Below are 143,414 nucleotides of genomic sequence, written 5' to 3' on the forward strand. Positions count from 1 at the left end.
CGAAGGGCCCTGTGATGCCAAGGTCTTACCTGGCCCATGCCAGCCACGCCTGCTGCCTCCCTCTGCTGCAGAAGGAGCTGGGGGCCTTGAGCCGATGTACTGCCTCTCACCCCCCGAGGCTCAGGATAGGGTCACAGTGTCCCGGGCAGACCCATCAAACACAACCGCAAGGCACTCCGGGGAGTTCTAGGTCAGAGGAAAGAGGGCGTCAGTGTGCAGTGATAGCTGTTCATAGTGTTTTTCTCCTCCTCCCCCCTCCTCTCTCTCCCCCTTCTCCCCAACTCCCCCCTCCCCTCCTCCCATCTTCTCCCCTCCCCTTTTCCCTCTCCATCTCCTCCCCACCTCCTCCCTCCTCTCTCTCCCCCCCACCTCCTCCCTCCTCTCTCTCCCCCTCCCCATCTCCTCCCCTCCCCTCTTCCTTCCCCCATCTCCCCCCCTCCCCTCTTCCCTCCCCCATGCCCTTCCCCTCCCCTCCCCTCCCCTCCCTCTCCCCTCCTCCTCCTCTTCCCCCTCTTCCTCCTGCATCATCACTGGGGCTTGGTGTATTCCTGACAAACCCAGCATTCCTGGAAGCCACTTTTTCCTCTCCCCACCCCCATGGAAATACAGACAGGCACCTACAGGCTCCACTTTCCTCCTACAGGTGGGGTTGGGGGCTTGAGCCTGTCACTACGTCTCCTCAAAACTACGTTCAGTAAAGCATAAATAATTTTCATCAAGAAGTAGAGCAAGCTCCCCAGACAATAACCTGGGTCCACATATTAGATGCCAGGCTCAGGCAAAAACTAGGACAGTCATGAGCCCCTTAGAATACACCTAAAATAGACCTATGAGCTTTTTCCAAAATGGAGACCCCAAACCTTCATCTGCACTATTCCAGCTTTTAGGTTCATGATTAATCAACAATTTTTTCTGCTTTATATCTTAACTCTTTGTCAACCACTAGGTTCCAGATGACACCATGATGCCAACTGCACTTCCCTGGACAGACGACCCCACCAGTGTGTCCTGGAGCCCTGCTTCCTCAGAGCCCTGCCCCACTAGGGAAAGAAAGAGACAGGCTGGGAGTGTGGATCCACCTGTCAACGCCCATGTTCAGCGGGGAAGCAACGACAGAAGCCAGACCTCCCACCTTCTGCATCCTACAACGACCCTGGGTCCATACTCCCAGAGGGACAGAGAATAGGAAAGCTGTCAGGGGAGGGGATGGGAAACGGAGTTCTGGGGGTGGGAATTGTACCCCTCTTATCCTATGGTCTTGTCAGTGTTTTCATTTTATAAATAAAAATTATATTTAAAAAAACTAATAAAGAAAGTAGAGCAAGGTGCATAGAAAGACTGAGTATGCTACTCGCCCATGAACTCAGTCAAGTGGAAAATCCCCACTATGCTGTGCTCATTGACTGTTGTCTGAAAGGAAATTCCTTCAGTGCCATGTCATGAAAAGGTGAATGAGGCTGTCAGAGAAGCAAGGCTGGGAAGCTGGCTGTTTGAGTCACTCGAGCTCAAAAAGACACTGTCCCAATTTAATTACAGTTTCTGAGTCTGTTGCAGTCTGACGGTCTATGACTTAGCCAAACATATCCTGACACTATTCACTGGAATTGTCCCAGGACTCCTCTATTTATAGGTAAGAATCAAAATCCAAAACAAGTGAAATAGTGAGTCCAACACACTTCATTTTTCTACAAGTACTTCTGTTCCACTCAAGAAAAAAAAAAGTCACTGCTGATCTTTCTATTGGTGGGTCAGAAAAGGTCACTAGAAACACAACTGATGTCTGCTTCTAGAGGAAGAAGCGTGACTTGTAAGAAACACAACTGATGTCTGCTTCTAGAGGAAGAAGCGTAACTTGTAAGAAAGCACAAGGTTCCCTGCAGTACAAGAGATCATGGCGTTGTATTTTAGCCCTGTTTCCACTCCTCTCAAGAGTCAGAGAAAGGAAAGTTATCAGTGGCCTGTCTTTCTATAGAGTAAAGAGGTCGTCAGGAGAGTAAGAATTTTCCCCTAGAGCTGCCAGAATAGCACATGGAGTGTATTAACCCTAGAGAGGTGTCCTCCCCTGCCAGCCCCCAGCAGCCTCCAAAGGCCGTGGCACTGAAGCCAGAGATGTGGCCGGGTCCTGGGAGGCTGGGTCCCTGTGTCAGTCAAAGGCCACTGGTAAATTCCCCATTCAAGTAAACTTTTTTTTTACTCTCTTTTGTTGTCCTTGTTTTGTTAATGTAGTTATTGTTGATGTCGTTGTTGCTGGATAGGACAGAGAGAAATGGAGAGAGGAGGGGAAGACAGAGAGGGGGAGAGAAAGACAGACACCTGCAGACCTGCTTCACCGCCTGTGAAGCGACTCCCCTGCAGGTGGGGAACCGGGGGCTTGAACCCGGATCCTTGCGCCGGTCCTTGTGCTTTGCGCCACATGTGCTTAACCCACTGTGCTACCGCCCGACTCCCTCAAGTAAAACTTTGTGAACCGGGCTGAACTTTTCTCCCAGTGTGGCTCACCGGCGAGACCCTGCACCCAGCACCAACCGACAAGTCACGTGACCAGTTCCTCCAAGGCTGAGGCAGGTACAGGGACAGCCACAGTCAAGTACCATCATTTAACTATTAACCACTCAGCATCAATTTAAGTATCAATCACTCAGGAGCAGGTCAGCAAGAAATAGGAGTATTCCTTAGTGTTCCTAGCCAAGACAGTCTATTAAATCTTAATATTTCAGCTAATTGTACAGGATTTTTTTTAAAAAAAAAACAAGAGTTTATGTAATATTTGCCTGAAGTAACAGCACACAAGTTGTATATATTTTTTGTCATCACCAGAGTTCTGCTGCTCTGAGCTAACTTTTTTCAGAGAATAAGGAAGAGTCAGAGACAGAGGGAAAAAGGGGAGACAGCACAGCACAGAGCCCTATCCGGGGGTGGGCTTGGAGCCAGGCTGTGTACACGGCAAAACGCCGCACTGACCGGGCAAGCTTTATTGGCACTTGGGCTCCAGTCTTTTTTTCTTTAATTTTCCCTTGTGTTGCCCTTGTTTTATGGGCTCCAGTCATTTTTAAGCAGAATTATCTCTGTGGATTTTTATTTTGTGTTTTGCCTTTTTTAGGGGGTGGAGGGTTGATCTTTTATTTTTATTTTATTTTTACTAAGGACATTCTAAGAAAAATCAACATGTCTGTTTCAAAACTGTGCACAGTAATGCTGCGGCAACTTGTTAATTAGATTGCTTCAAGTTTCCTCTCTCCACCCACCCTAGCCCAATTCAAAGTCTGAAGCTTATTATGAATGTAAATTCAATTACAGACAATATTCCAAGCGGGTAGTGCTTTCATTAGCAGAAAGAGAAAGAAAGAAAGAAAGAAAGAAAGAAAGAAAGAAAGAAAGAAAGGGAGGAAGAAAGGCCTTAAGCACATAATTGTTATGTGCACCATTTTCTGTCTTCTTAAGCAAGCTTTATGACTTGATTATAAATTTTAGAGAAGGGAGTCAGGATTCAAAACTTATATTGAGTAGAGTAATAAAATGAAAAGTGTATAGATTCTCAGGCATGAGGCTCCAAAATCCTAGGTTCAATCCCCATAGCCACCATAAGCCAGGGCTGAGCAGTGCTCTGTTAAAAAAAGAAAGAAAGAAAGAAAGAAAGAAAGAAAGAAAGAAAGAAAGAAAGAAAGAAAGAAAGAGAGAGTTGGACTCTGATTTAAATCTATATTTTGGCCCATTTTTTTTCTGTGGTCCTGCCTTCTCTTCCTAAGTCACACCTCCACCTACTGTTACTTCCAAATGTCCTTCTTTTTCCTCTTCTTTCTCAGAGTCCTGATGGAATTGGGGTTCAGAGCCCTCTGGTTGTCGTCCCCTAATTCTCTATGGGGAGCAGGGGCCAGAATTCTCTATGGGGAGCAGAAGGTGGGGGGTCTGGCTTCTGTCATTGCTTCTCCACTGGACATGGGTGTTGGCAGGTGGATCCACACCCCCAGCCTGTGTCTGTCTGTCCCTGGTGGAGTAGGGCTCTGGGGAGGGGAGGCTCCAGGACACACGGGTGAGGGCGTCTGTCCAGGGAGGTCAGGAGGGCGTCATGGCGGCGTCTGCAGCTGGTGGTGCTCGGCTCTCCTTTGTCCTCTCCGGCACTCCTTCACCAGCTCACAGATGGGCTGTGACTCTCCACGTGGTCTCTCTTCGTCCCCTCCTCTGTTGTTGCTCTCCTACTGGCCTAGGAGTCCCACTTCCACTCAGAGACACCGGGGTCTGAAGAGGTCTCTTGAGGAGAGTCTGAAGAGGTCTCTTGAGGAGAGTCTGAAGAGGTCTCTTGAGGAGAGTCTGAAGAGGTCTCTTGAGGAGAGTCTGAAGAGGTCTCTTGCAGAGATTCTGAAGAGATCTCTTGAGGAGAGTCTGAAGAGGTCTCTTGAGGAGAGTCTGAAGAGATCTCTTGAGGAGTCTGAAGAGATCTCTTTTTTTTTTTTTTTTTTTGTCGTTGTTGCTGTGATTGTGGTTGGATAGGACAGAGAGAAATTGAGAGAGGAGAGGAAGACAGAGAGGGGGAGAGAAAGATAGACACCTGCAGACCTGCTTCACTGCTTGTGATGAGATCTCCCTCCAGATGGGGAGCCGGGGACTTGAACTGGGGTCCTTATGCCAGTGCTTGCACCGTCCTCCATGTGTGCTTAACCTGCGTGCTACCGCCTGGGCCCTGAAGAGATCTCTTGAGGAGAGTCTGAAGAGATCTCTTGAGGAGAGTCTGAAGAGATCTCTTGAGGAGAGTCTGAAGAGATCTCTTGAGGAGAGTCTGAAGAGATCTCTTGAGGAGAGTCTGAAGAGGTCTCTTGAGGAGAGTCTGAAGAGATCTCTTGAGGAGAGTCAGCCCAGGTTCTGTCTTCATGCAGCCACGGGGACTCCATCTTCTCTCAGCTGTTTTCTCAACCCCCAACATCCCCACGATTTAGCTGTGCTGTGGTAAAATAAGTAAGTAAAAGCAAACTCTGGGCGAGGAGACTGCATAGTGGTTCTGAGACAGACTTTCATGCCTGAGGCCTTGAGGTCCCAGGTTCAAACCACCACCACCACCTCCATAAACTAGAGCTGGGTAATACTCTCCTCTCCCCCACCTTCTCTCATTTAGTCAAAATAAATAAGAATGTATTTAAGAAATGGGGTGTCACTTTCCCACACTTTATTCACAGCTTTAAGAAGCACTATAAAAGCAGTTAACGGGAGTCGGGCTGTAGCACAGCGGGTTAAGCGCAGGTGGCACAAAGCACAAGGACCGGCATAAGGATCCCGGTTTGAACCCTGGCTCCCCACCTGCAGGGGAGTCGCTTCACAGGCGGTGAAGCAGGTCTGCAGGTGTCTGTCTTTCTCTCCCCCTCTCTGTCTTCCCCTCCTCTCTCCATTTCTCTCTGTCCTATCCAACAATGACAACAACAATAACAACTACAACAATAAAACAACAAGGGCAACAAAAGGGAATAAATAAATAAAATAAATATTTTTTAAAAATTATTTAAAAAAAGCAGTTAACATTGGTCTGAGCCAGGGGTCATAGGGAAAAGCAAATACAAACATAATTAAAATGCTTTCAAATAGGAGTCTGGAATAGCTCACCCAGTAGACATACATCTTACCAGGCATGAGGTCCCAAGTTCAAGGCCCAGGCCACCACCCTGGAGCACCATGTAAAAGGGAAGCGTCCAGATGTAGAGCAGTGCTGTGGTGCCTCTGCTTCTTTCCTTCCCTGTCTCTCACCTTATAGCTAAGGAGATAAAGAAAGGAAGAGAGAGTGCGCGTGAGAGAGAAACTGCCTAGAGAGGTGGAATCGTGAAAGTGCAAAGCCCAAGTGGTAATCCTGGTGGCAGAAAGAGAATTAAATAAATATAGACATGTTTTTTTAAACCTTTTTTTTCTTAATATTTATTTACTCATCTCCTTTTGTTGCCCTTGTTGTTTTTGTTGTTGTTGTTGTTGTTGTTGTTATTGATGTCATCGTTGTTGGATAGAACAGAGAAAAATGGAGAGAGGAGGGGAAGACAGAGAGGAGGAAAGACAGACACCTGCAGACCTGCTTCACTGCTTGTGAAACGACTCCCCTGCAGGTGGGGAAGACATGTTTTTAAATAAAAATATGGGACAGTGGAGATAATAAGATTGGGAAGTCAGGATGATTACACATACACACTGTTTTTAAAATGTATCATTGTTCATTTGAAGTTATCTATGAGTATTTCTGACAGATGTATGCAGGAGTAAAATAAACCTACATAAGTTTAAATCACACAACTACAGATGGCCGCCAGAGAGTCCTTTGTGTCTTGAAGTAAAAGGCAGTGTTTACATGAAGATTCTGAGTGGGGGTGTGACTTACGGCTCTGGGTGTACCCCTGAACGGAAAGTGATGCACTATTCTCTGGTTCTGTTAGACACTGACTAAAGGTTCATCCCCAGGGAAAGAAAACAGTTGTCACAGTTGCCCCAGTGTGAGTGAGATAAGATCCCAGGTCCTTGGGGCCAGGTGGCAGGCACCTGGCAGGGCACATGTGTCACAGCACGCAAGGGTCCAGGTTCAAGGCCCCACCCCCACCTCTTGGGGGCGAAGTCTCGCAAGCGGTGAAACAGGACTGCAGGTGTCTCTCTCTCTCTCTCTCTGTCCCACGTCCCCCCTTGATTTCTCTACCAAATAAATAAATTACCTAATGAAATACTTCTTCAAAAGAATCCAGATTCTTTTATCTTTTGGGCCGGCAATGGACTCAATGACTTGTGCACACTTCTTTAGAAGCACACTTTTGGATAAAACACTGGGTCTCTTTACTTTCGTCTGTTGGATTGGGTCTGCATGCTTCCACCACTCCAAGTGGACTCTTTTTTTGTTTTTGTTGTTTTTCCTTTAATTTCAGACAGAGACAGAGAGGGAGAGACAGAGAGGAAGAAAGAGAGGAGGAGACACACCACAGTTCCAACCCAACTGATGATGGGAGATCTTTACTCTGCCAGATGAGCCGTCCCCAGGCCCCCGACACTGAATATTCTCAAATGCTAACATGGAACCACAAATCTTCACTGAGTGGGAAATAATGCTCAGCTTCTGGTGAACACATGTGCTTGAATTAGTTGGGGACAGCACTCGATTTCAAAGGTGGCTGAGCCACGGGCTCAGCCCCTCATCTTCAGAGTCACTGGCACTGCGCTCCTTAGTTCCTTCCATCTGCAACTTGTTTCCCTTTGAGCTTTCCATGTAAAAAGTGCAGACCCTTAGTGCTGCTGTAGGTTAGGCAAAGAAACAAGAAAAAGGCAGCTTTTGTATTTTATTGATTATTTGTACTCACAAGCCTGATGACAGAGCCTTAATATCTCCATCTCTACCCTCCTCACCTGTTTCCTTAATATCTCCATCTCTACCTTCCTCACCTGCTTCCTTATTTTTATCTCCATCTCTACCCTCCTCACCTGCTTCCTTAATATTATCTCCATCTCTACCCTCCTCACCTGCTTCCTTTATATTATCTCCATCTCTACCCTCTTCACCTGCTTCCTTAATATCTCCATCTCTACCCTCCTCACCTGCTTCCTTAATATTATCTCCATCTCTACCCTCCTCACCTGCTTCCTTTATATTATCTCCATCTCTACCCTCCTCACCTGCTTCCTTAATATTAACTCCATCTCTACCCTCCTCACCTGCTTCCTTAATATCTCCATCTCTACCTTCCTCACCTGCTTCCTTAATATCTCCGTCTCTACCCTCCTCACCTGCTTCCTTTTACACGTCCCTTACTCACTCGCAAACTAACTTTAGCAAAGCAAGGACTACAAAAGCTGAATAAGGGCAAGAGACTGGCAGACTTTAACAATGACTTTTAGTCACTATCAGGCCACCCCATTAGCTGGGGTCCTAGTCGAGAAGTCCTGGGATTCCCAAACAGACATGATGGGCCTAGACCTCGAATAAACCCCTCTCTCCATTGTTACCGCTCATCTCTATCAGGAACAACACAATAGATCCCTCTGTGGGCCCCCATAGGACCTCGCCCTCAACTTGGATCAACAATGGTAGAGAATGTTCCATCCTCTGAAGGGAGGCTGGACAACATACTCTATGCTACATCTGAGGAAGATGGGTCCTGATATTGGGGCAGCTTGGAACGTTCCACAGAGTTTGAGCTCAGATCTATAGGGATGCAGAGGTCACACAGGCTCCTAAGCTGATTACGGGCCCCAGACCACATCAGATCGATGGGGTTTACAGTGAACAATATTTTATACCCCTTTCCCATATTAGGGAGCTACTCTCTTTCCTGATCCAGCTTTCTGGTCCTTCTGCCAGCCATGACATCATCTCCCCAGACAATAACTAGGATCCACCTGCATATCAGATGTCAGGCTCAGGGGGAAAAAACTAGTATAGCCACAGGCCCTTTGGAATATAACTAAAATATGCCTACTAGCTATCTATATATAACATAGACACCCCCCACCCCAGCTCTTCATCTGCACTATTCCAGCCTTTAGGTCCATGGTTGTTCAACAATTTGTTTGGCTTTGTATGTTAACTCTCTTTTCAGCCACCAGGTTCCAGATGCCACCAGGATGCTGGCCAGACTTCCCTGGACAGATGACCCCACCAGTGTGTCCTGGAGCCCCGCTTCCCCCAGAGCCCTGCCCCATTAGGGAAAGAGAGAGACAGGCTGGGAGTATGGATCCACCTGTCAACACCCATGTTCAGCAGGGAAGCAATTACAGAAGCCAGACCTTCCACCTTCTGCACCCACAATGACCCTGGGTCCACGCTCCCAGAGGGATAAAGAATAGGAAAGCTGTCAGGGGAGGGGAGGGGATACAGAGTTCTGGGGGTGGGAACTGTGTGTGTGCCCCTCTTATCCTGTGGTTTTGTCAATGTTTCCTTTTTATAAATAGATTTAAAATATACATACATATATATATATCCTCTCATTTACCTTTGTTTGGACTTGGTAATGTAATAAAGTTGTTTATAGATTCCAGTTCCTTCTTATTGGAAACTCAAAGCTAAATCCACAGAAATGTCCCACTGAACAAGGCGACTGGCATGGAGCTCTGAATCAAAACCACACACACTCACCTCCATGGACGGGCTTTCAGATGAACTTGCACATCTGGTGAGCAAGAGACGGGCTTATGAAGTGTGGTGTTTCTCCACCTTGGGAAATTCCAAGGAGAAGAGACCAGGGTAAAGAGCTTTCTGTATTTCTCATGCTTTTCACAGCTAAAACAATTTTTGTTCCGTTAGGTTTGTAACATGAGATCTTTCAGAGTGAATTTACACAACAGTCTCTGACTTTATTAATTCATCAAAACCAACTTAGTTTTCTCATGTCTAAAAGCAAAATGCTGACTTCTCATACATTCCAGCCTCTGTTTACACACTGCCTTGAAAACTGTTCAATGTGAAATGATAGCTGATTACAAAGATTATTCAATTAACATGGCAGATATATGAACATATGGCATGAAATAGTTATTAGCTGATCATTCCTGGGCTCTATCCAGTTTTAGTCCTACCTTGTTCCAACTTGTAAGTGGCAGGTGGCTGGCCACAATCTGAAATGACTTTTGACCTGTCCTCTGGCCCTTGGCTATGAGAGAGACTGAGTCTCCAGAAAGCCTTGAGAGGCCCGAGGCATTACCCAGCGGCTCTCCTGAAGCACTGCCAAGGCAGCTCATCAGTGTCTTTGCAGCTTGCCAGGTGTGACGTTGAGCTGCCCCTAGAAGAAGCCCACTGGGAAATCACTGTCTTGCTGCAAGAAGTGAGCCCTCGTGCTCTCACGGCTCTGCCACCTGTTTTACAGTTCCAGCTCTCCGTTTCCAGAATCATACCACCATGTTTCCACTTGTGTGGAATCAAGAGAACTGGTACACATCAACTGGAAAAGAAAAAAAGGCCCAGAAGCAAGCACGTCCTCTCTAAGCCCTGTGAGAGCCCTGGTGGTTCTCTCTGAGAGGTGGGAGGGTGGGAACACAGAGCCCTGGTGTAGGTCGGGAGTGTGGTGTGGAGTTCTAATGGTGAGTCGACAATCCTGTAGCCCACTGCTAATCACAAATAAGAAAACCAAGAAGAAAAGAGTATCAGCGAGGTCCTGCAAAGCCATGCCGTGCCAGCTAGTTCACTGACAAGAACAGATTTACGGTATAAGATTGTGCCCCAAATAAAGACTCATCAAAAGCTAAAAGGGCATTACATTTCATTATTCCATCAGGCCTCAAGTCCTCAGACCCACAGTCTGCCTGTTTAAGAGGCCAACAGTGACAAAATGAATTGGGTAGTGAAAAGAGAAGTCAAACTGGTGTTCAGAGCATTTTTTTTCCTTTGTAAGTGTGATTTACAGAGCAACTAGCTAAAAATAATTTCATTGCAAGGAATTAAGTGGATTCTTTTTTTTTTAAACTAGGACCAATGCAAAATTCACAAAGTTCCCCAGACCAGTAGGGAAGCTATTTGTATACTGTTGGAAATGTCTACGGAGTACATTGCTACTAGCACTCATTTAGATTGTCCAAAGCAGGGGCCAGGTGTGGTGCACTGGGTTAAGCACACATAGTACGAAATACAAGGACCTGTGCTAGGCTCCCCACCTGCAGAGGGGTCGCTTCACAGATGGTGAAGCAGGTCTGCAGGTGTCTATTTTCCTCTTTCCCTCTCTCCCCTTCCTTCTCTCAATTTCTGTGTCCTATCCAAAAAAATAAAAATAAAAAAAATGGCCACAGCATGGGGGGTTGGGTGGTAGCGCAGCAGGTTAAGCGCACATGGCACAAAGTGCAAGGACCAGCAGTTCGAGCCCCCGGCTCCCCACCTGCAGGGGAGTCACTTCACAGGCGGTGAAGCAGGTCTGCAGGTGTCTGTCTTTCTCTCCCCCTCTCTGTCTTCCCCTCCTCTCTCCATTTCTCTCTGTCCTATCCAACAACAACGCCATCAGTAACAACAATAATAACTACAACAACAATAAAACAAGGGCAACAAAAGGGAAAATAAATAATAAAAAATTAAAATAAAAAAATGACCATAGCAGCAGTGATTTCATAGTGCAGACACCATAGTGATTTCATAGTGCAAGCCCCAACAATAGCTCTGGAGTCAAATAAATAAAATTTTTTTAAAATAAAAATAACACAGATTGTCCATAGCATTCACAAGCTGTTCAAAGCATTCTGAGAGACTCTGCCATTGAGTCTGCCTCTTAATACCCTCGGTGTTTAGCCGCCCAGAGCCACAGACACTCCTGAGGAATTCCATTCATCCCAATACTGAAAACAATAGGGACATAAACATGGACATGTCCTTGTTAGTAATCATTTAGACTTTTCAAAAAGGAAACAGTTACAAAGTCAAATCATTAGTTGTGATAGCAGTAAAAGTAGAAAGTTGAAAGCGGGAGTCGGGCTGTAGCACAGCGGGTTAAGCGCAGGTGGCGCAAAGCACAAGGACCGGCATAAGGATCCCGGTTCAAACCCCGGCTCCCCACCTGCAGGGGAGTCGCTTCACAGGCGGTGAAGCAGGTCTGCAGGTGTCTATCTTTCTCTCCCCCTCTCTGTCTTCCCCTCCTCTCTCCGTTTCTCTCTGTCCTATCCAACAACGACAACAACAATAATAACTACAACAATAAAACAACAAGGGCAACAAAAGGGAATAAATAAATAAAATAAAATAAATATTTTAAAAAAAAGAAAATTGAAAGCAAGCATATAAAATGCTAAATCCAGCCTACAGGTGGCTGAAGGTCTGCAAACCCCAAACTCCGCAAGGCCTAAAATATTAAGAAGTCAAGTGAAAATGGCAGCAGAGGAAGCGGCCTGTGAGGACAGCACAGCACTTGTGTGTCGCGTTCCAGCACCCTGGCATCCCGCCTCTCATGCCAGAGGAGTGCTCTGGGCTCTCTTGGAAAATGAGTAGCAGAATCCTACTTTTTAAAAATCCACAATAGTGGTCCGGGAGGTGGTGCAGTAGATAAAGCATCGGACTCTCAAGCATGAGGTCTTGAGTTTAATCCCCAGCAGCACAAGTACCAGAGTGATGTCTGGCTCTTTCTCTCTCCTCCTATGTTTCTCATTAATAAATAAATAAAATCTTTTTTTAAAAAAAAAACCCACAATAATGTACATAGTAAGCTCATATTTTTAAATTTTGAGGAATACTGAGCTATTCTAATTTTTTTTTAATTTATAAAATGGAAACACTGGGGCCAGGTGGTGGCGCACCTGGTTGAGCGCACATGTTACAGTGTGCAAGGACCCAGGTTCAAGCCCCTGGTCCCCACCTGCAGGGGGAAAACTTTGTGAGTGGCGAAGCAGGGCTGCAGGTGCCTCTCTGTCTATCTCCCCTACTCTCAATTTCTAGCTGTCTCTATCCAATAAATAAATATAATAAAAAAATTAAAATGGAAACACTGACAAGACCATAGGATTAGAGGGGCACAACTCCACACAATTCCCACCACCAGAACTCCATATCCCATCCCCTCCCCTGGTAGCTTTCTTATTCTTTATCCCTCTGGGAGTATGGACCCAAGGTCACTGTGGGATGCAGAAGGTGGAAGGTCTGGCTTCTGTCATTGCTTCCCCGCTGAACATGGGTGTTGACAGGTGGATCCATACTCCCAGCCTGCCTCTCTCTTTCCCTAATGGGGCAGGGCTCTGGGGAAGCGGGGCACCAGGACACATTGGTGGGGTCTACTCTAATTCTTCTAAGAGTCTTGTGTAGACTAACAGAATGGTTACTCTACTTCTAAGAAAGAGTCTTGTGTAGACTAACAGAATGGTTACTCTACTTCTAAGAGTCTTGTGTAGACTAACAGAATGGTTACTCTACTTCTAAGAAAGAGTCTTGTGTAGACTAACAGAATGGTTACTCTACTTCTAAGAGTCTTGTGTAGACTAACAAATGGTTACTGTACCTCCTCAAAATAATCTCACCAAGTGCTGCTGAGGTCCTCGTTTTATAGGAGACAATTCTGACACAAGTACAGACAACTCACAGGGACAAAGGCAGCATCTAAACACAGCCCGTGAGGCCTCAAACTGCGTCTGATCTCCATCCTGGATGGCTCTCCTCACTCACCACGCTGTGGAGCTCGGGCTGTTTGGGCTGAGACAGAGAGGAGGACCAATTAGAAGTTATGAGGGCGGAAAGAAAAAAGAAGCTGCCCTGGCCCCGAGAAGGCTAGTTCCAGATTCATGATACTAGACGCCGCTCCTTTCAAGCTTTTTGCTTATGATCAACCCTTATTGAAACCAGATTCACTCTTCAGAGGAGAGCTTTGTGTTTCTAAAGCAGACATGTTTGGTATTCTAGAAGGTCAACCCCCTATGGTGCAGTGTTTTTAATAAGATCAGCTCAGCAGAAATTAGAGACACTCTAGTCAACTCCTAAGAAGTCTCTGAGCCATGCACAGTCAGGGTGAAAGCAGCATAAAAGACACGCTTGCAGAGATCAGGTTTTTCAAAAGGGGTAAAATGGAAAGGGCATAGATACAGAAACATCGTGACAAATTGAGTACCATCTGTCTCCAGTTTGGTCAAATTTCCATATAGAAAGGACAGTTACTTTTGGAGGGAGTGCGGATGTCGGTATTAAGCAAAAAATTAAGCAAGAGTTGTTCGCGGGGGCCAGGCTGGCACTGACGCCTCAGATGTCTGAGGGAAGCAGGCACAGCCATCACCAGCCTCACATCGGCCAGCCGGCCAGGCACCCGTGAAGACCCCTCTAGCTCCACTCCTGGCCACTTCCACACCCGCAAAGGAAAGCAAAAGTAGGCTTTACACTCCGTGCTGAGTGACGCCTAGGCCGAGAAGTCCCTGATAGTTCACCAAACAGTCAGGCTTTGCTTACAGACCTCACTTTAAATTTTGGCCCAGACTCCCAGAGGGGTAAATGTTAGAAGATGACCAGAGGGCTTTGCTCTCCAACTCCATCAGGAGAGAAAAGGGACAAAACAAGGGGTGGGGTGGGGGAGGACACTCCAAAGTAGTAGGTGAGACTTAGAAAGAGACGGCAGGGGGCCAGGCGGTGGCACACCTTGCTGAGTGCACTTGTTCCAACGCACAAGGATCCTGGTTCAAACCCTCGGCCCCCATCTGCAGGGGAAAAGCTTTCCGAGTGATGAAGCAGGGCTGCAGGTTTCTCTCTCCCTCTCTCTCTATCGCCCCTCCCCTCTAGATTTCTGTCTCTATCCAATCAATAAAATAAAATAAGGAGGAGAAGGCAGGACCATGTTTTGGGAATATCAGTCAACCCCTGTCTGTGACCTTGAGAGAACCACTGCAGTTTGCAGCTTCTGGTTGGAGGATGAAGACACAGAATTCCAGTGGTGGGAAGGTGCGGGCTGCACCTGTCATCTCAAAGTGACGAAGCAACATTAAATCACTGATGACTTTTTAAACAATATATGTATTCCCTTTTGTTGCCCTTGTTGTATTGTAGTTATTATTGTTGTTGTTGTTGTTGATGTCATTGTTGGACAGGACAGAGAGAAATGGAGAGAGGAGGGTAGACAGAGAGGAGGAGAGAAAGATAGACACCTGCAGACCTGCTTCACTACCTGTGAAGTGACTCCCCTGCAAGTGGGGAGCCGGGGGCTCAAACCGGGAGCCTTATGCCGGTCCTTGCGCTTTGCGCCACCTGTGCTTAACCCACTGTGCTACCGTCCGGCTCCCGACACTAATGGCTTTCTTAAAAGACCTCACTTTAAGACAGGTGGCAGGAGCACGTGCAGATGAGGGATGGCAGAGGCAGAGCCAGTCTGCTGCCTGACTGGAGCCTGCCGTGGGCAGAACCACCCCCCAAACTGAACATGAACTCACGGTGGAAAACTCCAAGGCAGGTCACAGCACCAACGAGACATTACGCTCAGCCCTGTGGTGCTGCTGTCACTCAGCCTGGCCCGGGCCTCCCCTGCACAACAGAGCTAACTAGCTTCAAAGTGCTTCAAGGCACGACTTTAAATACTTCATTGCCGTGGTCCTGCAGGTGGCGCAGTGGATAAAGCACTGGACTCTCAAGCACAAGGTCCTGAGTTCAATCCCCAGCAGCACACGTACCGGAGTGGTGTCTGATACTTTCCCCCTAGCTTTCTCGTGAACCAATTCTTTAAAAAAAAATAACAAACAACAACAATAATAAATACTTCATTGCTTTAATTCCTGGTGAGCTGCACCAGTTCTTACTTAGTTGGCATTTGGAAGGAAGGGGGAGCAAAGACGAAAAAAGCAGACCAGCAGGGACAGCGTGGATATAAAATTGGCTAACCCAGTCTCTGGGCTCCCATGGTGCTTTACGCGGTTGATGTGTGAGGATGTGCAAGGAGCAAAGCAAGCCCTGCCAGGCAGGTAAAGGCTGGAATGTCACCTGTCAGTGCTGGTCAGCAACTTTCCTGGTGCCCTCAAATTCACTTGCAAACTGGACTTCTTTTTTTTTGCCTCCAGGGTTATTGCTGGGCTCAGTGCCTACACCATGAATCCTCTGCTCCTGGAAGCAATTTTTTTCCCTTTTGTTGACTTTGTTGTTTTATCACTGTTATGGTTATTGTTGTTGTTGTTGATGTCATTGTTGTTGGATAGGACAGAGAGAACTGGAGAGAGGAGGGGAAGACAGAGGAGGAGAGAAAGACAGACGCCTGCAGACCTGCTTCACCGCCTGTGAAGTGACTCCCCTGCAGGTGGGGAGCTGGGGGCTTGAACCAGGATCCTTCCGCCGGTCCCTGTGCTTTGCACCATGTTCTTAACCCGCTGCACTACTGCCCAACACCCGAACTCCATGACTTTTATGAATGATACCATTCGTTTGTGTCAGTAAGACTGTTCGTTTCAGAAAGTACAATGCCAATACCACCATTTATTAAAAGATTTGTTTATTCATAGCCTGTCTTGTCCAGGGCTGTGGTCTATACCATTCAGTAACCTAGATGCTCATTTTAAAGTAGTTATTTTAACGCATTCTTTCACTAACTTAACCTATCTGTCTTCTTGAGGGACCCAAATCATGTTTATCATAAAAGTCCCAGAAAATATGGGAAAAAAATTTCTTTGAAATGTTTAAAAGACATTTGTGAAAGTTTACCCCACACTCGAGTATACAGACTGTCAATTGCTAAGGAAAAGTTTCAAATATACAAGAGTTGAGAAAAAGCTTCCATGGCAAATTATTCTTATATTTAAGATATTAAAGATCTATTTGTAGGTCAAAATACATAGTGTGAAAACCCTATGTGAATGGAAATACTTAGCTGGATTAGTGGCTAAAGTCAGTGCTCTATTTGGGTGACATTAATAAAATGGTCACTTGGGGATGGAAGTCTCACTGTGTTATCTAAATCTCAGTAATAAATGATGTTCACTACTGAAAACCTTTCTGAAGATTGAGAAGTCAAAGAAAAGTATAACAACTCAGGCCCTGGAACATGATGGCAGAGGACCTAGTGGGGGTTGTACCACTAGATGGAAAAATGGGAAATGTTATGCATGTAAAAACTATTGCATTTACTGCCATCTATAAAACATTAATCCCCCAATAAAAAATAAATTAAAGAAAATAAAAAAAGAAAAGTAGACGACCGTGTTAAGGAAGATTTAGAAACTAGGAGCTTGGCTACTTTGGAGGTCCAAAATATTTAATTCAGCTTGCGACAGAGTAAACTGGTTCATTCACCAACGGTAAAAGTAGACAATGACTACAAAAACAATTGTTCTATATAGTATTTTTTTTTCCTTTTTTGGAGGTAGACATTTAAAAAAAGGGTTCCAGAGCAAATGGACCAAGTCGATAAATATCATCTTTGCTAAGGCAACTTTGGAAACTGATCAATCATACCTGACCTGCTATAAATAAGTTTAAGAGAACATTCGGTAAAAGCAAAAACAAAACAAAACAAAACGAAAATCTTTAAAAAAACAAAACAGATTTATCCTAACAAAAGCTGTGAACATAACACTGAACGAGGGACAGTACTCATTCAGAAATTCTCCATTCTCTAAGAAAACTATGTATGTGCATTACAAGAATGAACAGATTTGGCCTTGTTAAAAAAAAAAAAATCTAGCCAAATCCCAGTCGGAAACCAAATCTGAGCATCAAATCTTCATTTGCATAGCTGACACGTAGGTTCCTTACATTTCCCGTTCAGTTTTTAATTCATGGCGAGACGCTGCTAGACTTCAGACGATAACTCTATATGGATATACGTACATACCCATATATATATACTTAAGCTCTTTACAACAAATCAAGATGTAGGAGCTTACATGGAGTTTATTTAGGTGCTCAATTCTAGCTCCCTCAGATTCAAATAACTGTGGTAACAGTGTACACAGTCTTCTCCTCGCTTTCCATAATTTTAAAGCAAAGAACACATCTGGACTGTATTTAAGTCTGTGCAAATAATCCTTCAGAGGAAATATCCCAGATTCTGTCGCAGAGGTCACTGTCTCTCAGAGATGATTGCTCTGAGTTTGTTTTCATTCAGATAAAGTGCTCCTGTCCAGCAGAACTCAAAGGCCTCCAAGCGCCTGGAACCCCAGTTCAGACAAGACCGTCATACGAGCTCCAGCTTCCCGTGCCTGCCGCACGCGCCCCAGTGCACGAGCGACAGGATCTTGTCGTGGCTGAGGTCGGCTCGCCTCAGCTTGTCGCAGGTCAGGCAGCAGTTCTCGTGGCCGCTCACGGGCACCATGCGCTCCAAGTCCAGCTTGGCGACCTGCCCCTTGCGGGAGTGGTGTCTGTGGAAGCTGTAGTGCAGGCGTGAGAGCATCTGCTGCCGCTGGTCCCGCAGCCTCTTGTTCTCGCTGCGAAGCATCCTCAAGGCCAACATGACGAGCAGCACCAGGATCAGGCCCCCGGCGATGGGGACGGCTATGACGGCAGCCCGGAACCACAGCTCTCGGGAGGACGTGAGCTCCTGGACTTTGGTGATGAGGCCTCTGCTGCCCCCGTGCCGGGGCCGGTCCCCCTGGGCTGCGGGGCACAGACAGAAGGAGCACCGTTAGCCCGCCTGCAGCCCAGGACTCGCGCCCGCCCACTCAGATGCAGTGCGCGACCCGGTCGATGATTCAAAGCCTCCCAAAAGCCCCTCTTTTACAGACTGTCATTACTGAGTAGTAATGGTCCTTTAATGTCTTCAAAATGTTGAAAAAACAGGCAAAACCTATTACACAGACAGACATCTAATGCTCAGGCAGACATAAAAGCTACTCAGCGGAGACGCATCTAGTGCCTCTAATTACATTAACAATAAAATCAATAGCAGACACGCAGGGCTGGCGGTCAGGAGCCTGGACACGAGACCAGCGGCTGGGGGTGGGGTGGGCTTCCACCTACCTGAGGCCTCCCCCCTGGGAGCAGCAAGGACGTCCTGCAGCCCTCGGTAATTGCACATGTCTTCATGACAGCACTCCAACGTGGGCACAGTGGTGTCGGAGTGGTTTTGTGCCTGCTTGGCTCGGCAGACGTCTGCTGTGCTTGCGAGAGAGTCCAGGCAGCCATGGGTGAGCGGGGAATGTGTGTTCTGAGGATCGAGAAGTCTGGAGAAGCAGGCACTGAGCTCGGATTTACACATGTAGCCAGTGGCCACGCAGTGGGCAGCATCACAGTAGCACCTGATTTCACCTGTGAACAAAGGCACACTGCATCCAACTCCGCCGGAGGCCGCGCAGCCTGACGAGCCTGGTGCTACAAAGCCCACTCACGGCACCAGCTTCTCACACATCCACTTGGTGCTTACGATGGCAGACCGTGAACTCGGAAAGACCCCTGTGCCAGCCAGCATTTAAATTTCGACCCGTTTAAATGTGATTTCAGAATTTTAATATCAATAGGAGGACATCGATTTTCAATTTAAACTGAATTAGCTATCAAATGAAAAAAAAACCACTTTATTTCTGAAGGAAAATAATCACTGATTTCTCCCATGGTAAGACGATTTAGATTATTCATTCACTTTAATCTGATATGAACATGCAACCAAAAATGCCGGGCTTTTGTCAGTATAAATATTTGAACGGAACTACTGAATTGCTTACTACCTTGCATGGCTGTGCCAAGATTTAAGAGCTTTAGCTAACACCTTATAAAGTTATTAACTAGAAACACAACAATCTAGAAATCACTCCGGTCAGGGTGTTTTAAAACTATGAAACTGGGCAGCTATTTGCAACCTCTCTAGAAAAGGCAGACTATGCCTGTAAAGACTGTTTCGTGCAGAGGGGCTTTTAGTCAGTATATTGTAAAACAGGAACTAGGCAGTTTACAATTAGTGGTTTGCTTGCCAAAGTCAATTTCTTTCAGTCCAAATGGAAAGTCGTAAAGCTGGAGGCTGGGGGTGGGGGCTGCAAAGCCAACTTCTCCTCCCTCCCTGCTGTGCTGCATGTACTCAGCCTGGTATCTGGAGGCAGAGACGCTGACCCTGAAAACCCTCTGAAGTTGAATGAAAAATCCTTCGGAAACCTCAGCTTTTTCTACAAGAAGTGATCTCAAGTCGCCTTTATAAAACTTACTTTGCGAGCTGCAAGGCACTGCTAACATTTTGCTGCAACACCAGCTGAGACTCTTCAAAGATCTGGGTCTCAGAGTCATCACTGACATGGCACGCAGGCCGGTGGACTCTGGTCATTGTCACATGCGCAGACCAGGGGACTGACCCAGGCCTGGCTCACTCCTCCCACTGAAGCCCTGCCTGGGTCTAAACCCTCCTCCTGGAACTTAGACGCAGGGCTGGGCGGCGGGGGTGGGGGTGGCTGCAGCACAAAATCTCCCCACGCTCACCTTTGCTGCCCCTCTCTGAACAAAAAGTCTGGTTGAATTATCTGTCCTGCTTCCAGCCCACCCTTGGCATGCTCCGCTTCCCGGGGCTGCCAGAGTGAAGTCTTTCCAGGGAAGTCAACTTGACACAGGTATTCGGTCACTTGAGTTTAGCCACCCAAACAGGAGGCCTTGCCCCAGCTCTCTCCAAGTGTGGCCCAAGCCGGACCTCTGATCTGTGCATGCTGACTTACTTTCTGCAAAGCCATGAGGGGATGACAACACGTCCCTAGCCTGGCAAATTCCACGTGCAGATTTAAAGTTAAAAAATGTTAAAGGTCCATTTTGGTCCTATGAAGCTCTGACTGACTGCAGAAAAGGGGAGCTGAATGCAGGAGAAATGCCGCTTGACTGTTTTGAGAGCCTGTTTAAAAATACTGTATCTCCAGTGACCTCAAGCAGTCTAATAAAACTTTGACAGGTAACTAAGAAAGTTCTAACAACTTTTCCTTTTTAATTGGATCCCCATTTCTGCCAGGAGAATGGACTTTTGTGTAACTGTGCTAAACCTGTATTTCTGTCCTCTCAGAGTCTCCTCCCGTGCATGCAAAAGGCCAGGAAGGGGACTGGCATTTTGAAAGGGAACAATGCCCTTCTGTCTCCTTCTTGTTACTGTACGTGGTGATTAGACAGAAATGTCTGCCCAGGCAAGATGGCTGGAGGACCTGCTGCTTCTGCCTGTTTGAAGTCAGGGAGCCCCAGCCCCTCATTATATCATTATCAGACACATAGTTTCGGTATCTGCCTGCCCAGCCCGCCTCGCCTCCCGGCTGCAGGCTGTGTTTAGGGCTAATTACACCTTCCTCCCAAAGCAAATAAATACTGTAGCATCACCCTGGCAAGGCCCTCCCACCCCAGGCATGGGGGGTAGGATGGGATGCAGCAGCTCAGGGCAGAGTGGGGGTGCAGCCGGAGTGTAGGTCAGGGCAGAGTGGGGGAGCGGCTGGGTTGCAGGTCAGGGCAGAGTGGGGGAGTAGCTGGGGATGCAGCAGGGCAGAGTGGGGAGCAGCAGGCCACAGTGGGGAGCAGCAGGACAGAGTAGGGAGAAGCAGGGCAGAGTGGGGAGAAGCAGGCCACAGTGGGGAGCAGCAGGCCAGAGTGGGGAGCAGCAGGCCACAGTGGGGAGCAGCAGGGCAGAGTGGGGAGCAGCAGGGCCCAGTGGGGGAGCAGCAGGGCCCAGTGGGGAGCAGCAGGCCAGACTGGGGAGCAGCAGGGCCCACTGGGGAGCAGCAGGGCCGAGTGGGGAGCAGCAGGGCCGAGTGGAGAGCAGCAGGCCAGAGTGGGGAGCAGCAGGCCAGAGTGGGGAGCAGCATGGCCCAGTGGGGGAGCAGCAGGGCCCAGTGGGGAGCAGCAGGGCAGAGTGGGGAGAAGCAGGGCAGAGTAGGGAGCAGCAGGGCCCAGTGGGGGAGCAGCAGGGCCGAGTGGGGAGCAGCAGGCCAGAGTGGGGAGCAGCAGGCCAGAGTGGGGAGCAGCAGGCCAGAGTGGGAAGCAGCAGGGCCGACTGGGGAGCAGCAGGGCAGAGTGGGGAGCAGCAAAGCCGACTGGGGAGCAGCAGGGCAGAGTGGGGAGCAGCAGGGCAGAGTGGGGAGCAGCAGGGAAGAGTGGGGAGCAGCAGGGCGGAGTGGGGAGCAGCAGGCAGAGTGGGGAGCAGCAGGGCCGCACGGGGAGCAGCAGGGCAGAGTAGGGAGCAGCAGGGCCCAGTGGGGGAGCAGCAGGGCCGAGTGGGGAGCAGCAGAGCCAACTGGGGAGCAGCAGGCCAGAGTGGGGAGCAGCAGGGCCGACTGGGGAGCAGCAGGGCAGAGTGGGGAGCAGCAGGGCAGAGTGGGGAGCAGCAGGGTGGAGTGGGGAGCAGCAGGCAGAGTGGGGAGCAGCAGGGCCAAGTGGGGAGCAGCAGGGCCCAGTGGGGAGCAGCAGGGCCCAGTGGGGAGCAGCAGGGCCCAGTGGGGAGCAGCAGGCCAGACTGGGGAGCAGCAGGGCCCAGTGAGGGAGCAGCAGGGCCGAGTGGGGAGCAGCAGGCCAGACTGGGGAGCAGCAGGGCCGCATGGGGAGCAGCAGGCCAAAGTGGGGAGCAGCAGGGCGGAGTGGGGAGCAGCAGGCAGAGTGGGAAGCAGCAGGGCCGAGTGGGGAGCAGCAGGCCAGACTGGGGAGCAGCAGGGCCGCATGGAGAGCAGCAGGCCTGAGTGGGGAGCAGCAGGCCAGAGTGGGGAGCAGCAGGGCGGAGTGGGGAGCAGCAGGCAGAGTGGGGAGCAGCAGGGCCCAGTGGGGGAGCAGCAGGCCAGAGTGGGGAGCAGCAGGGAAGAGTGGGGAGAAGCAGGGCCCAGTGGGGAGCAGCAGGCCAGAGTGGGGAGCAGCAGGCAGAGTGGGGAGCAGCAGGCAGAGTGGGGAGCAGCAGGGCAGACTAGGGAGCAGCAGGGCCCAGTGGGGAGCAGCAGGGCCGAGTGGGGAGCATCAGGACCGAGTGGGGAGCAGCAGGGCCAAGTGGGGGAGAAGCAGGGCAGAGTGGGGAGAAGCAGGGCCCAGTGGGGAGCAGCAGGCCAGAGTGGGGAGCAGCACAGCCCAGTGGGGGAGCAGCAGGGCCCAGTGGGGAGCAACAAGGCAGAGTGGGGGTGCAGCAGGGCAGAGTGGGGAGCAGCAGGCCAGAGTGGGGAGCAGCAGGCCAGAGTGGGGAGCAGCAGGGCAGAGTGGGGAGCAGCAGGGCAGAGTGGGGAGCAGCAGGGCAGAGTAGGGAGCAGCAGGGCCCAGTGGGGGAGCAGCAGGGCCCAGTGGGGGAGCAGCAGGGCTCAGTGGGGAGCAGCAGGCCAGACTGGGGAGCAGCAGGGCCGACTGGGGAACAGCAGGCCTGAGTGGGGAGCATCAGGCAGAGTGGGGAGCAGCAGGGCCCAGTGGGGGAGCAGTAGGGCCCAGTGGGGAGCAGCATGGCAGAGTGGGGAGCAGTAGGCCAGAGTGGGGAGCAGCAGAGCCCAGTGCGGGAGCAGCAGGGCCAAGTGGGGAGCAGCAAGGCCAAGTGGGGAGCAGCAGGGCAGAGTGGGGAGCAGCAAGGCAGAGTGGGAGCAGCAGGGAAGAGTGGGGAGCAGCAGGGCAGTGGGGAGCAGCAGGCAGAGTGGGGAGCAGCAGGGCAGAGTGGGGAGCAGCAGGCCAGAGTGGGGAGCAGCAGGCCAGAGTGGGGAGCAGCAGGGCAGAGTGGGGGAGCAGCAGGTCCCAGTGGGGAGCAGCAGGGCCCAGTGGGGAGCAGCAGGCCAGAGTGGGGAGCAGCTGGGCAGAGTGGGGAGCTGCAGGGCAGAGTGGAGAGCAGCAGGGCCGAGTGGGGAGCAGCAGGCCCGACTAGGGAGCAGCAGGGCCCAGTGGGGGGAGCAGCAGGCCAGACTGGGGAGCAGCAGGGCCGACTGGGGAGCAGCAGGCCTGAGTGGGGAGCAGCAGGCAGAGTGGGGAGCAGCAGGCAAGAGTGGGGAGCAGCAGGGCAGAGTGGGGAGCAGCAGGGCCCAGTGGGGGAGCAGCAGGCAGAGTGGGGAGCAGCAGGCAAGAGTGGGGAGCAGCAGGGCAGAGTGGGGAGCAGCAGGGCCCAGTGGGGGAGCAGCAGGCAGAGTGGGGAGCAGCAGGCAAGAGTGGGGAGCAGCAGGGCAGAGTGGGGAGCAGCAGGGCCCAGTGGGGGAGCAGCAGGCAGAGTGGGGAGCAGCAGGGCAGAGTGGGGAGTAGCAGGGCAGAGTGGGGACCAGCAGGGCAGAGTAGGGAGCAACAGAGCAGAGTGGGGAGCAGCAGGCCAGAGTGGGGAGCAGCAGAGCAGAGTGGGGAGCAGCAGGGCAGAGTGGGGAGCAGCAGGGCAGAGTGGGGAGCAGCAGGGCAGAGTAGGGAGCAGCAGGGCCCAGTGGGGAGCAGCAGGCCAGACTGGGGAGCAGCAGGGCCGACTGGGGAGCAGCAGGCCTGAGTGGGGAGCAGCAGGCAGAGTGGGGAGCAGCAGGCAAGAGTGGGGAGCAGCAGGGCAGAGTGGGGAGCAGCAGGGCCCAGTGGGGGAGCAGCAGGCAGAGTGGGGAGCAGCAGGCAAGAGTGGGGAGCAGCAGGGCAGAGTGGGGAGCAGCAGGGCCCAGTGGGGGAGCAGCAGGCAGAGTGGGGAGCAGCAGGCAAGAGTGGGGAGCAGCAGGGCAGAGTGGGGAGCAGCAGGGCCCAGTGGGGGAGCAGCAGGCAGAGTGGGGAGCAGCAGGGCAGAGTGGGGAGTAGCAGGGCAGAGTGGGGACCAGCAGGGCAGAGTAGGGAGCAACAGAGCAGAGTGGGGAGCAGCAGGCCAGAGTGGGGAGCAGCAGAGCAGAGTGGGGAGCAGCAGGGCAGAGTGGGGAGCAGCAGGGCAGAGTGGGGAGCAGCAGGGCAGAGTAGGGAGCAGCAGGGCCCAGTGGGGAGCAGCAGGCCAGAGTGGGGAGCAGCAGGCAAGAGTGGGGAGCAGCAGGCAGAGTGGGGAGCAGCAGGCCAGAGTGGGGAGCAGCAGGCCAGAGTGGGGAGCAGCAGGCCAGAGTGGGGAGCAGCAGGGCCCAGTGGGGAGCAGCAGGCCAGAGTGGGGAGCAGCAGGCAAGAGTGGGGAGCAGCAGGGCCCAGTGGGGAGCAGCAGGCCAGAGTGGGGAGCAGCAGGCCAGAGTAGGGAGCAGCAGGCCAGAGTGAGAGCAGCAGGGCCCAGTGGGGAGCAGCAGGCCAGAGTGGGGAGCAGCAGGGCCCAGTGGGGAGCAGCAGGCCAGAGTGGGGAGCAGCAGGGCCCAGTGGGGAGCAGCAGGCCAGAGTGGGGAACAGCAGGCCAGAGTGGGGAGCAGCAGGCCAGAGTGGGGAGCAGCAGGGCAGAGTGGGGAGAAGCAGGGCAGAGTGGGGAGCACAGGGCAGAGTGGGGAGCAGCAGGGCAGAGTGGGGAGCTGCAGGCCAGAGTGGGGAGAAGCAGGGCAGAGTGGGGAGCAGCAGGGCCCAGTGGGGGAGCAGCAGGCAGAGTGGGGAGCAGTAGGGCATAGTGGGGAGCAGCAGGGCAGAGTGGGGAGCAGCAGGGCAGAGTGGGGAGCAGCAGGGCCCAGTGGGGAGCAGCAGGCCAGAGTGGGGAGCAGCAGGGCCGAGTAGGGAGCAGCAGGGCCCAGTGGGGAGCAGCAGGGCAGAGTATGTGCTGGAAGCTGGGTCCCGCAGCAGCAGCTTCCTGTGTTGTGGGGAGGCGAGAGTGGGCGCAGGGGTGCTGAGCCCTGGCCACTGGATGCTGTCTTGCTACATGAGATGCTGCTGGTTGAGCAAAGCCACTCCGATCCTTTCCTTCTATTTTTTATTTTGTTTGTTTTCTGAGAAGTTTGCAGAATGAGGACTGGACAAGATGGGCTCACTCAAGCAGCCACATCTGCTCAGCACAGACACCAGGGGGACAGAGACTCTCCAACAGAGACACCCACGGGGACAGAGACTCTCCAACAGAGACACCCAGGGGCAGAGACACCCGGGGGCAGAGACACCCGGGGGCAGAGACTCCCGGGGACAGAGACACCCGGGGACAGAGACACCCAGGGGCAGAGACACCAAGGGGGCAGAGACACCCGGGGGCAGAGACACCCGGGGGCAGAGACACCCAGGGACAGAGACACCCGGGGGGCAAAGACACCCAGGGGACAGAGACACCCAGAGGCAGAGACACCCAGGGGCAGAGACACCCAGGGACAGAGACACCCAGGGGCAGAGACACCAAGGGGGCAGAGACACCCGGGGGCAGAGACACCCGGGGGCAGAGACACCCAGGGACAGAGACACCCGGGGGGCAAAGACACCCGGGGGACAGAGACACCCAGAGGCAGAGACACCCAGGGGCAGAGACACCCAGGGACAGAGACACCCAGGGGCAGAGACAGCCGGGGGGCAGAGACACCCAGGGGACAGAGACACACGGGGGACAGAGACACCCGGGGGCAGAGACACCCGGGGGCAGAGACACCCGGGGGCAGAGACACCCGGGGGGCAGAGACACCCAGGGGCAGAGACACCCAAGTGCAGAGACACCCACAGGGGGCAGAGACTCCCAGGGGCAGAGACACCCAGGGGACAGAGACACCCAGGGACAGAGACACCCAGGGGGCAGAGACACCCAGGGACAGAGACACCCGGGGGGCAGAGACACCCAGGGGCAGAGACACCCGGGGGGCAGAGACACCCGGGGGGGGCAGAGACACCCCGGGGCAGAGACACCCAGGGGCAGAGACCCTCCAGCAGCACGACGAGGTGGACAGTCTACGCAGGGCGCCCGGCAGGGTCGCTGCACCCCGGCCAGCGCCGCCCACTGCCCGCGAGCGGACACGCGAGAACCTTCGAGCACCGCGGCCCTGGGTCCGACTCCCCGCGGCCCCTGCGGAGGGGCCTCGCCCCCAGCTCAGCACCGGCGGCCTGAACCCCGCGACCGCACCGCACCGCACCGCACCCCGCGCACGCACCTTTGGTGAGCAGCACGGCCATGGCGCAGAGCTCCAGCTGCAGCCAGATGAAGATGGAGCTGGGGTGGCGATCCATGGGCGCCCTCGGCGCGCAGACCGGGCAGCAGCGCCAGCGACACGGCCCCCGCCCTCCGGGCAGGCGGCTCCAGCCCGCGCTCCCGCCGCCGCCTCCCGCCTCCCGCCGCCGCCTCCCGCCGCCGCCTCCCGCCTCCCGCGCCAGAGGCCGAAGCCGACTGCGCCGCCGCCCGCCGCCGCCCGCACCCTAAATAGTGCCCTGGGGTGGGGGTGGGGGGCTGGTCAGGCTACGCCCCTGCCCCGCCGGCGCCGTCCGATTGGTCACCGGTGCGGGTCAATCACCCACGAGTCCCGCCTCCGCCCACCGACACCGCTCGATTGGTCAAAAGCGCCCGTCAATCAGACCTGCCCCGCCTTAGAGCATTTTTATTGGCCACTAGGCCCGCCAATCATCCTGCCCCGGCGGGCGCGCGGACGCTGGCCAGCAGCTCTCGGTGCCTAGGGCCGCGCTCCCCCTGGCGGCGCCTGTCCCGGATCGATGCGGTCGAGACGGGCGGCCTGGCGGCAGGAGCCGAGCCTCGGGAGCGGACGCTGCAGGAGGAACCCGGCGCCAGCCCTGGAACACGGCCGACTCGCAGACACCGCGGGGTTCCTTCCCTGCCCGCCCCGAACGCACCCGCCCCGGACCGCGGACACCGGACCCCGGACACCCCGGACACCCCGCCGGACCCCGGACACCGGACCGCGGACACAGGACACCGGACACCCCGCACCCCGGACACCCCGCCCCAGACACCCCGCACCCCGGAAAACCCGCACCCCGGACACCCAGGACCCGGACACCCCACACCCAGGACCCAGCACCCCGACACCCAGCACCCCAGACACCCCGGACCCCTGACACCCCGCACACCGGACACCCCGCACACCGGATACCCCGGACCCCGGACACCCCGGACCCCGGACACCCCGCACCCCGCACCCCGGTCACCCAGCACCCCGAACACCCCGCCCCGCACCCCGGACACCCCGGACCCCGGACACCCCGCACCCCAGACACCTCGCACCCCGGACACCCCGCACCCCAGACACCCCGCGCCGGACACCCCGGACCCCGGACACCTCGCACCCCGGACACCACGCATCCCGGACACCCCCGACACCCCGCACCCCGGACACCCCAGCACCCCGGACACCCCGGACGCCTGACACCCCGCACACCGGATACCCCGCACACCGGACACCCCGCCCCGGACACCCCGCACCCCGTATACCCCGGACACCCCGGACCCCGGACACCCCGCACCCCGGACACCCCGCCCCGCACCCCGGACACCCAGCACCCCGGACACCCCGCACGCCGGACACCCCGCCCCGGACACCCCGCACCCCGGACACCCCGCCCAGGACACCCCGCACCCCGGACACCCCGCCCCGGACACCCCGCACCCCGGACACCCCGGACCCCGACAACTCGCACCCCGGACACCACGCATCCCGGACACCCCTGACACCCCGCACCCCGGACACCCCAGACCCCGGACACCCCGCACCCCGGATACCCCGGACCCCGGACACCCCGCACACCGGACACCCAGCACCCCGGACACCCTGGACCCCGGACACCCCGCACCCAGGACACCCCGCCCCGGACACCCCGGACCCTGGACACCCCGCACCCCGGACACCCCGCCCCGGACACCCCGCACCCCGGATACCCCGGACACCCCGCACCCCAGACACCCCGCACCCCGACACCCAGCACCCCGGACACCCCGCACCCCGGATACCCCGGACACCCCGCACCCAGGACACCCCGCCCCGGACACCCCGCCCCCGGACACCCCGCGCTCCGGACACCCCGCACCCCGACACCCCGCCCCGGACACCCCGCACCCCGGACTCCCCGCCCCGGACACCCCGGACTCCCCGCCCCGGACACCCCGGACTCCCCGGACCCTGGACACCACGGACCCCGGACACCCCGCACCCCGGACTCCCCGGACCCTTGACACCACGGACCCCGGACACCCAGCACCCCAGACACCCCGCCCCGCACCCCGGACACCCCGCACCCCGGACACCCCGGACCCCCGCCTCCTGCCTCCCGCCAGCCTCCCTGGGCTCAGACCCCCGAGCTGCTTCCTCTCGCAGAGCTTCAGAACCATCCGGGGGCTCGTGAAGCAGGGGGACGGCAGCGCCCAGAGCGCGGATGAGTCTGAGAGGCCCGGAAGCTTGGTTTCGGAGCTCTCGGTGCTGATGTGCCGGAGAACGTTTGCCCAAGAGCTGTGCTGCAGGCACCCCAGTCCCCAGAGCCTGTGGGAGCTGAGCGGGGACCATGGACTCCCAGAACTCAGCCTGCGCACAGGTCTCCCTGTGCTCCCGGACCCCCAGGCAGCCCGGTGCCAGTTCACAGGGACATGCGCCGGGTGCCGTGCCCCACGGTCAGCCCCGAGGGGACGTGCCTGCACGGACGCGCCTGCACGGACGCGCCTGCACGGACTCGGCTGCACGGACGCGCCTGCACGGACGCGCCTGCACGGACTCGCCTGCACCGACTCGCCTGCATGGACTCGGGCTGCACGGACGCGCCTGCACGGACGCGCCTGCACGGACGCGCCTGCACAGACTCGCCTGCATGCATCCACGGCGGCCAGGTGAAGCAGGCAGGTAGTGTGCTCTGCCAGCCAACAGCTGAGGTGTCCTTGGGACAAAAGGATGGAGCTGGTGGTGTTGTGCTTAGCGAAATAACTACTGGGCATTTTTGCTCGTCTAGTTTTCAAGATTCATTCGCATTTTAATGAGAAAAAACAAAAAGTAGCCGACCTGCCTCAGACTTTGTGACTATGGGGTTAGAGGGGAGAGCACAGACTTTGGTGATGGTCACAGTTTGGAAAGAGCGCCTGTCGTCCTATGACTGTGTGAACCATCAAAAGTCACCAGCACAAAATACTACCTCATCTCTGGCGTGTTGGGGGGGGGGTGGGGGGTGGGGTGGGGGGTGGGGGGGGTGGCCTGTCCCACAGCAGCGGCTCTGTACTGCGGACGTGAAGCGCAGACACTTGGTGGCCAGCGCTGACCGCACACAGAGCGCAGCCCCGCCTGGTCCTGAGCACCCGCAGGGACACGAGGGACCGACAAGACAGAGACGGAGACCAGTGTGGCAGGGCGCCTCTCAGGGCCCCACCGCCAGGCCCTCCAGGCGGGAGCCACAGCAGAGCGGCCGCTGAGCACGGCCCTGGCTGAGCGCAGGACTGAGGTCACCGCAAGGTCCGTTTTCTCTTGAAACGAGACAAACTGAAAGGCGTCCAGTCCGACACACACCTGCCCACACGCCGCCCCCCCCCCCCCTCAGGTCGTGTCAGCTCCAGCTGCAGTGTCTGCCGGTGCCGCGGGCCCTTTACTTGACTAAGTGTCCCCTCACCGGGCACCTTGAGCCGCGGGCCCTTTACTGACTGAGTGTCCCTGCAATCAGCACCTTGAGCCGCGGGCCCTTTACTTGATGAGTGTCCCTGCAATCAGCACCTTGAGCCTCGGGCCCTTTATTGACTGAGTGTCCCTGCACCTGGCACCTTGAGCCTCGGGCCCTTTAGTTGACTGAGTGTCCCCGCACCCGGCACCTTGAGTCAGAGCAGCAGGATCCAACGCGGCCAAAACCCGCAGAGATGCTCCTGCAGCAGTGTGAGCACCATCACTCTACCCAGAGCACACTGCGCAGCCAGTCAGCCAGAGACACTCTGCTCTCAGTACCCCACACACTGGGGGGACTCTGCTGTCAGGACCCCACACACTGGGGAGACTCTGCTGTCAGGACCCCACACACTGGGAGACTCTGCTCTCAGTACCCCACACACTGGGGAGACTCTGCTCTCAGTACCCCACACACTGGGGAGACTCTGCTGTCAGGACCCCACACACTGGGAGACTCTGCTCTCAGTACCCCACATGCTGGGAGGACTCTGCTGTCAATACCCCACACACTGGGAGACTCTGCTGTCAGTACCCCACACACTGGGAGGACTCTGCTCTCAGTACCCCACACACTGGGAGACTCTGCTGTCAGTACCCCACACACTGGGAGGACTCTGCTGTCAGTACCCCACACACTCAGGGCAGAAACATCTCGATGGCACATACACAGTTCCAAGGTGAGCAAGTGCCTGGGAGGTGGGGTTGGCGCTGACACGGAGCCACACGGGGCACCTGGCAGTTCTGAGGCAGCTCAGGCCAAGGAGGTAGCAGGCCAAGCCCCACACTGTGTCTGGCCCCATCACGTAGACCGGGAGTGTGGCATAGCAGAGATGTATGATGCCCTTGAATCTCAGACCAGGAAAGGGCCAGGGAGAGTTGGATGGTCCCCAGTCCAGGCCTCTAAGCAAGGACAGAACTTAGTAGATAAAAAGGAGGAAGAGGGGCTAGACAGCGGCATGCCATGCATAAGGACTCGGGCTGAGCCCCTGCTCCACAATATGACACTGCAGGTGTCTCTTTCCCTCTATCTCCTCCTCCGCTCTGTTTCTGTATCTCTATTCAATAAAGTAGAAAAGAGAAAAGAAAAACAGTTCAAGATAAATCAGAGGCATTTTCGACAGTTAATACCAGCAAAACCCAGGGCAGCCTGTCAAGGAAGCAAATGGGGCAGGAAATCAGCCAAGGGCTGCGCCTGGTGGGGCAAGGGGTGCGGAAGCTCCCAGGCAACACTGTGACCGGGTCTCTCCTGCAGGGTCTCTGCACCGCACCGCAGTGGGCGGCAGGCCACATGCCTCTCGCTCTCACCAGGTACCGGTGGGCAGTGGCCGGGAGTGAGTGACAGCTCCCTGCTGGCTTTGCAGAGCGACCAGGCCATGGGAGCGGCCACCTCTGGGCAGCACAGCCCGGCACTCAGACATCATTCCTGGGCGTCTTCCCACAGCCTCACGCACACATGCAGCTGCTGTGCCCATGGCACGGCTGCTACCCCGCCGGGCCTCCTGGCGACAGGCTGGCTGTCACCTCCTCCCTCAGACCCCCGCCCCTGCTGAGCTGAGACCCTCCAGGACAGGTGAGAGGTGGGGAAGCCAGGGTTTGGGGACAAGGCAGGGAAGGACTTGTGTTTTCATACTGAAGCAGAGGCAGAAGATGCAGACTGTGAGGAGACATCGCCTAGCCGCTCGGTCTGGCGCACGTGAGAGCCAGGACTCCGCAGGGCCTCCAGTCGGGGCTTGCAGCACCCAGCTCCCACCTGCGGGGGCCAAGCGGCACTCTGGCCTCTCTCAGTGCCTGGCTCGTGATGAGTGTGACTTCGGTGGTTCAAGCACAAGCAGGAGCCCTTTGACAGAGTACAGATCAGCTTCCCCAGGTGTCTGCTGTCATCCCCGCTGTCACCTGGGCCACCATCTGGCGGGTTAGTCGGGGCTGTGCCAGCTGACTGTGGCCCCACAGCGCCCCCTGCTGTCCTCAGAGGGTGACCCTGGGCCTCCAGCCTGGTGGCCGCACTGACACCCAGTGCTCCTGACACAGCTTCAAACATTTATTTATAAAACAAAATCAAACAAATAAAAAAACCCACATGGTTTCAAGGACTGGGGAGACAGTACAGTGGTTCTGCAAAACCTCTGAGGCTCTGAGGTCCCAGGTTCAATCCTCAGCACTGCTACACCCAGACTGAGCAGGGTCCTAGTGTGTGTCTCTCTCTCAAATCAACCTTTACATAAAGATGATGAAATGATAATAGTATATAAAAAACTATGTAAGCACAGAAAAACTGATCAAATTCTCATGGTAAGCAAAAAACAAAAATGAGAACAGAAGCACTTAAAAATTAATGAGATTGAGTAATCCATCAGGGAACAGGATCCAAAGACAAAGCAGATATAAACCTGCTGGTGAGAGGAGATGGGAAGCCACCAAGATACAGAACAACCAGAAAACAAGATACAAAGAAGCAGTGCTCTTTAAGCCACCCTAAGTGTGAGTAGTTCACTGACTACAAGCAATTTTTTTTTTCTTTTCTTTTGCCTCCAGGGTTATTGCTGGGGCTCAGTGCCTGCACCACTGCTCCTGGAGACCATTTATTTTCCCTTTTGTGGTCCTTGTTGTTTTATTGTTGTGGTTATTATTGTTGTTGTTGTTGTTGCTGTCCTTGGGTAGGACAGAGAGAAATGGAGAGAGGAGGGGAAGACAGAGAGGGGGAGAGAAAGACACCTACAGACCTGCTTCACCGCCTGTGAAGTGACTCCCCTGCAGGTGGGGAGCCAGGGACTCGAACCGGGGTTGTTACGATGGTCCTTGCACTTTCCACCATGTGTGCTTAACCCGCTGTGCTACCACCCTACTCACAAGCATCTTCTTTTTAAAAATCAGGATATGGGGAGTCGGGCTGTAGCGCAGCGGGTTAAGCGCAGGCGGCGCAAAGCACAGGGACCGGCATAAGGATCCCGGTTCGAACCCCGGCTCCCCACCTGCAGGGGAGTCGCTTCACAGGTGGTGAAGCAGGTCTGCAGGTGTCTGTCTTTCCCTCCTCCTCTCTGTCTTCCCCTCCTCTCTCCATTTCTCTCTGTCCTATCCAACAACAACAACAATAATAACTACAACAATAAAACAACAAGGGCAACAAAAGGGAATAAATAAATAAAATAAATTTTTTTAAAAAAAGAAAAATAAAATAAAGTCAGGATATATGTAGACTGTACCTGTAACTTAAAACAAACACACAGTTACAATGAAAGGTTGGAGAAAAATAAGCCAAAACATAGAGAGCAGGGCTGAGACATACTCTTACTCCACTGTGAACAAAGACGGAAGGGGTTCTTTCAGAACAGCACGATGGGACCCGAGAGTGAAGCAAGAGAGGAAATGAAAGACAACTGCGGATGGTTCACCATAGCCTCAGCAAGTGAACTGGCGAACCGTAGCAAGGCCTAGACCTCTAGGTTCTGAGATCCACCTCAGGTTTATTGTCAGGAGGACGGCCGAGAGCCTGGGCTGACACCTGCCAGCTGTGGGGCTGAGAGCCTGGGCTGACACCTGGGAGCTACCAGCTGTGGGGCCGAGAGCCTGGGCTGATACCTGCCAGCTGTGGGGCCGAGAACCTGGGCTGACACCTGGGCTGACACCTACCAGCTGTGGGGCCGAGAACCTGGGCTGACACCTGCCAGCTGTGGGGCCGAGAGCCTGGGCTGACACGTGGGCTGACACCTGCCAGCTATGGGGCCGAGAACCTGGGCTGACACCTGCCAGCTGTGGGGCCGAGAGCCTGGGCTGACACCTGGGCTGACACCTGCCAGCTGTGGGGCCGAGAACCTGGGCTGACACCTGCCAGCTGTGGGGCCGAGAGCCTGGGCTGACACCTGGGCTGACACCTGCCAGCTGTGGGGCCGAGAACCTGGGCTGACACCTGCCAGCTGTGGGGCCGAGAGCCTGGGCTGACACCTGGGCTGACACCTGCCAGCTGTGGGGCCGACAGTGGGCTGACACCTGGGGGTTCCAGCTGTGCTCCTGGGGTCTCACAGCAAGTGAAGCCGATGGAGCCCTAGAGCTTTGATGCAAATGATCTTTGACATTTCAGGGCTCATCTACGACAGCAGAAAGACTGAGGTCCAGATGATGACTTTTAACTTGCTGGCCAGTTTTTCCCATTTTGAACATCTGCTCCGTCTACACAGATCTGAAGCGTTACGTGTGCTCCCGCTTGTTCTGGATGGTCCGTGCCGTAGTCCTGTCTGCTATTCCCGTAACTGGTGCTCTCTATGGGATATTAGTGCAGGCAGCACGCAGTCATACTAGTGCTTTTAAAGATCTGTTTCTGAAGGAGGGGAACCACAACATCACTCGGGCACAGGCAGTGTCAGGGCTGGGCTCGGGACCCCACTCACACCGGTGAGTCCAGCACAGCACCTGTAAATGTGCTTAAGAGATTTTAAGCTCAAGTCACAAAATCCTTAGTGATACATAAACTGATTTTTAGACGAACATAGGTATCTTTCTATTAACATGCCTGCCTGTATACAGAAGAAAGATTTGAACACTTTAAGAAAATACTTTCTTATTCAGAATATACATGTTTCCCATGTAGGTCATATTCTGTACTCTGTACTTTTTCACATCCATCTCATTCATATCTTCCCTTGTCTTCCCCACTCACTGTATTGAGAAATACTTGGGAAATGAAATACTGGTTATGCAAAAAACACTGTCCTGCCTGAGGCTACAGAGTTCCAGGTTCAATCTATTATTTTTTATTTATTTTTTTAAATAATTTATTTCTTTATTGGGGAATTAATGTTTTACATTCAACAGTAAATACAATAGTTTGTACATGCATAACATTCCCCAGATTCCCATTTAACAATACAACCCCCACTATGTCATTCATCATCTTTCATGGACCTGTATTCTCCCCACCCACCCACCCACCCCAGAGTCTTTTACTTTGGTGCAATACGCCAACTCCATTTCAGGTTCGACTTGTGTTTTCTTTTCTAATCTTGTTTTTCAACTTCGGCCTGAGAGTGAGATCATCCCATATTCATCCTTCTGTTTCTGACTTATTTCACTCAACATGATTTTTTCAAGGTCCATCCAAGATCGGCTGAAAACGGTGAAGTCACCATTTTTTACAGCTGAGTAGTATTCCATTGTGTATATAGACCACAACTTGCTCAGCCCAATCTATTATTTTTTAATTTATTTTTATTATTGGATAGAGACAGAGAGAAATTGAGAGGGAAGGGGAGGGGAGGTAGAGAGGGGGAGAGGGACAGAGAGACATCTGCAGCCCTGCTTCACCACTCATGAAGCTTCCCCCCTCGGGTTCAGTCTCTCACACCACCACATGCCAGAGTTGAGCAGTGCTCAGCCTTTAATCCATATTTCATGTTGTTTTGAATGAGTGGTATGAGAGAGGTCCAATTTCATTGGTTTTCGGGCGTACATCTAGTGTGCGCAGATATAAGTGGTTAATACTAAGTCTTCATGGTTGGTTTTTACATATTTATTTATTTATTTCCTTTGGTTGCCCTTGTTGTTTTATTGTAGTAGTTATTATTGTTGTTGATGTTGTCATTGTTGGATAGGACAGAGAGAAATGGAAAGAGGAGGGGAAGACAGAAAGAGGGAGAGAGAGAGAGAGACACCTGCAGATCTGCTTCACTAGCTGTGAAGCAACTCCTTCTGCCGGTGGGGAGCTGGGGGCTCGAACTGGGATCTTCACAGTCCTTGCACTTTGTGCCACCTGCGCTTAAGCAGCTGCGCTACTGCCCGACTCCCTGTTGTTGTTTTTTAGCCATAAACTCTGGCTTACTGTGCTGGGGGGGGGAGGGGGATTGAACCTGGGACTTCGGAGCCTCAGGCATGAGTCTCTTTGCATAACCATTATGCTATCTACCCCTCCCTCGTTGCTGATTTTACAGGAAGGCTCCAAGCACACATGAAGCTGCACTTAGTTGCCTTGTTCGGGGAGTGCATTTGTAACTATTCCATTAACCTAACTTTCTGTAACTCTACCATCTTGTGCTGTTTCCTTCACAATGAAAGCATTTCTGCATGCACTGTGTATTAAGTACTGAATTCTTTGTGAGCATTTACTTTTCTCCGATTTTACTTGGCTTCCACCTACATTATGGTAAGTCCCAGTGAAGCGAGCACATGATCTGAACCTCCCAGAGAGCAGTCTATTTCCTCACCAAATGCAGCATGAAGCCACTCAGGTTCCCTTCCATCTTCTCCCCGCCTCCCGTCATTTCTGCTTTACATCTGGCTGCCCTCCTGCACATCTGTCACTTTGTAGCTGCCTGTAAACGGCTTCCACATCGCCATCACCTCTCAGCATTCTCCATCCAATTCTACATCTGAACAACTTACTAAATAGAATGTTAGTGTCAAAACAAACTTTCTTACATATTTCCTAGAACTTCCTAACACTCCACTCTATCTTGTCAGGCTCAGTGGCCATACTCCGTCCTGGGTGCTAGCACACTCGCTTGCTTCTTTCCCTGCCCTCTCAGCGTGGGGCTGCCTCCAACTCTGGCTTCTGGGAACGACCCGCGGATGTGGCAGAGTGCAGGGAGGCCACGGAGAGCGTGTCTCCCCTCAGCTCCACACAGCACCTGGGTCGGCCGGGTCCCCTGGTGCTGCCCCGTCCATGCTCTGAGAGGCAAGCCTCCACCAGTTTCAAAGCCCTCCTGCCTAGACACTGAGGAAGACTTCTGTTCGGCCTGGGGTCTAACTCAGGGGTGACTAGACACGAGCCTCTCATTGGAGGGAGGTCTATTGGCTCTGCACTTTAGGTGGGTGGTCAGGGGTTTTTCCTTATTTATCTTTTATTCTACAGTTCTGTCAACAGTAGGTTAACACACGCGCACACGCACACACCCTCCAGTGCTTGTCTAACAGGTAGACTAGTATTTAAAAAAACTGCAGGCAAACCACTATGGTACTGTTTTCTGACTTTTAACAGTTTTAGCTCACAAGGATGATAAATTACCAAAATGAAAATAAAAACAAAGAACAAAGACATAGGCAGACTTGACATGCAGTATCAGAATGACTCTGCTCATGTTTTTAGTCATGACATTTAAAATCATTTTAATCACTCCTTTCATAATCTCATTTTTTATTGCCACCAGAGTTATCACTGGGGCTTAGTGATTTTATGCAGTTTCCAGCTGCCATTTTTTTTTTCTCTTTTCATACTTGAGACACAGACAGAGACACATACAGCACTGCTACACCTCTTGTGAAGCTTCCCCCTGCAGGTGTTGACTGGGGGCTTCAACCCAGGCCCTCGAGCACGGTAGTGTACACTTTTAAAGATGCACCACCACCCAGCCCCTAGTCATGATTTTAAATATTTAAAAAACATTAAGCTTTAGATCTTAAATTAAAAAAATCAAGCACATTTAATGTGCACAATTGACTTACTTAATGCAAAAATATTTGGTAAACACCCACTTGACGCTGATTTTCCTAAAAGGTGCAGATTCACAATACACACGAGATTAAAAACTGCTGTCCTTGCAACGTGCCTTTTTCATTGAAGCAAATACTCCCAGATCTAGACAGGATACAAAGGGCCAGGGAGAGGGCATGTTTGTGCAAAAGGCCTTCATGACTAAAGGGTTCTAGCTCCCAGATTTGACCCCCGGCATCAGCACGAGCCAGAGCTTAGTGGTGCTCTGGGTAACATCGAAAACAAACAAACAAACAAACAAGTTTCCTGTGACCTCAGTGGCACACAGGCTGATCATCCCAGACAACAGAAGGCACGTAGATGCCGGCTCACAAGGTGGCCGTCTGGTCTCTGTTCTGTCTTGTCACAGAGGCAGAGTTCTCAACGTCACAGGTGTCCTGCGGTCACACACCCCGCTGCTTTCTGCCTACACTGCACACAGACCTGGGTCTGGCCAGATGCGTATGAGACAGCCTGGTAAGCCAAGGTGGCCAGAGCAGGACCAGGGCACGACTCCTGTGCCTCCAAGGGTGAGACGCAGGGTCAGCTCCCGCTCATCAGGCTCCCGTTCACAAGTGGCACCGTGCTTTTTAGTAGCGTAACCCCCAAACAGGCCCACGGAGCTCCCAGTTACCTGTAACAATGCATCTGACGAATCTGGTTTATAAAGGACATACTTTACAACACTAACAACACAGGCTTAGACTGAAGATTTTTGTAACAAGTAGTAAATTATAATAACTTTACCAGTAATGGCTATACCTTGCCTACCTCCCAAAGTGAAAAGACCAAAGCCAAAACCTGAGACACTAGTGATGGAGGGTGGTCAGGAAAAGTCTCTTTGAAGAGACCTGAATGGCAGCTACTTGTACAGGCCTTTAAGAAGTTTTTTTTTTTTTTTTTTTTAAATTCATTCTACTTATTGGAAAGAGATGGCCAGAAACTAAGAGGGAAGGGGGAGAGGGACAGCTTTACCACTCGTGAAGCCTTCCCCTGTAGGTGAGGACCTTGTGCACTGCACTGAGCGCCTAACCAGGTGCACCACCGCCTGGCCTCCAGTATAGTTTCTAAATTGTGTGACTTTAATTAAAATCTGGCATAAGATCTCAATTCTCGACACCCTGTTTTAGTTAGCTATCAAATACACACATGCCCTGGCACTTTGGGAGTTCCCTAATGTAGTCTGTCCAGGTCTCGTCCGGGCCTCTGATTCCAAGGGTCTGAATCTTGGGTCAATCTCATCTAACTCATCTTGTTTCCAGTCTTTCCTTGAACTTCCAGCAACAAAGATAACTTGCCTTTTAGCATGACCAGTTCTCTCAAATAGAAGTCATGATTCAGAATATTAACTAGTCGTCTCAGTATCAATAATTGATACTATTCATTGCTTGAGACCCAGAGTTATCATTTTTTCCCCCTTCAACACCCTATATTCATCAGGACACATTATGCCTTCAAATTGTAATTTGGGTCAACCTTCTAACCTTTCTCTTTGCTTTCCTTTTTTACTATTTCCAACTGAGTGAAATATGACTGCATTGTCACTTCCTGGTGAACTGAATCCAAAACTCTCCATGTCCAAGGCCTTGAACTGCCACCACACACTTACTTGCTGCAGTCTCCGGATTTATTTCTGCACTTGTGTCTCTAAAGAGAACTAACTTTTCTTGGGGCCGGGTGGTGGTGTAGCTGGTCAAGTGCACAAGGAAAAGCTTCACAAGTGGTGGAGCAGGGCTGCAGGTGTCTTTCCCAATCCCCCCCATCCCCTCTCCATTTCTGGCTATGTCTACCCAACAATAAACATATTTTTAAAAGGAAATATACTTGAAGGGCCAAAGCAATGTCTCAGTGGAACATCTATTGTTAAGGATCCAGGTTTGAGCCCTAGCAACAGTGGTGGTACTGCTGTCGTGTAAAACACACACACACACACACACACACACACACACACACACACACACGGCCACCAGGCTTATCTCTGGCTCAGTGCAGGCACTACAAATCCACCACTCTCAGTATATAAGACATCTCCCCTCCCATTTCATTTGACAGGACAGACCTTGAAAGGGAAGTAGGGAGAGCTGTGGCAGTTTCACCGCTCCTGAGACTCCCTGCAGGCCCCTGCGCACGGGCATGTGTGTGCTTAATGAGGGCACCACAATCTGGCTCTTGTGGAGGAAAAAATTTTTGGTATTTTGAGGCTACTGAAACAACTAATTTTAACAGCAACTTGTCTTACTCAAATAAATGATATATTCTAAAATTTTCAAAAAGGACTACTCTGAAATAAATGGACAATATAGTCAAAACATAATTTATTCCTTTTTAGTGTCATTTTGTACACTCCAGTATAAATACAAGAATACAACCATGTTTACAGGTATGAAAAGTAGTCACCATCAAGCCCCACATCTAAGTACAGTTGCTTCAGTTTGGACAACAGCTCTGGTTTGCAGCCAGTCACTTGCACGCACTGCCCTACCCCCAACCCCTCTGAAATAATCCCTTCTTGAAGCTAAGGTTATGTTTTGAACAGATTATTTGATGGGCTAACAATTCATACCTTGCAAAGTTTTAAGCACCTCCTTTCCAAAGATTTACAAATGGAAGTATAAAATTTAGAAGATAAAACCATTTGTTTAGGTTATCTAAATGTCTAAAAAAGGACTGAAGCATGGGATTTTTCCATTTTGTGATAGTCCAAATTTTAAAACCACTCAAACTAATTAAAAAGGCTGGTTCTTTATGGTAAAAACTTTCTAACAGACCATCATCACAAAATGCATTTTACTACAGTCTCAGTTTCTAAGGTTGAGCAATAGCCCAATATGTCTTTCAAAACAGGAAAATTAAAACCCTGAGGTTCCCTAGGATCTACGTGCACTGCTATTTTCAAATTATCTGAACCAACATGTCCACCGAAAATGGGATACATTGTGAAGTTATGCCAGCAGGTCACTAAGTGAAGAAATCTTCTTGGATAAGAAACCTATTTAAGCAAATGTTCCAGGCTGCCTGGCGGTCAGTAGCTGGACACTATGTTTATAAAGTGCAATATTTAAAACTATTTATCACAGAGTAAGTGACTCAATTATAAAAAATATGTCCATAAAATTTTAATGTCTAAAAACCACCAGGTGAGGCATCTTCTATTATGTGTGCATGTGATTCAGTTAGGAATGTAAACATTTTTAAAAAGCAAAAGTGTAAGGTGACCAATCAATGATTTTCAGTAAATCAAATTCAAATTTACCTAAGTTACAAGTCAAGGTGCCATCTGATAAGAAAAACTGCCCATTACGTCACAAACTGCTCACTTCTTAGTCGTAACCATTACAGGGCCGCGCCAGTAAAGGGTTCTTGTTTAATGTAGCTTGGAGTTGCGATCACATACACTAAGCAAGCCCAGCAAATGTTAACTTCACAGATAGGAACAGCTCATGATGTAATGTGACATTCTGTCTTATTCTTACATTTAAAAAGTTTACTCAAGTTAAAAAGTATTCTATTGCTTACAATTTACTTTTTAAAATTTCTTGAAAAATCTCAAGTGTTGTCATCTGTAGTTTAAAGTCACGTTTAAAGCACGAGAGTAACCTCAGCCTGCTGGTATCCCTGATGCACTAACATCAACATTGAACATCACAAAACAAGCCCTTGGTGCTGGCAGTTCTGAAAGCGCACGCATGTCTGCCTCAACAAACCCAAACCACAGCCTCTCAACTGGGTGAGATTTCAAAATTAAGATTTTTTTTTCGGCATAAAGGAACCTTTGTGATTCGACATAATACTGGCAGTGTCATGCTAATAAGGCCATGTGACCAATATTTTAGCAAAGAAAAAAAAAAAGCCAAAGTAATTTTACAGTAGCAATAGTTTCTTTTTTTATTTTAATATACTTTAGGAAACAATATACAAAGCTGAGCTTTCCTGCCATTTCCAGACAACAGCAGGAAGCTCCAACGACACAAATTTAGCATTTTGTGATGGCTAAGAACAGCAGTCAGCACCAGACTTAAACAATCAGCTACAACACAAACATCCTTCAAAATGAAAAGTCATAATAGCAAGACAGGTAAACCAGGGTTTAACAAATGACAACCACTGGGGAAGTGACTTAATCATTCTTGTTGAATTTCATATTTCATTAAATATCATATACACAATTTCCTGTTAATATGCTTTAAACAAAACCTTCCTCTTCAAGCAATCATTTCCATTAAGTATAATATTCAACAAGAATATTTTCAATAAAAAAACCCCAGGTGGTTTGATTTCTAATATGCATTGACCGAAGGAAAAGAAAAGTAACAATTGTTGTTTGTTTTAACATGTTTATTACAACAGATACAATTCACATCTGACTAGCTTCGTTTCCTCTTTCCCCTCCCACGCCATGTTCATTGGGCCATTTCCTTATATTTGAGCAATCAATGCACTTTCAGCACACATGCTCAGTAGTACTTTTAAGTCCATCGTTACAGGGTGCGAATGGATTTCAATAATTTATACAAACAAGTGGGTTATGTTCAATCACTCCAAGTTTAAGCTACTGTACACAGGAATGAAAAGGTTATAGAAAAGTGCCATAGCAACAGTGCCTTAAGAAAGGAGAAGAAAGAGGAGCCTTTAAAAAAAAAAAATGGATAAAATCAGATTAAGGATTTCTGAGGAAAATGGAACACAAGCAGAATGAAAACATGTCTCTGCAAACAAGTGGAGAAAGCAACGCTGCTCTAATCAGGTGGCGTGTGGAGCAGCCGTCTCATGATATCTGTAACTGCAGGAGGGTTCTCAGCCGCATCCTCACACACATCGCCTGGCGCTTGCACTGACATTTCTGAAAATGCAAGATTTCTGAATGATAAATTAACCCCCCATTTTAAATTTTTTTTTTTAAAAAAAGCTAATTTTGCAGACAGGTTTACATGTAAAAGGCTAGGTTTTTAGCCACCTCAGCATTGATTAGTTTTGGATGTCTAAGCTCTGTTACACATGGCTTCCCATGGCTTCACTCTACAAAACATATTTACAATGTGAAGAATACATCTACAAGAAATCTACACTTCAAGGGTTTTACAAATCAACCTTGTATCTTTCCCCTGAATTGACTCTTACAGACCCCGCCCCCTGTCTCCTTTGCCCAGCTCAACCGTCCCAAGTCTACTTAAATGCAGGTCAGTGATGTTCAAACTGGGCAACAGATTTACAGTTCCTGTACTCAAAACCATGTGCAATTATTCACATCTTCAAACCATGAAGGAGTTCTGGTTTTTCAACTTTTCAAGTTCCTTAATTTGTTGTCTCAAAAACAGTATCCTGAAAAATAAGCAAGGCATTAGAACACATGTCAAGTATTACAGGAAAACTGAAGTTTTAACTATAAAAATAAGTAAGTACCAGTTAAGAATTACAAACCTACACTATATTGAATATTTTCTGGGCTACAAACATATTAAGCCTAGAATTAACTAGGTACAAAAGGCTAATCTTTTTTTTTTTTTTTTAAAGTTTATAAACTTTACTGGATAGCGACAGCTAGAATTGAAAGGGAAGGGGGATGATAAGGAGAGAGAAGACAACTGTAACACTACTTTATGCCACTTGCAAAGCTTTTCTTCTGCAGGTGGGGACTGGGGACTCAAACTGGGGTCCATGGGCCTTGTACCATGTGCTCAAGCCAGGTGTGCCATTCTGAAGAACCCTCCATACTTATGTAAAACAGGAGCCACAGCAAAGTCCAACAGACTCATAATTCCTCTGACTCCTCACTTCCACTTATTGCCTGTACCATTTCAATGAGTTACAATGAAGAATAGCCTAAGTTTCTATGAGTTAAATCGTATGCCTGGCATATGTAAAGAATCACCTTCAGAACAATCACAGAGTTACTGTCACCAGGGCTTCAACACTGCACGCTGACTACTTTATTTCTTAAATCACTGTATCATATAAAGTGTGTATTGTGTGAGTGGCAAAACAGAATGTCTAGGTGTGGAGTGTAGCTCAGTGGCAGACCCCATTCCTCTCATGAGGGCCTGATCTTGGGCATAGAAAAGCAAGCAATGCAGAGGGGAAAAAAAACTAGATGTCACTACTACTCACCATTATTAAATTATGAGAGTTACAGTACTGGACACGTTATTAAAAAATAAGGACTTCCAGAAATTGAACATATTCATAAACATAAAGACTTGTAATAGAAAACAAAGTCATTCAGCAAAAACATACCTCTGCCCAACAGACTTGTTGACCAGAATTAAACAATAAAAACATACCTTTGCTCTCGCAAAGTTGCTTGAATCTCACACACTCTGACTAAAGACCGTAAGTTTTTTAATTCAGTACATATTTCTGACATGTGAACACTTCCCATGTTATGGGCCTCTTCTCTCAATCTCGATGCCTTTAAAGAAATGGGGGGGGGTGTTATAAAATGTAGTAAGTCACATTCCCATATAAAATCAAACACTAAAACTGTCTCGAACACCCCTTTTGTGTACATGTCTTGTTTTGTCCTATGTTTTGTCCTACTTGTTTTGTCCTATGTTCTAGGGGGGAGATTTTTTTTTTTTTTGCCTCCAGGGTTATCACTGGGGCTTAGTGTCAGCACTATGAACTCATTGCTCCTGTTGACAATTTTTTTTTTCATCTTATTGGATAAGTCAGAGGAAAAACTGCGAGGGGCGGGGGAGACAGAGAAAGGGAGAGAAAGATAAGACACCTATAGATCTGCTTCACCACTTGTGAAGTGACCCCTCTGCAGATGGGGAGCCGGGGGCTTGAAACGGGATCCTTGTACCTCACACTATGTGTGCCATGGCCCAACCCACTTCTAGAAATTATTTTATTTTATTATTTTTTATATTTATTTTATTTATTCCCTTTTGTTGCCCTTGTTGTTTTATTGTTGTAGTTATTGTTGTTGTTGTTGGATAGGACAGAGAGAAATGGAGAGAGGAGGGGAAGACAGAGAGGAGGAAAGATAGACACCTGCAGACCTGCTTCACCACCTGTGAAGTGACTCCCCTGCAGGTGGGGAGCCGGGGTTCAAACCGGGATCCTTATGCCGGTCCTTGTGCTTTGCGCCACCTGCGCTTAACCTGCTGCGCTACAGCCCGATCCCTTCTAGAAATTATTTTAAGAAAACAATTCCACTTTCAGGAATTTCAGACTCACTACCCTACGGTGCCACAGATAAGCCAAAACTCCATTTCTAACCATCAGTTTCCTATCTGTAAGGAGATATCCCTGCACTGTACAGTGTACATCAGTGGAGGTCAAATATATAAACTCTCTTTTAATGGCTGGAAAGATGACTACTGGCAGAGCCAGCAGAACACTTGTTTTACAAGCATTAAACCAACCACAGTTTCATCTTCAGAACTTCATGATCAAGCAATGCTTTGGTCTCTCTCTTGTAAAATAATCTACTAAAGAATGTCCTTCTAAACACTAAGATGGTTATCATTCACACTAGTTCCTCATGTTAACCTCTTATTATTTTGCAACACTTTTTTTTGAATCTGTGAATCTATATAAAAACATTTCAGATGGTCTTTTATCTAGTAAGAGAGGCTATATGGCAGCAACTAGAATGCCAAAAAGTTTTTTTTTTAATTTTTTTATCTTTATTTATTTGATGGATAGAGACAGTCAGAAATTTAGAGGAAAGGGGGTGATAAAAAGGGAGAGAGACAGAGAGACTCCTGCAGCCCTGCTTCACCACTTGTGAAGCTTTCCCTCTGCAGGTGGAGGCCAGGGCTCGAACCTGGGTCCTTGTGCACTGTAACATGTGCGCTCAACCAGGTGCGCCACACCACCTGGCCCCTGCCAAATAGTTTCTTAACCCAAAACAGAAATGCCCAAACTTCACTACTGGTATACTGGTACGCATGGGATTAACCATTCTAATAGAAGTAGGATGGCTGAGTGGGAAAATGCTGGGGGCTTTGAGCCACATTCTACTAACTAGTTGACATGGGGTAACAGTTGGGCCATCAGAATCTCATAATAAATAAAATACTAGTTGTACTGGTTAGCACTTTTAAGAAGTAGAAAAAAACAAAAGCACTTTGCTAATTAAATACTGGTTTTTTTAAATTTTGGTAGTTACATTATTAAGTTCATTAAAATATGTCATGAAGGGCTGGGGAGAAAGCATGATGGTTATACAAGACTTCCATGCCCCATACTCTGAAGTCCCAGGTTCAATCCCCAGCACCACCAGAGTTGATCATTGCTCTAGAGAAATAAATGTCTAGATAGTGAATTATACACACATACCATTTAGTCATCAATAATTTCTTTACTAACACCCTCTAACAATGAACCAAAGCATTTTTAAAATGACTATGATCTAAATTAGAACTTGAGTATGTATTAAACTCAGTGGTTCAGACTTGATTTTCAAAAAATATCTAACTGGGTCAGTTTTACTAGTCATCCAAAGGTGGAACAATTGCTATAAAACACACAACACACCTGCTTCTCTGCATGATCTGCAGGCCATCCTTGGACATGCTTGATGAGATTTTCATTGAAGTGTGCTGCTAGTGTAGGAGTTAATGAACATGGAGGTCGGGCCGAAGAATTCTGTGGTACAACTGTTGCAACTGACACATTACTACTAGGAGTATGATTTGGACCAGGTGACGGACTTCTCTGGCTACTAGAAAACAAAATTAAATGTAGTGTGTTTAAAAGTAGTTTCTAGAATTGCCTGCCAATGACTTCCAGTAAACATATCCATTTTACTATAGAGGTACCAAGCCTCCTATGTGCAGTGCAGAGCTGGACTTCAACCTGGGTTGCACACATGGCCAAGCAGAGCACTAAACAGCTGAGTTATCTTGCCAGCCCTTGTATTGTGTTTATTTTTTTCCTGAAGTTTGCTTCAAACAAGGTGGGAACAGGGCCCAAAACTTGAGCATGCCCCCGGCAAAGGCACTACTACATATTTCTTTAATGCACTTTCTGGGGTGGGATCCTTCTTACTACAGTGTCCATGTCAAATGTAAAGTAATAGTATTCTCCAAATCTGACAGACAGCAGAACCTGATGACTACATTGTACACTATTAGATACTAGTAACAGTGCTTAAGAAATGGTCCCAGTTTACACTGCCGATAAAAAGCACACCTGAATTTTGTATCTTAAATACATATAGATGGGGGGGGGGGGGAGATTGCCCTTGCTCAATCTAAGAAAAAAATGTTACAGGATTAAGTAATATGAATTAAAAACATAGCTTTTATTAACTAACATGAATGAGTTTAATAGCAAAATAAGATTAAAAAAAAAAAAAAAAGGAAGACTCTGGACTGGGTATTGTCTTTTAAAACCGTATGGGTTGGGCTGGGGCTTGGGGATAAAATGTGCTAAGAACCAAAAATTTAATCACCCAAGTTGAATTCCAAAAACTAATCTTCCAAAAATCGAAGAGGTCTCACCACTGAGGGTATTCAAAACAACACTGTAGCTCTAAAGACAAAATTAAAAACATTTCCTGTGGCTGAGAGCTGGCGCACCTGATTAAATACAGGGACGTAGGTTCAAGCCCCCAGTCACCACCTGCAGGAGTCTGTCTCTCCATCTCTATATCCCCCTTCCCCTCAATTTCTAGCTGTCTCTATCAAATAAAGTAAAAAAAAAAAAAAAAAAAAAAAAGGTTCTGAGCATTGGTTAAAACTCTCACCTAGATGTATTAAGTTCTGAAATGCTTGTTTGTAAAACAGTAAAAAGTAGAATTATTTTGCCAACTCACATGAAATAAAAATAGAAAAAGTAATCAAATAAAAATCATTTCAAGTTGTATTTGTTAACCAGTAAAGATAACTGACAACGCAAAACCGTTCCATTTGACAGTACATGCCAGAGCTGGACTATTAAAACAGTCTGGCACACACCAGCTGAGTGGGTCATGCTTTAAGGGTGAGGTTTCGACTTCTGCACTACACGCCTGAAACTGCTCTCAGGAGGCTAGAACTGATTAAGGTCCAACAAATCAAGAATGCGAGTCATGCACCCCTTTGTTCAAATATCACACACACATTACTCCTATAATAATATTCTAAGTAAAACAAACTGCTTTCTTCAAAATCACCCAAGATTTGGGGCTAGGTGGTGGCATGCCTGGTTAAGCGCACACATTACAGTGAGCAAGGGCCCAAGTTTGAGCCCCCAGGTCCCCACCTGCAGGGGAAAAGCTTCACAAGTGGTGAAGCAGGGCTGAAGGAGTCTCTCTCCAGTAAAAAAGGATAATAATAATAAAAAAATACCACCCAAGATTCAATGTGAAAGATACTATTTGTAGATAAAGAATGGTTGTAAATTATGTATTACATGCACCAAGCACTCCATGGATTCCAAAGGCCAAGTTCTATGACACATATATTTACAACATTTAAACAATGCAGTAATGGTATGGTGGTCGGGGAGGTGGCACAGTGGATAAAAGCATTAGACTCTCAAGCATAAGGTCCCGAGTTCAGTCCCCGGCAACACATGTACCAGAGTGATGTCTTTCTTTTCTCTCTCCTCCTGTCTTTCTCATTAATAAATAAAATCTTAATAAAAACAAAGTGTCATTAAATAAAGATAAAAAATACAGTATGCCATGCTAGAAGAAATAGTGTCTCAACACAGTGCATCAACTTACTTTGAGCGCTGAAGACTTCGAGGAGAGACTGGCTCATGGCCCTGCTGCTTGTCAGCAGGTGCCGGCTGCTGTGTGGCAGACTGTGAAACTGGTCCTTGTTTAACAACGGGAGTACTAACCTGCAAGGCAAAACTCTGCTAAGATAGATTTCTACTACACAAGCAAGTAACACAGACTAGAACAAGCAGAAGTGTTAAATCAATGAAACTGTATTTTATTATTTCTACTTTTTAGTAATTTTAAGTCAACAAGAGCTGTACTATTAGTGGCATATAATTGTGTAAATTATTTAGATCCTTAAATTCACGTCTCTCTAGAAATAACCTTATTACTCAGCTAAAACACTGAGGAAAAAAAAATCAAATGAAATGCCGTAAGGATGGAAAGTAGCAGAATCAATTTTTGAAATTCATTATCCAGTTTCTTCAAAAAGTGGCCCAAGGGTATAGTTACTTTCTTAGAATACAACTAAGATTCTCCTCATTTTCAGTTCCATTGTCTTCCTAATGTAAGGTTATAATACCTTATCTGACTTGTTATTTCTTAAAAAAATAAACGCGTTACCACATCATACAGAACTACTAAAATTTTAACTGGAAAGAATGTATAGACTAGTCCGTTAGAGAATAAGAGGATAACCCATAGGGACGCTGGGCGGTAGTGCACATGGCGTGAAGCGAAAAGACCGGCGTAAGGATCCCGGTTTGAGCCCCCGGCTCCCCACCTGCAGGGGAGTCGCTTCACAGGCGGTGAAGCAGGTCTGCTGGTGTCTGTCTTTCTCTCCCCCTCTTCTCTCCATTTCTCTGTCTTATCCAACAACAATAACAACCATACTACTAACAACAATAATGATAACAGCAACGATAAACAAGGGCAAGAATGGGGGGGAAAGGGTCTCTGGGAGCAGTGGATTCATCCAAGCCCCAGCGATAACCCTGGAGGCAGAAACAAAAAAAGCATAACCCATAAAAGATTCAAACAGGGTACTCTTCCAAAAAACATATTATCCAGAAAAAGTAGACCAAGATGTCCACAATTGCCAGTGGGGATTAGCACAGAAAAAGGTGCAGTGGCAAACAGAATCAGAAGTGATTAGGTCACATCATTCAACCAAATAATTGTGGTGGGAAGGATCACCAAAATCCTTCCAAACAAATCCAAATAGTACCGCTACTTCTGAACACCAGGCCTCATTAGAAATTCCAGTTTTTTCCTTTACAATTTTACATGGTCTAAATAAGACCAACTATAAAAAAAACAAAACAAAACAAAAAAAAGAAAAACTCACAAAGTCCTCCAAACTTAAGGGAGGCAGGAGCTAGCTCAGCAGGTACAGCACACGGTTTGCTCTGCATGGGGTCCTGGATTTGAGCTGAGGCACCACATGGGACAGTTCGGACAGCATCTAAGGGAGCTCCATGAGTAATGGAGGAGCACTGTGGTATTTCTCCTGTTTTTCAGACAGTGAAAAACAGTCAGCCCACTCAGGGTGGCAACTCGGCAGCAGTGATACATGCACAACCCTGCGTTCATCCTTGGTGTGGTATACAAAAAGTAGAGTATAAAGAACTGATGCTCTTCTGATTAAACGAGCTTTTAAAAGTTAATTTTACAAGCTGACTATAAAACTAACATTCTGAGTTATTCTACTTTTACTCATCATCTATTAGACACTTAAATTTATCATCATAAAAATAAATTTTAAATTTGAAAGCCAAGGCTTTCATGTTGACCCTCCCAACAAACTACAGGCAATCAAGGACAAAGTAATAAATTAAAGGTCAGAACTAAAAAAAAAAAATCTATCTAAAAAGACGTGGGGGGGTGGAGGGGGAGAATACAGGTCCAAGAAGGATGACAGAGGACCTAAAGGGGATTGTATTATTATATGGAAAATGTTATGCATGTACAAACTACTGTATTTACCAAATGCAAAACATTAATTCCCCAATAAAGAAATTAAAAATAAATAAATAAAAAGACTCCAAAATATATGTAAATAGATGATCAAAGTAGAGCTGGAAGGAGCCAAAAAGAAAAACTTAAAAGCTGGCCAACCATTAACTTCAAGCTATGTTTCAATGTGTTCTTATATCTGAACTTAAGCTTAAGAATTGTACTTGTGGGAGTCGGGCGGTGGCACAGTGGGTTAAGCACATGTGGTGCAAAGCACAAGGACCAGCATAAGGTTCCCAGTTCGAGCCCCCGGCTCCCCACGTGTAGGGGAGTCGCTTCACGAGCGGCGAAGCAGGTCTGCAGGTGTCTGTCTTTCTCTCTCCCTCTCTATTTCTCTCTGTCCTATCCAACAATGACACCAATAACAACAACTATAACAATAACACAAGGACAACAAAAGGGAATAAATATTAAAAATATATATAAAAATATAAAAAAGAATTGTACTTATAACCACAAAAAAGTCACATAATACTTTAGTAACTCACTGCTGTTTGTTTTTTTTGAGACCCCCGCTCCCAAAATCTTCATCTGCAATATTGTTGCCTTTAGGTTCATGATTAGTCAACAATTTGTTTTGCTTTATAATAACTCACTGTTTTACCGTAACTTAAAAATAATTCCATGGGCTAGGTGATGGTGCACCTGGTTGTGATGTTAATAGCAAATAATTACATGTTTGGATATACTGATGGATTTGTAGATTAAGATCCAAATGAAGTGAAAGAAAATTTGACTGCAGCATTATATGCTCCTGTTCAACATCTGTAAGAACAGAACAATTTTCTTTCTTTGTTTTAACAAGTATACTTGCTCAGCTCTGGCTCAAGGTGGTGCAGGGTATTGAACCTGGGACTTTGGAGACTCACTCAGGCAAGTCTCTTGTTAGAACCATTATGTTATTCCCATGCACCCTACCCCATACAATAATATTCCAACTATGCTGAGGGGCCTTCCATGTAAGATAATCCAAACACAGGCACTACAGTCAAGTGAAATTTGTAGTAAGGAATTAAAACATCTAGCTTTCACATCAAGTGATGCAAATCATAGCTGTATTTTTATATGAAAGTTAAATATAATAGATATAAAGCTCTTAGTATAGAAAGTGACTAGAAAAGTATCTGGAGAAGGGTTGTTAGAAATAATGCTTTCTTTCATCAGTTAAAGACAAAAACTCTATGTATGAGGGGGCCAGGTGGCAGCACACTGGGTTAAGTGCACATAGTACAAAGTGCAAGGACCCACACAAGGACCCCAGTTCAAGCCTCTAGCTCCCCTCCTCCCAGTCCTCATACCTTTGGCTGTGAGGAAACAGGAGGAGTACTAATCAAAGGCTTGATAGGGACTGTGTTCGTCTGAGGTGTGCTTATTCGTGGAGACACGTACGACCTTGGGGATGACGCGTCAGATGTTAGAGACATTGGAGACTGATTAGATGGCTGAGCTGTAACGAAGTGAAACAAGCAATTTCAAACAAACAAACAAACAAGAGCTGTAATACATGTGTGGGAGCCGGCACCGACCTTCCTCCCAACTACCCGAGATAAGTAATAACCCAAGACACTCACCAAGGAAAATGGGGCCTAAATGAGCTGCTTGTTAAGAGACACATAAGTATCCCTCCCACTAATGTGGTAAACCTACTCTTTACTCTTTGATGGAAAACATCTTTATTTCACACCTGGGGCAAGCTACCCTCCAGTCTCTAGCATCATAACACAATCCAGTTTTAAGTCTTTTTACTTTGGTAACTTTAAATTTAGACTAGGTCTTGCTATATCCATTTATTTGGGATTGGGGAAACAAGTTAATAAAGAGTTCTTTCACTTCTCATGTTTTCCACTGAGGAAAGGGTAATTCAAGGGAGGCCTTGCCAATTACCATGCTCACTCAAGACTATCAACCTTGACTCTTCAAATAGACCCATTTCACAAGGACTGGGTATGTTATAGTTTGGAGTAAAATACTTCATTAGCTCAAATTCCAAAGTAATATAAACTACATTACAGATTTGATGGCAACCTAGAGATAAATGCCATATGTTTGCTTCGTCTAAAAACGGTAAGTAAATACATTATGTACAACATTACAAAACCCACAACATATACAGTTCATCTCTCCAGAGATTAAAAAATCTGATAATATAAATATATGAAGACTACTCTAGAGATACAAAAAAAGTTATACCTTGTGTAGAAAGCTGGGCAGCTTGAGAAATCAGAGAAGTTATGTTGAAAGCAGATGGTCCAGCAGTAAAAAATTTATGAATTATAGACTGCAATGAGGCTTGTGTCACAGCTGCTGTAAGAACTAAAAGTCATACATAGCATTATTAGTAACTCAAAAACTCTTAAAAAAAAAAAACACCTGAAAAAACCACTTGCAGTAACTCAAATAAGAACTCTCAGAAGTCTAGAATGTGGGTAATATGGGTCTAAAGAGATGAAACGATCTGAGACATAAAAATAGAAAAGGAAATTTAACAGGTTCATGATTTAGGAAAATCAGTAGATTAATGACTAACAAGCCTGACTACCTTAATCACTTAGTGTTAATGATGACAGTAATATGGATATTATTTATACCAAACAGAAAATTGCATGGTACTCTTACTTAGGGGTTAATGTTTGATTCTAAATTAAAACTATATTCAATTCAATTCAGACTCCAGAGTGGCCGCTTAAATAAATACTGCTGCAAAACACTGAAAAGCAAAGCTGCAATCAACAATGCAACTAACGGGGACACACACACACACACACACACACACACACACACACACACACACACACACACACACACGATGTTATATATTACATGTCTCCAAAATACTTTCAAGTATTATAAAGAAGGAACTGCTTTGATCTCTACTCTTCTAGTAATTAGCACATTGCAAACCTTCCAGGACTTAGGTGGTGACACACCAAGTAGAGAGTACCATACACATTATGAGAATCAGGGTTTAAGACTTCAGCCCCCACTTGCTAGGGGAAGCTTCACAAATGGTACAGCAGAGCTGCACGTCCCCCCCCCACCCAAACTCTTTCAAAAGAAGAGCCAAATGAACTAAAGTGGGCAAAGTCACAAATATACCAAATAACCACCAGATCCATATTTTCAAATATGCAAAAAAAAAATCCAAGTGATTTTCATTTTGTTTAAAAATTTTTATTATTATGAGAGGTAGAGACACAGAAGCCAGAGCACTGCTCCAATACATGCAGCACTAGGAAGCAAACTAGGAGCTGAAGACATGCAAGTCTGATGCTCTACCAACTGAGTGATTTACCTGGCTTTTTCAATCAGCTTTAAAGACACCACCCACCCCCCTTACTGGATAGGACAGAGAGAAACAGGAAGGGGAGACAGAGAGGGAGAAAGAAAGACACTTAGACAAACCTGCTTGTGAAGCGTCCCCCTTATAAGTGGGGAGCCGGGAGTTTGAACTTGCATCTGTGTGCTTAACTGGGCGTGCCAATGCCTGGACCCTGCTTTAAAGATCTTCATAAAACAAATAGAAGCAGCAGTCCAGGAAGTGACAGAAAAGATAAAGTTCTGGTCTGAAGTTGGATTCCTGGCACTGCATGTGTCAGAGCAATGCTCTGGTTTTGTCGTCCAATCAAATTAATAAATAATTTTTTAAAAATCCCACATAGACAAACAGAACAGCTTATCTTCAGGTACATAGAAAGTCTTTTTGAAAGATCTTTCCCCCAAAAAAATCAATTTAAGAAAGACATATCATTCAGATTAGACATTTTACTAATTATCTACTTTTGCACTGTGCAAATTGTTTTCAATGTCACTGTGAAGGCTTACCTTCATTTATTTTGGATATGTCCATGTTAGAATTATTTAGCTGCAGCGTGGCTTGCAAAGCAGGCAGCAGCTGTCTAAGGAGATTGGGGTCCTGGAGTAATGGAGGTATTGGTGACTGTGGGACAGGAGAGACGGGGATCGCTGAGGCAGATGCTGGGGGTGCAGAGGTGGGATTCAGTCCAGAAGCAGAAGACGTGGAAGGAGTTGTGCAAGAATGTGGTACAGATTTGTCTCCTGTTGTAGATTCTAAATAAAAAGACAATAAAGCTGAAGAGAAAAAAATGACATGCATAGAGAAAGTTGGAACCAATGTCACAACTTCCATGAATGAACACACATGAACACACGCACGCACACACGCACGCACGCACTTCACTAATCGTTACAAAGAGTCTGGCACTTAACTCCAGTAATTACCTCACTGGACAGAATGAAGTAGGTATTTTCATATAGCAATATCATAGGCAGGAAAACAGCACAAAATTACACAATTTGCTTAAAGTCACAAAACCAGGGAAAGCAGTGACTCAGCCACACCCACGTCAGTAGTATCCAACCCAATCTACATGTGTTGACTCAGTTTAATTTTTTTGTTGCCCTTGTTGTTTATCAGTTGTTATTATTATTATTGCTGTCATTGGATAGGACAGAGAAAAATTGAGAGAGGAGGGGAAGAGAAAGGGACAGAAAGACACCTGCAGACCTGCCTGTGAAGCAACCCCCAGCAGGTGGAATTTTTTTTTTTTTTACAAGTGATACCCTGAAAGGGAGCCTTAGTTTCATCATTAAAACCCCAATCGAGAAAGATAATGGTTACATGCCTGACCTCTGTGTAGTAAATACACTAATGTCTATTATATAACCCAGAATCTTTGCAGTTTCAGTGTCATCTATTCTTCCTATCAGAATACGAACTCCTACAGAAGAGGAATCTTGCTCATTCTGGCAATGTGTAGCACAGGACCTGCCACCAAGGAGGCATTTACACAGACCTGCCGGCTGGATCCCTCTGCAATATAGGCCCATGAGCTTGTGTGTCATATAGTCTCACACTCAGCACTCAATTCAGAATGTGTGGTTAACAGAGAGGAAAGTAAAGGTTTCCATAAATACACAACAGTTATCAATGAAATCCTATTTTTTTCCTTTTGTTGCCCTTGTTATTGGTTAAGACAGAGAAAAATCATGAGAGGAAGGGAAGGAACCTGCAGACCTGCTTCACTGCTTGTGAAGTGACCTCCCTGCAGCAGGTGGGGGCTGGAGGCTCGAACCAGGATGCTTGCGCCTGTCCTTGTGCTTTGCGCCACCTGTGCTTAATCCACTGTGCTACTGCCCGGCCTCCTACAATAACTAAACAATCACTAAATGCCTGTACTGATAAAGGGAATAACCAGACATTAAATCTATTCACCAAAAATCTTTAATCAAGACTCTGATACATATACACATATATATTAAGATGTGAGGTTGAGGGAATTGGACAGTAGTGCAGCAGGTTAAGCGCAGGTGGCACAAAGCGCAAGGACTGGAGTAAGGATACAATTTGAGCCCCTGGCTCCCACCAGCAGGGGAGTCGCTTCACAGGCGGTGAAGCAAGTCTGTAGGTGTCTGTCTTTCTCCCCCCCTTTCTCTCTGTCCTACCCAACAACGACAACGTTAATAACAATAACTACAACAACAATGAAAAACAAGGGCAACAACAGGAAATAAATATTTTAAAAAAGATGTGAGATTGACATACCTGTATATACAGAATTGTTTAAAAAGACAGTAAACAGCAAAAGAATGTTTTTAAAATGTGCCATATTTGCATTACAAATCATTTCATAGGTTCCTATGCTTTTGAAGAGTACTACCCTCTTACCTCCTCTGACAAAAGTTCCCCGAGCCTTATATTTTCAAGAGATTTCCCAAAACTAAGTCTTACCACTGGGGTGGTATCTTGTTTGAATTCTAGCAACATTTTGCCTTTTGCATCTGTGATTGTCATTCACTACGATGATCTGACAGCTAGAGAGCAGTGCTGACTAGACGCAACCCGTGGCAGCAATAGCACAGCGCTGCCTGCTCTTCTCTGCTCTGCGCTGATGGTACTGAGACGGAGTGGACAACATGAAGTATGAACTGCCTGCTCTGCTCTGCGCTGATGGTACTGAGACGGAGTGGACAACATGAAGTATGAACTGCCTGCTCTGCTCTGTGCTGATGGTACTGAGATGGAGTGGACAACATGAAGTATGAACTGCCTGCTCAGCTCTGCTCTGCTCTGTGCTGATGGTACTGAGACGGAGTGGACAACATGAAGTATGAACTGTCTGCTCTGCTCTGCTCTGTGCTGATGGTACTGAGACGAAGTGGACAACATGAAGTATGAACTGCCTGCTCTGCTCTGTGCTGATGGTACTGAGACGGAGTGGACAACATCAAGTATGAACTGCCTGCTCTGCTCTGTGCTGATGGTACTGAGACGGAGTGGACAACATCAAGTATGAACTGCCTCTCTGCTCTGTGCTGATGGTACTGAGACGGAGTGGACAACATCAAGTATGAACTGTCTGCTCTGCTCTGCTCTGTGCTGATGGTACTGAGACGGAGTGGACAACATGAAGTATGAACTGCCTGCTCTGCTCTGATCTGTGCTGATGGTACTGAGACGGAGTGGACAACATGAAGTATGAACTGCCTGCTCTGCTCTGTGCTGATGGTACTGAGACAAAGTGGACAACATGAAGTATGGAACTCTTTGGTTTTGACCTTCAGTTAAAGTACATGTATCTGCTTATCCATTTTCCTATCCCTTTATGCTTCTGGTTATAAATTATATATTTAAATTTCCAATTTTTACTAGTAGGAGGAGTACCTGGCCAGGAGACTCAGCCCAGCCAATCTTAACCTATCAGATGTCAAGTAAACTCAGTCATCTTTCCAAAACATAAGCCAAATTCAAAATTTATTTCTAAAGTACTTTTTTGGATATGCTAAGTCTTTCTGTTTTAAACACAGTAAAATGTATTTGTGATAATTATTTTCTGTGAATCTGACAGCTACAACAGTCAAGGTGAACAGAACACATGGCCACTAAGAGCAGCACCCTGAGTGGTGGTTTGGAGAAGAAGTGTACGATACAAAGTTGTATAAAGGAATGCACAAGATACAGTATAATAAAGACATCATGGGGAAATTTCTATATAAACAGTAATTCACAAGCCCTTCCCTACAGTACTTGGTAAGCACAATTCTTTGAGTTTCTATGAAATGTGTCCATTCTAGGTGATTCACTAAGTGGGATCATACATGATGGTACTTTTGTCTCTGGTATAACTAACTTAGCTTAGGAATTAAAGTCCATTCAGCTTCGAGCAGTTTATCAGAATTGCATTCCCAAGTAAATTTAATAAATATTGCATGTTTACAATCTCACATCTTGCGTATCCTTATCTGTTCATGGACACTTGGAACTGTTAGCACATGGTAACTATTGTGAACCACACTACTGTAACACTGGGCTATAAAGACCTGTTTCCTTGGCTTTCAAATCTTTTAAATATCCAGACGTGGAGTTGCTGGACTGTTATAACAACTCTCTGAGGAAGCATCAAACTGTTACTTCCTAGCAGCTGTGTGTTTTTTGCACTCTTGGTAGACGAGTGCACTGCCCCTGGGCTGGTTCTCCCTCCCACCCGATTTTTGTACTCCAATACACAATACACAAAAGTGTCAATTTCTCACTCTCAAACACTTAAAAATACATCTATAAAATCCCCTCCTGTTCTATGGGTCTGCTCTTCACTGATATGTCCTCTAAATGCTCAGGTCTAATGCATCCGCTTTGCTACTGTGCTGGAAGGGAGGGGGAGTGTGGTCACGTGCAAAAAACATCATCCTAGTTCCAATGTCCTAAAGATTTTTCTGTTACTTTTTGTAGTTGTAATCTGATCTGTCCTGAATCACGTGTTAACTTTATATGAAGTGAGATGGGAAGTCATGACTATTCATATCCTTTTGCTCACGTTTATTTTTCTGGTATTGCTTTGTATGAATTTTGATATCTTTTAGAGTCTATACTATATCTCTGTCACAGAAGTTTTAAATTTAACAAACTTGTCGACTTTTATATTTGAGAAAAATGCACCTGGATTTTTATTAAAAGGCCCTCAAAATATTTTCTGAGTTTAATTATCGTTATTTATTTATTGGGTAGTGACAGCCAGAAATTGAGAAGGAAGAGGATGATAGAGAGACAGAGACATCTGCAGCCCTGCTTTACTACTCGCAAAGCCCCCTGCCCCCCACAGGTGCAGACTGGGGGCTCGAATCTGGGTCCTTGAGCATTGTAAAGTGTGATCAACCACACATGCTACCTACCACCTGGCCCCCCTCAATATTATCTAAGCCGTTTACCCACTTACTTCTCCTGTTAAAATGTCACCATTAACTTCTAGTTAAATTATCTAAAACAGAAAAGATTTCTCCACTAATGTATTTCATTATTCAATGAATACTTTAATAATTATTGCATATTTTTTCAGAAATATATAGCAATCCTTAAAAAACATTTCACATCAGAGTGGCCCACTACATTATGTTAATAACCATGATTAAGACTTCTTCAAGGGTTAGGTGGTAACGCAGCGGGTTAAGCGCACATGGTGCAAAGTGCAAGGATCCTGGTTGGAGCCCCCGGCTCCCCACCTGCAGGGGAGTCGCTTCACAGGCGGTGAAGCAGGTCTGCAGGTGTCTGTCTTTCTCTCCCCCTCCTCTCTCCATTTCTCTCTGTCCTATCCGGCAATGACAACATCAATAACAGCAACAATAACCACAACAATGATAAAAACAAGGGCAACAAGGAAAATAAATATCTTTAAAAAAAAAAAAAAACTTCAAGTGCAATTTCTCAGTTTACAGTTAAGAGTCAAAACATGAAGGGAAGTTTATTCCAGTGACTCACACCTCACAGCCATGACTGACTGACCCAGTTCCACCCCAACCCCTATCAGATCAAGAGTAAGGTAGCAGCATGCGTTCTGCTGTTCCAGGAGCAAAACACCGCTCTAGTATGTGCTGCTGTAGATGTAAACTGAGGCCTCACGCAGGCAGTTCTTGCACTCCACCCACATACCACTTGCTTAGAGATACACATGTTCTAGGGGCTAGCTTGGGGTGTGTTTCTGTGGCTATCATGTTTAGCTTTCAAACATCATCTATGCTAATGAAAACAACTTTGAACTGCTTAACTGCTGACTAGGGCTGGACATGGGGCACGGACATGGGGCACACTTAGCTGAGCACATCTGTTACCACATGCAAGGACACAGAGTCAAATCCCCAGTCCCCACCTTCATGAATCAGAAGCAGGGCTGCAGGTGTCTGTCTCCACTCCCTGTATCTACCCTACCCCTCTAATTTCTGTCTAATAAAATAAGTGTGTGTGTGTGTGTGTGGGGGGGAGGTTGGACAGTAGGAGCTTGGGGATCTTTGTGCTGGCAATAAACTACAGCAATAACTCTAGTAGCAATCAAAATAAATTAAAAACAAAGGAAGAGAGGAAGGAAAGTGGATGGATTAAATGCAATGAATTTAATGAAGTTTCTAGTTCTCTGGACTAGAAATTTATATGACCAAAGCAAAGAATAAGGGCCTCCATGTTCCTTGACTATTTTGCTCAAATCTAGGAGGAAGGAAGGATGGAATCTATGATTAGTTTGGATACCAAAAAGTCAATTTTTGATTATTTTTGGCATGCTAAGTTTTTCTTTTCTTCTTTTTATTCCCTTTTGTTGTTCTTGTTGCTTTATTTTTGTAGTGAGTGATGTCGTTGTTGCTGGATAGGACAGAGAGAAATGGAGGGGGGGGAGACAGAGAGGGGAAGAGAAAGATAGATACCTGCAGACCTGCTTCACCGCTTGGAAGTGACTCTCCTGCAGGTGGGGAGCCGGGGGCTCGAACCAGGATCCTTACACCGCCGGTCCTTGCGCTCTGTGCCACGTGTGCTTAACCTGCTGCACTACCGCCCAACTCCCAAGAGTTTTTCTATTATACTGTTATTTCATTAAAATGCAGAAACTTAAGACACTCTAATCTGTCTCCAAATGTTTTAAAATCATGACCAGTGAAAGTATTTCCCCAAACCTCATCATACTCTGTATCACTTCTAACTCTTTATATAAATACAGTGTTTACTGACCACTTACTATCTTTCAAACACTAATGGCAGAGCTGTGGTAAAGAAAAGCAAAGATACTGCACTTTTATATTACTCAACATAGCACTCCAATGTTGATATCCTTAGAGACAACATAGTTATATCAATACTATCTAATTTTTGAGATTTTATTTACTTGATAGAGATGGGTAGAGACTGAGAAGGAAAGGAGAGAGACAACTGCAGCACTACTTTACCATTTGTGGAAGTCTCCCGCTGCAGGTGGGGATAAGGGGTTTGAACCTGGGTCCTTGTGTACTGTAACATGTGCACTCAGCCAGGTACACTACCGCCTGGCCCCATAGTATCAATAGTATTAACAATTAAGGCAACTGATTTTATATGACCCATCAACTTGACAAAAATAGCTGGCAATGAAAATATAAGGAACTACAACTACATATTGCACCACTACATCGACACCTACAAATAACCTTCAGTAGAAAGCTAAAAGTTGAACATGAACATCTCTGAAACAAACAAAAAAACAAACAAGCCTTAAAACCTTTAAGACAGCTCCATAAACTTAGAAGAACTGGAAAACAATCTAGAAAACGGAATTGTATGCAACGTACTTAAGGAGACAGTGCTGTCTTCAATCCACATATAAGAAGCACCAGCAAAGACTTTTTACAATTTTCCTTATTTAAGTAGGCTACTCCCAAGTAATAAATTTTCTCTGTTTAAGGTTAACATCTATATAAAATGCCCACTGAGAGATGGCTAGATAAAGTTATGGGATATAATACTCTCTATATATGGAATACTACCCTGCAATTAAAAAAATAATAATACTATGTCATTTGGGACAAAGTAGATGGAACTGGAGGTAATTATGCTTAGCAAACTAAGGGGTGAAAGCAACTGCTGGAGGGGCTTAATCTCGAGACCTGAGACATACAAATTTTGTAACAACAAACCTAGATGTAAACAAACTGCTAGAATGTTGTATATGATTATTGTTGGGAAGGTGAGGGCCCAGAATTATACCCTGTAATTTTACAATTTTGTAAACCACTGTCATAGATGTAAAATAAATTTAAAATAACAGTTTCGAAATATAAAAGTTTGCGGCAGATAAGCAAAAGGGAGTATCAGTGGAATACTGGTGATCAAGCTGGTTATGACACTGCAAGCACTATCAAACAGTGCTATAATTTTACTGAGTGTGGACTTTATCCTTTGGATAATGGAAAAGCTAGGTGTCCTTAAATAAATGACAAGTGCAATCTAAGTCACATAATGTTGCCAACACAAGTAAACGGGCTGAATACTAAGGAAGCACAATAGTAATTTAAAGAAGTGACAGTAATGGCAATGGTAACAATAAGAACAGACATATGCTATAAGATCTGTCAATAGATAAGATGGGGTAAATGGGCAAGAATGCTGAAGAAGTTAGGCCAATAGCACTTTTACTTACTTAGACGCTAGCAATCAGTTGTGTGGGAAGAAAGAAAACTTTGGACATACTCTGAACAGAAGTGATGCTGATGTGTGTAAAGCAAGAGCTGAGTCACATATGCAGACAAGGTAGTAAGAATGACTACTCATGATGGGCACACAACTATCACAGAGAGACAGAGGAATTACATTCTGATGACAGCTGTTCTGTAAACCATTATTTCCCTAATAAAATGACTTGGGGTGGGGGAAAGACTTCTCATAAAAAGAAGGCATGCTGAACAAAACAAACAAAAAGAACACGGAAGACCGGAAAATAATGATGTTTAAGAAAAGAAAGCCGGAAATAGGAAGTTAAGATCTAAGTATTAAATGAGTAAGAAGTGAATGACACTGAAAAGAATTTTGAATATAAGCTTCTGTGATCAAATAAAAATTATTTGAAGTGCAAAATCATTAATATCCAATACAAAATACTATTAACAATTCATACTTTTCACTCAAGAATTGTCTTGGCAGATTTAGATTAAAAGATAAAGATAAATCTGGAAAATATGACTTCTACATATAAATTTCAGTAGAAATCATCCTAAGAGAATTTGTCAGTACTTGGGGTTGCTTGTGTTTGCTCTATGCAACAATTGCAAAGGAGATTCAAATAGCATGCATATAAAGGAGATTAGAAGCATAAGACTTTCAATTACTTGAAACATCCATAAACAAATCAATAGGAGATAATGAATTGGACATAGATTTAAATTTTAAGACTTATCAAGTTCACAAAGCATCTCCAAAAGCTACAGGGCATTTAAAAGTTCCTCTGCACTTAATGCTATTCTGGCAAGAGTCCATCAACTACAATTTGCTTACTGAACATTAAAGAGCTTTCATATAGACTAGTCTATGCAAATACAAATATATTATTCTACCTGTAGTTGTCACTGAGTTTTTCGCCTTAATTTTCTGGACATACTATGATTATTAGCACTAAGTTGGATAAATACAATTTGGGTTGCAAGGTTTAACTGCGGTCCTTCAGACTTACGTTCTAATTCAGATATAAGGACTCCCAACCTTGTGGTCCATGACTATATTTATGCCACAAACTAAAACCAATAGTTGCATCTGATGTAGAAATGACAAATTTTAAAGTTTCTCAATATTAAATATTAACTAATAGAAAAATCAAGGCTAAGCCATCTAACTAAGCCAACAAGGCAATTACAAAAAAAGAGAGAAATGCTTTATACAAATATAAAGGAAAAATCATTTGGCTTTGAGAAGGTATTTATATTACTTTAACAATTAAGTACTTGACTAAGCACTTGATTTCAGAGTGTCAAAAGCAAGAAACAAGAGGTCTTATAATTAAAAATTAATAAAAGAAAAACTAAATATACTACTTCTAAGCCTAGATCTATGCATCCTACAAGATCCCAAGGAGAGTTTAAGTCTCAGGTAAGCTAAGAAAGAATGTCATAATTACAATTTCCAGTTTAACGTGCAGCACCTAGTAATAATGGCATACCTTTTCTTTCTGTCTTCTGTGCAGGGACAGAAGATGTGGGTGTAGGCAGTTTTGATAAAGTAGATGCTCCGTTGGCATCAAATGATTTCTTTGGCTGGTGATCAGACTGTAGCGTGAACGGGCTAGAAGGAACAGTGCTTGGGGTAGCAGTCGGATGAACCACTGGTTTGATGGGGTGCTGCACTGGCGTAGAGCTACTGTGAGTCTCTGCTCTTGGCAGTCTGTAGTCTCTGTCATTGTGTCTGCTTGTCTGAGACAAAATATTCTGTGGGAGCAAACTACTGGCATCACTGGAATGCTTGTCTTCCACTTTAGTTCACAGTTCGAAAAAAGAGATGGTGGGATGATGGAAGGGAGAAGAAAGAAGATTATGTTAGAAACCTGTCTTTGAAATTTCAGCTAGTTTAGCAACATACTTGTACTTTTATCTTTTTATAAAGCTGCAAGCAGTTAGTGCCCACAGTCTTACCACCACCAAATCCAAGTAAGAGGACTTCCAGCTCTACTCTTACTTCAAGTGGGCTCTTTAGAAATACACCATAGTTGGGAATCAGGCTGTATGTAGCACAGTGGCGCAAAGCACAAGGACTGGCATAAGGATCCCGGTTCGAGCCCCGGCTCCCCACCTGCAGGGGAGTCGCTTCACAGGCGGTGAAGCAGGTCTGCAGGTGTCTATCTTTCTCTCCTCCTCTCTGTCTTCCCCTCCTCTCTCCATTTCTCTCTGTCCTATTCAACAATGACAACAATAATAACTACAACAATAAAACAACAAGGGCAACAAGGGAATAAATAAATATTAAAATAAATAAAATTAAAGAAATAGACCATAGTTTAAACAAAGTATTAACAAAATCAACATATGGCTTTAACACTTTAAGCAAAGATGTTTAAGTTACCACTTTAAGATGTTTAAAAGACTTGAAAGATACAATAAACTGATCATCCTTTTTAAAATATTGATCATAGGGTCTTAAAAAAATGCAATTGCACATTTGGCCCGGAAGGTTATTGTAAAGACTGAAACAGCCAAGCAGTGGGTGGTCCAGTCTCCTGTGCCTGGGCTGCGATGGTTTCTTTCATCTCAGGGTGGTCAGGTTCATGACAAACTGTGCATTCAGTAAGCAAACTCATCTGTGATCTGTACCTTTAAATCACAGCAACAAATACAAGTTCATCATAAAAGCACATCACAGATAATGCAATCTGAAAACAGAAATCCTCCACCACAGCAGTGTCAGAAAAATCTGTTTCTTAAAACCAGTTATATTAAGAACAAATTCTCTTCTGACTTAAAGCTACAGATAGTTTATCTATGCACACAGTATGCCTCCATTAAAGTGTATCAATCAAGTCTTCAACAGTCACCAAGTTTGGGAGATTTAAAAAAAATCGCTAACTGAAAGATATTCCAGGGGTGGGGGTAGATAACATAAAGGTTATACAAAGAGACTGTCAGTCTAAGGCTCCGAAGTCTCAGGTTCAATCCCCTGCACCACCATCAGCTAATCAGCGCTTTGGTTTTAATAAAAAAAATTAAAAAATTCCAACAACCATCAAACATAAACTACAACAGGTAAGTCCAAAACTAAAGAAAGCAGCCACGTATAGTGAACACCTTCTGCTTAAGTACACGATGTGTGATGGCAACATCATCAAAGAACATCCTCACTTTTGATTTATTTCGTTCTAACTTATAGTTTCTACAAGTCTGGGACCTAGAGAGCACAAGAAGGAAGTGTAAACTGACAGCTTGCATGTAGTCAGTATTCAACTCCTACCTGCTGCACCAAAAGGGACTAGATGTTACCCCAAAAACCCACAAACAACAAAAACAAAGCCTCAGTCATGCAGCTGGGTGATGGTCCACCCAGTAGACCTCATGTTACCATGAATGAAAACCCAGGTTCAAGACCCCAAGCCTAGCTATGGGGGAAGAGCTTCGTAGGTGGACAAGCAGCACTGCAAGTATCTCTCCCTCCCTTCTAGGCCTCTATCTACAGCAAGCAAAAACCTTCTAGGAATAGTGGAGTTGTACAGGCAACTGAACCTCAGTGAGAACCCTGACAGAAACACAAGAAAACTTCCATCACATCAAAATCCAATTGTTTCTGACTCAGTAACTTCATATATACAAATCTGGTGCTATTCTTGCTCTTTCCTGGAGGTGCTGAGGGCGACAACAGAAACCCCCGGGAAGGGAAACGATACAACAACCATCCTCCAATCCTCTCACTCAATAACCAAGAACTTTCCCCCTTGCCCAACAAAATCTTAAATAAAGTAAATGTATTCAGATAAAAATAAAAAATTCAGCAGTTCTAATAGTTACATGCTGTGTGGGGGAAGCGCCCAGGAGGTGATACACTGGATAGAGGCACCAGGACCAGAGTTCAAACCCCCAGTTTCACGTGTCAGAGGCTCTAATTTAATCTCTCGTCTCATTCATTACACTCTATATCTAATTTAATCTCTCGTCTCATTCATTACACTCTATATCTAAGTAAGTACATATTAAAAGGAGGAAGAGAAATAACAAAGCACCAGCAGTAGTCTAGGAGCAGGGAAACCTGGCGGCTCATAACTTCTAAGAGACCTGCAGCTCATGCAGCAAGCGGTTCTATGTGTACCATCTAACTATTTGGTAGATGTTTAGAGGCAGTTTTGACTGCTTGGACTGGGATGAGTGGGGATGCTACTGGCATCTGCCGTAAAAAGGAAAAGGAATTGTGATGTGCTGCATTTTATAACCTCAGGTAATATCCCATAAGAAAATGGAACCCAGGAGTTGGGCGGTAGCGCAGCAGGTTAGGTACATATGACACAAAGTGCAAGGACCAGCGTAAGGATCCCGGTTCGAGCCCCCAGCTCCCCACCTGCAAGGGAGTCGCTTCACGAGTAGTGAAGCAGGTCTGCAGGTGTCTCTCTCCCCTGTCTTCCCTTCCTCTCTCCGTTTCTCGGTCCTATCCAACAACAATGACATCAATAACAACAACAATACAAGGGCAACAAAAGGGGAATAAATAAATATTTAAAAAATTATTAAAAAAAGAAAATGGACCCCCAAAGTCCTCAGCACTACTGTTGACAAACCTCACATTAAGGTGTCTCTAACCACAGAGCAGATGTTTTCATGAAAAACAGATTCAAATAGCAGTACTATCATTAGAAACTGTATTCATCATTTTTAACAGGTATGGATAACATTTTTGCTACACTGCAAATTGAAACAGAATGACATTTTAAGCTTTAGCAGAGATGGTCCAGCAATGTACCAGGAACATGGAAAAAATGCCAATGTATTTTTGGATAGTGAGAGTTAAGCACTGTGTCTCAGTGACTTTGTAACTACCACAAGAAGGACAGCTCAGCTAATCAACTTAAATGTATACAGCTAAGGTTCCTTCATCAAATGCTGCTTAAAAATTAACAACGGAATAAATGTCATTTCACCATAAAACACTTACTATTTGCTTAAAGAAAGTGATCAGAAAAGTGGACAAAGCTAGAGAACGTAGGATATAAACCACCTAGTACTCATAATTATTTATGAACAAGGGTATATTAAAATGGAGTATCATATAGTGAACATAAATTATAAACTGACACAAACACATCTTTAAAGGATGACTGAACAATGCATTAACTGCTGTAAGATGCAGTCCAGTTTTGGATATAAAATATAAACATATTTAATTTTTTACTTGGTTAAGCAGAAAGAAGATATTCAATGTTCCAAAATGTTTTCCTTCTCTCTACAACAAATACAATTTGCTTTTGAAATTATGAATAAAAGGCAAAGAGAATTATTTCATTTTTAATTTCATTTTTAAAAGAAAAAAGATCATCTAAAAACATGAACTTGATTCCATTATTAAGACAAAAAACACATCCATCAGGTTTCAATGAAATTTCTCACTCTCAGCCAGGGAGGCAGCATAATGATTATGCAATCTACCTTCAGGTCTGAAGCTCCAAGGTACCAGATTCAATCCCAGCACCTCCAGAAGCCAAAGTAGTGCTCTGGTAAAAAAGCAACAAAAACCCACAACCAACCAACCTCTAGTCACTTACTTTCACTTATTCCACCTGAAGGAAGAACAGGTAACTTCAATCATTTTCCTCTTTGGAACCATCATTCACCAAACAAAGAGGCCTGGTCTAGTAACGTTTAAAATTTGTTGTTTTTAATATTTATTTATTTATTCTGTTGTATTGTTGTTGTCCTTGTTGGATAGGACAGAGAGAAATGGAGAGGAGGAGAAGACAGAGAGAGAAAGACACCTACAGACCTGCTTCACCACCTGTGAAGCAACTCCCCTGTAGGTGAGGAGCTGGGGCCTCGAACTGGGATCCATACGGAAGTCCCTACGCTTTGCGCCCCCCCCCCCCCCCCCCCGTGCTTAACCCAATGTGCTACTGCCCGAATTCCAAAATTTGTTACTTTTTAAAAAAAGATTTTATGAAAGTTTAAGTGACAAGAACACAACTCTTTTCACATGCAATGCCAAGGCACTGAAGCCAGGGTCTCCTCAACCTTCAAAGTAATGTGTTGGTGCCAGATGCTGGCACACCTGGTTGAGTGCACGTCACAATGAGCAAGAACCCGAGTTTGAGCTTGGAAACCATCTGGTCCCCACCTGCAGGGGAGCTTTTCACGTGGTGAAGCAGGGCTGCAGGTGTCTATCTCTCCCTCTCTACCCCTCCACGATATCTAGTTATCTCTATCTAGTAAATAAGTAAATAAAGAAATACAATGAAAAAACCATGTAATTTGGTAGAATTACAGTACAAGCAAGGTCCAGCAATAGTGTGGAGTGGGGGGGGGGGGGTGACAGGACACCTCAGAGACAAAGCACTGCCCCTTCATTTTTGTTCATTCACAGAATGCCTTTTCAACTTTTCAAAAATTGATAGTCTAAAAGCTCTATAAAAATGGAACATTAACTTTATTTTGGGAAAGGGAAGCAAGTAACAAAACATTAGAAAAGCATCAGACTAAGCCCCTAATTTGACTTACAGATGAAAATCATCTCAGAATAGAAGTATCAGTAGGGAGTCGGGCAGTAGCGCAGCAGGTTAGCACAGGTGGCACGAAGCACAAGCACCAGCTTAAGGATTCTGGGTTCCCCACCTGCAGGGGAGTTGCTTCACAGGCGGTGAAGCAGGTCTGCAGGTGTCTGTCTTTCTTTCCCCCTCTCTGTCTTCCCCTCCTCTCTTCATTTCTCTCTGTCCTGTACAATAACAACGACATCAGTAACAACAATAACTACAACGATAAAAAACAAGGGCAACAGAAGGGAAAATAAAGAAAGAAAGAAGTTATCAGTAAACACTGTGATTTCCAAATATAAAGATGAACAACCCTCTCGCTTTCCCAGAGAGTTTTGAATGGGATGAGAATGTCTAGTTTAACAGGAAAGAACTAGATCAGGGGAAGAGGACCCACATGTACATGTGGAAAGCTAACACGGCATTCTGGATACTGAGCAACTTCATCACACCCACTGTGAGTAGGGAGCATAGATCTGTACTAAGCATTCCTTCACTGCCTCAAGAAACAAAGTAATGCAAGTCAGGGACCGACTCAACAACAGCAACAACAATAACAATAATTTAAAAAATCCCATGCGTTTTTATTTAATTTATACATTTACAACTCATAGACATGTAACATAAAATTTATGTGTAGTTTAAACGAATCTGTATAGGTCTGCAAAGTCTACCAACTACAAGAATGTATCAAACATACTATTTAAAAGAAAAAAAGTGGCTTACTTCCACTGGTGAACCCACTAGTGGCTGCTGCTTGCATCACCTCTCTTCTGTAATCCCTGTCTTTCGGGAAGCTATTAACTGCCATCTTGTTGGCTTCTTTTTGTCTCTGTTCTCTAAAAATTAAAACCAACAAAAAGGATAAATTTTAAGTACATTGATTTAACAAAAACGGCATGTGAGATACAAAAAATGAAACACGGTCATCTATTATTTAGCTGGTGCGGAGAAGCAGACATAGCAAACAGCTCACTGATCACCATACTGACTACACGCGCCACTCCCCTGCAGCCAAAATTGTACAATGTAAGTCTACAGGCATAAAGGTAGATTAACATGTTATGTCATATATACTGGCTGTTCCTTCTTGATAACTGCTTGATTTTCTTTCATTTCTAAGACAGTGTCAGACAAGCAGGAAGGCAGACAAAGAATTAAGGGGACCACAATGTGGTGGTGACCGGGCTCCAGCCTGGCTGTGCCACAGGAGAGCTGCACACTTTGCGAGTGGGCTACCTCAGCCGCCCTGCCTTAGGGGTTTTGCTTTTCTTTCTTTCCAAGCTAAGAAAAACCGTGAAGAATCCACACAGGGAGCCAACCCCTGCAGTTAGGGAGTGTGACGATACACAGGGAGCCAACCACTACAGTTAGGGAGTGTGACGACTGTCTCTACACAGAGTAGTGCTCTAAGAGGGTAGCTGTGAATAAAGAGCAGGAAATGTTAAGATTCGGTGAGATTAAGAGCAAGTACCTTTCAAGCCACTCTTTTGGTTTTTCCCACTGTGAGACTTCTGTTCGGCAATTGTAGTAGTATTTTTTCCCAGAAGAGCTGATATGTTCAGACCAGTCATCTGCAGAATCATAAGGCTTAAAAATACATTTAACAATTAGAAAATGTTAATAGATAAACCAACATTAACTTAAAATAAATAGAAGGTACCTCTTGCTTATGGACTGAAAAAACAAGAGACAGAACAGAAAGCCCAGAATTAAATCCAGACTATATGGAAACCCGAATATGACAGAGGGCCGAAGTCATTCCATGGAAAAGCCTCTTCAACACACACTGCTGGGAAACTGGACAGTCACGTGAAAAATGAGACTAGACCACCACATACACCAAAATTAACTCAGAATGAGTCAAAGACCTGGATATTAGTGAATCTATAAAACACATGGAACAAAGTATGGTGAAACACCCCAGGATGCTATTTGAAAACTCCACTGCATGTGCAAGTGAAACTAAATTCAGATTAAATAAATGAATATACCAAATTGAAAAAACTACAGAGACAGAAAATCTACAAGAATAAACAGGCAACCCAGCAATTGAGAAATGTTATCTAGACATCACAATGACAAATGAATGAATAAAGCAGCACATAAAAAGTGGGTAATAGATCCTCTCAGAAGATACACACATGATCTAAACGGGAAACAACAATTATCGGCAAGGATGTGGAGAAAAGGAACTCAGGTACACTGCTGATGGAAATACAGAGTGGTGCAGCCCTATGGAAACCCATACGGAGAGTCCTCAAATTAAAGTAAAAACAGAATTATGACCCAGCAACACCACTAGTAGACATATACCCAAAGGGCACAGAAAAACTACTTCAAAGGGACATATGTAACCCTATGTTCATAGCTGCCCTATTCATAGTCAAGGAGTAGACGCAGCCTGAAAATCCATGAATAGACACTGATGAATAAAGAACAGGGAATACATAAACAACAACAGAAGATGTAACTTGGTACAAAATGACTAGAACTGGAGGTGATTATGCTTATTAAGAAAGGAGGTAAAAAATAACTTTTGGATCGTTTCATTTGTAGAATTTAAAGAACCGAAACTCATTAACTTGGAGAGAAAGGAGAAGAGGAAGACAGAAAGAAGTAGCAGATGCCAACCAAGACTGTGAGAATAGTGGGATAAGTTATTAGGGGCAAGGACCTTTATAGTTGTGGGTGCAGTATAGACCTAAACCTGTTATCTTAAAATCCTGTCGACCATAACTAAATCACTAAAAAAAGAGAGATTTAAAAATCCTTCAAATATAACCATGAAAAACTAAACTATCAACCAATACAGAAGGTTATTATTAATCAGGTAAAAGAAGAAAAACATGAGAACCTGAACTTCATGTAAAAGTTTTAAATGCTCCAGTTACTAAAAAACTATTCAAAAGCTAAGAGTTTGTTTTACCTCCAAACTTCATGAGATGGTCATTACCTAGACTGCAATATTTAGATTATTGGCATAATTAATTTTCTTATAATAGAAATCAGCTTGCCATGCATTTTTAAGAGTAAAATGAAATAAGGTCACACCTCCCTTGGCAATTGAGTGAGGCTTGAGGAAAATAATTTATTTTTATTTTTTATTTTGTTTTTTTATATTTATTTATTCCTTTTTGTTGCCCTTGTTTTTTCATTGTTGTAGTTATTGATGTTGTTGTTGTTGTTGCATAGGACAGAGAGAAACAGGAGAGGAGGGGAAGACAGAGAGGGGAAGAGAATGATAGACACCTGCAGACTTGCAAGGACCAGCTTAAGGATCCTGGTTCAAAGCCCCGGCTCCCCACCTGCAAGGGAGTCGCTTCACAAGCAGTGAAGCAGGTCTGCAGGTGTCTGTCTTTCTCTCCCCCCTGTCTTCCCCTCCTCTCTCCATTTCTCTCTGTCCTATCTAACAACGACATCAATAACAACAACTACAACAATAAAAAAAAAAAAAAAAAAAAAACAAGGGCAACAAAAAGGGAAAATAAACTTAAAGAGGGAAACAGAGACACCTGCAGCCCTGCTTCACTCAAAGTTTCTGCCCTGCAGTTGGCAACCAAGGGCTTGAACCTGGGTCCTTTCACACTATAATGTGTGCACTTAACCAGGTGCACTACCACTACTATCTCTCTGTCTCCCGATATACAGAGAGTGAGAGACAGGGTCGCCTGTACACACACACACTGAGGGGTGGCCACTACTATCTCTCTATCTCCCCAGATACAGAGAGTGAGAGACAGGGTCGCCTGTACACACACACACACACACACACACACACACACACACACACACACACACACACGGAGGGGTGGTCACTACTATCTATCTCCCCAGATACAGAGAGTGAGAGACAGGGTCGCCTGTACACACACACACACACACGGAGGAGTGGCCACTACTATCTATCTGCCCAGATACAGAGAGTGAGAGACAGGGTCGCCTGTACACACATACACATACACACACACACACACACACACACACGGAGGGGTGGCCACTACTATCTCTCTATCTGCCCAGATACAGAGAGTGAGAGACAGGGTCGCCTGTACACACACACACACACACACGGAGGGGTGGCCACTACTATCTCTCTATCTCCCCAGATACAGAGAGTGAGAGACAGGGTCGCCTGTGTACACACACACACACACACACACACACACACACACACACACACACACACACACACACGGAGGTGTGGCTAGTCTCCTCTACAAGGCAAGTGAGGAACTAAAAAATCACACAGCAGAGAAGACTAGAGTTCACCACACAGAGTAAATGCTCAGTAAGTATTTATTATAATAGCCTCTACGTTATGAGATGAGAGCAAGCAAGTCAATTTAAACCACTTCTAATTACAGAAGTTTCACAATCTCAAGTACATACATCTTAGATACTGCATTTTTTTGCTCTGTATAGGAATGCCAATGAAATATTAAGATGATAACCTGACTGATTTCAGCTCCACTAACAAAGCAGTCCCTTCATTCAGATGTAAGACAGTTTGAATATAAAAGTTTAGGCTGGAGAGACAGCTCACTGTGTGGGTATATGCCCTGCCATGCACAAGGCACAGGTTCGAGCCTCAGAACCACATGGTGGTACCACGACACAGATTTGTAGTGCTGTGGTGTCTGATATATATATTTGGCTTGGGGGTGTTGAACCTGAGATCAGTAAAGAAGTCTTATTATGTGTGAAGCTTGGTTGCAAAAATCAGAAGTATGAAGACATTAGATTTAATAGTATTTGGGCTATGAAGGACTAATTTTTTAAACAATAGAAACAAAGTAAACGGGTGTGATTATATACTTACTGCATCTGAAGTTTTGCTTGGATTATTGCTTGGATTAGAAGAATGTGAATTTGAACTATGAAGAGCACTGTGGTTGTGTGAATTTTCTTGTGGAGAGTAACTGGTCCCTTAAAAAAAAAAAGTCAAATGAGTAACAAGTTGTTTTTCATGTTTTATTTAAACTGGGCTCTATCATACCACATATCATTATATGCCCTTAAATAATCTAACATAAGCAGCAGGAATCATGTGTACATGCTCACTTGTGTAATAATATACCTAAAGATAGAGCTTAAAGTGTACACATGCTATATAAAGATATACTATAAAACAATCTTCTTTATTATTAGATAAACAGGCGGTTAGCTCAATCATTTCCAGCAACTTAAAAGCTGTCCCCCTCCCTGCAGAGTTAAATGAGCTGAAAATGGTGTATGGCAGCTACTGCTCAGATGTTGGGAAAGTCACGGCACTTTTAAAATGTTACTTTGTGTGGGTCATGGCTTTTCTGACAACCTGTAATATCAAGACAGATGCCTCTGAGATTGTCTACATACTTTCTTGAGCAAGTTGAATGGTCAATGTTTAAATTCAAGAAACAAAAATGCCACATTAAATTTATTTAAAGACACTCTAGAGGGGTGTCGGGCGGTAGTGTAGTGGGTTAAGCGCACGTGGCGCAAAGAGCAAGGACCGGCTTAAGGATCCCAGTCTGAGCACCTGACTCCCCTCAGGGGAGTCGCTTCACAAGCAATGAAGCAGGTCTTCAGGTGTCTATCTTTCTCTCCCCATCTTCCTCTCCTCTCTCCATTTCTCTCTGTCCTATCCAACAACGGCATCACGAACAACAATAGCTGCAACAATAAAAACAACAATTGGGGCAACAAAAAGGAAATAAAAAAAGAACCTTTTAAAAAATAATAAATAAACAGACACTCTAGAGACTCTATAAAAAATATATTAAGGATGAGGCCTATTAGTTTCAGCTAAGGTTATAATTAGAAATTCACTTGAGGGTAACTCCTAACATGAAAAGCTCAGAGACAAGAATGCCAATTATTCGAATTGTCACTTCTGAAGAAATGGCGTGTCATCTATCCACCTGATAGGTATTATCATTAGCTTTGGGATTTCATATATGCACGCTTAGAGGGCATGACATAGTGATCAAAAGCCATCAGCAATCAAGCACATTAAGCCTAAGAATATATATATATTCAAGAGAAAAGTGAATCAGCTGTTAAGATAATCATTTTTCAGATGCAGCTTTATAGACAGGCACTAAAATTCCACATTCCATGGAAGAGCTTTTTAGCAAAGCATGACTATAATAAGCTAAACAAAACTACGTCAGTCTGTAGTGAAAATTATAAATCACACTATCCTTCCATGTGTTTGAAAAGTCTCATTTGCCTATCTGTTTTTTTTTTCATTATATACACTTATTCAATGATGGGGGGAGGGAAGACAGACACCTGCAGTTCCACTTCACTGCGTATGAAGCTTTTCCCTGCAGGTGGGGAATGGCATCTTGAACACAGAATCCTTGCACTTGGTATGTATGCACTCAACCAGGCATGTTATGGTCCACTTCTAGACTTGAGTCTTTAAATTTGGACAGATTCATGTAAACCACAAGCAGAAAGCCAAAATGATTATATACATCTTCCCGAGGAAATAATGGTTATGACTTTTCATAGTCATTATTTGTAAGAGCACTAAATCACATTTCTTTGAAATTTCCCATTTTATCTTTTAAATAATCACTAAGTTTGTATCCCTAATCTTACAATGAATCTGTGTTGTCAGGTAAGAACACAATTTAAAATTAGTAGCATAATGCAGAATTTAAGAAGTCTGAAAGAAAAAACGACTTGTGGGTGGTAACACAGTTAAAGTAGAATACACAAAGGAAAACTTGGATAGCTACGGTCAGGGAGACATAGAATGACAAGCAAAGAGAATTTAATGCCTTGGGCTCTGAGATTCCACGTCCAATCCTTGGCACTATCTTAAACCAATCTAAAACTGTGAGGCAGGCAGGCAGGCAGGCAGGCAGGCAGGCAATATGCTTGCATCTGACAGTATGCTATACAGGTCAGTTACTCCCATCTAGATCTGTTCTCCCAATGACAGTTACTAGTCACATACAGCTATGAAATAGCATTTGAAAGGTGGCTAGTCTAAACAGACGTGCTAAGTGTGTAAAATACACAATGAAATCAGACAATACAGAGAGTAAAACAGCACATTAGGATTTATATACTGGTCATATAGTAAACCTTTCTTTACACACTGGCAACTAAAATATTTAGAATTGCATATGTGCCTCACTGGAAAACAGCACTCTAGATAAAAGTGCCCAATAACAATTAGCAGAAGGAGCTTAACTGCAGACTGAAAATTCTCCAAACAACTGTCAGGTGGGCCTAGAACAAGATTCTGCTCTCTGCATTATCTCCAACTCCCTAAGAATATAATCACAGTGAAAACTGTATAGTACTGCAATTTGAACTGTTACTAAAAAAAAAATCCATCACCCAGAACAACCTTACCACCAATAACTACAACACAGAATACACCTGCATTTGCATCTGTTATGAACAAGTGATACTACAGAGATTGTTTCAGTAAGAGTTACGTTAGGAGCCTCAGTAACAGAGTTAGTAGCCAACTAACAAAGATGAAGTGTCACTAAATTTCATGTGAAGCTTGTTGTAAAAACAGTACTCCTGGACCAGGAATTAGTTCACAAGGTAGAGATCATGCCATCTTCCCTGAGAAATACCCTGGGTTTGATTCCTGGCACCACAAGGGAATGCCACAGATAACACCAAAGTCTTCATGGCCAGTAGGCCTGTGCTTGCCCTACTCCACCACTTTCTTGTTCCACAAGATGTAAAGAATGAAAATGTGGGCAAGGGAGGCTGGGCTGCTCAAAGGCTGGGGAGGTAACATAATGGTTATTATGCAAGGGAGGCTACTTAGCAGTGGTCCACGAATGTATCCGGAGTCACTGAGCTCATTTCTTGTCATCCTGCTTTAAAAAGTAAAGCCTTGCTATCCTATACATTTAGCCCAAATGAATAAATATGCTTAATTGTAAGCAAACTGCTAACAGTCTGTTAAACTACACATTGTAATACTTCCTTTGGAATTACCCATTCATATATTATTCATGTTTATCAACAGGATAGGATAGAAAATTATTGAAGGGAAGGTACATGTGAAAAGAATGATGTTACTGATGGCAGTAACAAAATGAACTCAAAACTACTCATACGTCTAAAATATAAGAGCTGACACAATAAATCTCTTAGAAGAGTATTATTTGGGGCTGATGAGATAGCATAGTGGTTATGCAAAATGTCTATCATGCCTGAGGTACCAATATTCCCAAGTTTGATCCCCACCAGCACCTCCATAAGCCAGAACGTATGTGTGTGTGTGTGTGGGGGGGGGGGTGTTTAGGGAGAAACACCATGAGTAGTGTAATACTTTCAGGAGGGATCTCAGGTTCAGTCCCCTACTAGGCACCATGAATCAGAGCTGAGTGATGATCTGGTGAAATAAATGAAAATTTTAAAGTCTAAGTCATTACTTAAAGGAAAAACAAAGGATAAACTAAACTTTGTCAAAATAAACTAGGAATAAGGAGATAGCTCAAAGGAGTTCACAGGACTAGAGCTTGAAAAATTATTAATGAGGTACTTTTGTATAAACAAAAAACTGAAGAAACCACACGAGATACTTTGTTCCCAGGCACTGCATGCAAGGATTTCCACGCCCCTATATATGAATCATTGTGTGGAACAGTGTGAATTGAGGGAGATACATCAAAGCACTTTCTCTGCTCCCAGCACTAGATGGCAATTTCCATGTAATGTAACTTCATATTGCTCCTTGAGTTTTTAAATTAATAATGGTTACTCTAAAAGAATCCTTTCTTCAGTGAAGATAGGGTGCAAACTGGTATGAAAAACAACAGAAGTTTAGAAAAATTTTAGTGAATTATCCTAAGATTCTGCAAAACTGAAGAAAAAATAGGATGACAATACTTTATTCAAGGAAGAGTCAGTCAAGCCTCTCTTCTACAAAACTGTATGGTTTACCTATAAACAGGTGCCTCTGATAATATTCAATAGCCAACAGAACAATTGCAATAATGGAAAAGTTACGTGAAGGTATCCCTAAAGTATCATCTAGCATTTTCAAACCAGGGCTGAGCTTGGGTGACTAAAATAAGGGTGTAGGGGGAGAGGCGCTATACAGGTGAAAAGCTGAGTATTACCTTTGCCCAAAGTGATGCTTTCAGAGACACTGTTCAGCAAACAAAGTCAAAGAAAGACACACTTCAAGGCCTCCAAGTAATTTTACCTCCTGAGTTTAATCAACTGACCAAACATGCAAGAATCTGATTTCAACTTTGAAGGCCTTGTAGTACTCTAAATGTGAGAATGGGAAGGGGAGGGTGGCAGGGAGAGGGGGGACTAGATGCAAAGAAATCTTTTAAGATTGTGCTATGTCCTCTACATGTTTTAACAGGCTTAAACTCTGTTATGTTAAGACTGTAAAACAAACCACAGAGATTATGTAACACACTGAGATTTAAATTGGCTTAATGGATTAAACTTTTCAAGGAAAACAATAGGAGTAATGGCATAAAGTATGAAAGCACAAAACTACAAAGGGCACAGAGCAATGAGTACACTAGCTTAACACAAGTATATCTTGTCTATGACAGATGCATTTAAAAAAAGCTGGGAATTGGGCGGTAACACACATGGCTCAAAGCTCAAGAACCAGCATAAGGATCCCGATTCAAGTCCCCAGCTCCCCATCTGCAGGGGAGTCACTTCACAAGCTCACAAGCGGTGAAACAGGTCTGCAGGTCTTTCTCTCTCCCTTTCTCTGTCTTATCCAACAACAATGACATAAATAACAACAAAAATAAAGGCAACAAAAGGGAATAAATATTTTTAAAAAGTAAAAAAAACAAAAACTAAAGGCCTTTGGAATGCCAATGACGACATCAATAACTACAATAAACAAGGGCAACAAAAGGGAAAAAAAAAAAAGCACCTTACTCCCCTTCTCGCCTGCAGGTGGTGCTATAAAAAAAAAAAGAAAGAAAAAGGAAAGAGAAAAGTTGTCTAAGAGGTGAAGTCGTTGTGCAGGCACCATGCCCCAGCTATAATCTTGATTGAAAACACCTGAGTTTACTTACAGATGCCTTTTAAAGATGGGGGAGGGGATTGTTGGCTATGACTCAATTATTTTTCAGCAAGATGTCATGTATGAACAGCAGTAATAAAAGGATATTTTCAGGTATTTTAAATTTTTAAAAAATATATATTCAATTTTGTTGCCCTTGATGTTTTATTGTTGTAGTTATTATTGTTGTTGTTGTTGTCACTACTGGATAGAACAAAGAGAAAGAGAGAGGAGGGAGAAACAGAGAGGGGGAGAGAAAGATAGACACCTGCAGGCCTACTTCACCGCCTGTGAAGTGACTCCCCTGCAGGTGGGGAGCCGGGGGCTCGAACCGGGATCTTTCCGCTGGTCCTTGCGCTTTGCACCATGTGCGCTTAACCCGCTGCGCTACCGCCCAACTCTTCAGGTATTTTAACTTCAACTGGTCATACCATAAAACAAAGGGGGGAAGTTTCTCCCTTGTATATGGGAGGGACTGTTACCAATTTCAGGCACATTGTCCCATAGAATCTCCAAGAAAAAAATGTAAAGGCAAAGTATAAATATCCTTTGTATAGTTCAAAGAAAAAGAGAAACTTTTATTTATTTTTTAAATATTTATTCCCTTTTGTTGCCCTTGTTGTTTTATTGTTGTAGTTATTATTGTTGTTGGATAGGACAGAGAGAAATGGAGAGAGGAAGGGAAGACAGAGGACGAGAGAAAGACAAAACACCTGCAGACCTGCTTCACTGCATGTGAAGCGACTCCCCTGCAGGTGGGGAGCCGGGGGGCTCAAACTGGGATCCTTATGCGGGTCCTTGCGCTTTGTGCCACGTGCGTTTAACCTGCTGCGCTACCGCCCAACTCCTGAGAAAAAATTTATATTAAGCCCAAGGTTAGAAGTCATAAATGGAAGACAAACATGGATTTGAGAATCCATATTTCTACTGTGATTTTATTTTCACTATAGCACAATATTTCTACTGGCATTTTATTTTCACTATAGCACAATGTCATTAATTCACATAATGGATCTGAACTATCTTGAGTCCTATATTCTAACCCCTTCAAAATAAGAGACTGAATGAAATGCCGAAACATGCTCTACTTATTTAATCCTTATTACCTTATCTTTTTTTATTTGTACCTTTCTAAATATCCACTTATTAACACAGGGCAAAAAGGGAGAGAGTGGAAGAGAGAACCAGTCTCCTATGGCAAATGAGTGTCAAGGCCTCATGCACGCAACACTGGCAATCTACTCTCTGCGCCACGCTCCCTACTTCCTTTTCATCTCCCTCAAAGGATATTCTTTTTTTTTTAATTTTCCCTTTTGTTGCCCTTGTTTTTTATTGTTATTCACGTTGTCGTTGTTAGATAGGACAGAGAGAAATGGAGAGAGGAGGGAAGACAAAAGAGAAGGAAGACAGGGAGAGAAAGACAGACACCTGCAGACCTGCTTCACTGCCTCTGAAGCGACGCCCCTGGAGGTGGGGAGCTGGGGGCTCGAACCGGGATCCTTAGGCCGGTCCTCACGCTTCGTGCCACATGTACTTAACCCTCTGCGTTACCGCCCAACTCCCAGGATATTCTTTTTTTTTTTTTTAAGATTTTTTAAAAATATTTATTTTATTTATTTATTCCCTTTTGTTGCCCTTGTTGTTTTATTTTTGTAGTTATTATTGTTGTTGTCATTGGATAGGACAGAGAGAAATGGAGAGAGGAGGGGAAGACAGAGAGGAGGAGAGAAAGATAGACACCTGCAGATCTGCTTCACCGCCTGTGAAGCGACTCCCCTGCGGGTGGGGAGCCGGGGTTCGAACCGGGATCCTTATGCCGGTCCTTGTGCTTCGCGCCACCTGCGCTTAACCCGCTGCGCTAAAGCCCGACTCCCCCAGGATATTCTTAATGACACTCAAATTCAGGAGCCAGTGAGTAAGCCTGCCCTGAGGCACCTGCCTTGCCATGTATCAAGCATGACACAAGAGAGATTTGCGGCTCCGGGGGAGACTTCAATTCCATGGTCTCTTCTGTTTCTCTCTCCACCTGGTAAAGTCAGGCATGTGTGAGTTCCCACCAACACCAACATCAAGGAAACCTCAGTACTTTACCCCACCACCCCAACTAATAAAAAACTTTAAAAGTTATGTGTCCTGTTTTCCCACCAGGTCAAATCCATTAAACTGGTTGCTCTCCCCCTTCTGCCCAAGTCCTAACAGTTGCCTGAAAGGCACTTTTGCATGGCATAAGGCTGCAGTGTGAAAGCACCTAGTTTCCCTTTTTATTTTGCCTCCAGGGTTACAGCTGGGGCTCCATGCAGGCACTATGAACCCACTGCTCCTGGAGGCCACTTTTTCCATTTTATTGGATAGGACAGAGAGAAATTGAGAGAGGAGAGGGTGATACGACATTTACAGACCTGCTTCACCACTTGTAAAGTGATTTCCCCCCCCCCCCCCCCCCCCGCCACCGGGCAGGTGGAGAACGGGAGGGCTCAAAGCTGGATCCTTACTTGGGATCTTTATACTTAGTACTATGTGTGCTTAACAGGGTTCACCACCGCCTGACACCCCCCCCACCCCCCCAAGTTTCAAATAAACCTTCCAAGTTTAACTGTTGAAAGGTTGCTGTAGGGTGGGGGTATAGCATAATGGTTATGCAAAGAGACTTTCATGCCTGAGGCTCTCAAGTCCCAGGTTCAATCCCCCACACCATCATAAGCTAGAGCTGAGCAGTGCTCTGGTTAAAAAAAAAAAGTTGCTGTAGTGATCTCTCCAATTATAACTAAATGGAAATTAGTATATACACTATGTCAGTAATAAGCTACTTTCTTACGTTATCAATGAAATGTTAATGATTCAATCTAAGGCCAACTTCTTAATTTACTTTGTACACTAACTCAATTCCAACTGCCCCCCTGCATACTTTTTTCTGTATTCAATTTGTCCTATTAGTACATACTTCAGTGGCTCCCATAAAAAAAAAAGAGAAAAACCTTTGCTTTAACTCAGGGTACCCACCCAGATCATTTCCCTTTAGAGTCACTGCCTTCACTTCCTATTTTCACTTCAACTCCAATTGCACCTTCCTTCTCCCAAGTCAACTACAGCTGTTCAATGCTATCACCCTTTACTTGGCCTTCAGAAGATATCTCAATTTCTTTCCTATTCCATGGGCTGTTTTTTCTCAATCTCCTTTCCTTATCTCAAGACTCTGACCCTCCAGCACAGGTGGGCATATCTGCTAAGAACTGACTACAAAGTAGAAACGCAAAGCAGAAATTGACTGAGTTTGGAGTATGGCACCAAAGTAAGAAAGCAGAAGTATACTAGAGTTTGCAGTGAGTACCCTCCCTAACACTTCCTCTCCACTATTCCAAGCTTTGGGTCCATGATTGCTCAACAATTTGTTTGGCTTTGTATGTTAACTCTCTTTTCAGTCACCAGGTTCCAGATGCCATCAGGATGCTAGCCAGGCTTCCCTGGATTGAAGACCCCACCAATGTGTCCTGGAGCTCAGCTTCCCCAGAGACCCACCCTACTAGGGAAAGAGAGAGGCAGACTGGGAGTATGGACCGACCAGTCAACGCCCATGTTCAGCGGGGAAGCAATTACAGAAGCCAGACCTTCTACCTTCTGCAACCCTCAATGACCCTGGGTCCATGCTCCCAGAGGGATAGAGAATGGGAAAGCTACTGGGGAGGGGGTGGGATATGGAGATTGGGCGGTGGGAATTGTGTGGAGTTGTACCCCTCCTACCCTATGGTTTTGTTAATTAATCCTTTCTTAAATAAAAAAAATTAAAAAAAAAAAAAAGAACTGACTACAAATTTCTTCACATAGTGTCTATAGCTGCATTTGTAAGAGACCGTTATGGTTACAAAGACAAAAAAGACTAAGGAGTCTATCTACAAGTAGTCTACTCTTGTGATTTTAGATCCAGTTTATTTACTGATGACTCTAGCCCAATCTCTCCCTTGAATCTCTACTTCCTGGACATTTCCATTTTGTGTGCCTACGGAGTCCTCAGATGTTAAGAAAATCCTAAAACATAGAAATCCTGATTTTCATGATACCCCAAACTCTTTGTTCTCGTATTCTTCAGCTCAACAAACAATTACAGCTTCCAATACTAAACATCATCTGGTGTTGGTGGTATAGTGGTAAGCATAGCTGCCTTCCAAATACTCATGGGCTCAAAGGTGGTTCACTAGACAGTGTGACTGTCTACCACGCTTCAGTGTCAGCAGACCTCTATGGGCAGTAGAGGTGGGTTTTGAAATCTCTCCAAGGGAAACTGGGCTGAAATGCAACTCAAAAGTATCACAAATTCACAAGTCCACAAGTTTTGAAAAGAACAGACCTTAGATTCTCTTTTTAACTCTTTTTCATTAGTTTGTGGAGATGGGGATAGCTAACCGCAAACTGCGAAGCTTTTCATGGATGGTACAGTGCTGTGCTGGCTCCCTCAAGCCGTCTTAGGAAAAGGAGGGCGGGTGGGCCCGCACGGTGGTTGAATTGCACCACACACAAGCAAACACGTCACATAATATCCTCAGTGGCTGGCTGAGGAAGTGATAACTACAGCCACACGCAGCCTTTCAAGAGTTCAGCCCCTAGCATTACATGTCAGGTTCAATGCTGTTTTTTTATTTTAAGAAACAGTGAAAAATGAAAGCATGCTTGGAGCTGCCAGTAATTTGCTCAGTAGACAGAGTGCAGAACTAAAGTTACTTTCTTAAAACCTCAAGCAGCAGCCACATTTCATCATAAGAAACAACTTCAAATTAAATAACCCCAATTTAAGCAGTCTCTTCAGAAAGGTAGAGTATGCAGTTCTCAGTACCAAATGTTTATTAGGACAATCTCTATCTTAAAATTACTATACATGAATTGGGTTGAGGTGGCAAAGTTTTCATTTTACAAAACTGTTGGCAGGCAAGAAACTTCATCTCTCCTCAAGCCACCAAAAAAGCTTATCTACATTCTGGCTAAAAACTGAGCACTGCTCATAAGAAACCTAAAAAAAGCAGCCTAGTAGGTGGTACAGTGGCTAAAGAGCTGGACGGACTCTTCAAACACTAAACCCTGAATTCAATATATGGCACTGCATACGCCAGAGTGACACTCTGGTCCTCTTATCTCCTTTCTCATAAATAAACTTTAAAAACAAACAGAAGTGGGGGTCAGGCGGTGGCGCAGTGGGTTAAGTGCATGTGGCACAAAGCACAGGAACCGGCGTAAGGCTCCCGGTTCGAGCCCCCGGCTCCCCACCTGCAGGGGAGTCGCTTCACAGGCGGTGAAGCAGGTCTGCAGGTGTCTACCTTTCTCTCCCCTTCTCTCTCTTCCCCTCCTCTCTCCATTTCTCTCTGTCCTATCCAACAACGAATTGAGTCAACAAGGGCAATAATAACCACAACGAAGCTACAACAAGGGCAACAAAAGGGGGAAAAAAAATGGCCTCCAGGACCGGTGGATTCATGGTGCAGGCACCGAGCCCAGCAATAACCCTGGAAGAGGAAAAAAAAAAAAAAAACAGAAGTGCCCAGGAGTAATTCTTTGGGCAGACACCAAGCCCCATCAATAACCCTGGAAGGAACAGTAGGTACTAAGTACTGATGTCAAACAGTTCACACTACAATGAAAGTATGCTTTTCCTTTGGGTCAACTTTTTCAAGCAAGAGACAGAAGGAGAGTGAGAAGGAGGAAAAGACACCACCAAACCTTTCTCCAATGCAATGGGGGTTGTGCTAGAACCTGAGCGCAACACAGATGGGTGCAAAGCACACACACTAACCAGCTGAACCACTCTGCTGGCCCTAGACTGATTTTTTTCAATGCAACCAAAGCAGTAAGATCAAAGACATTTCCCCAGAAGTTGGGTCTTCTCCCTTCCTCGCTCTTTAATATTATGTCTATGTCTCAGGTTAGAATGAGGATATCTCCAACCTTTTCCGGTGTGGTGCACTAAGAATTAAAAGGTACGTTAATAGTGACAACAGTGTAGCTTTCACTCAGTCCCAAATTATGTCACACTTGTTTCCAGGAGGAAAAATGACTTTGCATCAAAGTGTTAAATTTGTGTATTAAATTTTCAAATATATTTAGAAATGTTTCAAATTAATTTTGTTTTAGCCCTTCTGCTACTAACCATCTTCTAAGCAGCGGTCATCACTTATAGAACAACTTGCCTTTGGGGAGCATATTAAATGTAGAAATTTACTGGGTTAGTTCAGTTGGTCTTTAGTAGAAATGACTGGCATTTTTTATTATCCAACAAGATTCTGAGGCAAGATGCGCGTGAACCCCATTTGAGAAAAAACGTCTAGTTTCTGGCCACACACACACAAAAGCAAAAGGTTTCTCTGAAATATGACAATATATTACTCTGAAATAAAGCAGTGTAACGCATGGTGCAAAGAACAACAAAAAATTACATCCTTTGTTAAAAGTCACTAGCGGTAACTTTTTGTTATTTTATTTTTTAATATTTATTTTTTAAATTTATTTATTCCCTTTTGTTGCCCTTATTGTTGTAGTTATTATTGTTGTCGTTGCTGGATAGGACAGAGAGAAATGGAGAGAGGAGGGGAAGACAGAGAGGAGGAGAGAAAGATAGACACCTGCAGACCTGCTTCACCGCCTGTGAAGCGACTCCCCTGCAGGTGGGGATCCGGGGTTCGAACCGGGATCCTTATGCCGGTCCTTGTGCTTTGCGCCACCTGCACTTAACCCGCTGCGCTACAGAACTACTCCCACTTTTTGTTATTTTTTAAAAGCCTTTATAAATCCTAAATAACTGTACTAGATTTAGCCTTTCAAATCAGATATCTAAGTCCTGAAAGAAGGAATGACTGACAAGAAATAAAGAATTTGAACAATTTGATGCTCCAGAGGAAAAAACCAGTATTGTTTGAGAAAACAATGAAGAAGGTAGGACATAGAACTGCACTGAACTCCCAACACTCCATGTCCCAGGGTGGTATTCTGACTTCTCTCACCCATATGATCCCCAGGGCTGCATTAGGAGAAAAAGATGGGAGAATAGAAAAAGTATTCTAGAAGGAAATAGCATGTGAAAAGCTAACGTGTGAGAGAACCCATATCTTCAAAGATCTTAAGCATATAGGATGGCTAAAGGAAAAAAAAGTTGATAAAGCTTAATCTTAACTTTATTGAAAGAGCAATGGAAGATACTTGTGTAAAGAATGAGCAGAGGGCCAGATGGTAGCACAGCAGGCTAACTGCACGTGGCACAAAGCGCAAGGACTGGCTTAAGGATCCCCGTTAGAGCCCCCGGCTCACCACCTGCAGGGAGGGTCACTTCACAGGCAGTGAAGCAGGTCTGCAGGTGCGTCTGTCTGTCTTTCTCTCCCCTCCTGTCTTCCCCTCCTCTCTCCATTTCTCTCTGTCCTATCCAACAACAATAATAATTACATCAATAATAAACAAGGAGGGCAACAAAAAGGAAAAAATGGCCTCCAGGAGCAGTGGGTGGTGCAGGCACAGAGCCCCCGCAATAACCCTGGAGACAAAAAAAGGTTTTCTGTCCAGCTGCTAATACTGGCCAGAACTTCCTGTCTGGCTGCTCTACTCTGAGGTATTACATGTCCTTGCTGCAGGACATAGTATCTAATGTTTGGATGCAACCAACTGCACTACCACTATCTGTGAACCAGGAAAGGCGACAAAAAGAATACTTTTGAAAACTCAAAACACAACAGGGGTGGAGAATTACAAAGCAGCTAATGCAATAGACTTTCATGCCTGAGGTTTGAGGGTTACAGGCCCAATCCCCACACAACCTAAAGCCAGAACTGATCAATGTTCCGCTAATAATACTAATAAACACAACAGATAATTTTGCAAATAACTGCTAAAAATTTTAGATTCTTAGAAGTTCCCTGACTCAGGTGGCTCTGTGGCGCAATGGATAGCACACTGGACTTCTAGTGATAAAGCCACCTTTACATTAATATCTGCTAACAGAAGGATGAAACTGGGATGATCTCACTCATAGGCAGAGTTAAAAGCAATGTCATAAGGGAAAAACACTAAGCAGAGCTTGGACTGGAGCTGGTGTATTGACCGAAGTAAGACTCTAGGGTGGGGGGTGGGTTTTAGGTCCTGGAACAGGATGGCAGAGGAGGACCTAGTGGGGGTTATATGTGGAAAACTGGGAAATGTTATGCATGTACAAACTATTATATCTTACTGTAACGCATTAACCCAATAAAATTTAAAAATTTAATTTCTGATATTACCACTGCTAAATAAGCTTTCAATATATATGCCTAGACAGTTCACCTCTAACAGTATATACAATTTACCAAAGTAAAAACTTACTTTTAGATCTGGCTCTCTCACTGTCTGATTTTACAGTCAAATCCCCCCTTCACTGGAAAAGTTGCAAAGCAGGAAGTAACTGTTTTATCTACCTTCTAAAGTTGTTTTGGGAACAAGTAATGTTCTCTATTTTTTATAGTCCTTCTTATATTACAAATGCCAGGTATATCTCATTTTATTCAAAACTTAGTTATCTGAATAACTACAAGGCCACAATGGACAGTATCAGTCTGGAATGCAAAGAAACTAGAGCAATCATTAAATTGTATTTTTTAAGGCTGTGAAAGCACCACTTATATCCAAATGGTTTCTTCCACATTAGGCGAAATGACCATCTAAATAAAAATGTTTACCAAAATGTTTTTTAAAAAAATTACATAAATTCTTTATAAAGAATGCTTACCGGGGGCTGGGAGTTGTGCACCCGGTTAAGCGCACACATTCCCAAGAATGCCTGCTTAGCCATTAATGGAAAATTTCCTTTGTATTTAAATAGTTGAATATTAGCTATAATTGAACATTAAAGTGATGGAAACTCACTAGAAACACATAAATATGGAATCCAGTAAAGATTCCTTCTTTTTTAAAAGGTGCTGCTTTTTATCTTTATTACCTTTATTGGAGACAGTCAGAAATAGAGAGGAAAGGGCAAAGTAGAGGGGGAGAGAAAGACACCTGAAGCCCTGCTTCACCACCTGCAAAGCTTCTTCCTTGCAGGTGGGAACTGGGGTTGAGGTCCTTGCATGCTACGTGTGTGCTTAACCAGGTGCGCCACCACCCCGGCCCCTATAAAGATTATTTTTTCCAATTAGCCAATTTAACTAAGCAAACTATCTCACCACCCAAAAAAGTTTCTTTTTTTTCTATATTTAATTTTCTTTTTTAATATTTATTCTCTTTTGTTGCCCTTGTTGTTTTATTGTTATTGATGTCGTTGTTGGATAGAACAGAGAGAAATGGAGAGAGATGGGGAAGACAGAGAGGGGGAGAGGAAGACAGACACCCGCAGACCTGCTTTACACCACTTGTGAAGCAACTCCCCTGCAGGTGGGGCGCCGGGGGCTCAAACTGGGATCCTTACGCTGGTCCTCGCGCTTTGAGCCACGTGTGCTACCGCCCAACTCCCCCCAAAATGTTTCTAACAGGTATTCAAGTTTATCCTAAGAATGACAGAATGCAACAGCCCACTCCTCTCATTAGTATGGTAGTAACCCAGTCTGTCTCACCAGAAATGGAACACCTAAAAAGATGCTGTTTTGTATGGCAGCATTACAGAATTCCCTTAAAGATGGCTTCATCTTTAAATGCACTTGGATAACGGATCCTTGATCTTTAATCTGGTGTCTTTATCTTTTATTAAAATAATTAAGAAATACATCCTTAAGTTATGGAAGAAATGTAAAAAATACAATTAAACTTTACTGTATTTATTGGTATCATAAACTTGTAATCTACTTACAAGAAAATTCCTATTTAAGTGGATGTACGTAACCAAAGAAAAGTTGTGTACAGGTCATCTCTGCTATTATTCCTAATTTTTAAGACACTTTGTAAAACAATCATTTAGAATTGGTCCTTAGAAATAAGTTTTAACCAAATAAAAATGGCTTTACCATACATAAACACAAAATCACACTGTTCTGTGCGTTCATATTTCTGAGATTTGGATATCAGTTATGTTAAAAAGAAAAAAAAAAAACAGTTCTAAGCTACAAGAAGGAATTGTAATGACTATGATACTTCTGGCTAATTGTCAACTAATTTGGTGAGTTTAAAAACCTACTAAGTCATTCTTACATATTTCCCTTTAATTTCCAAAGGCATTCTATATACTCATTAAAGAGATAAATCTTTACAAGGGATAAATAAAACCTCTATCTATAGATGCTATGTTGCAACAAGGGTTGTATTTACTAAAAATATTTTTACTAAAGACTGATAAATTGTATCAATCCCTTTCTTTTCATGCAGGCTTTTTTATACATTACTTCTGAGTGGGTACTTTTCAAGGAAATCCAAGATATCAATAAAAGAAATAAAATAATTATTGGAAAAATGTTGTTGGAGGGCAAATGTTAATGAAGCTCAATTCTGAGAAAAATAATCTTACAAACTCCACATCTGATTAACTTGCTTTGTAAAATGGAAGTAAGTCACAATCATACTATATAGAACTCTTAAGTTGTAAGGTATTTTACTAAAATCATTAGATTTTCCCTAAAATTCTAAGATGGGGAAAATAGGGGGGGGGGGCAACTGGGTGATGGCATACCTGGTCAACAGCACACACTACCATGTGCAAAGATCCAGGTTCAAGCCCCAAGTCCCCACCTGCAGGTGGGGGTGCTTCAGAAGCAGTGGAGCAGTGCTGTAGGCCCCCTCTCAATTTCTGTCCTATCATAATAAAAGTGGCAATAAAAAATTGTAAAAAGATCATTTTTTTCCAATAATATAGTAAATCTGCTCTTAGAATGAGTTAATTTATACAGTATATGCTTAGGGCATACCATTATATTAACCTGCTTGCATCTGACTATGGATGATTCTAACTATATATATGTCAACACATTATATATATAATTTCTTATTTAGAGAAAAAATCTAAGGGGATACATAATGTCAGCAGTAAAACAACACATCCACACTTTCACAAGCTTTCTATTGATATTAAACAATAACAATAAACACACAAAACTTGGAATCAGAGCATAAGATGAGTCACCACATCAAAGACAGAATTAATCATAAGATGCATCCTGGGTTGGGATGACGGCATAGTGGTTATGCAAAGATTCGCATGTCTGAGGCTCCAGAGTCCCAAATTCAATCCCCATACACCACAGGCCAGGGCTTGAGCAATGTTCTAGAAAGAAAGAGAAAGAAAGGAAGGAAGGAAAGAAGGAAGAAGAGGGGGGAGAAAGGGGAGGAATCCCAAACTACAGAACTGAGGGCTCTTATTTCATACTATTATTATTTCCATATATAAAAAGTAAAAAGAAATAGAGCAGATATTACTAAAGATGGTACAGAGGTGGAATTACAGTTTCAGTAAAAAAAAGAAGGGGGCAATCAACTACAAAGCAACTCGAAAAGGAGAGTGGGGCCTCACTTAGCAAGTGATTCTAAATACTTTTTTTTTTTTTTAAACAAATAGAACTAAGGAGGCACCATCAAGGAGATACAAAAACAGAAAAGGTATTAGATTCAAGAAAAACAACAAAAACCCTTTAAATACTAATTAGCAGTCATCAGGAGGAAATGGGGAGAGAAAGGTCCGATAAATTAGATTAAAGTAGTCATTTACGGTGAAGGACTGACTTGGGACATATAGTGGAAAACTTAATGTAGTTCATCCACATGTTGATTTTTAAAGATGCACACACGAATCTTTTATCACAATACAATGTTACTTTAATTTAATAAAGAAAATGGAAATTAAAAGCAAACAAGAGCTAGCTGAAAGTCTCATAGAAAGTATAATTAACCAGCCAAAAAGATCTGTGTACACATATGTTCTTGGCAGCACAATTTCTAATAGCCAAAACCTGGAAGCAACCCAGGTGTCCAACAACAGGTGAGTGGCTGAGCAAGTTGTGGTCTATATACACAATGGAATACTACTCAGCTGTAAAAAATGGTGACTTCACTGTTTTCAGCCGATCATGGATGGACCTTGAAAAATTCATGTTAAAACAGTGAAATAAGTCAGAAACAGAAGGATGAATATGGGATGATCTCACTCTCAGGCAGAAGTTGAAAAACAAGATCAGAAAAACTAAACAAAACAAACAAACAAACAAAAAACCACACAAGTAGAACCTGAAATGGAACTGGCGTATCGCAACAAAGTAAAAGACTCTGGGGTGGGTGGGTGGAGAGAATACAGGTCCAAGAAGGATGACAGAGGACCTAGTGGGGGTTGTATTGTTATGTGGGAAACTGGGGAATATTATGCATGTACAAACTATTGTATTTACTGTTGAATGTAAAACATTAATTCCCCAATAAAGAAATTTTTTTAAAAAATGTATAATTAAAATCACCCCGAGAAAAAGGAGCATTAAAAAAAAAAAAGTCTTTAAGACCCAAGATGACATCTTGTTACTTCAGGAACATCATAATCACTGACATAAAGTGGATGTCCTGCCCAATGTTTGACTGAATACACAATGAACTGCTCCTAGGGTTATAACATCTGGAATATACGTTACATGGCTTACTACAAAAAAAGGGGAAAGAATTTTTTATTTTTAATTAATGATTTATTACAAGATTTTAAGACTACAGTTTATAGTTCTATACCACAGCCCACCACCAACATTGCTTTTTTAACTTTTATTACTTACTGATTTGACAGAGACAGAGAAAAATTGATAGATAGAGGGGGAAAGAGACAAGAGATACCTGCAGCCTTCCTTCACCACTCATGAAGCTTTCTGCCTGCAGGTGGGGACCAGGGACTGCCTGCAGGGAGATGCTTTGTGAGCAGTCAATCAGGTCTGCAGGTGTCTATCTTTCTCTCTCCCTCGCTAGCTCTCAAGTCCTCTCAATTTCTCTCTGTCCTGTCAAAGAAAATTAGAAATGGGGAAAAAAAGATCGACACTTATGTATTAGGACCCAAGATAATATTTTCTCATAGTTAGCAAAAATTTAAAAATAAGACACAAGACAGTACAAACAGCACCCACTCTTAAAAAGTTCATTTTTGAAATGAAATCCAGTAAAATGCTTGACAGCACTGTCAGCCCAGGCTTATGAGATCTATGTAAGAATACTGGACATTTCACCCACAAAGTTGAAGACATGAGTAATTTTCTTTTTAGTACGAAATTCCCTGGGGAGAGCACTCATACTTACACAATTTCATAGTTCTAGAGGTCAACATTTTCATGCAGACACACAGACAGAGGAACAGACACCACTACTGCCAAGTGGAGTAATGGCTCAAAAATGGGCCATTTGCCTGGCAAGATACATATTCAACCTGGGGAGTTCTCTCTGGTCCCAAGATATTGTTCACTTACGTAGTTTTGCCTCCACTTAACTTCTAAACACTTTAATAACTAAACTCATCTTCTGTTACCAATAAATACGTATGGTAGTATCCACTCAAGAAGTACAAAGCTCACATTACAGTGCACAAGCTTTGAGAATAGTGAAGCAGGGCTGCAGGTATCTCTGTCTCTCTCCTCCTATCTCCCCTCCGCCTCTCAATTGGACTGCATCCTATAAAGATAATTAAAAAAAAAAAAAAAAATCAAGGAAATACAAAACTACAGCACCATTCCAACAATTATATTCCTCCCAAGAGTCATCCAAATTATTCCATCTCAATGCAATCATCTGACCATTTTTAACTTCTGATAAGATCAATGTGTCTTTTAACATCTCACCACACTAAATAAAACTGACTTCCACACTAGGAGGCAAAAAATAAATATAAAACGTTTAAAACGCAGATCTGAGGGCTAGGTGGTGGTGCACCTGCTTAAGCCCACATGTTATAAAGCACAGCAACCCAGGTTCAAGCCCCTGGTCTCCACCTGCAGGGGGGGAGAGCTTTACAAGTGATGCAGTGCTGTAGCACTCTCTATCCAACAGAAAGTAAAGACCCCTGCTTGAGCTGGGGCACTAGGAAATAGGTTTTGTGGTGAGAGCACGTCATTTAGGAAATGGGAACCTGGAGCCTCCTGACACATTTGACAGGTCCAAGGAGCCCGACAATCACAATCACTTTCCTGTACAGGAGCACTTGCAGGGCTCTGTGCCTGGCAGGCCCACAGAGCCAACAAAGCTAAGTGCTCTGCATGGAGAGGCCGCTCCATGGGAGACTCAGGGCTCTAGGACGATCCGTGCTTTTTAACCGATTTCTGCTAAACTGCCGCTGAGGTTATCTGGTAGCGCCTGACAACAGACATGTCCGGACTGCTGCAGCTACATAGGGCGAATTGCACTTTTGGAGCCTCTGGGCTGTATATACCCAGTAAATACAGACTTAAAAAGCACATATGCCACAATAACCAAGTCCCTGGTTCAATTCCACAGTACAGTCCTACAATAGACTATTGCACGTGTGCAGAAGCAGTGCTGAGAGTCTCTCCTCCCCCAGCTCAACTACCCTGTGCAGAGGCAGTGCGGTGGGATTCTCCACCCGGCTAAACCACCCTGTGCTGAGGCAGTGCTGAGGGTCTCTCCTCCCCGGATAACCTACCCTGTGCTGAGGCAATGCTGAGGGTCTCTCCTCCCCGGCTAAACTACCCTGTGCTGAGGCAGTGCTGAGGGTCTCTCCTCCCCGGCTAACCTACCCTGTGATGAGGCAGTGCTGAGGGTCTCTCCTCCCTGGCTAAACCACCCTGTGCTGAGGCAGTGCTTAGGGTCTCTCGTCCCCGGCTAAACCACCCTGTGCTGAGGCAGTGCTGAGGGTCTCTCCTCCCCGGATAACACACCCTGTGCTGAGGCAGTGCTGAGGGTCTCTCCTCCGCAGCTAACACACTCTGTGCTGAGGCAGTGCTGAGGGTCTCTCCTCCCGGGCTAAACTACCCTGTGCTGAGGCAGTGCTGAGGGTCTCTCTTCCACGGCTAACCCACCCTGTGCTGGGGCAGTGCTGAGGGTCTCTCCTCCCCGGCTAAACCACCCTGTGCTGAGGCAGTGCTGAGGGTCTATCCTCCCCGGCTAAATCACCCTGTGCTGAGGCAGTGCTGAGGGTCTCTCCTGCCCGGCAAAACCACCCTGTGGTGAGGCAGTGCTGAGAGTCTCTCCTCCCCGGTTAACCCACCCTGTGCTGACGCAGTGCTGAGGGTCTCTCCTCCCCGGCTAACCCACCCTGTGCTGACGCAGTGCTGAGAGTGTCTCCTGCCTGGCTAAACTACCCTGTGCTGAGGCAGTGCTGAGGGTCTCTCCTCCCCGGTGAACACAGCCTGTGCAAAGGCAGTGCTGGGTGTCTCTCCTCCCCGGCTAACCCACCCTGTGCTGAGGCAGTGCTGAGGGTCTATCCTCCCCGGCTCAACTACCCTGTGCTGAGGCAGTGCTGAGGGTCTCTCCTCCCCGGCTAAACCACCCTGTGCTGAGGCAGTGCGGAGGGTCTCTGCTGAGCCAGTGCTGAGGGTCTCTCCTCCCCGGCTAAACCACCCTGTGCTGAGCCAGTGCTGAGGGTCTCTCCTCCCCGGCTAAACCACCCTGTACTGAGGCAGTGCTGAGAGTGTCTCCTCCCCGGCTAACACTCCCTGTGCTGAGGCAGTGCTGAGGGTCTCTCCTCCCCGGCTAAACCACCCTGTGCTGAGGCAGTGCTGAGGGTCTCTCCTCCCGGGCTAAACTACCCGGTGCTGAGGCAGTGCTGAGGGTCTCTCCTCCCCGGCTAAACCACCCTGTGCTGAGGCACCGCTGAGGGTCTCTCCTCCCCCGGCTAACATACCCTGTGCTGAGGCAATGCGGAGGGTCTCTCCTCCCCGGCTAAACCACCCTGTGCTGGGGCAATGCTGAGGGTCTCTCCTCCCCGGCTTAAATACCATGTGCTGAGCCAGTGCTGAGGGTCTCTCCTCCCCGGATAAACCACTCTGTGCTGAGGCAATGCTGAGGGTCTCTCCTCCCCGGCTTAAATACCCTGTGCTAGGCAATGCTGAGGGTCTCTCCTCCCCGGCTTAACTACCCTGTGCTGAGGCAATGCTGAGGGTCTCTCCTCCCCGGCTAACACTCCCTGTGCTGGGGCAGTGCTGAGGGTCTCTCCTCCCGGGCTAAACTACCCGGTGCTGAGGCAGTGCTGAGGGTCTCTCCTCCCCGGCTAAACCACCCTGTGCTGAGGCAGTGCTGAGGGTCTCTCCTCCCCGGCTAACACACCCTGTGCTGAGGCAGTGCTGAGGGTCTCTCCTCCCCGGATAACCTACCCTGTGCTGAGGCAATGCTGAGGGTCTCTCCTCCCCGGCTAAACTACCCTGTGCTGAGGCAGTGCTGAGGGTCTCTCCTCCACGGCTAACACACTCTGTGCTGAGGCAGTGCTGAGGGTCTCTCCTCCCGGGCTAAACTACCCTGTGCTGAGGCAGTGCTGAGGGTCTCTCTTCCACGGCTAACCCACCCTGTGCTGGGGCAGTGCTGAGGGTCTCTCCTCCCCGGCAAAACCACCCTGTGGTGAGGCAGTGCTGAGAGTCTCTCCTCCCAGGTTAACCCACCCCGTTTTGAGGGAGTGCTGAGGGTCTCTCCTCCCCGGCTAACCCACCCTGTGCTGACGCAGTGCTGAGGGTCTCTCCTCCCCGGTGAACACAGCCTGTGCAGAGGCAGTGCTGAGTGTCTCTCCTCCTCGGCTAACCCACCCTGTGCTGAGGCAGTGCTGAGGGTCTCACCTCCCCGGCTAAACCACCCTGTGCTGAGGCAATGCTGAGGGTCTCTCCTCCCCGGCTTAACTACCCTGTGCTGAGGCACCGCTGAGGGTCTCTCATCCCCTGGCTAACATACCGTGTGCTGAGGCAGTGCGGAGGGTCTCTCCTCCCCGGCTAAACCACCCTGTGCTGAGGCAATGCTGAGGGTCTCTCCTCCCCGGCTTAAATACCCTGTGCTGAGGCAATGCTGAGGGTCTCTCCTCCACGGCTTAACTACCCTGTGCTGAGGCAATGCTGAGGGTCTCTCCACCCCGGCTAACACTCCCTGTGCTGAGGCAGTGCTGAGGGTCTCTCCTCCCCCACTATACCACCCTGTGCTGAGGCAGTGCTGAGAGTCTCTCTCCTCCGCTAACCCACCCTGTGCGGAGGCAGTGCTGAGGGTCTCTCTTCCACGGCTAACACACCCTGTGCTGAGGCAATGCTCAGGGTCTCTCCTCCCCCGGCTAACCTACCCTGTGCTGAGGCAGTGCTGAGAGTCTCTCCTCCCCGGCTCAACTACCCTGTGCTGAGGCAGTGCTGAGGGTCTCTCCTCCCTGGCTAAACCACATTGTGCTGAGGCAATGCTGAGGGTCTCTCCTCCCCGGCTTAAATACCCTGTGCTGAGGCAATGCTGAGGGTCTCTCCTCCCCGGCTAAACCACCCTGTGCTGAGGCAGTGCTGAGGGTCTATCCTCCCCGGCTAAATCACCCTGTGCTGAGGCAGTGCTGAGGGTCTCTCCTGCCCGGCAAAACCACCCTGTGGTGAGGCAGTGCTGAGAGTCTCTCCTCCCCGGTTAACCCACCCCGTGCTGAGGGAGTGCTGAGGGTCTCTCCTCCCCGGCTAACCCACCCTGTGCTGACGCAGTGCTGAGAGTGTCTCCTGCCTGGCTAAACTACCCTGTGCTGAGGCAGTGCTGAGGGTCTCTCCTCCCCGGTGAACACAGCCTGTGCAAAGGCAGTGCTGGGTGTCTCTCCTCCCCGGCTCAACTACCCTGTGCTGAGGCAGTGCTGAGGGTCTCTCCTCCCCGGCTAAACCACCCTGTGCTGAGGCAATGCTGAAGGTCTCTCCTCCCCGGCTTAACTACCCTGTGCTGAGGCAGTGCGGAGGGTCTCTCCTCCCCGGCTAAACCACCCTGTGCTGAGGCAATGCTGAGGGTCTCTCCTCCCCGGCTTAAATACCCTGTGCTGAGGCAATGCTGAGGGTCTCTCCTCCAAGGCTTAACTACCCTGTGCTGAGGCAATGCTGAGGGTCTCTCCTCCCCGGCTAACACTCCCTGTGCTGGGGCACTGCTGAGGGTCTCTCCTCCCGGGCTAAACTACCCGGTGCTGAGGCAGTGCTGAGGGTCTCTCCTCCCCGGCTAAACCACCCTGTGCTGACACAGTGCTGAGGGTCTCTCCTCCCCGGCTCAACTACGCTGTTGCTGAGGCAGTGCTGAGGGTCTCTCCTCCCTGGCTAACACACCCTGTGCTGAGGCAGTGCTGAGGGTCTCTCTTCCCCGGCTAACCCACCCTGTGCTGAGGCAGTGCTGAGGGTCTCTCCTCCCCAGCTAACACACCCTGTGCTGAGGCAGTGCTGAGGGTCTCTCCTCCCCGGCTAAACCACATTGTGCTGAGGCAATGCTGAGGGTCTCTCCTCCCGGCTTAACTACCCTGTGCTGAGGGTCTCTCCTCCCCGGCTTAACTACCCTGTGCTGAGGCAATGCTGAGGGTCTCTCCTCCCCGGCTAACACTCCCTGTGCTGGGGAAGTGCTGAGGGTCTCTCCTCCCGGGCTAACACACCCTGTGCTGGGGCAGTGCTGAGGGTCTCTCCTCCCGGGCTAAACCACCCTGTGCTGAGGCAATGCTGAGGGTCTCTCCTCCCCGGCTAACCCACTCTGTGCTGAGGCAGTGCTGAGGGTCTCTCCTGCCCGGCTAAACTACCCTGTGCTGAGGCAGTGCTGAGGGTCTCTCCTCCCGGGCTAACAAACCCTGTGCTGAGGCAGTGCTGAGGGTCTCTCCTCCCCGGCTAACACACCCTGTGCTGAGGCAGTGCTGAGGGTCTTTCCTCCCGGCTAAACTACCCTGTGCTGAGGCAGTGCTGAGGGTATCTCCTCCCCTGGCTAGACTACCCTGTGCTGAGGAAGTGCTGAGGGTCTCTCCACCCGGCTAACACACCCTGTGCTGAGGCAGTGCTGAGGGTCTCTCCTCCCCGGCTAACACACCCTGTACTGAGGCACTGCTGAGTCTCTCCTCCCCGACTAACACACTCTGTGCTGAGGCAGTGCTGAGGGTCTCTCCTACCCGTTAACACACTCTGTGCTGAGGCAGTGCTGAGGATCTCTCCTCCCCAGCTAAACTACCCTGTGCTGAGGCAGGGCTGAGGGTCTCTCCTCCCCGGCTAACCCACTCTGTGCTGAGGCAGTGCTGAGGGTCTCTCCTCCCCGGCTAAACTACCCTGTGCTGAGGCAGTGCTGAGGGTCTCTCCTCCCGGGCTAACAAACCCTGTGCTGAGGCAGTGCTGAGGGTCTCTCCTCCCGGGCTAACACACACTGTGCTGAGGCAGTGCTGAGGGTCTCTCCTCCCCGGCTAACACTCCCTGTGCTGGGGCAGTGCTGAGGGTCTCTCCTCCCAGGCTAAACTACCCTGTGCTGAGGCAGTGCTGAGGGTCTCTTCTCCCCGGCTAAACCACCCTGTGCTGAGGCAATGCTGAGGGTCTCTCCTCCCCGGCTAAACCACCCTGTGCTGAGGCAGTGCTGAGGGTCTCTCCTCCCGGCTAAACTACCCTGTGCTGAGCCAGTGCTGAGGGTATCTCCTCCCCTGGCTAAACTACCCTGTGCTGAGGAAGTGCTGAGGGTCTCTCCGCCCGGCTAACACATCCTGTGCTGAGGCAGTGCTGAGGGTCTCTCCTCCCCGGCTAACACACCCTGTGCTAAGGCACTGCTGAGAGTCTCTCCTCCCCGACTAACACACTCTGTGCTGAGGCAGTGCTGAGGGTCTCTCCTCCCCGGCTAACCCACTCTGTGCTGAGGCAGTGCTGAGGGTCTCTCCTGCCCGGCTAAACTACCCTGTGCTGAGGCAGTGCTGAGGGTCTCTCCTCCCGGGCTAACAAACCCTGTGCTGAGGCAGTGCTGAGGGTCTCTCCTCCCCGGCGAACACACCCTGTGCTGAGGCAGTGCTGAGGGTCTCTCCTCCCCGGCTAACACTCCCTGTGCTGGGGTAGTGCTGAGGGTCTCTCTTCCCGGGCTAAACTACCCGGTGCTGAGGCAGTGCTGAGGGTCTCTCCTCCCCAGCCAAACCACCCTGTGCTGAGGCAGTGCTGAGAGTCTCTCCTCCCCAGCTAAACTACCCTGTGCTGAGGCAGTGCTGAGGGTCTTTCTTCCCGGCTAACACACCCTGTTCTGAGGCAGTGCTGAGGGTCTCTCTTCCCAGGCTAACACACCCTGTCCTGAGGCAGTGCTGAGGATCTCTCCTCCTGGGCTAAACTACCCTGTGCTGAGGAAGTGCTGAGGGTCTCTCCTCCCCGGCTAAACCACCCTGTGCTGAGGCAATGCTGAGGGTCTCTCCTCCCCGGCTTAACTACCCTGTGCTGAGGCAATGCTGAGGGTCTCTCCTCCCCGGCTAAACCACCCTGTGCTGAGGCAATGCTGAGGGTCTCTCCTCCCCGGCTTAAATACCCTGTGCTGAGGCAATGCTGAGGGTCTCTCCTCCCTGGCTAACACTTCCTGTGCTGGGGCAGTGCTGAGGGTCTCTCCTCCCGGGCTAAACTACCCTGTGCTGAGGCAGTGCTGAGGGTCTCTCCTCCGCGGCCAAACCACCCTGTGCTGAGGCAGTGCTGAGGGTCTCTCCTCCACAGCTAAACTACCCTGTGCTGAGGCAGTGCTGAGGGTCTCTCTTCCCCGGCTAACACACCCTGTGCTGAGGCAATGTTGAGGGTCTCTCTTCCCAGGCTAACACACCCTTTCCTGAGGCAGTGCTGAGGATCTCTCCTCCCGGGCTAAACTACCCTGTGCTGAGTAAGTGCTGAGGGTCTCTCCTCCCCGGCTAAACCACCCTGTGCTGAGGCAATGCTGAGGGTCTCTCCTCCCCGGCTTAACTACCCTGTGCTGAGGCAATGCTGAGGGTCTCTCCTCCCCGGCTAAACCACCCTGTGCTGAGGCAATGCTGAGGGTCTCTCCTCCCCGGCTTAACTACCCTGTGCTGAGGCAATGCTGAGGGTCTCTCCTCCCCGGCTAAACCACCCTGTGCTGAGGCAATGCTGAGGGTCTCTCCTCCCCGGCTTAAATACCCTGTGCTGAGGCAGTGCTGAGGGTCTCTCCTCCCCGGCTAAACCACCCTGTGCTGAGAGTCTCTCCTCCCCGGCTCAACTACCCTGTGCTGAGGCAGTGCTGAGGGTCTCTCCTCCCCGGCTAACACACCCTGTCCTGATGCAGTGCTGAGGGTCTCTCCTCCCTGGCTAACACACCCTGTGCTGAGGCAGAGCTGAGGGTCTCTCCTCCCGGGCTAAACTACCCTGTGCTGAGGGTCTCTGTTCCCTCTGCTCCCGGCTAAGCACCGAGAAACCCAGCGGAAGCACTTGGGCCGGTACTCACCCCCTTCCCGGTCTCGGACCCGGTGCACATGCAGGTTCCTGGCCTTGGCGGGGCCTGAGTCGCCGTACTTGCCCTCGGGGCTGTCGGAGCGCCGCAGCATCTTGTTTGGGGGCGACGGGTCTGCGGAGTCGCGCATCTTCTCATGTCTGTGGTCGGCGCCAGCGGGGTGGCCCTTCGAGGAGTACTTGAGCGCCTGCAACACAGCGCGGGCTGTGGCGGGGACGTGGGTTCGGGGCCCGGGATGCGGGGCGCGGGACACCGAGACGCGGGACATGGGGACGCGCCGCCCGGAAACCCGGAGCCCGCCCGCCGCCCGCTGCGGCCTGCACCGGGCCGAAGCCTGCGCTCGAGTAGCCGCAGCCCGCCGCCGCCGCCGCCGCCTACCTGGTAAGGCTGCGAGTCCCCCCGCCGGTCGTGACAGCTGAAACACAGGGACGGCGCCGTGAGCCCGCCGCCGACCCCGCCGCCCGGCCCGGCCCCGCACCCCCGCCCCGCCCGGCCCCGCATAGCCCTCCGCGGCCCCGCACCCCGCCCGCGGCCCCGCACCCCGAGCGCCCGCTCGGCCGCCCGCCTCCCCCGCCCCGTCCGGCCCCGCCGCGACCCCCGCCGCCCGCTGCCCGACCGACAACAAAAATGGCGCCGCGGCGAGGCCCCCGCCCCCGGGCCCAGCGCAGGAGACGACTCACCCATCACCGAGCCTCTGCTGTTTCCGCGCATACATTACCATCAATGCCCGGCGGAGAGCGGGGGTCGCGGCGGCGGCGGCGGGCGGCGGGCGGCGGGCGGGCGGGCGCGGGGCCCGGCGCGCCCCGGGCGGCTCTCGGCGGCTCCGTCACTGGCGCCGGCGCTCGCGGGCCATCGCCCTCCGCGTCCACGCTCCCGGCCGCGGCCCCACCACTTCGAGGCAGCCGCACTAGACGCCCGGCCGCGCTCGGCTCGACTCCCGTGGCTCCGCCGCCTGCCCGCCGCCGCCGCCGCGCCGCCCGCTCCTGCGCCTCCGGCCGTCGCCGCTCCACCAACTACATCCGGGCAATCCGCGCCGGGCCTTCGGCAGCCCTCGGCAGTTTCCGCCGCGCCTGCGCAACCGCGCGTCGTCGCCGCCGTCCCGCGCCTGCGCGGCGTTGCTTCAACCCCGCACTTGCGCGGTGGGGAGTCGTACCCTCCACCCCCAGCCTGCGCAGGCGCGCGCCGTGCAGTCAACCCCAGGACTGCGCAGGCGCACACCGTGCCCGCGATCCCAAGCCTTTGCGGCCGCCCACCCTACCCTCAGCCCCGCGCCTGCGCAGCCGCGCGCCCTACCCTCAGCCCCACGCCTGCGCAGCCGCGCGCTCTACCCTCAGCCCCGCGCCTGCGCAGCCGCGCGCCTTACCCTCAGCCCCGCGTCTGCGCAGCCGCCCGCCCTACCCTCAGCCCCGCGCCTGCGCAGCCGCGCGCCCTACCCTCAGCCCCGCGCCTGCGCAACCGCGCGCTCTACCCTCAGCCCCGCGCCTGCGCAGCCGCCCGCCCTACCCTCAGCCCCGCGGACTAGACGGGCCGGCGGTGGTGGCGCCCTTGCTGGGAGCCCGGGTCCTGGGGCGGACGGAGAGTGAGCGCCTCCCCGTCCCGTCTCGGTGTGGGGGCCGGGCCGCACCGTCACGCGGTCGCCGCGGCGCTTGGGGGCGGGGGCGGGGGCTGCGGGGAACGGGGGCTGCGGGGGTCCCGGGGCTGCGGGGTCCCGGGGCTGCGGGGCGGCGATGTGACGGCGGTCGCTGCGGGACCCGCGCTTTCCCGACAAGCCGCGCCGAGTGACCGGTGAGCTCAGTGAGGAGAAAAGCACATTATTTGGCGATTGGGTTAACTTTGAAAATCCCCTTTGTTAGGATTTTCTGTATCATACACCCCATCACCGCAGTGTATGTCCTTTGACCTTACTTGTATAGAGCTTTGCCCCCGGTGCTTCCTTTCTCCCTGGTCTAGGCTTATGAGAGAGTCAGCATATCAGACTCAGTATATTAAAAAGACAGCTTCACGAAGTTTGAGACAGTCTGTCAGTTTTCCCCTCATATTACTTACATAGTGATTTATATGACTACAAGTTGATAGGAGTGTACATAAACACCATTCCCATCACCACAAGACCGTGTCCCATCCCGTCCACCCAGGAGCTTGGTGTCCTGCTCTAAATTCAGTCAGATCCTGCTTTGAGTTTCCCTTTCCGTTCTTTCTCAACTTCTGTTGATGAGTGGGGTCGTCCCATACTCGTCTTTGTCTTTCTGACTTAGCTCACTTAACATAATTCCTTCTAGCTCCGTCCAAGATGGGTCAGAGAAGGTGGGTTCATTGTTCTTGATAGCTGCGTAGTATTCCATGGTGTATCTAGACCACAGCTTGCTCAGCCACTCATCTGTTGTAGGGCATCTGGGTTGCTTCCAGGTTTTAGCTATTATGAATTGTGCTGCTATGGACATAGGTGTATAAAATTCTGTCAATCAATGTGAAGCTCTAATTGCCTGTAAGGTTCAGTGACTTGCAAGTATTCTGTCTAGCAAGAGGAAAGTCCTGCAAGTGTCTGCACAAAATGGAATTAATTTATTTTTATTATCTAGTAGCCCCAAGAGCAATTGAGAGGGTAGGAAGAGATAGACTCCCTCACCACTTGGGAAGCTCCCTCCACTCCCGGTAAGTGGGGACTGGAGGTTTGAACCCAGGTCCTTATACATGATAATTCCCACGCTCAATGGGGTACCCGCTGCCCCACTCTACTCAGCTGTAGCTTGTGGGGGAAGGGAGGTTGAACTTGGGACATTGGAGCGTCAGGCTACTCACCCACCCCCCTCTTTTTTTTTTTGTATTAATAAAAAGGGGAGAGTGCCAGGGATTGAACTTGAGACCTCATGCTTGAAAGTACATTGCCTTGTCCAAAAACTTACTTATCATTGAGAGAAGACTGCAGCAGAGTGCCATTCTAGCAAACGTGGCGTGGAGGAGCCTTCTCCATATTTCAGGTTCTAACATCCACAGCCGCCCAGGCTGCAGAATGGGAGATTTCATAGTGGGGAGAACAAGGCAAGAAAGATAGTGACGGGCGGGGCCGTCGTTGTCGTCCTGCAGGTTGCCCTCTGCATATGTCCCTCAGCTGGGTCACTTCTGCCAACGTAGAGGCCTTTTTGAAAAGCAAATTCTTCACCTTAACTCCCTCCACACTGGTCTGCTTTCTCGTGCAAGCACCTGCCTCCATGTCTGCCGCTTTGTTGAGCACACAAACTAGTCTTCATCCACGCACTCCCCAAGACTATTGGCACCCTTGGGTGCTTCAAATCCAGTTTTATTTCTCAGACTTACTCACTTGCCAAGGAGACCTGACACAGCAGGTGATGCGCGAAGCTGTCTGTCTCACGGACTTAGGTTCCCTTCTGCCTTGTGCTTCTCTTCCCGCCCGAGTGGCTGCTCCTCACCTCCTCGCCTCCTCAGGTTCCCTTATGCCTTGTGCTTCTCTTCCTGCCCAAGTGGCTGCTCCTCACCCCCTCGCCGACTTAGGTTCCCTTCTGCCTTGTGCTTCTCTTCCCACCCGAGTGGCTGCTCCTCACCTCCTCGCCTCCTCAGGTTCCCTTCTGCCTTGTGCTTCTCTTCCCGCCCGAGTGGCTGCTCCTCACCTCCTCGCCTCCTCAGGTTCCCTTATGCCTTGTGCTTCTCTTCCTGCCCAAGTGGCTGCTCCTCACCCCCTCGCCGACTTAGGTTCCCTTCTGCCTTGTGCTTCTCTTCCCACCCGAGTGGCTGCTCCTCACCTCCTCGCCTCCTCAGGTTCCCTTCTGCCTTGTGCTTCTCTTCCCGCCCGAGTGGCTGCTCCTCACCTTCTCGCCTCCTCAGGTTCCCTTCTGCCTTGTGCTTCTCTTCCCGCCCGAGTGGCTGCTCCTCACCTCCTCGCCGACTTAGGTTCCCTTCTGCCTTGTGCTTCTCTACCCGCCCGAGTGGCTGCTCCTCACCTCCTCGCCTCCTCAGGTTCCCTTCTGCCTTGTGCTTCTCTACCTGCCCGAGTGGCTGCTCCTCACCTCCTCGCCTCCTCAGGTTCCCTTCTGCCTTGTGCTTCTCTTCCCACCCGAGTGGCTGCTCCTCACCTCCTCGCCTCCTCAGTTTCCCTTCTGCCTTGTGCTTCTCTTCCCGCCCGAGTGGCTGCTCCTCACCTCCTCGCCGACTTAGGTTCCCTTCTGCCTTGTGCTTCTCTTCCCGCCCGAGTGGCTGCTCCTCACCTCCTCGCCTCCTCAGGTTCCCTTCTGCCTTGTGCTTCTCTTCCTGCCCGAGTGGCTGCTCCTCACCTCCTCGCCGACTTAGGTTTCCTTCTGCCTTGTGCTTCTCTTCCCGCCCGAGTGGCTGCTCCTCACCTTCTCGCCTCCTCAGGTTCCCTTCTGCCTTGTGCTTCTCTTCCCGCCCGAGTGGCTGCTCCTCACCCCCTCGCCTCCTCAGGTTCCCTTCTGCCTTGTGCTTCTCTACCCGCCCGAGTGGCTGCTCCTCACCTCCTCGCCTCCTCAGGTTCCCTTCTGCCTTGTGCTTCTCTTCCCGCCCGAGTGGCTGCTCCTCACCCCCTCGCCGACTTAGGTTCCCTTCTGCCTTGTGCTTCTCTTCCCGCCCGAGTGGCTGCTCTTCACCTCCTTGCTTCACTTTTTCTAAGTTGCAGATGCTCGAGTGTCCCAGGATTTCAGTTTCATGACTGGGTGTTTCTCTCCACTCTGGTCTCTGTCCTTAGGTAGTTCCACTCAGAACTCTTGCTAGGTGAAACTCATTAAATAATGCAAGGTTTGGGAGTCGGGCGGTAGCGCAGCGGGTTAAGCACACGTGGCGCAAAGTGCAAGGACCAGTGGCTAAAGATCCCGGTTCGGGTCCCCGGCTCCCCACCTGCAGGGGAGTCGCTTCACAGGCGGTGAAGCATGTCTGCAGGTGTCTGTCTTTCTCTCCCCATCTCTGTCTTCCCCTCCTCTCTTCATTTCTCTCTGTCCTATCCAACAATGACACCATAAGTAACTACAACAATAGTAACTACAACAATAAAACTAGGGCAACAAAAGGGAAAATAAATAAAATATAATTAAAAAATAATGCAAGGTTTGATCCCCCAGCACCAGAGAGGCTACGGCTGAGCGGTGCCCAGGCCAAAATAAATATTCAGTGAACACAGGGTTCCCCTACCTTTTTTAAAAAGTTGTTTATATTTACGAAAGCACACTAAACTCTGGCTTGTGGTACTGGGGTGGAGTATAGGGCTTCTGGAAGTGCAATCATGTAGATCTCATGCTCTTGGCATTATCTAATACTGGCTTCTCTCCCCAGACCTGCACTCTTTACAGTGCTGCTCTGGTGTCTAATTTGCACCACACAGTAAGTCTTCACTTACACTGTGGTTGAGTCCTTAAGGATTGCAGCTATAAACAAGATGACTTCAAATTTACCACAGGTCAATTTATACATAGAAAGAGTTTCTCCTAGATGCATTGCTGGTGACAAAAATAAATAAATCACATCTCTAGTTAAATACCCAAAATACTCCTAATGCTTTAGTCATTTGTATACATCCATTTCTCCACCTTATTCCAGGTTCTCGGTTGCTTGGGATCTATTCCAGCAGCTCATGTCACCTTGCAGGAGACACTGCATTTGAGAGCTAGCACCATGAGTAGTGGAGTGTCTCCTCTCCAAGTCTCTCTCTACAACCCCATTTCTAAGAAGTAGAGTAAAAAAGAAGCGGCCTAAGGAGGACACTCAGTAGTAGTACCATGCATACACAAGGCCCTGGGCTCTGCCCTTCAGGAAATGACTAAAACTAGCTGTGAACCATTACACTCCAAGGCACGTTCACACACACTCAGTTCATCAACAGCCAATCTGTATGTCTTTTGAGTGTGGGAAAAAACCCAGAGAATATGTGAACATTGGCCCTATTAGGAATCAATTTTTTTCTTCAATGTTTCTTTCTTTCTTCTTCCTCCTCCTCTTCTTCTTCCTTTTCTATGGTGGTGCAGGGGAATGAACCTGGGACTTTGGAGCATCAGGAAGCATGACAGTCTGCATAACCATTATGCTATCTACCCTAGCCCCCTTTTCTTCTTTATTGGGGAGATTAATGGTTTACAGTCAACAATAAAATACAGTAGTCTGTACATGTGTAACATTTCTCAGTTTTCCACAGAACAATTCAACCCCCACTAGGTCCTCTGAACTCCCTCCCTGCCAGAATCTTTTACTTTGGTGCAATTCCTTCAACAATTTAGTGAAAGGAAATTGAACGGGGAAAAAAGTTACTGAAGCACTTGTATATACAAAAGCCAAGCTTAGTCTTGGCTTTTGTGGGAAAAGCAGTATTTAATAAGGACAGACTGTCAAATTATATAAAATTGATGTATCAAGATACATGACTTTTCATATGAATGAATACTCATCTGGGGGCCATGTGATGGTGTATTTAGTTAAGAATACGTGATCATGTGCAAGGACCAAGTTTAAGCTTCTCCCCACCTGCAGTGGCAAAGTGGTGAAGCTGGTCTGCAGGTGTTTTTCTCCTTATCATCACCCCCCCCTTTCTGTCTGGCCTATCAAATAAAAAATAAAAAGGAAAAAAATGTCCACAGGGAGCAGTGGATTCGTAGTGCCACTACTGAGCCCTAGCAGTAACCCTGTTTTTCATTTTTTAATTAATTTATTTTTTAAAGTATTTTATTTATTCATTTTTGAGAGAGAAAGACAGAGAAATACCAGAGCACTGCTCAGCTCTGGCTTATGGTGGTGCGGGGGATTGAACCTGGGACTTCGAAGCCTCAGGCATGAGAGTCTCTTTGCATAACCATTATGCTATCTACCCCCTATTTTTTTATTATTTATTTTCCCTTTGTTGCCCTTTTTTTTGTTGTAGTTATTGTTGTTGTTGACTCTCTTTTCAGCCACCAGGTTCCAGATGCTACCATGATGCCAACCAGACTTCCCTGGACAGGCAACCCCACCAATGTGTCCTGGACCCCGACTCCCCAGAGCCCTTCTCCACTAGGGAAAGAGAGAGGCAGACTGGGGGTATGGATCAACCTGCCAACGCCCATGTTCAGTGGGGAAGCAATTACAAAAGCCAGACCTCCCACCTTCTGCATCCCCACAGTGATCCTGGGTCCATACTCCCAGAGGGATAAAGAATAGGAAAGCTGTCAGGGGAGAGGATGAGACATGGAGTTTGGGGGGTGGGGGACTGTGTGGAGTTGTACCCCTCTTATCCTATGGTTTGGTCAATGTTTCCTTTTTATTAAAAAAAACATGGAAGGAGGTTGCAGAGTCAGCTCATGCAAAGTCAAGTGTTTGTAAGAGAATTCTTGTTTCAGTTTTCACATTTTTTTTTTTTACTTTTTCATTGCCACCAGGGTGAGCTAGAGCTGTGAGGAGCATTTAGCTTGAGTCCTCCACACTGTTCCTTTCCCTTGTAAGCTTCATAGTCATGTGCTGATATGACCGTGAAGGCAGTGCCAACAACCATGGTCTGGAGCAAACCCTCTATGGCCTTCAGTGTCTGCAGCAGGAACTTTACATTAAATAATGGAGATTGTTTAAGACCACTACAGCTGCAGAATAACCTTTAGACTAATATGACTAAAACCCCCATTTCTTGTGCATCAGAGTAGGTATTTTCTGGTCATTTAAAGTTATTTACGAAAGGCTGGACACTGGTGCACCTAGTTGAGTGAACATATTACCATGCACTAGGACCCAGGTTCAAGCCCTTGCTCTCCACCTGCAGGATGGGAGGAAGATTCATGAACAGTAAAGCAGGGCTACAGGTGTCTCTGTGTCCTCCTTACCTCTCAGTTTGTCTCTGTCCTATCAAGTAGCAATAAAAATTTTAAAAAAGACTGGCCACTAGGATTCATTCTGCATATACTGCACCCAAGCAGAAACCTTGATGGAAGACAAAGAAATCTGAGTTTTATTAGCATACCAACCTAAAGTCAGCCCCCTCATCACTTGTTCTCATTTGAATTCATGGGGGGGAGGGGGAGAAGCACTGTAGGTGAAAGATATTTAGAGATATGATGACCTGTAAAAGTAAAAGATAAAAATGAATCGGGTTGATTTGGACAAAGAATCTGGAAGTTGCTTCGCCATGTGCTTTAACAGAGAGTAACTGCTTTTACATTATTCCAACCCTACTAACCACACTAGGAAACCTCACATTTATTGTGAATCGCAAATAACCAAAAATATGTGTACTGTAAACATGCCCATACAGTTTGCTACATCCATTATTGTTGGATCACAATCTTTGTAGTTTCTATTTATCTTAATCAGCTCTGCTTGTAGTTTGGTTTCTTCACAAATGCTGTTTAAACTCAGGGTGAGTGCTCCAGCCTCCCAGGGTAGTGCTGCCCTCCCAGACTTACCTCCAGACCTATAAGATAGTAGAAAAAAGACCTTGTTCCTTTTGCATCTTTGGGATCAGTTGAGTCTTAGAAGTAATCAGCCTCAAGTAATGAAGATTGACATGTGTCCCTCTGTAGCAAACAATCATATTGAGCAAAAAATGGGGAGAAATGTAGGAAGTGTGGGAACCGCTGCATCCATTCTTTTCCATTTCTTCTTTTCTCTCTCTCTTCCTTATTTTTAATATTGCCTTCCTTTTCTGTTAGTAGGAGTTCTGCTTCTACTCTCTTTATCTTTGCCTTACATGTGCAGTCATTTAGCAGGTAAATTATTTAAAGTCTTGTGTGTTTGCCTCCTTAAAATCTGAGGAAATCTGCAAATGCTCATCTGAAGAAACTACACTTTGTTTAGAGTCGCAAGTAGAACCCTTTAAGACTAAATGTCCTGTCCTCTAGTGTTGGTCTGCTTCTAAATTCTACTTCTAAGACCCCTTCTGTTTCATTGGTTTAATCCCCCCTGCTTAACACTGTATTCTATTTACATAACTGTCGTATGCGTTACATTGGTTTGTTCTAGCCCTCCCCAAACCAAGAGAATTGGATCAGTCCAATTAATTTCGCGGGCCTGCTTGGCCCCGCCCCAAGGAACCCTGAGGGAGGGTTCCTGAGTTCATGAGTCCGAGAGTTCCTGAGTTCCAGAGTTCGAGAGTTTGAGGGTTACAGAGTAAGAGAGAGTTCCAGTGTGCCAGAGTTTCAGAGGGTTCCCGAGTACGAGAGTTCATGAGTTCGAGAGTAAGGGAGAGGGTTCCTGAGTTCGAGAGTGCCAGAGTTCCTGAGTTCCTGAGTTCGAGAGTTTCAGGGTTACAGAGTAAGAGAGAGTGCCAGAGAGACAGAGTTCCTGAGTTCCGGAGTTCGAGAGTGCGAGAGTGCGAGAGTTTCTGAGTTCGAGAGTAAGGGAGAGGGTTCCTGAGTTCCAGAGTAAAAGAGAGAGTGCTTGCGCCGCCGCAAAGAGACAGCAGAGTTCTGTTTGGTGATTAGTTTGTCTTAGTTTGTGAATCGTTGTTCCTGAATAAAGAAATACAGCTGCCCTGCCCAGCCGTTGTCTCCGCGTCTCTGTTCACCACCGTGAAGCTAGCCGGCCCGGCAAGAGCCTCAGAAATTTTAACAACAAATGGCACCCACGTGGACCTGACCTGCGCATCTCTCAGATAAGTAAAGACAATTTGGCTACCTATGCACGATGGCCTTCTCTTCTGCTTGTGAAGAGATCTCCAAAGGCCTCTGCTCTTTCTTCACGAGACTGTTTTGCTGTTTCTGGAACATTTATCTCTGGACCACTCTGTGGTTTCCACTCGCTCGGGCGAACTCAGAACAGCCAGCGGGAAGAGCCAGCGGGCGGGAGGCAAGGCGCGGAGCTGCTGTTTCCACCTGGTCAAACAGCCAGCCAGCCGGCTGCGCCCAGACAACCCCGCGCACCGCGCCAGCAACCCCGCAGCCCCGCAGCCCGCAGGAGGCCTACACCACCATGCAAGAGCCCGATGCCAGTACGCTAGAGCCCGATGCCAACATGCTGGAGCCCGATGCCAACATGCTGGAGCCCGATGTCAACATGCTGGAGCCTGAGGCCAACATGCTGGAGCCCGATGCCAACATGCTGGAGCCTGAGGCCAGCCCACAGGAGCCGGCTCTCCACCGCGTGGTGCAGGGCACTGGACGCGTGATCCCTCCACGCTGCTCGGCCACTGCGAACAGGGCAGCAGACATGGCAGGGCCATGGGGCAGGGCCGCGGCGTTCTATCATGGCCGCCACCCCTGGGCACCTAGGCTCACGCCTTCTACAAAGATGGCCTGCCTGCCCTCTTTCTATGAATTCTGGAACCATCCCGGGCCTCCCGGACCCCCGGGCTCCCTGCCAAAACTGGGCACACGAGATCTCCAGCCGCCGGTCCGGTCTGAAGACAGACAAGCTGGAGTACGCAGAGATTTGTGCAGAGATCGCAACCTGCAATTCCTAGAAGTGGAGCTGCGCGGGAAGCCACCTCCGGATGGTGAACCCCCCCCCCAACAACTAAGACAATATAGATTTAAATTCGTGTTTAAAATGACATGTCTTCGTAACAAAGGTTTCTCTCCTCGTGTATTAATGACTATGTTTATGTGTATGTTTAAAGTTTGGTAAACAGTAGCTTTAAGGCTAAATTCTTACTAGTCAAAGATAAATGAAAAAGGTTTTCAACGTAATTCTCATAAAGATAAAAATTAACTTACATTTAAAGTCTGAGGTAAAAATTAGTTAACAATCAATATATTTCAACTAAGTTGGTCTAAACAAAAGGTTAAATAGACTTGTTGATATGTAAAACACTACCTTCTCTATTAGAAATGGTAGATCGCACAATGGCTATGCTAATTATTCTCATGCCTGAGGTTTCCTCTCCGGCCCACACCTAGGGTGTGTCTCCATCTTGAATGGGTGTAACAAAAGGTTAAAAGACGTTGTTGATATGTAAAAGTCTCAAATTCCTTCTCTATTAGAAACGTTGGATCCTGCAGTAGATATGCTAATAACAAGTTTTGTTTCATAGTAAGTAAGTTGCAGCCAGCTGCCTGTGGGACCCTAGGCCGTTCCCCGCCCCCATGCAATTGCCCGTCGAGGCAAGTAGCCCCCCAGAGGCAAGAAATTTTTTTTTTTCAGATATGGCCCCCTCAGGCCTTCCCTTGGCAACATGCTGGTTTTTGTTATATATGTTTCTGTTCACCCCACACCCTTGATACTATAGTCATTTAGTTAAAAAGAAAAGGGGGAATTGTCGTATGCGTTACATTGGTTTGTTCTAGCCCTCCCCAAACCAAGAGAATTGGATCAGTCCAATTAATTTCGCGGGCCTGCTTGGCCCCGCCCCAAGGAACCCTGAGGGAGGGTTCCTGAGTTCATGAGTCCGAGAGTTCCTGAGTTCCAGAGTTCGAGAGTTTGAGGGTTACAGAGTAAGAGAGAGTTCCAGTGTGCCAGAGTTTCAGAGGGTTCCCGAGTACGAGAGTTCATGAGTTCGAGAGTAAGGGAGAGAGTTCCTGAGTTCGAGAGTGCCAGAGTTCCTGAGTTCCTGAGTTCGAGAGTTTCAGGGTTACAGAGTAAGAGAGAGTGCCAGAGAGACAGAGTTCCTGAGTTCCGGAGTTCGAGAGTGCGAGAATGCGAGAGTGCGAGAGTTTCTGAGTTCGAGAGTAAGGGAGAGGGTTCCTGAGTTCCAGAGTAAAAGAGAGAGTGCTTGCGCCGCCGCAAAGAGACAGCAGAGTTCTGTTTGGTGATTAGTTTGTCTTAGTTTGTGAATCGTTGTTCCTGAATAAAGAAATACAGCTGCCCTTCCCAGCCGTTGTCTCCGCGTCTCTGTTCACCACCGTGAAGCTAGCCGGCCCGGCAAGAGCCTCAGAAATTTTAACAACACATAACCACTATTAACTAAGCACCACCCTGCCTCCAGGGCACTGGTTTAATCCTCACTGTTTTGCACGCTTTTTCCCTCTCCCCACCCCCTATCCTACGTACATCCTCTTCAGACCTGACTCTTCCGCCTCAGGATATAGAAGGACAGGATTGTGATAGCTTAGATATTGCCCTGCGTTCCACATGAATAAAGACTGAACTGCGTACCACTCAGCCATGAGTCCCTGGTTGTCTCTCTCTCCCACCCGAGAAGCTAGCCCGGCACTTTAGTTCACTTCTAACAGAACCTCCCCAACCCAAAGGCTAGTCCTCATATAGGGAGAGGAGGGGAGAGGAAGAAGAGAAACGGCAATTGGGTAACTTTGAGGGTAGAAGTATTGGTGACCACCAAAAGGAAACACTGTCAAACCCCTTAGCCCCAGTAAAGAAGATGAGAAAAGGAAGACAAGAGGGAGAAGCAAAGAATTTCATAACGAGAAGTGATCTGGGGAAAGTGCAGCAGGAGGAAGCCCCCAGGAGGATGGGCCCCCACGGCACCCAACACAGGTCCTCTGCACACCTCACTTTGACATGTGGCACATTTTGAGCTGTGGTCAGCTGAGGTCTCATGGGCCCACAGGAAAGTTGTGTTACTAACTGCACAAAACTATGAAAAGTAGGGATGTTATCTAGAGCTGGTACTTCAAAATTTTTTTAATTTTTTTGGTATTATATTTATTTATTTATTGGATAGAGAGCCAGAAATGGAGAGGGAATGCAGTGGTAGACAGGGAGCATGAACAGAGACACCTGCAACACTGCTTCACCACTTTCACAAGCTTTCCTCCTTCACAGCTTTCCTCCTGCAGGTAGGGACTGGGGGCTTGAACCTGGATCCTTGAGCATTGTGCACTCAGCCCGGTATGCCACCACCCAGCCCCGAACTGGTACTTTTTATCAGCAATTATATTTAAAATCATAAATAGAGGTGGGATTGCTTGCCAATGGCAGGGAAGGTATCTGATTATAGCTCACCTGGGCCTCAGGTAAGTTCCCCTCTCTCTTCCTGAAGCTCCAAGAAGAGTGGGTTCCTGTCCCATTTTGGGTTATTTGTCCCTGTCGGCTTTAGAATTCACATCCATGGAGACCTGCATGTGTATGTAGTTAAATGTGTTCTTTTCTCCTTTGAATACATCTCATGCTCATTTGATTGCTTAACCTTGAGAAGAGCCAAGGATAGGAGAAAATTTCTGTCTTTACAACCTGATATAGAGAAATCCTCATTTGGTAAAAGTCAGTTATATTTTATATATAACTTTTGATAAAATTTTGTAGTCCCATGAAGGAGGCTGACCTATAAGCATGCCAAGTAGCATAGAAAAGGAAAACTAGAGTGTATGCATGTGTTTGTTTATTGTCAATTAGTTTCCACCAGGGAGCAACTGTTTAAAATTGAGAAATAGCTACAGCTCTTCTGTAAAACTCTGGAAAGGAAAAAGAGGAAGGAAGAAGAGACATATACAGGGCTAGGCGCTTGAGCACACAATGTTACCACACGTAAGGACCTGGGTTCAAACTCCTATTCCTCATCTGTAGGGGGAAGCATCATGAGTGGTGAAGCAGAACTACAAGTGTCTTGTTTTTGTTTTTCAGTATTGTGTGTGTGTGTGCGCGCGCATTTGGGAAGAAGTTTCTTCTGTTAAGTCTACTTTACTTATTGCTTCATTTTTGACCACTAGATCTTTGCATTTTTAGCCAGATGATCTGTCTCTTGCCATAAGTGGTATGTTAATATCCCCTAATATTATCATTTTGCTGTCAGTATATTCTTTGAGATTAGTTATTGCACATTTTGGGTGTGAAAGTGTCTATTTCTCCTTCACAGTTTCCCCCTCCCCCTCTCAATTTCTCTCTATCCTATCAAATCAAATAATAAATAAGCTCTTAAAAATATAAACAATATTTTAAAGCCTGTGCAGTGTTAGTTTAAATTGGAAACCATTTGGTATCATCAGAAGAGAAAGGAAATGTAGGTAGAAGTAGATGAGTAAATTAGAGAAAGAAAAAAATTCTCATACACAGAAAAAATTAATTACTTCAAATAAGTTATTAAAATATATTAAAGTATTAATATATTAAAGTATATTATTTTAAAAGGAAAATATTGTTTGAGTATTCTCACTACATACAACCTTAATATACAGAATTATGAGCTTGTGCGATTTTGTACCAAACTGAACCAAGATGTTTGGCTGTGCTGTCCAGTGTTAGGCAGACGGCTCTGGCAGCAGCAGCACGCGACCTTTCACAGGGCCCACGGGCACAGCAGTGCCAGCCTATGGTCAGCAGGCCCAAGGAGTTCATGTGTGAGAATCAAGGAACTCACTTAGAAGCTTCTAGAATATGCTTCTCATGCTCTTAGTCATTAAAGTTGGATCTCCTAGAGTTGCAATTTGAACAGATTACAAATGTCCTATGTTGTATGGCTACAACTTCAAATACAGTGCTTTAAGTACTGATACTTGCTTTGAAATCATTAAAGGTAGAATCTGTTTTTCTGAGAGAACTTAAGCTCTTCACTCAGTGTGTGTGTGTGTGTGTGTGTGTGTGTGTGTGTGTGTGTGTGTGTGTATTTTGGTTTTTTGCTTTTTGTCACCACTGTGGTTTCAATGGGACTTTTTTAGACAGGAAGAGAGAGACAGAGACAGATCGAGGGAGAAAGCTGAAGACACCACAGTTTTCTCCAGGCTCTGGGAACGGGGTTTTAGAGGAAGTACCTGCCCAAGTGAGCTATTTTACCAGCATTTAGGTGAAATTGATTTGATTTGATTTGATTTGATGTGTACTTCACACCAGTACAATTCCACCACTCCTGGAAGGCTCTTTTCTTAAGGTGGGGGGGGGGGCAAAGGCAGGAAAGTGGTAGATGGGTCTCAAGCCTGGGCCCTGAACATGCTAAACTGCACCTACCAGGTGAGCTGTCTCCCAGCTCCTGAGTGAAATATTTTAAATGCATGCTAATCCCATCATCAGTATCTTATTTGCTGTAGTTAGTTATCCAAGAGTTCAAGTCCCACATGTATAAATAGCACTAAATGATAACATAGGAATTAATATTTGTCCTTGCCTTTTGTTTACTTATTTAACACAGCGTTGGAGTATGTACATGCAGTACTACAGCTGAGCTCCTCTCTGGCCCAGTTATTTTTCCAGCCTGTTTCTCTTTAATCTGTATTTTGAAAGAAAGGGAGGCATCAAAGCACCACTCCACTACCTGTGGTATTCTTTTGCTGCTGTCCGTGGTATTCTCACACCAAGGATTTGTGTCTGCCATCCTTCTCCATGGAGATGTGCAGATGGTGTTGGGGGCTCAAGTCAGTCTCTCGAGCCACCTGGGCGGCATGCAGCTCTGGCTGAAGAAGCTGTCTGGGTTGTCTTTACCGGCACCATGCAAGAAGAGAGGCTGCTATCCCAGGTGCTGTTCACACTGTAGTTGTCCTCACGGAACTGAAAGATCTCACTGAGGTCCCATCCATCGGACATGTCACACTCCAGGTCACAGTATCTCTCAGATGGTAAGGGTGTGTTTTACTCACTGAGTCACTTCCCAGGCCTCAATCTTTGTCTCCAAAATCAGCCTTCATGAAGGCCATCTATGGAAATCACTTGTGAGAAGTACTTTGTGCAAGTAGCTTATGTTTCTCATTTTATAGCAATTCTGTGTGTTTTGGAATAGAAGACTTTAAAGGACATAGTGGTTCTTAAAAATATAAACTACTTTTAGGGCCTGGCTGGTGGCGCACTGGTGTCTCTCTGTCTTTCTCTCTGTCTCCCCCTTCCCTCTCAATTCTGGCTGTCTCCAACAAATAAATAAATACATAATTTTAAGAAAGGAAATAGTACATATTTTCAAACTTAAAAAATATCTAAAATATATGCTGCTTTTTACATTTACACACACACACACATATATATATCCTTGTTACTCTTAAGAAATAGAACTGAATTGCCTCTGCCTTGAGTTAATAGCTGTATAGTCAGTTACAGCTAACAGAAGTTAGCAGAAGGGCCAGATGGTGGTGTGCCTGGCTTAGTGCACACATTCACATGCAGAAGGACCCAGAGTTGAGCCCCTGAGCCCCACTTGCAGAGGGTCACGTCACAAGCTGTGAAGCAGTGCTGCAGGTATTTTCTTCCTTTTTCTTCCTCATCCCTTCTCATTTTTTTTCTCTGTCCTATCAAATTAAAGAAAGATGAGAGAGAGAGAGAAGTGGCCAATAGGAGTTGTGGATTTGTCGTGCAAACTGAGTCCCAGCAACAAACCTGATGGCAAAAAAGAAAGAAAGAAGGAAAGACAGAAAGGACAAAGAAAGAAAAGAAGGAAAGACAGGACAAAGAAAGAAGGAAAGACAGAAAGGACAAAGAAAGGAAAGACAGAAAGGACAAAGAAAGAAAGACAGGACAAAGAAAGAAGGAAAGACAAAGGACAAAGAAAGGAAAGACAGAAAGGACAAAGAAAGAAGGAAAGACAGGACAAAGAAAGAAGGAAAGACAGAAAGGACAAAGAAGGAAAGACAGAAAGGACAAAGAAAGAAGGAAGGAAAGACAAAGGACAAAGAAAGAAAAGGAAAGACAGGACAAAGAAAGAAAGAAAGAAGACAAAGAAAAGAAGGAAAGACAGGACAAAGAAAGAAAAGAAAAAAGAAGTTAGAAATAATGGGATGCCACTTCTTCCTTATGTTTATGCATTTATTTTTAAATCATGACAAAATAGCAACCTGGGAGCTGGTTCAGTGGATGAAATGTTGAACTCAAGCACGGGGTCCCAAGTTTGATCCCTGGCATTGCATATACCAGAATATGTCTTGTTCTTTCCTCTTATTAATAAATAAAGCTCTTAAAACTTGTGGCAACATACGCATAACAATATTGACCATTACAGCCCCTATTTGGGCTATGTTTAAGAATTGTGAGAGACAAACAGCTAAGTTGCTCGTGCGTTTCTGACTCAAGAGTCTGAGTGACATTCAGTGTATAGTTTCAGAATACAGCTTGGTTCTCCCACCATCACTCCCCCAGTCAGTTGTGTACAATCTTGGGAGAGTTCTCAACCCAGAGTAGTAGCTCCCAGATCCCTGGCCCATGGAAAGTGAAACAACACGTATTGACTTATTTATTTATTTATTTTATTTAAGAAAGGAGACATTAACAAAACCATAGGATAGGAGGCTTACAACTCCACACAATTCCCACCACCAGAACTCTCTATCCCCTCCCCTCCCCTGACAGCTTTCCTATTCTCTATCCCTCTGGGAGTATGGACCCAGGGGCATTGTGGGTGCAGAAGGTGGAAGGTCTGGCTTCTGGAATTGCTTCCCCGCTGAACATGGGCGTTGACAGATGGATCCACACTCCCAGCCTGTCTCTCTCTTTCCCTAGTGGGGTGGGTCTCTGGGGAAGCAGGGCTCCAGGACACATTGGTGGGGTCGCCTGTCCAGGGAAGTCTGGTCGGCATCATGCTGGCATCCGGAACCTGGTGGATGAAAAGAGAGCTAACATACAAAGCCAAACAAGTTGTTGAGCAAATGTATTGACTTTTATCTAGTTTGTGGGGGTGGTGCTGCAGTGCCATTTTGACATATATAGTACAGGGATCGAACCTAGGAAATGACAGATGCAAATCTGGCACTCTGCCTGTGAGTGAACTCCCTGGCCATGATAAATGTCATATTTGAATCTGCTAAATTTGGGGTATCTGCTATGCAGCAATGGACAGCTAATCATGTAGCAAGATTTTAATCACCGGCTTAACCCACAGTTCCACAAATAGTTCCTGAGCAGTTGTGCTGAGCACTGTTGTAGGCATTTGGAATTCCAAGGGAGAAAAACAAAAAAGAAACAGCCCTGGGCTGGGAGACAGCACAGTGGTTCTGCAGAAGACTTTCATGCCTGAGGCTCTGAGGTTCCAGGTTCAATCCCTAGCACCACCAGCAGCCAGAGCTGAGCAGGACTCCTGTTTTTCTGTGTGTCCCTCTGTATCTTTCTTTCTCATTAAAGTCAACGAAAATTAAAAAGAGGAAACTACTGCTTCTTTGGAGCTTCTATCCAAATGAGTCATGGAGCTTCCTTTATTGCTGAGTACCTTTTAGAGTCGAGTTTAGCTTCAGAGAATAATGGCTCCCACACATTTAGGCCGGAAGAGATTATACAGGGAATTGGGTCTAGAAAACCTTACAAAGAAAAGGAAAAAAAAAAGAAGAAATCCAGGTTCGGATCCTAGGTTTATCACACAACTGTCAGCAAAGGCAAGTGATCAATGGATATACAAATCCCAGCAGGTAGAAAAGCTTCCAAAAGAAAGGAAAGAGGTTTGGGAGTAGCTGTTGGAACCTTCACAGGCCCGTGGTGTTGAGAGGAGCAGTGCTTTGGTGAGGCTGATGGCTCGTGGAGGGGAATCTCAGTCGAAGGGAGGAGGGACAATGGGTGTGCGGGGGGATGTGGCATTTCTGCCCTACTAAAGTAGAAGGCACAGACGCATAGTGAGGAAACAGTTTTCTGGAACTGCTGAATACAAGGATTTGCTCCTGCCAGTAGTTAGAGTGTGGCCCAGTGCTGAAGTGACCGTCTCACTTTCTTTTTCAGAACCACAGGCTATCTACGGCTTTCTCCGCTTTCCTTCCTCTCCTGCCCATCGCGGTATCAGAGCCGCATCATGGTCAGCTGTCTCCTGTTCCCCTCGTTGTCCTTCCCTTCACAGGAAGGATCTTACCCCTCTGTTACCGCCTTGGCATTTTCTTCTCTGAGACCATCTTCTGCTGTCTTGTGTTGTGTGCATAACTTAGGCCCAGTCATGATTTCTAACTCCAGGCTCTTTACCTTCCACATACAGGAGACTCTGAAGTGCCGCAGAGTCTGCAGCAGCACCCACACTTCACAGGCAGGAGCCAAGCGCTTTCCATGTAAGCTCCTAAGGCTCAGAGTTATGGAGATCATAACCCCAACAAGCTAAAAGTGTGATTTTAAAGTTTATAATTCCTGTGGCATTACATGATAGTAAAACATTTCACAGTCAGCCTGTTGCATATGTTTGAAGTCCCAGAGGCCCTAGGTTCAAAACCCAGCACTGCCATATGCCAATGGTACTCTGATCTCATAAAAATAAATAAACCTTTCAAGATGCTCACAAATTTAATATCAGTTTACTATAATGGTACAATAAGGGACTGGATGGTGGTGCACCTGGTTGAGCGCACACATTACAATGTGCAAGGACCTTGGGTGCCCACTTGCAGGGGAAGCTTCGCAAGCGGTGAAGCAGGGCTGCAGGTGTCTCTCTCCCTCTCTATCACCCACATCTCCCCTTGATTTCTAGCTGTCTCTATCCAGTAAATAAATAAAAGATATAATTGAAAAAATAAACTAAAAAAAAAAAGGTATAATGGAATGGGGATCTGTTATCAGCAAAGTACCAAAATAGGAGCACAGAATAACTGAAAATGCTCTCGTCCACTGGCTGAGAAAGTCTTGCTTTTCATTGCTGTTTGACCAACATGATGAGAGTGAACAGTCCTTCCAAATGTTAGACATTAGGTACCACTGCTACACGTGCTTAGTAGGGTAATGTCTTATTTATTTATTAATTTTCCCTTTTGTTGCTATGTTTTATTGTTGTAGTTATTAATGTCATCGTTGTTGGATAGGACAGAGAGACATGGAGAGAGGAGGGGAAGACAGAGAGGGGGAGAGAAAGACAGACACCTGCAGACCTGCTTCACCACCTGTGAAGCGACCCCCCCCTGCAGGTGAGGAGCCGGGGGCTCGAACCTGGATCCTGACTGGTCCTTGCACTTTGAACCATGTGCACTTAACCTGCTTCGCTACCACCCGACACTCAGGCTAATGCTTTATTAAGGCATGTCATTACTTACTTAGAAGAAAGTATATGTATTTTTGGGGGGAGGGATGGAACAGAATTAAAGTTTAGGCTTCTGCTATTTTCTGATTCCTTTACAGGCCTGTATTTGGTAAATTAAAAAATGATAAACTTCCTCTCCTGGATTATCTTTCCTTTCTGAGGAACTCAGAACATACTCACCTGTAAAAATACTTACTTGAGAGTTTTGGTAGCTAATATGGACCCTAAACATCAGTAGCAGGTAAATCTAGCCTGATTTTTTTTTGCTAGTAACTTTTATTTCGGGAAATTAAAGCAGATAGATACACCAATATAAAAAACAATACAATAGTGGGAGTCGGGCTGTAGCGCAGCGGGTTAAGCGCACGTGGCGCAAAGCACAAGGACCGGTGTAAGGATCCTGGTTCTAGCCCCGGCTCCCCACCTGCAGGGGAGTCACTTCACAGGGGGTGAAGCAGGTCTTTCTTTCCTCTTCTCTGTCTTCCCCTCCTCTCTCCATTTCTCTCTGTCCTATTCAACAACGACAACAACAATAATAACTACAACAACAACAAAAAAAAAAACAGCAAGGGCAACAAAAGGGAATAAATAAAATAAAATAAATATAAAAAAACAATACAGTAGTATAAGTTTTTACACTATAAAATATATATTGGAATTTGGGTGCAATGGCTAGGACAAAAGCTTGCAAACCACTGTGTCAGGAAGTTAAGTGAACCGGGGAGTCCCTTAGCTTGACTGGGGTCCAGCAGTAGAGAGACAGGGCATGGACAGTGGGGAGGGGCTGGCAGGCCCAGGAGGACTCAAGGGGTCTCAGCTCCTCTCCAGGCTTTTTAGCCCAATTTTTGCTTTTCAGATCATATTTTAAATTTCCGTTGGTTAATGATTAATGTAAAATTATTATTATTACCTACTTTTTTAACAGAACACTGCTCAGCTCTGGTTTGTGGTAGAGCTGGGAATTAAACATGATACCTTGGAGGCTTAGGCATGAAAGTTGTTTGCATAACCATTATGCTATCTCATTTTTATTTTAATTAAAATATCTTACCAGCCCTAAAAAAGATTTTCTAAATGTATCAAATCTTCTCAATTATGTACAAATTATACTTCTGGACTTACATGGCAAACAAGTAATTTTTTTTTTTTTTGTCAACAGAGTTATCTCTAGGGCACAGTGTCTGCACACTCTACCATGTCTTTCTTCCTTTTCCTTCTCTTTCTCTTGCTTGCTCTGTTTCTTTTTTCCACTGGGGTTATTACTGGGGTTTGAACCTGGGACCTTTGGTGCCTTAGTCATTAAGGTTTTTTCTTTTTTCTTTTTTTTGCATAAACATTATGATATCTCACCAGCTCCTGATTTCCTTTCTTTGTCCTTTCTTCCTTTCCTTCCTTCCTTTATTCTTTCTTTCCTTCTTTCTTTCTTTCTTTCTTTTTTCCTTTTCTTTGTTTTTCCAGAGCCCTGCTCAGCTTTGGCTTATGGTGGTGAGGGGGACTGAATTTAGGACTTCAGAGTCTCAGGCATGAGAGTCTCTTTAAAGAACAATGATGCTATCTACCCCTGCCCATCTTTTTCCTTCTCTATTTCCCCTTTCCCTCTCCATTTCTCTGTCACCATACAACAAATAATTTTAAATAACAAGTTTATGAAGTGTTTGTTCAGAGGTCTTACATATATCTCATTGTATCTTTAAATTTTTCTAGAATAGAAGGGCAGTGATGATTATATCTCTTCTATAGAAGAAGTAAACTAAAATTCAAAAACTGAGTGCCTTGTCTAGTGGAGATCAAATTATCCATGACCCTGAGTTTTCCACTATTGTACTAGATGCAATAACTGAAAGTGAACATTGAATTTGCTTTTTTTAAGAATTAAAGCAGACAATCCCTTTCCACTTGTTATGATAAACCATTCCTGGCCAGGCAGTGGGGAAGCTGGGGAGGGGCCTCCAAGTGTGCAGGGGACTGTGGGGAAGAGCAATCTAGTGCCCCGTGCAGTGGGGAAGCTTAGAGGGGCCTCTGAGTGTGCAGGGGACTGTGGGGAAGAGCAATCTAGTGCCCTGTGCAGTGGGGAAGCTGGGAGGGGCCTCTGAGTGTGCAGGGGACTGTGGGGAAGAGCAATCTAGTGCACTGTGCAGTGGGGAAGCTGGGAGGGGCCTCCAAGTGTGCAGGGGACTGTGGGGAAGAGCAATCTAGTGCCCTGTGCAGTGGGGAAGATGGGAGGGGCCTCCGAGTGTGCAGGGGACTGTGGGGAAGAGCAATCTAGTGCCCTGTGCAGTGGGGAAGCTGGGAGGGGCCTCTGAGTGTGCAGGGGACTGTGGGGAAGAGCAATCTAGTGCACTGTGCAGTGGGGAAGCTGGGAGGGGCCTCTGAGTGTGCAGGGGACTGTGGGAAAGAGCAATCTAGTGCCCTGTGCAGTGGGGAAGCTGGGAGGGGCCTCTGAGAGTGCAGGGGACTGTGGGGATGGTCTGGAGTCCTGCAACTGGAGCCTGAGGAGCAGCTGCCACCACCCCCACCCACGCTCCAGGACTGGAGCACAGGGCAGCCAGGAGGTGGAGGAGGAGCCAGGACGGGTCCAGAGGGACCCGGTGGGCACGACAAAAGACTTAGAGCTGGCAGTGATCAAAGCTCGGCTGAAGGATATGGAGGAGGAAGCTGAGAAGCTTCAGCAGCTATGGCAGGAGGTAGAGAAGCAGGTGAATATGAGCCCAGTGACCGTGTCTGTGGGGAAGATGGGGGCTCAGCCTGGTCCAGCTCAGTTGGTCCACCAGCACGGCCGAGTCATACTTGCCTGGCTGTGGTGCAGTCAACCGTGTGATCAGACTTTGTGACAAGCTCAGTGGCACCCCCAAGAAAATGCTTCTACAGAGTTCTCAGTCAGCAAGGACTCTCCCAGCCTTAGATGAGTCCCTGTATAGAGGAAGCCAAGTAAAGGTGATCCCAAAGCGAACCAGCGGACCACGCATCAGCACACAGTGTGACTTTATCCACAGAGCCCGATACCAGGCCCGACCACCCTCTACAGCAGTTACTGCTCGATTCTCCTCACCTCCACCTACATGACCCTGCCTGCCTCTCCCATATGAGGAGTGTTCAGGAACTCTATTCATAATCGAGATGACTGAAGCCTAGGTGGGGGGAGAAAAAAAGAAGCCTTTTATTCACACAAGGGCCAGGAGCCCAGGTTTTTCTGATCAGTTTTGGCCCCAAACTAAGGGACAGTACAGGCTTATCCAGGGGTACAGCCTTGAGAGCAAAAAGCGTCATTAGAGAAGCAGACGCTGCAAGATTAAGGAGTGGGCCTTGGACCCATGGCTCAGGGTCTGGTTGCCTTAGTTACTGTTATCTTTCAGGCAGAGCTGTGTCTGGGAAAGTTTAGCCCCAGCAGAAGATACACCATTGCAGCAGGGGGTGGAGGGCTACCTTTTAGGAGGGCAGAAGCTAGCCGGGTTACAGAAGCTACCTTCTCAGTAACGGTTCAGTCTGACCATCATCCAGCACCCTGTCCCTGGGGCACCACTGTCACCTTTGAGTGTCTGAAGCGGAGCCAGGGAGGGGCCCTTGACTTGTAAACTTGTCTCCCAGTCTGACACCCCCCCCCCCCAGCGCTGCTTCCTGCTCTATAGGCCAGTTCCCTCATCTCGCCTCATCTCCCTCATCTGAAGAGGTTGCTTCTCACTGCAGAGATCTGGAGAGACAGAGACATCAGAGCCGTCCTGGAGCATCTGTGTGCGGGTGTGGAGAGGTGGAGGGGGGCGTGAGCAGAGATCCGAGCAGGCAGGTCCTGGCTCTGCAGGTTCAGCTGTCCCTCCTGCCCCTCTCCTGAATTTTCATGAAATGAGGGAAGGCTTACAAAAAGCCCCAGCCAGCAGTCTGCAAACATCTTAGAGAAGAGACCGGCCAGGAAGGAGAGGCGGCCTGTGGGTGGAAACCTCACACAGGGTTGGTGGTGCTGTGTCGCCGCCGTGTGGACACAGGGGAGAATGCACTTCAGGAGACAAGACTTCAGAGTATTAAACAGACAGACAAGCCAGCTCCTTGGAAAGAAACAGCGCGGCCAGGGAGGTGGCTCAGTGGTGGGCTGTCCATTCCCACCCACCACCCCCGCATGTTTCAGGAGCCCGCTGCCCCTCTCCTGGGCCTCCCGGGAGGATGGCGGGGCTTCTCAGCTGTGGCTGTGGGGGAAGTAGGAGTCGGAGTTGCAGGCATGAGGGGAAAGCCCCGCACCTGAGTCCTCTTACTGGGCAGGTGTGGGGCTCAGGCAGTGATGCGGGTGCAGGGGCAAGGGGGTTGGGGGCATTTCTTCGATTTCTGACTATTTCTTATAAAATTGACTAACCCTTTGCCCTTGTAGTCTCTTTATTAAAATTTATTTGTACATTAAAGACCTAGAAGAAGAAGAACAGAGGAGGAACCCTAAAGCAACCAGAAGGACAGAAATCACTAAAGTTAGGGCAGAAATCAATAACATCGAAAACAAGAAAACCATACAAAAGATCAACGAATGTAAATGTTGGTTCTTCAAAAGAGTGAACAAAATGGACAAACCTCTAGCCAGACTCACAAAACAAAAAAGGGAGAAGACCCAAATAAATCGGATAGTAAATGAAACAGGAGATATCACAACAGATACTACAGAAATTCAACATATCATGCGAGGCTTCTATGAACAACTATATGCCACCAAGCTAGAGAATCTGGAAGAAATGGACGATTTCCTAGATACCTACCAACTTCCAAAACTAAGTAAAGAGGAAATAGATAACATGAACAGGCCCATCATAACTAATGAAATTGAAACAGTCATAAAAAAATCTTCCCCCAAATAAAAGTCCTGGACCAGATGGTTTTACAAATGAATTCTACAAAACCTTCAAAGAAGAACTAATACCTCTACTTTTAAAAGTCTTCCAGAAGATTGAAGACACTGGAATATTCCCTGCCAGCTCTATGAAGCCAACATCACTCTGACAGCAAAATCAGACAGGGAAACAACCAAAAAAGAAAACTACAAAAAAAAAAAAAAAAAACTACAGGCCAATATCTCTGATGAACGTAGAAGCTTCTTCTTCTAGCGTTTGCCAACGTAGAAGCTAAAATATTGAACAAAATTCTAGCCAGCCGGATACAGCAGTCTATTAAAAAGATTGTTCACCTGACCAAGTGGGGTTTATCCCAGGCATGCAAGGTTGGTTTAATATACATAAATCAATCAATGTAATCCACCACATCAACAAAAGCAAGACCAAAAACCACATGGTCATATCAATAGATGCAGAGAAAAATTTGACAAAATACAACATCACTTTATGATCAAAACACTACAAAAATGGGACTAGATGGAAAATTCCTGAAGATAATGGAGTCTATATATAGCAAACCTACAGCCAACATACTCAATGGTGAAAAACTGGAAACATTTCCACTCAGATCAGGTACTAGACAGGGCTGCCCACTATCACCATTACTATTCAACATAGTGTTGGATTCTTGCCATAGCAATCAGGCAGGAGCAAGGAATTCAAGGGATACAGATTGGAAGAGAAGAAGTCAAACTCTCCTTATTTGCAGATGACATGATAGTATACATGGAAAAACCTAAGGAATCCAGCAAGAAACTTTTGGAAATAATCAGGCAATACAGTAAGGTGTCAGGCTACAAAATTAACACTCAAAAGTCAGTGGCATTCCTCTATGCAAACACTAAGTTAGAAGAAATTGAAAGCCAGAAATAAATTCCTTTTACTATAGCAACAAAAACAATAAAATATCTAGGAGTAAACCTAGATATTTTATTGGGTCAGGGTCAGGGTTAGGGTGAAAGTGAAGTGAAAATCTTGTATACTGAAAATTATGAATCACTACTCAAGGAAATTGAAAAAGACACAAAGAAGTGGAAAGATATTCCATGTTCATGGGTTGGAAAAATGAACTTCAACAAAATGAATATACTACCCAGAGCCATCTACAAATTTAATGTTAATCTCCATCAAGATCCCAACCACATTTTTATGAGAATAGAATAAATGCTACAAATGTTTATCTGGAACCAGAAAAGACCTGGAATTGCCAAAACAATCTTGAGAAAAAGAACAGAACCGGAGACATCACACTCCTAGATCTCAAATTGTATTACAGGGCCATTGTCATCAAAACTGCTTGGTACTGGAACATGAATGGACACACTGACCAGTGGAATAGAATTGAGAGCCCAGAAATGAGGTCCCACACGTATGGACATCTAATCTTTGACAAAGGGGCCCAGACTATTACATGGGGAAAGCAGAGTCTCTTCAACAAATGGTGTTGGAAACAATGGGTTGAAACATGCAGAAGAATGAAACTGAACCACTGTATTTCACTAAATACAAAAGTAAATTCCAAGTGGATCAAGGACTTGGATGTTAGACCACAAACTATCAGATACTTAAGAGGAAAATATTGGCAGAACTCTTTTCTGCTTAAATTTTAAGGACATATTCAATGAAATCCAAATTACAAAGAAGACTAAGACAAGCATAAACCTATGGGACTACATACATAAAGTTAAAAAGCTTCTGCACAGCTAAAGAAACCACTACTCAAACCAAGAGACCCCTCACAGAGTGAGAGAAGATCTTTACATGCCATACATCAGACAAGAGTTTAATAACCAACATATATAAAGAGCTTGCCAAACTCAACAACAAGACAACAAATAACCCCATCCAAAAATGGGGGGAGGACATGGACAGAATATTCACTACAGAAGAGATGCAAAAGGCTGAGAAACACATGAAAAAATGTTCCAAGTCTCTGGTTGTCAGAGAAATGCAAATAAAGACAACAATGAGATACCACTTCACTCCTCTCAGAATGTCATCCATCAGAAAAGGCAACAGCAGCAAATGCTGGAGAGGGTGTGGGGTCAAAGGAACCCTCCTGCACTGCTGGTGGGAATGTAAATTCATTTAACCTCTGTGGAGAACAGAGAGTTAAATGTAAATTGGAAATGTAAATTGGTTTAACCTCTCTGGAGAACTCTCAGAAGGCTAGAAATGGACCTACCCTATGACCCTGCAATTCCTCTCCTAGGGATAGATCCTAAGGAACCCAACACACCCATCCAAAAAGATCTGTGTACACATATGTTCTTGGCAGCACAATGTGTAATAGCCAAAACCTGGAAGCAACCCAGGTGTCCAACAACAGATGAGTGGCTGAGCAAGTTGTGGTCTATATACACAATGGAATACTACTCAGCTATAAAAAATGACGACTTCACCGTTTTCAGCTGATCTTGGATGGACCTTGCAAAATTCATGTTGAGTGAAATAAGTCAGAAACAGAAGGATGAATATGGGATGATTTCACTCTCAGGCAGAAGTTGAAAAACAAAATCAGAAAAGAAAACACAAGTAGAACCTGAACTGGAATTGGTGTATCGCACCAAAGTAAAAGACTCTGGGGTAGGTGGGTGGGTGGGGAGAATACAGATCCAAGAAGGATGACAGAAGAGCTAGTGGGGGTTGTATTGTTATATGGAAAACTGGGAAATGTTACGCATGTACAAACTATTGTATTTAGTGTTGAATGTTAAACATTCATTTCCCAATAAAGAAATTTTAAAAATTATTTGTACAGGAGTCAGGCGGTGGCGCAGCAGGTTAAGCTCATGTGGCACAAAGCACAAGGACTAGTTAGCATCTTGGTTCAAGCCCCGGGCTCCCCACCTACAGGGGAGTTGCTTCACAAGCGGTGAAGCAGGCCTGCAGGTGTCTCTCTGTCTCTCTTCTCTATCTCCCCTTCTCTCTCAATTTCTCTGTATCTATCCAATAACAAATTTTAAAAAAAGACAAAAAAATTATTTGTACTAGAGACTTCATGATGGTTTATAAATCATAACACTACAGGAATATAGTTCTGTAAGGTGCCTCACCCCACAGCAAGGTTTGTGTACACACAGAGATAACCAATAGAGTTTTCACCAAGTCTGAGAAACTCTGGCTATTTTCCTTTTTGTGTTTTGTTTTATCAAGTTCATCTGTTTCTAGTATTTGTGTGGCACATCTGAGAAGGCCCAGCTGGGACTTGTCTTTCAGAAAAATTCAGACCATATGGCAACCCATAGAAACTGTATTAAAGGGGGTAGGGTGGTGCACACATGACAAAGCGCAAGGACCCACACAAGGTCCTGGCTCCCCACCTGCAAGGGTGTCACTTCACAAGTGGTGAAGCAGGTCCGCAGGGGTTTTTCTTTTCTCCTCCTCCTCTATTTCTCTATGTCCTATCAAACAACAATATAGAGAAAATGGTCTCCAGCAGTGAATTCATAGTGCAGGCACCAAGCCTCAGCGATAACCCTGGAGGCGGAAAGAAAAAAATATATTAGAAAAGAGCCCCGGACGAAAAAAGACTGAAGAATAAAACTGGATTTGCCTCCCCTCGCCCCACTACACTTTTAACAATGCGGATCCAGGGGCAAGCAGGTAGCACACTCCTTTCAAACGATGTCCACGCCTTTGGTCTCAGCTTTTTAAAAAATTATTTACTTATTTTTTCTTTTGTTGCCCTTGTTGTTTTTTATTGTTGTAGTAGTTATTGTTTTTGTTGTTGGATAGGACGGAGAGAAATGGAGAGAGGAGGGAAAGACGGGAAGAGAAAGATGAACACCCGCAGACCTGCTTTCCTGCCTGTGAAGCGACTCCCCTGCAGGTGGGGAGCCAGGGGCTGGAACTGGTCCTTGTGCTTCGCACCACGTGCGCTTAACCCGCTGCGCTACCGCCGGACTCAGGTCTCAGCTTTTATTCTAGGCTCTACCACAGGCCAGAGCTAAGCAGTGCTCAGGTGAAAACAAGCAAAAGAAAGGGAGAAGGGAAGAGAAAACCAGAGTCAGGGTCTCCTGCACACAAAACACTGTTTTGCTGCATCACGGACCCAGCACACTTTTTTTTCCAGTAAGAGGTGAATGAGAGAGAGGGACTGGGGAGGAGAGATTCCACAGCCCTGCTCCACATGCATGGAGCTGCCCGGGTGCCCGCGCTCAGCCAGGCCTTCACTCGCGGAGAAGCAAATACTGAACGGCACGGGCTGTCTGCAGGAGGCAGATGTCCACGCTCCAGGCATCATGGAGAAAGCCCTGCACCTGAGCCCTCTCACCAGGCAGCGTGCTGGAGCTCGGGCAGTGCTGCGGGCTCAGGGCTCGGGGCGGGGCAGGGAGAAGCAGATGCACCGGAGCCCTCTCACCAGGCAGCGTGCTGGAGCTCGGGCCGTGCTGCGGCGCAGGGCTGGGGTGGGGGCAGGACAGGGAGAAGCTGATACACCGGAGCCCTCTCACCAGGCAGCGGGCAGTGCTGCGGGCGCAGGGCTGGGGTGGGGGCAGGGAGGGCTGGGCAGGGAGAAGCAGATGCACCGGAGCCTGGTCTCCGGGCGGGGCACATGGCAGCAGAAGCACCTGTCTCTCAATACATCTTTTAAAGTTGTTTTTCTTTACTCTCATTGATGAGAGAGAAGGTGGGGAGGACGAGGGGACCAGAGCATCAGCTGGGCGAATACACTGATGCTGGAGGCCCAGTACTTTTACAGACCAGGAAAGTGACTCCCCAGAGTGCCTTCATGCCCCTGGCCAGTCGTGGGGTTCCTGGAGGCCAGTGACCCGTCTCCAGTCCCCAGGGCCCCAAACTGCGATGCCCCGACCTGCACGCCCTGCCTCCCCCCTCGCGCACGTGGAGTCAAGCGCTGGGCGGGGCTGTGGCCCTGACTCGCCACGCCCACCGCGTGCAAGCCCCGCCCCTCTGCACGCGGATGGGACTCCACCGGAAGTGACGTCCCACAGGGCCCCTTGATAAGGCGGGGCCGGCGGGCGGGGCCTCAGAATCTTGCTGGGAGCTGAAGGGGCTGGTGGTGGGCTGGGCGGGCGGCGGCAGGCCGGGCAGAACCAGAACCACCGGCGGTTTGCCTGAAGCTGCTGAGCTGGGTTCGATTTTGCGCCCGTGGGTGCTGCTTAGGGGCTGCCGCCAAGTTGTTCTGGGAGTCGCCCGTACTGGGAACTGGCTGCCGGCCCTGGAGACCTGGGGAGGGGGCGGTCGTAGGGGTTTGAGGCATTGTTTCAAAGTTTGAAAGAAGAGGGGGCTTAGATTTACCTATTGCTGCGGGGTATTTGAAAAGAACCCTAGGTGCCAGGCGGTGGCGCACTCCATTAAGCTCACCTACCGCCATGCTCAGGAACCTGGGTTTGAACCCCCACTCCCCGCCTGCAGTGGACACTAATGATCAGTGAAGCAGGGTCTGCAGATGTCTCTACCTCCCCTTCTCAATCTGTCTGTCCTGTCAAACACAAAAGCCACGAAGGAGAGTAGTGGGCTCAGTGTCAGCGCAGAGCCCCAGGACAAACCCTGGAGGAGAGGGGGGTGGGGGAGCCAAGGAAAGACTCACCGGGGGAGGCGCCTTGCTTTGCAGTGAGACCCGGGTCCGAGGCCCGTGTCCTGCACTGGGGGAAGGTGGGTGCTGGCTCTCGTCTGCAGAAGTGTGCTCAGAGCAGCAGAAGGGGCTGAGTGGGCGCTTTAACAAAACCGTTAGTTTCAGTGGAATGTGTGCGATTGGGGGAGTATTAAAAGCAGCCATAGGCGCTTAAAATCCCTAGAATCCTAGCCAGTGGTGATAGCTCCCTTGCAGAGTGCAGATTTGCCATACACAGCGATCCAAATTCAAGCCTGGGGCCAGCCCCCACGGCACTGAAGGAAAACTAAGTGCTGCGGGTCTCGTTTTCTGAGACATCATGTCTGAGTTCAGAAACCTAGGAATTTTTAACTTTCCGTTTAATTGGGAGACTGCTGGCTGCGCTCAGTCGGAGGCAGAATTAAGCAGGGGTGAACTCAAGTCTCACAGGCGCCCCTGGTGTGTGCCGGGGTGTCCTCCCAGAAGTTCTGGGTCTTGGGGGAGACTCTGTTGGCTGCTCTCAATCAGATGCAGTTTTCAGCAGGGTGAACTCAGTCTTACAGGCGCCCCTGGTGTGTGCCGGGGTGTCCTCCCAGAAGTTCTGGGTCTTGTGGGAGACTCTGCTCGCTGCGCTCAGTCGGAAGCAGTTTTCAGCAGAGGTGAACTCAGTCTCACAGGCGCCCCTGGTGTGTGCCAGGGTGTCCTCCCAGAAGTTGTGGGTCTTGTGGGAGACTCTGCTGGCTGCTCTCAGTCGGAGGCAGTTTTCAGCAGGGTGAACTCAGTCTTACAGGTGTCCCTGGTGTGTGCCGGGGTGTCCTCCCAGAAGTTGTGGGTCTTGCTCCTGCCACACCCGCCCCCCAGCAGCTGCTTTCTCTCCAGCTCAGGACCTGAGTCTTGTAAACTGTAAAACAAACCTGGGAGGCAGCTTCCAACTCAGCGGGAGCTTCCTGGTCTGGAAGCTAAAGTCCTGAATATGAGGAGCACATCCTGAGAGGCCTAGGCTGGTCCCAAGTGCTCTGCCTGGCCCTAGGGTCCCCTCAAGTGCCACTTTTCTGTGCTGAAAGCCAACTACCCTGCCCACCTTGCTTTAAGCAGTGACTCTGGAGCCCTGCTGACTCCTGTCTCTTCTGTCTTATCTACTCTCTAAGAAGGCAGCAGATGCCCTGTACCACCGTCAGCCCCCATCCCGTCCACCCCCGGAGTGTCGGTGGCCTGGTACACAGGAGGGCCCTAGAATAGGTCCTGTGCAGAATGCTGACGGTGAGTCCCTTCTTCTTCTAGCGTTTGCCCTTCTTCCGTAGCCAGTCAACAGCATCAGGTTGAGCCTGATGTAAAGTTTCGAGACCTCCTTTGAATCTGGAGAGGTGGCAGTCGTTGACTATGTGAGTCATAGTCTGTCTGTAGCTGCAGGGGCAGTTCGGGTCGTCTCTGGCTCCCCAGCGATGGAACATAGCTGTGCACTGGCCATGGCCTGTTCGATAGCGATTGAGGAGGGCCAAATCATAACGTGCCAGGTCAAAGCCGGGTTGACGCTTGCAGGGGTCTGTGATGAGGTGTTTGTTCTTTACCTCAGCTGACTGCCAGTTCTGTTTCCAAGAGACTGGAACAGAGAAGTTCAGTGTAGGCGTAGGGGACCAGATTGGGTGACGAGACGTCAAGTGTTGAACAGGGTGGTCGAAGATATCCGCGTATATTGGCAGGTCCGGTCAATCGTAGACGTGGGAAATGAACTTAGATGATGCCGCGTCCCGACGAATATCTGGCGGGGCAATGTTGCTAAGAACTGGCAGCCGTGGAACGGATGGTTCCAGAAATGATCCTCATGGAGGAATATAATTTGGAATCGACCAAGTGGACATGGGGGCTACGGAACCATCCTGGGGCACAGTATTCTGCAGTGGAATAGCATAATGCCAGAGATGATGATAGTAGTGCGGAAGCGCTCGCGCCCCATGAGGAGCTGGCCAGTCTTGCAATGATGTTATTCCTCGCGCCCACCTTTGCTGCAGTTTTTATGAGATGTTTGTGAAATGACAGAGTGCGATCAAGAGTAACGCCAAGATAGACTGGCTGGGCTTCATGCCGGATTCTCGTATCGCCAAGCTGCACATTAAGCTCATGCGAGGCCGAGGCATGGTGTAGATGGAAAACAGATGATACCATTTTTGCAGTGCTAGGGATTAGTCGCCATTTTTTACAGTAATCAGATATCAGAGACATGTCTTTCATGAGTGTTTTCTCGAGGATGTCGAACTTGGATGCCTGAGTTGCACAGCAGATGTCATCGGCGTAGATGAAATTCCTTGAAGAAGTTTCTGGGAGGTCATTGATGTAAATATTAAATAGCGTAGGAGCCAGAACAGAGCCCTGGGGGAGGCCACTTGAGACAGGTCTCCATCTGCTAGACTTGTCACCCAGATGCACCCGGAATCTTCTGTTTTGGAGAAGAAACGATATAGTGTTGGCCACCCATGGAGGCAGGCATCTTGAGATCTTGACTAGGAGACCACGGTGCCAGACCGTGTCATAGGCTGCTGTGAGATCAACAAAGACAGCACTCTTTAAATTCTTCTGGAATCCATTTTCAATATAAGTTGAGAGGGCCAGGGCTTGTTCGCAGGTAGATCTTCCTGGGTGGAAACCAGCTTGGGCGGGTGATAGGAATTTCTCTGTAAGAGGAGAAATACATGACAGAAGCAGCCTCTCAAGGAGTTTGTAACACATGGAGAGGAGAGAAATTGGTCTGTAGCTGGCGGCCAGTGTTGGGTCTTTCTTTGGTTTCAAAACCGCTATAATCTTCGCACGACGCCAAACTTTGGGCATAGACTCAGATTCCAAGATGTGGGACAGGAATGAAGCGAGCCACTTCTTTGCCGCGGGACCCAGGTGAAGAATGAGTTCTGGGGTGATGTTATCATAGCCAGCAGCTGTTCCCGGTTTAACCCTCTTCAAAGCGTCTTCCAGTTCAGACAGTGTAAAGGGAGAGAGTTTTGGAGATGGACAAGATAACCGGAAGTGGGATGACCATTCATGGGAAATTTCTCTTTTCCAGACTGGGTCGATCTTAGCACGACCAACTTGAGTTAGGTCACTGGCCACTGAGTTTGGAGATACGGGAGGATGGGAGATGGGAGGGGGTTGGCTACCGGCACCCAGTCTGTGAAGAAGCTTCCAGGCCTTCCTACTTGAGTGGGTGAAGTTCAGACTTTCCGTGAGTTGTTGCCAGCGGGCTTAGCGTGCTGCATCCAGGGAGGCAATGAGATGGTCAGCCACATCTGGGTCGCCCGACTCATCATACTGCTTTAGTAGTTGCTCGCATTCAGCATCAAGACAAGGTGTACAGTTAGCACGTCTCCCACGAGGAATGGCTTGGGAAGCTGCTTTGAAGATGGCTTGGCGGAAGCGCCTGTAGGAATCTTCAGAGGGGATAGAGTTAATTGGAATTGCAGGAATAGATTTGTTGGTAAGATCACTGAACAGACACCAGTTTGCTTTACCTGACAGCAGAAATCTGTTAGCAGGTGGGACCCAGGGTTGGGGGAGCAGGTGTGATGGCTTTAGGCTGAGTCCATGTTGAAGGTATTGGAATTGGAAGTAATAACAGCTGCTGCAGGATGCAGTGGGGGAAGCACCTCAGTGGAGAGAGAGGCTGTGGAAAGAGACTACAAGATAAACACAAAATCCCCTCAGGAGGCTGCAAGATCTAAAACACGCCACAAGTAGGCCAGGATCCTTAACTGCAGCCCTAGAACCTTGTAGCCTGGTGCCCATCCCCCCAGAGATGGACCTTCTGCTGCTTCCACACCCAGGGAGCCCTGGGTGCTAGGCATTGTCCACCGTGTTGTTACACCCTTCCAGCGCCACCCACGTTGTGGTGGGTGACCCCCTAGTTGAAATCCAGCCCCCTCAGCTGATCCCCCAGCTAGACTCAGCTGTGCCAGTTCACACCTGCTCTGCCTGCTGGGTTAATAGCCGTCCCCGTGCCCACCTGGCATTCTGTCAATCAGCAACCCAGGGACCACCTGCCTGCTGGGTTAATAGCTGCCCCCGTGCCCACCTGGCATTCTGTCAATCAGCAACCCAGGCGCCACCTGCCTGCTGGGTTAATAGCCGCCCCCGTGCCCACCTGGCATTCTGTCAATCAGCAACCCAGGGGCCACCTGCCTGCTGGGTTAATAGCCACCCCCGTGCCCACCTGGCATTCTGTCAATCGGCAACCCAGGTGCCACCTGCCTGCTGGGTTAATAGCCGCCCCCGTGCCCACCTGGCATTCTGTCAATCGGCAACCCAGGCGCCACCTGCCTGCTGGGTTAATAGCCGCCCCCGTGCCCACCTGGCATTCTGTCAATCGGCAACCCACGCGCCACCTGCCTGCTGGGTTAATAGCCGCCCCCGTGCCCACCTGGCATTCTGTCAATCGGCAACCCAGGCGCCACCTGCCTGCTGGGTTAATAGCTGCCCCCGTGCCCACCTGGCATTCTGTCAATCAGCAACCCAGGCGCCACCTGCCTGCTGGGTTAATAGCCGCCCCCGTGCCCACCTGGCATTCTGTCAATCGGCAACCCAGGCGCCACCTGCCTGCTGGGTTAATAGCCGCCCCCGTGCCCACCTGGCATTCTGTCAATCAGCAACCCAGGCGCCACCTGCCTGCTGGGTTAATAGCCGCCCCCGTGCCCACCTGGCATTCTGTCAATCAGCAACCCAGGGACCACCTGCCTGCTGGGTTAATAGCCGCCCCCGTGCCCACCTGGCATTCTGTCAATCCAACCCAGGGACCACCTGCCTGCTGGGCTAATAGCCGTCCCCGTGCCCACCTGGCATTCTGTCAATCAGCAACCCAGGGACCACCTGCCTGCTGGGTTAATAGCCGCCCCTGTGCCCACCTGGCATTCTGTCAATCAGCAACCCAGGGACCACCTGCCTGCTGGGTTAATAGCCACCACCGTGCCCACCTGGCATTCTGTCATTCGGCAACCCAGGCGCCACCTGCCTGCTGGGTTAATAGCCACCCCCGTGCCCACCTGGCATTCTGTCAATCGGCAACCCAGGCGCCACCTGCCTGCTGGGTTAATAGCCGCCCCCGTGCCCACCTGGCATTCTGTCAATCGGCAATCCAGGCGCCACCTGCCTGCTGGGTTAATAGCCGTCCCCGTGCCCACCTGGCATTCTGTCAATCGGCAACCCAGGGGCCACCTGCCTGCTGGGTTAATAGCCGCCCCCGTGCCCACCTGGCATTCTGTCAATCGGCAACCCAGGCGCCACCTGCCTGCTGGGTTAATAGCCACCCCTGTGCCCACCTGGCATTCTGTCAATCGGCAACCCAGGCGCCACCTGCCTGCTGGGTTAATAGCCGCCCCCGTGCCCACCTGGCATTCTGTCAATCGGCTACCCAGGGACCACCTGCCTGCTGGGTTAATAGCCGCCCCCGTGCCCACCTGGCATTCTGTCAATCAGCAACCCAGGCGCCACCTGCCTGCTGGGCATGGAATTCTCACATGGAAGTTACAACTGAGCTGAGGGCAACTCTGAACAAGACCGAGAACTTGGCCAGATCTGGGTACAAGCCAGTTGCCAGGTACTTGAACACCTAAATGAGCCCCAGATTGATGCTGAGGTATGGGGGCTCCCACTGCTCCTCCCCAGACCCAGGAAGAGACCCATAGGCTTTCTGGCCTCCCTGTGAGGTCTTAAGTGTTGGTCTATTTAATCATTGTTTTGTCTGAGAACCGCCCTGTCTGCAGGGCACTGGTTTGCACTCTTTTCACTCCGCCCCTCTCTAGTCACATCCTGTTTTCCCCCTACCACTTCCTTCCTGGAAATTAGAAATGCAGATTCTTTTCTCAATAAACATTGCACTGCTTCCCAGCCCGGCTATAAGTCCCTGGTCATCTGTCTCCCACCCGTGAAGCTAGCCAGGCACTTAAGGACCACTTCCCCTTGGGCAGAGAAGTTGGGCTTGGCCAGTCCTGCAGAACGCTGTCCTTTCCTGACAGGAGGACTCTGCAGGGATATTTGTCCCAGCGGCTAGACTTGAGCCCTGTCACTGACTTGTTGGGGGGAGGCTCTCGACACAAGGCTCCTACTAGAGAAAGTGCTAGTTGTAAAAGGCAGTAGCCTTGAAATTCCCTTTTTATGCAGTTGTTTGTTAAGTGCTTTTAGTATGAGTTGCTTGTAGTATGAGGTGGAAAATTCCTTGCCCCTTCCCCCTTGAATAAGCAGGACCTAATCAGTGAAGGCCACCCATTGTTCGAAGGACCCTACATGGGGACAAGCCTTATCAGGACCTTTGAACAGACTTTGTGGTGTGCTGTCTACCGGATGGGTGGTCATAGCCGATGGCAGGAGGATGTGCCTGGTTGAATTCTATTGGTTGTGTGATCTTACTATATTTGAAACTAGCCCGCGCTTTGCTTTGAATGGATCACGCTTTTTGCTAAGTTTGAAATGATTGGATCTTGTGTTTGCTATAGCCTGTTATTGGATGTAGGTTGATAAGGTGATGTGCTCCCCCTCCCTGAGTGTAGTCTGAATTCCTATAAATTGTATGGTTTGAGCCCTGTTCGGGGTCGAGTTTGGTAGACTAACACCAGTCACCATCTCGGCCCGGATTGCAATTCGTCAATAAACATCTTTGCTTCCTTACAGTGGATGGTGGTTTGATTTATGCTCGCTAACATTTGGAGGCCCCAGCGAGATCCCTCAGACGGGTATTCCTGAGGACACCCCATCCTGGGTCCGGACCCTCGGAGGCCTTGAAAGTCCTGCCCGGCGCCGGTAAGTCAGGCCTGAATTTTGCATGGTACCATTTCTTTTCCAGCTCTGCACCTCCGGAGGATCAGTGAGTCAAGCTTGATTTTTGTGTAAGTCCCCGCGGGGCCTGGGGGTCTGTGGATTGTGGGACGCCGCGTTAAAAATCCCAGACCGCAGCGCTGGGGAGTGACGACTCCCAGGCTGCTGGGGTAAGGATCTGGAACAGGGTTCGCCCCGGGACCTGAGACAGGGTCCACCCGGGACCTGAAACAGGGTCCCCTAAGGATCTGGAAAAGGGTCCGCTTCCGAACTGTCTCTCGTGGCCACTCTGTGTTTGTCTCCTTTACTCTCACTTTGGCAATTCGCGAAAAGGCTGAGCCTATTAGTGCAATTGAGGGGGTCTGGCCGGAGCTACTCTCCGGTGACTCCTGAAGGCCTAACTGGCAACATTCCTTAGTAGTGGAGGCCGGAATGGTAATTGCCCAATCTTGACTGAGTGAGTGATCTGCTGCATGCGTTGTGTGTGTGTGTGTGTGTGAATTCTGCGTGCCTCACGGCCTTAAGGCTACGGGGCCTGAGTGGGCCCTAACCTGCGTGTCCGTGGAGTCGTTTCAGCTAAACGGGGATTCTCAACTTAGTTGAGACCAGGGCCGGGGATTATACGGCTACCCTTAAAGCTAAGACTCCTTAAGGTCCCGCGAGGGGCCCGGCCAGGCGGGCACAGTTGAGTGTCTGATGTCCTTCGGATGTCAGTTCCATTTTCCCCACTAACTATCTGTCTTGTCGGCCTTGTAGTCTTAGCTGGTTGTCTCTTCGTTTGTCTCCTTCCCTTATTTTGTGTTATGGTACCACAGGAGGTTAAAGGTTAAAAAATTTTAGAAAAACTGGAGTCTCCATTAATAAAAACTTCTTGCAACCTAAAAAGGGAAGAAGGTCCCAAGTGGACACCCTTTGGGTTGATAGGGAAAAACTGTGTGAGAATGAGAAAACAGTGTGCCAGCTGGCTGTAAGAAAAGTATAAAAAGAACCCGTGAAATCTGGGGTGTTAGGTATTGTCTGGACATTTGTTAAGCGCGCTTGTCTGTCTGTGTGTGTCTTGTCTGTTTGTCAGTCTGTGTTTCGTGTTCACTTACTTCCACTTTGCAGGAATGGGCCAGGTGGCATCTGCCCCACTGGACCTGGTTACTCATAGTTTGGGGGTAGGAGTGCATAAATATAAACTCATGACTTTTTGTTCCTCAGAGAGGCTCACCTTTGATGTAAGATGTGTTTCTGTGCTTTTTTGTGTCCCTGTGTCTTTTTGGTCAACATTAAGAAATCATCTCAGAGCGACGGGACCAGATTTGGTTCCGGCCTGAAGTTGCCAGCTGAATTTTGCCTTGTCTTTGTCTCTCTTTTAAGCCTGAGTAGCAGAATCATGTCCTCAGGCTAGTCCAGGCAGGACCCTGAGGGTGCCACCCCGCCCTCACAGGAGTCAGGCTGGCTGGTCACAGCAGGGGCCTGGAGCCAGGCCAGGCAGCAGCTCTAGTGCAGGGGCAACACCCCGCCCTGCCTCGGTGTGGCTGTGACCTGGGACGGGCCCATGGGTGCAGATGGGTGATAGTGCTAGCATGTGTGTGGCTTTACCCACGCCTCCGGAGAGACTGGAGCTGTCTGAAAACTGTCCTTGGTCCTCTTGGGCTCCTCGTGGAGAGAAGCTGAAAGAATTTGTTTCTTCCTCCTTGTTTTTTTAGGACTAGTTAAGGTTGTCCTAGGAACTATTGGATAAAAAAAAAAATCTTAGTATATAAATGTGAGATGTTTCATCTTGAAAAATTGTGTGAGTGCAGATCTAAATTTGTGTTTGACCAGGTATGTTGCTAAGATGTGTCTGTACTGGTTAAAAGCTGCTCTTTTCCCCTAAGCAATCAGCCCAGATATATAAATGATAAAAAGGTGGCTATGAGATGTCTTACATGTTTATATGTGTGTTTTAGGTTTGTTTTTGTGGCCTAAAAATGTTAATCTTAAGGTTAAAAGTGTAAGTAACTTTAAAGCTGCATTCTTATCAAAGTTCTTAAAAAAAGAGTTTTCAATACAGTTCTTATGTGGTAATATAAGGGTAAAAATTCATTTGCTAAGACAGCTAAAGATTTAAAGTCTTGAGTATTTAATGTGACAATTCATCTTCTCCAAATTGATATGCAAATGATCTATTTTATAGATATTGGTCCACAGCAAATTTGGCATTTGTCTGACATTGAAAATGCTTTGAGAAGTCACTAGTATGTGTTAACTCTCTAAGTAATTAGAGTTTGTTTAAAGTTTAAAGAAAAATTTAGTTAAACTGAATTTGGTTTAGAGATCCTGGTTATAGAAATTGCTACAGGAGGTTAAAAAAAAAACTTTTAAATGTATGCTCTTTAAAATTCAAACAGAGCCTCTCAAGTTAGGTATCACACGCTGAAGATGTGTCTCTATCTCTTGTGTGAAAAATGGCAGGAAGGTTATTGACATGTAAACGTTTTAAAATACCTTCTCAACTAAAGAAGTAGAACTGGCTTAGGTGAGTGAAAAATAACACAGTGGTTATATTAATGATTTTCTAGCCTGAGGCTTTTGCTCTGGTTTTCCTCTTTATATCTTTCTGCTTTTAAAAATTATCTGCTTTGTTTTAAGACACTGTCAGAGATTTATTCTTGACAAATGGTATTTTTGGTCTGATAGAAGATTTGTTTTGGCAAATCCTGATTTAACAAAATTATTATTTTGAATATTTAAGTTATGAGGTTTATTTTAGCCTTTTAAGTTGCCATATTAGAGTTCTAAGGGGTAAAATCTATTAAGAGTTTTATATCTACACTTATTCATGATAGCTTTGTGATGAGTAAAGATCTTAACAAAAACTGTTTTGATATTGTGCTTAAATTGTCCAAGCAGTTTAAAATAATGCTAAAAAATGGTGATCATTTTATTATGTCAACACATTAGATATTGACTTTATATACTACACTGGTATATATGTTTGTTAAAAAGACCTTCTAAAATTACATAGAGATGTATAGGCAAATTCTGGTCATTAGATTGTCAGTTTTGGTAAGCTCTTAATCTGGTTTTGTGTATGTCTTACTGGTTACAAATGTAAGAGTACGGCAGTGATACCCCTTTAATCATACTGCCAGGTTCTCTTAGGGGTCTCCAAGAGGCAGTAAAATGGCCCACAAATTTCTCTAAGGTAAATAGAATGACACTAAATTTGGCGTTTTGTTGCTCAAATCTGCCCCAGGTGTTAGAAAAAAGTTACAGAAGACAGAAAGATTTTAAAGAAAAGCTGAGAGATTGCTCAGAGGGTTTTTAAGAAGTTGGTAAATGTTTTGACATTAGACTTTGGAAAGAAAGAAAGGAAGGAAGGAAGAAAGAAAGAAAGAAAGAGAAAGTTGGGGCCGTGCCCAGAGGGAAAAGGAAAGTCAGAAAATTGGGGGCTAAGGGTAGAGAAAGATCAGTGATGTTACTGCAAAGAAAAAGGACACTGGAAGAAAGGCTGTTTTATCAACAAGCCATTTAGACTGCTGGTGGATGAACTTAAAGGCATAAGCCGGGGAGTGCTGACCCAAAAACTTGGGCCATGGCACAGACCCGTTGCCTATTTGTCAAATATTGGACCCTGTAGCTGCTGGATGGACAAAATGCCTGAAGACAATAGCACCTGTGGCACAGCTGGTAAGGAAAGCAGACAAGCCATCACCGGGGCAAGTCCAATGCCCACCTAACCTGCTACCAAGTTCTGTTCCTAGACCAGCCATGAGTGAAATTCAGTGCTGCCACCAGCCTGAACCCTGCCACCCTGATGTTGGAGACGGATCCTGAGGCTCCCTACAAATGCATGACTGCCAAGAGGTATGCCTTTGCTACATGGCGTGTGCATGGAGCATGTGGGGAGAGAAGATTCCTGACTCCCACCGGGAAGATGATCCAGCAAAAGAACCTACTGGAGGCCGCATGGACCCTGCAAGAAGCAGCCATGACCCATTGTTCCGGACATCAGAAAAGAAACTAGAGGGCAGATGAAACCACTTGTGCAGCTACACAACAAGCAGAGCCAGCCTTGACATTGATTCTACTAGGCTCCCTGCTTCCAAAGGACCCTGGATACAGTAAGGAGAAATAAGATGGGCAAGAGATTAGGACTAGAGACTAAATAGATTTTACAGAAGTAAAATCAGAGACTTTTGGGTATAAGTACTTGCTGATATTTATAGACACATTTTCAAGTTGGGTAGAGGTTTAACCAATAAAGTCTGAGGGGGCATAGATGGTGAGCAAGAAAATTTTAGATAAAACAGTGCCCAGGTGGAGAGTTCCCTCTCACCATTGGTTCTGGTAAGCAGACATTCACTGTTTTTGTGTCTCAGTTAGTGACCCGAGAAATGGGAACAAATTGGAAATTTCATTATGCTAACGAGCCCCATATCCCTGGGCAGGTAGAGAGATAAATTAGACCTTAAAGGAGACTTTAACTAAATTAACCCTTGAAACTGGCAGGGGATGGGTATCGCTCCTGGCTCAGGCCCTTCTGAGAGTACACTGTTTCCCATTGTAAACAAACTGTCTCCCTTTGAAATGGTTTTTGGCAGACTGCTGCTGTCATGATCTGTGATGCTCTTGTCTCTGATCCATCCCACAACTGTTACCAAGTTCTTACAGATATCCAGCCTATATTGCAGGACAATTAGAATGCTGTGCTATAAGCCTTTGGGAAGGACCCTGTCACCTGCTGCCTGCTCCACAAGGCACACCCAGTGAGAAAGACCTTATATTGTGATCCTGAGTACACCAACTGCTGCAAAGGTTGCCAGAAAGTGCCACTAGATTCATCACACTCCTTTGAAGAGGACAGTTGCTGATCCCACTGACCCAAAAGAAAAAAAAAGATGAAGATGAATCAAAGATTTGATTCTCGGCTAAGACAAGTGGGGAATGTAAAAGGCAGTAGCCTTGAAATTCCCTTTTTATGCAGTTGTTTGTTAAGTGCTTTTAGTATGAGTTGCTTGTAGTATGAGGTGGAAAATTCCTTGCCCCTTCCCCCTTGAATAAGCAGGACCTAATCAGTGAAGGCCACCCATTGTTCGAAGGACCCTACATGGGGACAAGCCTTATCAGGACCTTTGAACAGACTTTGTGGTGTGCTGTCTACCGGATGGGTGGTCATAGCCGATGGCAGGAGGATGTGCCTGGTTGAATTCTATTGGTTGTGTGATCTTACTATATTTGAAACTAGCCCGCGCTTTGCTTTGAATGGATCACGCTTTTTGCTAAGTTTGAAATGATTGGATCTTGTGTTTGCTATAGCCTGTTATTGGATGTAGGTTGATAAGGTGATGTGCTCCCCCTCCCTGAGTGTAGTCTGAATTCCTATAAATTGTATGGTTTGAGCCCTGTTCGGGGTCGAGTTTGGTAGACTAACACCAGTCACCATCTCGGCCCGGATTGCAATTCGTCAATAAACATCTTTGCTTCCTTACAGTGGATGGTGGTTTGATTTATGCTCGCTAACACTAGTGACCTTCACTTCTCAGGTCTGCAGTCCTTTGGGGAGGGGATGCCCAGAACTGTCCTGCCCCAGAATCTGGGTGTTGTGTCTGGAGCACACAGACAAGCCTACTGCCTGGGGTTCAGCACTCACTCCCTCAAGCACCAGATCAGTCCAGCCCCAGTACTAGCCCCGCAGTGGACTGGAGTCAGACTGGGGCAGAACTTGCTGCAGGTCCCCACCAATCCCCCTGAAAGGGAGCTGCAGGTGCTGGTCTCAGGCTGCCCCAGAACTGTGAGGCTGAACCATTACCCCACAGATAAGCCACTGTTGTCCTGCATGTCTGTGTCCAAAGGGCTCAGTGCCCCCGGCCTGCCCAGAGACCTATGTGAGTACGCAAGCTGCTGGAAGGGGAGAGAATTCTCTGCTCTGGGCCTGCATGTGGAGGCGGCTCTGAAAGAGTTTCAAGCACATTAGTGCTGATGGAGTTGTGCTGTGACTGTCAGGTGTCACACTGAGGCTCAGTGTAGCCTGACTGAGAAGGACTTTCCTGTCTTGACCTGATGGCAGGCTCATCAGGGTGGCACGTGCTTCATTCAAACTTCTGACACTGATGCCCTGTTGCCAGGTACATGTGGTCAGTGACTCTGGCCCTGGAGTTGGTGCCTGTCTTCACTTGGTCCACTTAGAAAGCACCTGGTTCCCATCCTTACCATAAGCCTTAAGGGAGAGTTTGGACGTGATCTGCTAGGCCTTTCTGCTCCAGAACCACCTGTTAGTGGAAGCAGCCATGTTTCTCACCCTCCTTCAGTTTCCATCCAAATACAGGAGAGGATAAGTTCCATCTTCTACAGCTGAGCACTTCTGGCTGATGGTGGTGCTGGAAATTGAACTTTGAATCTTTTCCCGTTTGTTGCCCGTTTTACTGTTGTAGCTACTGTTATTGAGGTCATTGTTAAGGCAGAGAAAAGGAGAGAGGGGAAGACAGGGAGAGAAAGACACCTGTAGACCTGCTTTACCGCCTGTGAATTGACTTCCCTGCAGGTGGAGCGCCGGAGGCTTGAACTGGGATCCTTAACACCAGTCCTTGTGCTTTGTTGTCACATGCACTTAACCTGCTACGCAACCACCCAACTCCCAGGACCATGAAAACAAGGTTTTTTTTTTTTAATTATAGGGCAGGGTAATAGGATTAATTTAAGAATTATAGGGCAGGGTAACAGGGAGACAGCATGATGGTCCTGCAAGACTTTCCTGCCTGAGGCTCTGAAGTTCAAGATTCAAATTGAACTTTGAATTGAAATTCAATTCACAGGCGGTAAAGCAGGTCTACAGGTGTCTTTCTCTCCCTGTCTTCCCCTCTCTCCTTTTCTCTGCCTTAACAATGACCTCAATAACAGTAGCTACAACAGTAAAACAGGGGCAGCAAAGAGATTTCTATGCCTGAGACTTTGAGGTCCCAGTTTCAATCCACAGCACCACCAACAGCCAGAGATGAGCAGTGCTCTGGCCTTCCCTGTTTCTTTTCTTGTATTTCTTGCTAGCTTTTCCAGTAAAATAAAATATTTAAAATATAAGGAATACTTAAACTAAATAAAATATCACCACATTCAAAAATAGAAGTAGAATGTATTATTCATAAGCCACTCTTTACCCCAGAATAAAGGTCATATAAAAGTCCTAAAATAGGGAGTCAGACAGTGAGTTAAGCACACGTGACGCAAAGCGCAAGGACTGGCGTAAGGATCCCGGTTCAAGCCCCCGGCTCCCCACCTGCAGGGGAGTCGCTTCACAGGCAATGAAGCAGGTCTGCAGGTGTCTGTCTTTCTCTCCCTCCCTGTCTTCCCCTCCTCCCTCTCCCCATATTCCCCTCCTCATTCTCTGTCCCAACAACAATGACACCAATAACAATAAAACAAGGGCAACAAAAGGCAATAAATACAAGAAAAAGAAAGGATAAGAGGCAGTTGCTTCTGCCCAAACTCTTCTTTCTTATTTACTA

General features: G+C 47.1%; 3 protein-coding genes across 7 annotated transcripts; all 3 read right to left on the minus strand.

Annotated features, from left to right (window-relative positions):
* Positions 1-17,228: 17,228 nt before the first annotated feature.
* BAMBI (BMP and activin membrane bound inhibitor) lies at positions 17,229-26,429 on the minus strand. Its single transcript, XM_016194099.2, has 3 exons — positions 26,224-26,429; positions 18,320-18,607; positions 17,229-17,956 (listed from the first exon to the last, which is right to left on the minus strand). The coding sequence occupies exons 1-3, from the start codon at positions 26,297-26,299 to the stop codon at positions 17,538-17,540; spliced, it is 783 nt and encodes a 260-aa protein (XP_016049585.1). The 5' UTR covers positions 26,300-26,429; the 3' UTR covers positions 17,229-17,537.
* A 14,595-nt stretch (positions 26,430-41,024) lies between these two features.
* Positions 41,025-100,205, minus strand: WAC (WW domain containing adaptor with coiled-coil). Of its 5 annotated transcripts, none has more exons than XM_060192530.1 (14): positions 99,766-100,203; positions 99,426-99,462; positions 99,042-99,234; positions 72,609-72,715; positions 69,261-69,376; positions 68,513-68,625; positions 62,738-63,046; positions 53,604-53,870; positions 51,972-52,094; positions 51,080-51,228; positions 47,826-47,944; positions 45,650-45,836; positions 43,444-43,571; positions 41,025-42,484 (listed from the first exon to the last, which is right to left on the minus strand). In XM_060192530.1, exons 3-14 carry the CDS (start codon positions 99,175-99,177, stop codon positions 42,415-42,417), a joined length of 1,824 nt encoding a protein of 607 aa, XP_060048513.1. In that variant the 5' UTR covers positions 99,178-99,234; positions 99,426-99,462; positions 99,766-100,203; the 3' UTR covers positions 41,025-42,414. The 5 variants fall into 5 exon arrangements, with proteins under 5 accessions (XP_060048513.1, XP_060048511.1, XP_060048512.1 ...); XM_060192528.1 differs by having other exon boundaries at positions 99,728-100,202; XM_060192529.1 differs by having other exon boundaries at positions 53,604-53,849; positions 99,728-100,200.
* A 2,490-nt stretch (positions 100,206-102,695) lies between these two features.
* On the minus strand, positions 102,696-114,365 carry LOC132538977 (paralemmin-3-like). The gene is made up of 3 exons (XM_060192542.1): positions 114,264-114,365; positions 113,100-113,158; positions 102,696-103,695 (listed from the first exon to the last, which is right to left on the minus strand). Exons 1-3 carry the CDS (start codon positions 114,363-114,365, stop codon positions 102,696-102,698), a joined length of 1,161 nt encoding a protein of 386 aa, XP_060048525.1.
* Positions 114,366-143,414: the final 29,049 nt, after the last annotated feature.

The sequence above is a fragment of the Erinaceus europaeus genome, chromosome 6, assembly GCF_950295315.1.
Source record: "Erinaceus europaeus chromosome 6, mEriEur2.1, whole genome shotgun sequence".
In the NCBI taxonomy this organism is placed as follows: domain Eukaryota; kingdom Metazoa; phylum Chordata; class Mammalia; order Eulipotyphla; family Erinaceidae; genus Erinaceus; species Erinaceus europaeus.

Coding starts and splice junctions, on each gene's coding strand:
- BAMBI (XM_016194099.2), bottom strand. CDS start 26,299: ATGGATCGCCACCCCAGCTCCATCTTCATCTGGCTGCAGCTGGAGCTC. Junction 18,608..26,223: donor GGCCGTGCTGCTCACCAAAG/GTGCGTGCGCGG, acceptor CTTTGTTCACAG/GTGAAATCAGGTGCTACTGT. Junction 17,957..18,319: donor TCCCAGGGGGGAGGCCTCAG/GTAGGTGGAAGC, acceptor TGTGCCCCGCAG/CCCAGGGGGACCGGCCCCGG.
- WAC (XM_060192528.1), bottom strand. CDS start 99,768: ATGGTAATGTATGCGCGGAAACAGCAGAGGCTCGGTGATGG. Junction 69,377..72,608: donor CAAGCAAAACTTCAGATGCA/GTAAGTATATAA, acceptor TGTATTTTTAAG/CCTTATGATTCTGCAGATGA. Junction 42,485..43,443: donor GCAACTTTGCGAGAGCAAAG/GTATGTTTTTAT, acceptor CTTATTTTTCAG/GATACTGTTTTTGAGACAAC.
- LOC132538977 (XM_060192542.1), bottom strand. CDS start 114,365: ATGTCCGATGGATGGGACCTCAGTGAGATCTTTCAGTTCCGTGAGGAC. Junction 113,159..114,263: donor TCTCTTCTTGCATGGTGCCG/GTAAAGACAACC, acceptor TGCTGACCATAG/GCTGGCACTGCTGTGCCCGT. Junction 103,696..113,099: donor GTGCTGCTGCTGCCAGAGCC/GTCTGCCTAACA, acceptor GGGACACTCGAG/CATCTGCAACTTAGAAAAAG.